At 42.7% G+C, this 115,562-nt stretch overlaps 2 protein-coding genes across 3 annotated transcripts; one reads left to right on the forward strand and one right to left on the reverse strand.

Annotated features, from left to right (window-relative positions):
* Positions 1-35,358: 35,358 nt before the first annotated feature.
* Positions 35,359-81,283, reverse strand: LOC144685490 (kelch-like protein 20). Of its 2 annotated transcripts, XM_078550064.1 has the most exons (12): positions 80,987-81,283; positions 74,004-74,077; positions 71,969-72,540; positions 69,744-69,902; positions 68,135-68,229; positions 58,450-58,565; positions 56,339-56,522; positions 53,484-53,627; positions 49,025-49,158; positions 43,136-43,344; positions 40,861-40,967; positions 35,359-37,125 (listed from the first exon to the last, which is right to left on the reverse strand). In XM_078550064.1, exons 3-12 carry the CDS (start codon positions 72,530-72,532, stop codon positions 37,041-37,043), a joined length of 1,797 nt encoding a protein of 598 aa, XP_078406190.1. In that variant the 5' UTR covers positions 72,533-72,540; positions 74,004-74,077; positions 80,987-81,283; the 3' UTR covers positions 35,359-37,040. The 2 variants fall into 2 exon arrangements, with proteins under 2 accessions (XP_078406190.1, XP_078406189.1); XM_078550063.1 differs by lacking the exon at positions 74,004-74,077.
* A 2,935-nt stretch (positions 81,284-84,218) lies between these two features.
* b3galt9 (beta-1,3-galactosyltransferase 9) lies at positions 84,219-87,251 on the forward strand. The gene is made up of 2 exons (XM_078551271.1): positions 84,219-84,224; positions 86,145-87,251. Exons 1-2 carry the CDS (start codon positions 84,219-84,221, stop codon positions 87,249-87,251), a joined length of 1,113 nt encoding a protein of 370 aa, XP_078407397.1.
* The last annotated feature ends 28,311 nt before the right edge of the window (positions 87,252-115,562 follow it).

Consider the following 115,562-nt stretch of genomic DNA (forward strand, 5'->3'; position numbering starts at 1 on the left):
ACCGTTCCCTAAGCAAACAGCTCGAGGTTATTAGACAAAGGAAGAGCACAGGTATGAAAGCAACATCAATTATCTTACACACTGCTGTGGATTTAACCATCAGTCCCCTCCCTGAATAGCCCCAGTTTCTCTAGTCCTTATTCATAACTCGGCCCCAATCTTGGATGTCTCCATTGTTTCTTGGTGATCAGAGGCAGCCACGATGCTAGAGGTGTGATTCGATGAGAGCACTGTGTGGTTTAAGTATAACTTCTCACATGGCTTCTGCTCAACTGTTGTGACCATACAGAACAGCATTCTATTGGTTGTGTTGATTGCTGCAGCACAGTGATTGAATGTGCTGAGCACAGGTTCTATCAAATCCCAAGATCGCTCTCCATTTCAGTAATAGCCATTTAGACAAGAGCAGGAGACAATGTAACAAAAGCTCTTCCTTTGGTGAATAGTGTGGAAGCATTTTTTTTTATTTGTACATGGGATGTGGGCTTCGCTGGCTGGGCCAGCATTTATTGCCCATCCCTCATTGCCCTTGAGAAGGTGGTGCTGAGCTGCCTTTTTGAACTGCTGCAGTCCATGTGGTGCAGATACACCCACAGTGCTGTAAGATGGGGAGTTCCAGGGTTTTGACCCAGCGACAGTGAAGGAATGGCGATATGTTTCTAAGTCAGGATGGTGGGTGGCTTGGAGGGGAACTTGCAGGTGGTGGGGTCCCCATCTATCTGCTGCCCTTGTCCTTCTAGATGGTAGTGGTTGTGGATTTGGAAGGTGCTGCCTAAGGAGCCTTGGTGAGTCCCTGCAGTGCAGATGCACTGTAGATGGTAGATGGTACACACTGCTACCACTGTGCGTCCGTGGTGGAGGGAATGAATATTTGTGGATAGGGTGCCAATCAAGCAGGCTGCTTTGCCCTGAATGGAGTCAAGCTCCTTGAGTGTTGTAGGAGCTGCACTCATCCAGGCAAGCGGGGAGTATTCCATCACACTCCTGGCTTGAGCCTTGTAGATGGCGGACAGGCTTTGGGGAGTCAGGAGATGAGTTACTCGTCGCAGGATTCCTAGCCTCCGACCTGACCTTGTAGCCACAGTATTTATATGGCTAGTCCAGTTCAGTTTCTGGTAAATAGTAACCCCCAGGATGTTGATAGTGGGGAATTCAGTGATGGTAATGCCATTGAACATCATGGGACGATAGTTGGATTCTCTCTTGTTGGAGATGGTCATTGCCTGGCACTTATGCGGCATGAATGTTATTTGCCACTTGTTAGCCCAAGCCTGGTTTTGTCCAGGTCTTGCTGTATTTGGACATGGACTGCTTCAGTATCTGAGGAGTCACGAATGGTGCTGAGCATTGTGCAATCATCAGTGAACATCCCCACTTCTGATCTTATGATGGAAGGAAGGTCATTGATGAAGCAGCTGCTGAAGATGGTTGGGCCTAGGACACTACCCTGAGGAACTCAGAGGGCACTTGTGTGTTGATAAGCCAAAGCATGAGCACTCTTCAATGGCTGTGATCTATTTGACAACAGCTCATAGGGTTGTTACTCCTATACTGAAGGAGGGCTGATGGTCTCAAGTTTTCGTATGATTTCCATTCTCCAGGGCTATCTGCAGTGAGGTTTGAACCTTGCACTTTCTAACTCAGAGGCATGAATGTTGCTTCTACATTTTTCTACGCTTTTATGAAATGTGAGTGTCGCTGCCACATAGGCATTCATTGTGCATCCTTAATTGCCCTTGAACTGAGTGGCTTTCAAGACCTATTGAAGAGGGCAGTTAAGCCTCAGCCACATTGCTGTGGTTCTGGAGTCACATGTAGGCCAAAATTAAGGATGGCAGATTTCCTTCCCTAAAGGGCATTAGTGAACCAGTTTTACAACAATTGATAAAAGCAAAAAACTGCGGACGCTGGAAATCCAAAACAAAAATAAAAATACCTGGAAAAACTCAGCAGGTCTGGCAGCATCTGCGGAGAGGAACACAGTTAACGTTTCAAGCCTGTATGACTCTTCAACAGAACTAAGTAAAAATAGAAAAGAGGTGAAATATAAGCTGGTTTAATGGGGGTTGGACAGGTAGAGCTGGATTCTTTCGAGTTATCAACAGTCACAGATTGCAACTCTTTCAAGTAGAATCACAATTCTTGGTTTCCGGGAGTGGGACCTGAACCCACAACCCTCTGATTCAAAGGCGAGGGTGCTATGAACTGAACCACAGCTGACACCTCTAGGTAGAGCTGGATGAGTTTTATTGGCAACGCAGGAGTTTCACGGTCACCATCACTGATTCAACCTTTCTTTGTTCATCCTTATTTTAATTCCAGCTGCCGCAGTTCTGTGTTACTACAGCGCATTAACTGCAGCGTTTCAGCTCTTTCGAGTTATCGACAGTCACAGATTGCAACTCTTTCGAGTACAATCACAGTTCTTGGTTTTTCCAGGAGTGGGACATGAACCCACAACCCTCTGATTCAAAGGCGAGGGTGCTTTGAACTGAGCCACAGCTGACACCTCCCTGTAGCGTTTCAACTCTTTCGAGTACAATCACAGTTCTTGGTTTCCAGGAGTGGGACATGAACCCACAACCCTCTGATTCAAAGGCGAGGGTGCTATGAACTGAACCACAGCTGACACCTCTAGGTAGAGCTGGATACACTTTCGAGTTATCAACAGTCACAGATTGCAACTCTTTTGAGTACAATCACAGTTCTTGGTTTCCAGGAGTGGGACATGAACCCACAACCCTCTGATTCAAAGGCAAGGGTGCTATGAACTGAGCCACAGCTGACACCTCTAGGTAGAGCTGGATAGAGGGCCAGTGATAGGTGGATGATGATTACCTGACTATAGCTGTCAATTCCAGATTTATTGATTGAATTTAAATTCCAACAGCTGCTATGGGCGATTCAAACCTGTGTCTCCAGACCATTAGCCTGGGCCCCTTAATTACAAGAACATTACCACTACACCACTATTTCCTCATGATATCATCAAGGCTCATGCCTATAGCATTGCAAATGGTACAGAAAAAAGCATTTCTTTTCATTGATCTGTGAGGGTAGAACAAGAGGTGGAGCTAGTCAAGAGGAAAATTTTGGACTGATATTAGGAAGCTCTTCTTTACATAGAGTGAGAGGTGTCAGCTGTGGCTCAGTTCATAGCACCCTCACCTTTGAATCAGAGGGCTGTGGGTTCATGTCCCACTCCCGGAAACCAAGAACTGTGATTGTACTCGAAAGAGTTACAATCTGTGACTGTTGATAACTCGAAAGAATTTTTTTACATAGAGTGATCAACATATGGAACTGAGTACTCAATAGGAGGGTGGAGGCAAAACTCAAGATCATTTAAGAAGCAGTTGGGTGCTGGTTAGGGTGTCAGTGAAGCTTCTTAATTAGATGGACAGGCGGTGATGGGCCAAATGGCCATCATCATCAGTAGCTCTCTTGTGATCTGGAAAATGATCCAACAGTGTTTCGTTTTGTAGCAGGTTACTAGACCAAATTGTTGACCATCACATGGCACCTCCTTCAGCACCTCCTGTTTCCTCACAGCACCCATCGCCTTCCTTCAACATTGTACTGGGCTGAGAATGTTTGGTTTCTGCACCCCCCCGTTAAATTCACTAATCTCAACAGGAGGGGAACTGCATTTGGCCTCAGTGCCTTTTTGATCTGGTCAAAAAAAGATGGTCAGTGCCCCTGCTCTTCCCAGCCTCCCAAAGAATTCTCCCACATATGTCCAGTGGGAAAGATTGGTGGAAGCAAAAAGGACAAAAATGATGTATGTAAATATTTAAAGTGGAAAAAACGTATTAGAAGGGTTCAGGGAAAGGGTAGATAAATGTGACAGAGCAAATAGCTCTTCTAGAATGCTACAGCAGGATTCTGTGCTGTAAAGCCCTATGGTGCAAGGAATAATAGCATTACAGTGAACAATTAAATATGATTAGTATTTGTGTTTCTACAAAAGATGTCATGGGCAGCGTCACCTAAAGTGATTTGGTCAAGCTACCTGTTAAAAGTGCGCCTATGTGTATTTGGCTATGTGTATGTGCACGCGCATGTGCGTGTGTGTGTGGGCTGGGGGTTGTGGGTGTGTGTGTGGGGGATTGTGTGTGTTTGTGTGGGTGTGTGTATATGTGTGTGCGTGTGTGGGGGATTGTGTGTGTGTGTTGTGGGGGGTGGTGGGAGTGTGGGTGTTTGTTTGTGAGGCTTAGCTGTAATGCTCCCCAAAATCAAATAGTACAGCAGAGAAAGAAGAAAGGAAAGAATGAAAAGAGAGAATGGAAGCGAGAGGGAGAAAAGGCATATTTATATCACGCCGTTCTTGACCTCAGGATGCCATCTCTTACTGTAATGCATAAAATTGTAAACTCAGTGTTTGGAAGGGTGTGTACATGGGTCGGGTAGAGAGGGCTACCTGGGTCTGAAGAGTGTTGCTCAGATTGAGAAAATATCAGCTGGTGAGAGGGGAGAATTAAAAAGAAAGACTTGCATTTATATAATGCTTTTCATGACCACCGCATATCTCAAAGAACTTGACAGTCAATGAAGCAGCTTTTGAAGTGTAGTCGCTGTTACAATGTAGGAAAAATGGAAGCTAATTTGTGCACAGCAAGCTCCCGCAAACAGCAATGTGACAATAACCATTAAATCTGTTTTGTGATGTTGATGGAGGAATAAATATTGGGCAGGACACCAGGGAGAATGGCCCTCCTCATCTGGCCATGGGATTGTTTACATCCACTCGAGCAGGCACGTGGGGCCTCAGTTTTCTTTTCATCCTCTGACAGTGCAGCACTCCCCCAGAACTACACTAGAGTGTCACTTTGTGCTCAAGCCCTGGAGTGGGACTTGAACCTAGAATCTTGCGATTCAAATAGACAAGGATGCTCCCAAATGAACCATAGCTGACACACAACAGCGGATAATTGGACAGTGACTTAGGGGAGGCCTATATGTCACATATGATTGTCTTTGGACCTTGAAATGAGAGTGGGCGCTCTGCACAAATAGGGCAACATTATACTCTTGGCCCCTCTGCATTCGGAAGTGACTGCCGAGAACTCCCAACATGTCACGGGCACGGGTACAGCAACAGGCCATTCAAATGTGTCTAGGTTAAAAATGAGGTAATCACAGAATGCAGAATAATGCAGCAAGAGGAAGTTGTTCGTTCATCTGGGACTTGGGTTTAATTGCACCAATGACTTTGTTCCTGTGAACTCAAAGATAACGACTGGACTCCTATGTGATGATACCATTGAATTTATTGTCCTTAAACAGACACTGATTACATAACTTTGCTGTTCCATCTGGAGAGAAGGATTAGATAAAGAGCTAGGAAAGCCTCAAGTCCCAATCAGGTCTTCGGCAAGTGAATTAATGGCCCAGATTTTGCAGTAACAGTGCAAATAACGGCATCTGTTGTTGGACTTGTTCATACACATTTAGATATTTAAAAAAGTTTGCATGGCAAGTTGCTGAAAGTGCAAGCTGATGGTGTTCAGGCAAGGGCAACAGGGCATCTGGGACCTGAGTGAACAGGGCAACCAACCAGGTTAACTCCTTAGCCACTCAGATTGGAAAATTAACAGTGCAAGGACTGAGAAGAAAGTGTAAGTTAGAATGGATGAATTCAATGTCAAATCAGGTACGGAAAGAGAAATAAAATGAGGGAGAGATTGATTAAGAGAGAGAGAGAGAGAAAAAAGAGACAAAGGGAAAGTTAGAAAATCTATAAATATTTTAAATTTGATATTTCTAAATCTCAGTCAATGATTGAAACCTGAAGGAATGAGACTCCACACTTGTAATTGTTATTTGTAGTGAGGTTGACTTATTAAAAGTTAACATAATTAATTTTCTGTGGCGAGTTTAGTTCATAGCTGCTGCACAAATAAAGCATATTCATGCTATTCAATGCATTACAACATTGAGGCAGACAGCAAGATGCTGTTTTTGTAAAGCTAACAATAGTGCAGTGCACCTCAGGCAGGAGCTTTTAGATATTGTATCTGCTGCTAGCCTAAAGTTGCTGTATCAGTTCCGTATAAATACGAGCGCACATTGTTATTCTCATTACACGGGCAACAAATTCTGTCCCAATGACTTTCAGTTCAATTGCTGGTTTTCCAATCTTGTGTTTAGAATAAAAGAAAAGTTTGGCAAATACATTTTCATGGAGATGGTGTTCTTTTAATTTGTCTGCCTTTCAAAACAAAAGTTCTTAAGCTCCTGATGAGAATAACAGTTAATCATAGTGACAGCATGTACTGATATTCTGATTGAAGCGATTGTTAATAATAGTGAAGTGTGTATTGGTGTCCCGATCAGAGAGACACTTAATCAAAATGACAATGCACACTGTGTCACGAATGCTGAACTTTATGAGACAATTATGTTTTAAAATGTTCCCTTTAACTAGTGAAATAGAACACTCTGTAAAGGAGGGAAGGACAAATTCCTGCTAAACACCTGAGTTTGGAGAAATGCCCATGTGATCCAGTTGGCATGGGGAGAGAAACCCAAATAGAAACCCACTGACACGTTGGGTGCCAGTTTTGACACCTTTCAAAATATTTCGCAGGAAAGGGAAAGTGTTGTCTGAGGCACAGAAACAAAGGAACTGCTGCTGTGGGAGCAAGTGAACCGTTTTGTGCTAACAAGCAAGGTGCTTTTGAGAGCTCAGCTTCTATTCAAAAGAAAGGAATCAGAACACACAGGGCTCTTAGAGATTCAAGGAACAGGGAGTCATCGAGGTGTGCTTTGCTGGTGTTAATTATATTCGGGAAAAGCCAGATGGAGTGGAATGATTGCTGGAGGACACTGGAAGCTTTGATCTGGCATGGTGGGGAGAAGTGAACCTCCGGCAGAGAGCTGGGAGTGACTATGGGACTGTTCTTGTAATGTTACATATCTACCAGAAGCATGGCACACGATGAAAGGGTTTCATAAGACATATTTCAATTGTGTTAATTGATGCGGAAGTACTTTTTCTTAAGTTTGATGTATTAGTTGCCTGTTAGTTAATGTTTGATCTTGTTGATTTTGCTTAGTTCATTACAGTAAAGCCTTAAAAAACTGAAATCTTGTCCTTTGGTTCTTTCCATTAGTCGTTGGGAACTCCATCATTTTTTAAATAAGTTATTGGTCCCTATGGGGATTGTAACAATTGGTATTCCGATTGGAGTGACAGCTGATCAGAGTGACAACCTGACTAGAGTGACTATGAAGAGGATTACAACAATACATTCTCAGCAGGGATTTTGCAAAGCTGACAGCCAATCAAAATATTGATTTTCAATGTCATAGTGATCCATATTGAGTCTGACCATGTGTATACTTCCACATGGCAAAGACTATTTCATCACAAGGTGAAGTCATGACCTGCATTAATTATCAGTCAGCTAACACAGTCACTATCTGCACAGTGTATCTCTCAAAGAGCTATCAGCAAAACGCAATCCATTTTTAAACTGAGATTTCAAACATTTTCAGATTGGACATTTAGATATTGATTGTCAGTGACAATCTTGGTGCAATCTTCCCTTCAAGTGGGGAGTCACAGAACACCTGGTGTGATGAATATCTCGTTCATGGTTTGTGTTAATATTTTAAAGGTAATGCTTAGTTCTGGAAAGAATAAAGTTTAACTGTAGAAACTGCAACTAAAGCAGCTTGGAGTCTATTATACATAAAAGGCTGGGACCATGTTGATTTAAGGGATTAACAGCTAGAAAGGTAAGATCATAAAACAGCAGGTGGGCTTACTTAGCTGGAGATTGGATGTCTGCACTGCTAGCAAAGGAGTGCAGTCCACAGAGAGGTTTTGTTTTGGTAGTTACAGCTAAATTGTTTAAAAGCTTGCTGTGAACCCTGAAAATCTGTGTTGTCATGGAGATGGGTGGAGCTTAATCATAGTGACAGCATATACTGATATCCTGATTGAAGTGAGTGTCAATCGTGGTGACAGTGTGTACTGGTATCCCGATCAGAGTGACGATTAATCAAAATGACAGAGTGTACAGTGTTGTGAATGCTGAACTTTATGAGATGTTTTATCTGGTTTCAATTTACCTGTGTGTCTTCTGGGAGAGGGGGTTTGGTGGCAGTTTTGGGACCGCATGTGGTTGGTAGCTCACAGAGAAGCACAGGGAGCTGGTAGGAGGCTCCGGACAGTTAGGGCTCATGTATAGACCTGGGAGTCATTTTTAGCTCAGTGTAGCCAGGAGACTGGAGTTTGGGGAAACCCAGGGGCAGTGCCAGTTTAGTAAAGCTAGCGTTGTGAAAGATTTGGAAGTGTGCTGGTAATTAGAGGCACACGTGCAGCTTCATGAATCCATGGGACGCAGTCTCAGGAAGAGAGATTGAGTCATCAGGAGGTGAGCAGTCATTGAGGCAGTCCGAGACTTAACAGCTTTTGAGGGAATTCCAAGGCTAAATCTTGGAAATTAAAGAGTTGAAATCCTTCATAAGGGAAACAGAGTTTGAACAAGATATTGTGGCTCACAGCGGTCACTGACATCTGGATGGGTTGCTAAGAAGTGTGACACCGAGTCACATAAGGGGATATTAAGTCAGGTGATCAAAAGTTTGGTCAAAGAGGTTGGTTTTAAGAAGTGTCTTAAAGGAGGAAAGTGAGGTAGAGGGGTGGAGGGAGGGAATTCCAGAACTAGGCAACTAGGAGGGTTTGGGGTTGGAGGAAGTTACAGAAAGAGGGAGGGGCAAGGCCATGGAGGATCAGAAAACAAAGATTAGAATTCTAAAAAGAAGACATTGCTTGACCGAGAGAACTACTCTCTCAAGTGCCTATTTCAAAGGAGAACAGGGGAGTTATCCCTACTGTCCTGGCCAATGTTCATCACTCAATCAACATCATTAAAAAGAAGGATGATCAGATCAGTATCATTTTGCTGTTTGTGGGAGTTTGCTGTGTGAAAATTGGCTACATTACAGAAGTGAGTGCACTTCAAAAGTACTTCAGTGGCTGCAAAGTGCTTTGGGATATCCTGAGGTTGTGGAGAGCGCTATACAAATGCAAGTATTTGTTTCTTGTGTTGATGAGCTGCACTTCACACCAGATTCCTGTCAGAATGTCTCCTAGATGAGGGAGGGAAGGATCCTGTTGGAGACAGCAGGGAGCTGCATTACCAGTGATGTATACAGTATTCAGGCAACTGGGTGCATCAGCAATGACCAATCCACATGCAGTAGCCTTACCTCAGGGCTGACATGGAACAGTTCACTCAACATTGTGCCTTGGTCAAAAGGGAAGGGTGGGAGTGAAGGCAGCTTTAAACCTTAAAGAGGCACTATCATTACTGAAAACAGGGAAAAACTGCAGTGTGACACAATTCATGTTGGTGCAAATTGAAAATATTATCACAATGAAGCCTCAGCAACTTCTCCATCATTTCTCTCTCCATCTCTCTCACCCCATCACGCATGTTCTTGTTGTTCTGTTTTCGTTTATGATCCTATATTCTGGCAGAGGCTCAACAGGCCACGTGGCCTCTTCTTGTGCACAGGTTTCGAGATAGGTTTCTCTCCGCCTGTAGTCTGACCTCCTGTTTTTTTTCCACTAACCTGCCTCCAAACTTGCTACAATTCAGTCGGTGGCTGAAGCAACTCTGCTGCTTTGCCCTTGTGGCCTCGCACGTGCCAGCGTGGACTGCAAACACTGGCAGGCTATTCAACTCTGAGAGGCATCACATCCAACACGAATACTGTCCTCCAACTATGCTACCCATTAACAGCATGTTATGGCTGGTGAGCCACTAATTCCTCCTCTCCCCCCTCCCACCGCCTCTAGCTGGGACAATACAGACAATGGACCAAATTCTAGACCTTGTGGTGTATCTGTGACTCAGTACCACATCCCGCAGTACATTTAACCTGCTGAACCTTTGCTGTGGCGATAAGGAGGATCCCCCTGGTTCTGAGCCTGGGAGAACTGGACCACACGTGGGCACAGTGGGCACCAGAAAACTGGGCATTGCGAAGCACGTGCTCGGAAAGAAAGTCTTTTAGCATTTTTTCCGGTTAAGTTCATGGAATGAAAACCCTTTCCAGGTGTGCTCTTCAATTCAAAAACTGTTTGGTGCAGCTGGGCACAGACCCAGGAAAACATCCCCTAAGGTCTTCCACAAGGTGTGCAGGCGGACGCCAACAACAGCGACAATTGATGCTAAGCCAAAGAAAGAGACATGAGGACGGGTGACTTAAAACACTTGGTCAAGAGGTGGGTTTTACGGAGCAGGAGAGGGAAGTGGAGAGTTTTAGGGAGAGAATTCCAGAGGCTTGGATTCTGGACTGCTGAAGCCAAGGTCCCCGATGGAGAAGTGAAGCAAATGGGCGATGCACATGGAGCCAGAGTTGGGGGAATGCAGAGTTCTTAGAGGGTTGTGGGGCTGGAGGAGGTCAGGAACCAACATAAAAGCAGCAAAGCACAAGAATGATGTAACAAACTGATAATCAATTAGGTGCAAGGGTCGAGGGCCAAGGGTCAGCAGTGTTTTTATTTTGTAGTGTTAGACATTATTTGACCTTCCCTGTGTGGAGAGGAGATTTGGGCTTTTTACAGAACCCTAATGTCCTGGGGAATCTGGTGTTCTTTACAAGACATGTGAGAGTTGAGGTCATGAGAAACTGTGCAATCCAATCTTTTAATGGGATTCATGTCAAATGGGATTCATATCAAATGCAAACAACATTTTGTTTATTCATTCCATCTTGTCCATGAATCTGCTCTGTAATCAATTTTGAGCCTTTCTTGTTTTGTATATACACTACCCAAACCTTAGGAATAACATTGTGGTCTGTAACTCACTCCCATGTATCCATTATTCTAATATATATATATAAACCATTCAAGCCCTTCAATTAGATTTGTAATTTACCCCCAGCTATCAGTTACTCAATGTATAAATCACCCTTTGACTGGGTAGGGCAGTCAGCTCACTGCTGACTGGGAGGTAGCCCGTTGGCTTGATTGGGGTTTGTTTTGCCTGTAGGGACAGATTCCAAGTCTCGCAATGACATTTCACTCCACAGCAGAGGCTGCTTTCATAGACCCTCTCTGGCATATTGCCTAATTTGCCAATCCCCCTGTGAGAGTCCAGGCATTAAGTTGTTGCAAAATGGCAAACTGCTTCTTCGAATGTTAATTCTGCACATGCACCACGCATGCACACACTCAAACACATACTCACCTTTGGACCTATAGTTCCCAAATCTCTCCACCACTGGGAGTTTCCCTTGCTTAATATCAGGGTCTGGTGTAGGTAAACTGATCGAGACTGATTGTGTCATTGTACCATGCAATGATCAGGGTAGTAGAAGGTGATAGATGGGCCTTGAGACAAAAGCAAAATACTGCGGATATGGGGGTCTGAAACAAAAACGGAGAGCGCTGAAAATACTCAGCAGGTCAGACAGTATCTGTGGAGAGAGAAATAGAGTTAACGTTTCAGGTCAATGACCTTTCATCCGACTCTGGGTCATCAACTAGAAACAACAATCCTAAGTGGGCCTTGGTCTTTCTTCACCTAATAGCTCCTATATCCCTACACGTCCAGGGTTGATAATTGAGAATGGTTTGTATGTGGCTGCCCAATATACAGAATTGCACAAGATATCAATATGAATCACCAGTGCTGGACATCAAGGTACAAGGCAAATGTCCAGTTTCTGCACAACTTCTAATGGAGCAGGCCTCAAACAGTGAGAGCTTAAGAAAGATAGAACCTGATGCTGGAGAAAATGTAACAAGAAGCAAGGTTCAAAGAAATCAGGGCTTATAAACAGAGCTGAGAAACAGTCGGTGTGAATCCTGACTCTGCATTCAGCCAATTAAATTCTGCTGCAGTGGCCTGATGCCACCTAGTGGTATGGTGTAGAAATTTCACTCATCTGCTGAGCATCGCCATCACGGACAAAATCACGAACGCAGCAGTCCCCTCAAAGGCAAATCTCCCAAGTATGGTGGCACTCTTCGAGCAGAGACGACATCACTGGCTTGGACACATCCGCAGGATGAAAGTCGGAGGCGTACCCAAGGGATTTTCTGCACGGCGAGGCAGCCGGGGCCAGTAGGACGCCCCTCAGGGTGACGTGAGAGACGTAAGCATCGATTCCCGCATCTGGAAGACGCTACCTGACGGCAGAAGGAAATGGCGACCTCACCTGTGGGCCGGCATGAGTCACCGTGACAATCAGCGTCGACGGCAATTTGGTAATAGGCACCGACGCCAAACACAACCACCCACAACGATACTCCAAAACAACCTCATATGCGGCACTTTGTGGCAAAACCTGCCTCTCACGGATTGGTCTCCTCAGCCATCAGCAAAAGTGCATCACATGAACTACTCGATCCCCAAAGGATGTCATTAGCTGCCTGTCCGTCACCTTACACAGATGGAAGGATGTCAAGAACGAGTTGAAGATCATGGCACTGACTCCCCGAGGAAGTCTGTTGCTATTGCACCTTATAACGTCCCTCAAATGCTTCAAAGCATTTCACATACAAGTGCAGTGCCTGTTATATGAGTACATGTGACTTCTATTTGTTATAGAACAAGATCACACAAGTAGCAATGGCCAGTTAATCTGTTCTTAGTGCCACTGATTGGGGTAGACTATTGCCCAGCACATTAACACAGCAACTTTATATAAAACCGCTAACCTCCACCTGACCATTGGAACAATCAACAAGATGTCAGTTTGAAGCCTAATGCTGAAATATGGCATCGTTGACAAAGCTGCACTCCATCAGTACTGCACTGGGGTGTTAGCCTAGTTCATGTCTCCAAGTCCTGGAATTCATGGGACTTAAACTCACAACCAGTGACTCAGAGATGGAAGTACCACCAACTGAGCTAAACTGACCTAGCTATTGGGAAGACTCTATTTGAATAGCAGCAGGAGTTTATAGTAGAGGGGTTATGCTTCAGTTATACAGGACATTGGTGAGACCACATCCGGAGTACTGTGTACAGTACTGGTCTCCTTATTCAAGGAAAGATGTAAATGCATTGGAAGCAGTTCAGAGAAGGTTTACTAGACTAATGCCCGGAATGGGCGGGTTGCCTTATCAAGAAAGGCTGGACAGGTTAGGCTTGTACCCACCGGAGTTTAGAAAAGTAAGAGGCAACTTTATTGAAACATAAAAGATCATGAGGGTAAAAGCAAAAAACTGCGGATGCTGGAAATCCAAAACAAAAATAAAAATACCTGGAAAAACTCAGCAAGTCTGGCAGCATCTGCGGAGAGGAACACAATTAACGTTTCGAGTCCGTATGACTGTTCAACTGAACTAAGTAAAAATAGAAAAGAGGTGAAATATAAGCTGGTTTAAGGGGATGAGGGTGGGACAGGTAGAGCTGGATAGAGGGTCAGTAATAGGTGGAGATAACCAAAAGATGTCATAGACAAAAGGACAAAGAGGTGTTGAAGGTGGTGATATTATTTAAGGAATGTGCTAATTAAGGGTAGAAAGCAGGACAAGCAAGGTACAGATAGCCCTAGTGGGGGTGGGGTGGGGTGAAGGGAAGGGATCGAAATAGGCTAAAAGGTAAAGATAAAACAATGGATGGAAATACATTTAAAAATAATGGAAGTAGGTGGGAAAAGAAAAATCTCTATAAATTATTGGGAAAAAAAGGGGGGGGATCAGAAAGGGGGTGGGGATGGAGGAGAGAGTTCATGATCTAAAATTGTTGAACTCAATATTCAGTCCGGAAGGCTGCAAAGTGCCTAGTCGGAAGATGAGGTGCTGTTCCTCCAGTTTGCGTTGAGCTTCACTGGAACAATACAGCAAGCCAAGGACGGACATGTGGGCATGAGAGCAGGATGGTGTGTTGAAATGGCAAGCGACAGGGAGGTCTGGGTCATGCTTGCGGACAGACTGAAGGTGTTCTGCAAAACGGTCACCCAGTCTGCGTTTGGTCTCTCCAGTGTAGAGGAATCTGCATTGGGAGCAACAAATGCAGTAGAATAAATTGAGGGAAGTGCAAGTGAAATGCTGCTTCACTTGAAAGGAGTGTTTGGGCCTTTGGACGGTGAGGAGACGGGAAGTAAAGGGGCAGGTGTTGCACCTTCTGCGGTTGCATGGGAAGGTGCCTTGGGAGGGGGTTGAGGTGTAGGGGGTGATGGAGGAGTGGACCAGGGTATCCCAGAGGGAACGATCCCTGCGGAATGCTGCCCAGGGGGGTGAAGGGAAGATGTGTTTGGTGGTGGCATCATGCTGGAGTTGGTGGAAATGGCGGAGGATGATCCTTTGGATGCGTAGGCTGGTGGGGTGATAAGTGAGGACAAGGGGGACCCTATCACGGTTCTGGGAGGGAGAGGAAGGTGTGAGGGCGGATGCGTGGGAGATGGGCCGGACACGACTGAGGGCCCTGTCAACAACCGTGGGTGGAAAACCTCGGTTAAGGAAGAAGGAAGACATGTCAGAGGAGCTGTTTTTGAAAGTGGCATCATCAGAACAGGTGCAATGGAGGCGAAGGAACTGAGAGAATGGGATGGAGTCCTTACAGGAAGCGGGGTGTGAGGAACTGTAGTCGAGGTAGCTGTGGGAGTCAGTAGGCTTGTAATGGATATTGGTGGACAGTCTATCACCAGAAATTGAGACAGAGAGGTCAAGGAAGGGAAGGGAAGTGTCAGAGATGGACCATGTGAAAATGATGGAGGGGTGGAAATTGGAACCAAAATTAGTAAATTTTTCCAGGTCCAGATGAGAGCATGAAGCAGCACCGAAGCAATCATCGATGAACCAGAGAAAGAGTTGTGGGAGGGGGCCGGAGAAGGACTGGAACAAGGAATGTTCCACATACCCCAGAAAGTGACAGGCATAGCTGGGGCCCATGCGGGTACCCATAGCCAACACCTTTTATTTGGAGGAAGTGAGAGGAGTTTAAGGAGAAATTGTTCAGTGAGAGAACAAGTTCAGCCAGACGGAGGAGAGTAGTGGTGGATGGGGATTGTTCAGGCCTCTGTTCGAGGAAGAAGCGGAGAGCCATCAGACCATCCCGGTGGGGGATGGAGGTGTAGAGTGATTGGACGTCCATGGTGAAGAGGCGGTGGTTGGGGCCAGGGAACTGGAAATTGTTGATGTGACGTAAGGTGTCAGAGGAATCACGGATGTAGGTGGGAAGGGACTGGACAAGGGGAGAGAGAATGGAGTCAAGATAGCAAGAAATGAGTTCCGTGGGGCAGGAACAGGCTGACACGATCGATCTGCTGGGACAGTCCTGTTTGTGGATTTTGGGTAGGAGGTAGAAGCAGGCCGTCCGAGGTTGGGAGACTATGAGGTTGGAAGCTGTGGAAGGAAGATCTCCAGAGGAGATGAGGTCAGTGACAGTCCTGGAAACAATGGCTTGATGTTCAGTGGTGGGGTCATGGTCCAGGGGGAGGTAGGAGGAAGTGTCTGCGAGATGACGCTCAGCCTCCGCGAGGTAGAGGTCAGTGCGCCAGACAACAACAGCACCACCCTTGTCAGCAGGTTTGATGACAATGTCAGGGTTGGACCTGAGAGAACGGAGTGCAGTGAGTTCAGAGAGAGACAGGTTAAAATGGGTGAGAGGAGCAGAGAAATTGAGACGACTAATGTCATGCTGACAGTTCTCAATGAAAAGATCAAGAGAAGGTAAGAATCCAGAGGGAGGGGTCCAGGTGGAGGGAGAATATTGGAGGCAGGTAAAAGGATCCATTGAATGGGGAGAGGACTCCTGCCCAAAGAAGTGAGCACGGAGACGAAGACGGCGGAAGAAGAGTTCAGCATCGTGCCGAGCACGAAATTCATTGAGATGAGGGCGCAAAGGTATGAAACTGAGTCCTTTGCTGAGCACTGAACATTCAGCATCGGAGAGGGGAAGGTGAGGGGGTATGGTGAATACACGGCCGGGGCTGGGATTGGAAGATGGGATGGGGACAGAGGGACAGGCAGGGGTGGAGGGTCCTGGATGGGTGTTGGTGTCGATGAGTTGTTGGAGCTTGCATTCCTTTGCACCTGAAAGAAAGAGACAAAGTTTCTTGTTGAGGCGTTGGATGAGACGAAGAATAAAATGAAACTGGGGGCACGCGCAGCTTAGAAATAGGGTGTGGCAGTGCTGCTGGAGGGAGAGGTCGAGTGTGTTCATATGGCGGCGCATGGCACTGAGTGTGGATCTCAGAATGTGACGAGGACAGCAGTCAGAGAAGCGTTGTATGTCCCGGAGATACCTTGCTTGTCTTGATTTCTACCCTTAATTAGCACATTCCTTAGATAATATCACCACCTTCAACACCTCTTTGTCCTTTTGTCTATCTCCACCTATCACTAGCCCTCTATCCAGCTCTACCTGTCCCACCCACCCACCCCTCCTTAAACCAGCTTATATTTCACCTCTTTTCTATTTTTACTTAGTTCTGTTGAAGAGTCATACGGACTCGAAGATCATGAGGGGTCTGGATCAGGTGGATGTGGTGAGAATGTTCCCTCTTGTGGGAGAATCTAGAACTAGGGGTCACTTTTTAAAAATAAGGGGTCGCCCATTTAAGACAGATGAGGAGAATTTTTTTCTCTGAGCTATATAGGTTCTTAATTAACAAGTGGGTGAAAGGTTATCGGGGGTAGGTGGGAATCTGGAGTTTATGTTACAGTCAGATCAGCCATGATCTTATTGAATGGCAGAGCAGGCTCAAGGGGCCTTCTCCTTGTTTGTATGTTAGGAGTTAACAGTTGGCAGCAGTGTCTCTCTGCCAGGGTTTCCCAATCACTGCTAGGGACAAAAAAACATAAGATCAGGAATAAGCCTGTTCCACCATCCAATCAGATCATGATTGGTCAGTCCCTCAACTCCATTACTGGTCTTTTTTCCATAATCCCTTCAACTCACCCTCCTTCAGGTACCAAGAGGGCATTGTCAACCACGGACTTCCATAGGATTGGTCCATGGCTATGCTTGGCAAAGTACTGCTGTGGTTTGCCATTGCCTTCTGCAGTATGGCTAACCAGGAAACTCTCCTGCTCTTACCAAATGCCATCAGGTGCATTGGAAGGATTTTCAGGCTGACCATCAACCTCTTTTGGCTACATTATGACTACACATTCCGTGGCCATTAAGTCCTAGAGTGGGAGTTGAACCTAGGGCCTTCTGGCCCAGAGGTAGGTGCACTACTGCTGCGCCACAAGACCTCCCCTCAATCCCTTCAACACCCTTGCCTAATGGAAAGCTTTCAATCTCAGTCTTGACTATTTCAATTAACCCTCATCATACACAGCACTTGGACGGAGTTCCAGGTTTCCAGTGCCCTTTGCCTGTACGAAATGCGTCTTGTTTTCATTCCGAACTGGCATGGCTCTAGATTTTGAGACTAGGCACTCTTGTTCTGGATTTTTCCCCACCACAGGGAATAGTTTCTCTGTCTCCTCCTTTTGGAATGTTTTCATAAATAAATTAAAATGCCTCAATTAGATCGTGTTAGCTGAGCGAAGCTAATTGTGCTTAGCAGAGGACAGGACAGCTCATGGCTAGTCTTACAGCAACAACTTGCATTTATGTAGCACCTTAAACAGTGAAACATCCCAAGGTGCCTTACAGGAGCGATTATCAAACAGACTGAGGCACATAAGGACATATTAGGACAGGTGGCATAAAGTAGATTCTGAAGAGCACCTTTAAAGATAGAGACAGGAGTAAAGGCACAGAGAGGTTTTGGGAGGACATTCCAGACCTTATAATCTCAGAGGCTGAACACACAGCCTCAAATTTCCTGGTAACTAAAGCCGGCATTCTCCTCAGATCATCACCCACGCATTTTTCTACACTCAAGTCCCAGGAAGCTCTGCTCGGAGGGCAGTTTTATTCTCTTCCATATGTGACCACACCACCAGAGATGAGTAAATGATACATAAAACAACCACCAAATCTTTTTCTCTCCCAATTTGTTTAGTTACATTCCACACAAGGCAATTCTTTGACCAGCTAAGACATCCAAGGTCCTCAGCTTCAGAAATCTCCAAATTATTATGATTTTCAAAAGTGTGACGAATATCAACATTTCCCATGGGTGAATATTCCTGATCTACATTGTACCTTCATCTCGGTTTGAACCACATGTCTCAGAAAATTACAACTTTTGGTCTTGATAGCTACAGATTTGGGCAAACATATAAAATAGCAAAAGCTCCAAATACTCTTGATGCGTTTTCATCATAGAAACATAGGAAATAGGAGCAGGAGTAGGCAATTCGGCCCTTCGAACCTGCTCTGTCATTCAATACGATCATGGCTGATCCTCTATCTCAACACCATACTCCCGCATTATCTTCATATCCCTTGACATCTTTGGAGTCCAGAAATCTATCTATTTCCTTCTTAGATAAGTGACTTAGCCAGTCCCTAAGAGCAGCTGAAATGAAAGGAGCAGTTTGCAGGTGGGGTGATTCTGTCTGTAATGGCCAATTTGCAAAGTCAATTGGAACTGATGAGAATGATTAATAGACACTGTTCTTGTTTAAGAGATAGCCAGTTACTACAAGGGAGAGCTGATTGGGTTAATACTGTGTACCAGATGGACCATTCTGTATTAGCTTATTCTGAGAAATCAGTTGGAAATAATGAGGGGCTCTTAAACTCTCCAGGTGAGGTGAATCAGAGATTATAGATGACTGTTGAAGTTTTAGACTCTCTGTACTTTTCCTGTGGATGTGTGTTGATAAAACTCAAAGGCTGTGCTGATTGAGACTCTTTTTTGATGAAAGAGAATTACTAAATCGAGTTTGGGTGATGCTGAGGTTATGGCACGTCCAAGGGCAAGAAGCTGCAGAACCCCTTCTAACTGGGCTGTGTATGAGACAATTACCCCTAGGACCACCAAGGGGGTCTTCTCAGCCTGTGTTCTGGGTGTAGAGGATTCTGAGGAGGGATCTATAGACAATACTGAGGATTCTGCCTATAGTTGGTAGGTGATTGAGTTTGAGTTAAGTTGTTGCTCTGGTTTGCTGGGTTATAACCTGTTTTAATTTGTAATGTAATTTGAGTTACTTTTTGAGGGAGGAGTTTATATTTGCATTATTATGGGGACTATAAACAGATGTACAAACATTACTGCTTTGTGCTCTGAAGTATGAGTATGTTTTTAACTTTTTTTATTCATTGTGCTATACAATAAGGTGATACAATAAGCACAAGATGGTTAACAACTGGAAGTGTTTCTCTCCATGTGCCCACCCAAGTCTTACCCCCTTCTTTTCCTTTCCTGTCTCTTTTTAACAGCTACTGGCTGTAAATTACATGGTATTAAAGTAAAAGTTGGTGAATCATGATCATTATGTTGTAAGATCACTAGAAGGAGCCTCCAAATAGGTCGTTTGTATGAGTTAGAAAAGGGGATCTGTTTGAACTTTGTGTTTTTGAGAAATCCTGAGAACGATTGTAGTGATTTGATTTATCTTCCCATTTAAATATGGGTCCTGGTTACAGTAGTGTTGCTTTGGTTTGCTGGGTTATAACCTGTTTTAATTTGTAATGTAATTTGAGTTATGTTTTGAGGGAGGAGTTTATATTTTCATTATTATGGGGACTATAAACAGATGTACAAACATTACTGCTTTGTGCTCTGCAGTATGAGTATGTTTTTAACTTTTTTTATTCATTGTGCTATACAATAAGGCAATACAATAAGCACAAGATGGTTAACAACGGGAAGTGTTTCTCTCCATGTGCCCACCCAAGTCTTACCCCCTTCTTTTCCTTTCCTGTCTCTTTTTAAGAGCTACTGGCTGTAAATTACATGGTATTAAAGTAAAAGTTGGTGAATCATGATCATTATGTTGTAAGATCACTAGGAGGAGTCTCCAAATGGGTCATTTGTATGAGTTAGAAAAAGGGATCTGTTTGAGCTTTGTGTTTTTGAGGAATCCTGAGAACTATTTATCTTCCCATTTAAATATGGGTCCTGGTTACAGTAGTGTTGCTGTCAGAGTGCCTTGTGTTTTAAAAGTGTGTCTGTACTGTCTAATATCTAACCATGTGGTGGCCTGACCTGGGAAAAAACATCTTGTGATCAGAATAGAGCACTTGTGTCTTTTTATATGCCGAAGATGGACCCAACACTTGAGGTGAAACTAGATGCAAATGGCTACTTTTATTTTAATTGGAATAAAAGCAGAAGATGCTGGAAATACTCAGCAGCATCTGAGGGAAGAAGTGGAGAGGGAAACAGAGTTAATGCTTAAAAGTCCATGACTCTTTGTGGACCTAAAAATTTAACTTTCAAATGAAGCTCCCCACAGATAGTTAGCTCATCGCAGTTTATTCCAGCATTTTGTTCTGCTTCAGGTTTATTTTAATCCGATCTAGTTTGGCTGCTTGACTAAAACAGTTTAAAATTTCAAACTACTATTTACCCCAAACTTCGGGATGAAAGTTAGCTCGAACAGCTTCTTGTTTAGAGTGGGTGGGATCAATGTAATGTGGAAGAACACCTATACCAAACGTACCTGAAGAGTTTCTCTACATGGGGTGGGAGGGTTAAAAGATTTAACATTTTAACTCCTTTTTTAAGTTGCAAATATCATATGCAGTAAACTGGGAACACCTGTCCATTCTGTCTTTTTGAAACCTCAATGCGCACGTTACTTTTGCTCTCTACCACAAACTCTTGGTGCTTTCAAAGCCTCCAGGACACTTGTGTTCTTTAATCAATTTGCTGGCATGTAGGCTATTGGTTGAAGACTGTGATCTGATAACGGGACACCAGCCTTGGGGTGTTACATGGAAAATGCTTCCTTGGCCCCTGCTTAGGCAATCTAAAATAACCCAGCGGATCTCACAGATCAATAACGTACCACATTTGGGAAGGTCACACCTTAACAGTTGGGTTCTGATCTACTTCTAGTGAAGGTGTACAGTTCGCACTCACCATACAAGCTGGTAACTTCTTCCATAGCTTCACCACCCTGCTGGGAAAAGAGCTATTCAACATCTAATCTAACCCCACCCTTCAGTAGGTTATACACATCTGGACTACCTATCTCCCCCCAACCTATCTTTTGCCCCCCCCCTCAAGGGAATGTAGCACAATCTGCTTCTTGGAGGTTTCATCACCATGACTTACCCCCATGTTCTTGTCACTAAGTCGACCAAAATCTCCATCCTTGTGATGCCTTCATGCACAATTGGAAAGCAAAATAGACTCATTACTCAACTAACTGGTCAAACAGCCTTCCCCCACACTTCCAATATTTTTATAACTGTCAAAGGAAATGGCAAAAATCTTTAAAATCCTTACGATTTTTCTCTAGTGTTGCACGGAGCTTCAATTGATCTTCAATTCCTGGAGACTCCAGGCCAGGGCAATCTTTCTCCCTCTGGGAGAAGCGTAATAATAACATTGGAACTGAGAATTGGTGCCAGATCAATGCTAATATTTTGATATCTAAATTGTGGAAAATGTTCAGTCTCTTTTTAAACTTTCTACTTCAGTTAAAAAAGGAAATATTGATAGAATAAAGTGAAAATGAAGCTTTCTGCAGATCCTGTACTTACTCTGAATAAAAGATGTTGTTATGGGTACCTGCATGGGTCCTGGTCATTCCTGCCTTTTTATGGGATATGTGGAACATTGATTATTCCAGTCCTATTCAGGCCCCTTCCCTCGTCATTTTTTTTCCCTTTTTATATTGACGATATCACCTGCTCTTTCCATGAATTGGAAAATTTCATATTTCCACCCTTCCCTCGACTTCACCTAGTTCATCTGACTCTTCCCTTCCTCTACTTCCCTATCTCCATTTCGGGAGGTGAGTTATCTGCTCGTGTTCACCACAAGCCTACGGAGCTTCAGCTGAAGGTAAATTGGAGAAGTTGGGACTTCTCGGAGAAGAAAAAGGCTGAAAGGAGATTTGATAGAGGTATTCAAAATCCTGAGGAGTCTAGACAAGAGTAGATGGGGAGAAAGGGTTCCTGTTCACGAAGGGATTGAGAACAGGGCCCAAAAGTAATTTTTTTTTTTTAAAAAAAAGCAAAAGCAACATGAGGTAAAACTTTCATGCAGTGATTGGCTAAGGTCTGGAATGCACTGCCTGACAATGTGGTGGGTGCAGGTTCAATCGAAGCATCCAAATGGAAATGAGACTGTCCTCAGAAAAGGAGGAACATGAAGGGAGAAGGCAGGAGGGTGAGAAATTCTCTTCGTGGCATTTGGAGAGCTGGGACAGATGTGATATGCCGAATGGCAGCCTTCTACACAGTAACAATTCTGTGATTATGCCTCGACGACACTTCCTCATGCCCTGCTTCCTGTAAAGACTCCATTCTGGTCTCCTAATTTCTCCACCTCCGTCACATCTGTTCCAATGATGCAATCTTCCTTTTTGGTGCTTTTGCTGTGTCTTCCTTTTTCCTCAGCTGAGGATTCTCACCTGGCATGGTGGTCAGGAGTGTGCACTCCTCTGCTATCACCACCAACCCCACCCCCTGACCTTTCTCCTCAGGAACACAATAGGATTCCCCTCAGGATGACCAACTGTCCCAGGTTTTCTGGGATTGTCCCATAATTTAGCTTTCTGTCCACCATCGTATTAATACGTATTGTATTGTGCTGGATCTCTCCGGTCTGCATCTTTGTGGATACACAGACACGAGACCCTAACGCACTCAGCCATGAGGGAGAGCTGGCTCCTCAGGGTTGTTTGCCTTTGGCAGGTGGATGGTTTGGATTGGGGGCTGTCCAAATAGGTCCAGGGAGTAAGGCCACATATCAGACTCTGGGCTGGTTTCACAGCTCACACATGAGTCCAGGCCCAATCTCTCCCCACTGTTTGTCTCCACAGATGCTGTCTGACCTGAGTTTTTCCAGCTTCTGTATTTTGCTCTTGTATTAATGATTACACTTGCTCTGATATTAAAAGATTTTCTTCACCCCGTCTTGTGCCTGCGCTTCCAAAATGTTTCTAAAGTTTTTGGTTCTGAAGTTATCAATGCTTGCTTGGTAGTGGTTTGAATTATTCCATTGTCTGTATTGACCTGCTGGATGTCCTGCAACTCCCTTAACACTTCTGTGTTTCAAAGGCTGCTCATCTCCTCAATTTTCTCTTGGTCCAGCAGTGATTCTGGGGAGGAGGAGAAGGAAAGGGGGCAGTGCGAGGACAAACTTGATCCATTTCAGAAACTGATGTTAAGGGAACATCGAGAAGCATTGGCCAAAGCTGAAGCCCAAGTCAACAAGATAAATGTGATCAAAGAGCGAGACAGGAGGTAAAGCCTAATGTCAATCTAATATTTCTGTCCACTTATTTTCCCATTTTAATTCTTTATAATTGAAACCGTGTATGTAAATGCCAGTGTAATCATACCCTCCAGCCAATGGGGGTGCTGCAGGGCCACTACTGGATGGAAGGGTACAATAACAGTGACCAATTTCTATAATAGATGTGAAGGTAACAAAATGGGGATTGAATTATGTCTTTCTCCAAGTCGTATGAAGGCGACATCTGGTCTCGGTGTGTGCAATATCTTGGGAGATCATATTAAATTTAATGTGCATATTCTTAATGAATGTGGAACATGCACATCAAATTTATGTAGTATTCCCATTCTGCCATGCCTCTAGGTGATGTTTTGATAGGATTTTCCAATTCTAAAGGAACCTGTCACCGTCAAGCCTGTAGCTGTAAATGTCTCCCAATAAATTAAGTTTCAGAGGCTGCTGCAACATCACGGAGGGAACATTACAACTCTCTGGGCAAACTCCTTTTTAAATAAAGAAAATGCTCAGCCTGAGGGACAAGATCACTTCAGTGGCTCTGCATTTTATAAGATTTTGTGCACAAGACCCACTTCCCAGAAGGAAAATACAGTTCAGACCAGTACTCTTATTTCTCAGTTCACTCTGGTTTTTTCCCTTCTGGGCTTCACTCGCTTAACTAGTTCACTTTGAAGGGTATGACTATCAAATCAGTGCTGCCTGAACTCAAAGGGACCTGACCTTTCCTCCTCTTTTATATTCTCCTATTTGGCTGCTTTCTTTAATTTTCTACTTTCAGTTAAGTACAGTGTACATTTGCATTACCTGAGCCAAGCACTGAATTATTTAGCTTTACATTCAGGAAGAAAATAGAACATAGAGCACCTGAAAGTGCTAGATATTTGAAATTGAAATAGAAATAATTGACTAGGCTATGGGGAAGAGCAGGGGACTAACTAAATTGCTCTGCTAGAAAGCTGGCAAAGGCATAATGGGCTGAATGGCTTCCTTCTGTGTTGCTGCATCATTCTGATTCTAACCTACTTAATGTGTCTACATGTAAAACATCAGTCAATTGCACTTTGCTACTCCTGGAATGTTTAAAAAAGTTGGATTTGAAAGTGCCCTTTTCCACCTGTGTCCTTGTCTAAAGGGACCTGGGTGTCCTTGTTTGGGTCACTAAAGGTTAGCATGCAGGTGCAGCAAGCAATATGGAAGACAAATGGTACGTTGGCCTTCATTGGAAGAGGGTTTGAGTTCAGAAGTAAAGGTTTCTTGCAATTGTTTAGAGCTTTTTTTGAGACCACACCTGGAGTATTGTGCACAGTTTTGGTCTCCTTGCCTAAGGAAGGGATATACTTGCTATAGATGGAGTACAACGGAGTTTCACCAGACTAATCTCTGGGATGGTAGGATTATTCTGAGGAGAGCTTGAGGAAACTGGGCCTGGAGTTTCAAAGAATGAGAGTTGATCTCTTTGAAACTTACAAAATTCTTACATGGCGTGGGAGGTTAGATGTAGATGGGATGTTTCCCCTGGCTGCTGAGTGTAGAAAAATGGGATATAATCTCAGAATAAGGGGCAGGCCATTTAAGACTGAGATGAGGAGGAATTTCTTCTGAGGGTGGCAAATCTTGGGAATTCTCTACCCCAGAGTTCTGTGCAAGCTCAATCGTTGAGCATGTTCAAGACAGAAATCAATAGATTTTTGAAGGCTAATGACATCAGGAGATATGGAGTGCAGGAAATTGAGGTAGATGATCGGCCATGATCTCATTGAATGGCGCAGGCTCGATGGGCTGAGTGGCCTACTCCTCCTATCAACTGCTTCCAAGACACAAGCTTCCTCCAACCTCTCCTTTCTACAGGTGGGGGACAAGAAATTGGGTTGAGCCAAAGGTTTAATCCACTAATGGGATGTAGCATGTCAAGTCATGAACTTCTAAACTCTTAATGGATGCTGACCAAAAGGCTAAACAGGTGGCCAGCAATGAAGCCTTGTCTGTCTTGGGACCATTTAGCTATTGTGAAAGCAATTACTTCATTTTAACCTGGCAGGAGACGGATTAAATGCAGTTGTGATCAGCTTCGTGATCTGCTGCCCAAATTTGAAGGGCGAAGGAACGATATGGCATCAGTCTTGGAGATGACCGTGAAATACCTGGAGCTCGTTCAAACTCTTATCCCACCTCCGGAGCGACCCAGAGTGAGTAGACGACCTAGAATTTTCTTCTGATTTTTGTTGATATTCAGTAATTTTACTCCCAAAAGCCTTGGTCCATTATTTCCACCCTTCCCCAAGATCCCAAAAGTGAAAGAGCTAACTCAGCACAGATTGGGAATAGAACCAGGGATTTTCTTCATTTTAAGATTTCCAAACAAAAACACTTGAACTGAGATTTGTCATTAATAACTAGTGCTATACTATATTATTAGGAACTAATTATGTGAATTTTAAAAATATGTTCATGGAATGTGGGCTCCGCTGGCTGGGCCGGCATTTATAGCCCATCCCTAATTGCCCTTGAGAAGGCGGTGGTGAGCTGCCTTCTTGAACTGCTGCAGCCCATGTAGTGAAGGTACACCCACAGTGCTGTTAGGAAGGGAGTTCCAGAATTTTGACCCATCGACAGTGAAGGAATGGCAATATATTTACAAGTCAGGATGGTGAGTGGCTTGGAGGAGAACTTGCAGGTGGTGATGGTCCCATGTATCTGCTGCCCTTCACCTTTAGGTGGTAGCAGTCGTGGGTTTGTCACGATGCCACATTCACTGTCCTACTGCAGCCACGTGCTGAGTAACAATGTATCAGTCTCAGTCCACCAGCCACATGGAGAATGATAAGAAATCTACTTGAAGAAGCTCGAGCATTTGAGTTTAAAGTGTGTTTATTTCTAATTTATGGGAACCAGAGAACATGACATGACAAGTTTGGAGGCGACATCTAACACAAAGTTGCTGTCTTTACACATTCTGAAATTGCTTTTTATTCAGGCTTTATCGGTACCTGAAGGACTATACAGAAAATGGCAGAAACCCACCTCAAAGACAAGAACAGAAAATACATGTTCCACACAGGAGAGAGAGAGAACAAGAGTGAGAAGAAAAATGTACATGTAAGAGTTTACATAATTGTTGAACAGTGGCATTCAGCTTTCACTGTGGGGGGCACTATTTATCCTGCACACTGGAACATTGGCTAATCTAGTTTGGGGATATAACTCTGTGGGCAGGCATCCTGTATGTTAGTTACAATCATAACAATCCTGATTGGGCTATGGAAAGTTGAGATGTTGCAATACTCGTCTTCAGAAGAGGAATGTTTGGTATATGAGGCAAAGCCTGGAAGTGGTACATTTGATTTAATTGTTGAAAAGCATGAGAGACAAAGTCCCAGCTGGTAAGAAATTGAAAGCTCCTGTTATCCGTGTGTGTATTATAATTGACTTCACAATCTTTCCATTTTTATTTTGGCAAGTTACAGGACTTTGCCATGAATTATGCTCAACATGGGTAGAAATTTGGATGCCATGTGCCTTTGGACACTTAGTCACTTTTGCTAGCATGGAACCATAGGTATACATTATCAATCCCGTAACTGATACCAGTATCCCTAGAAAGGATTGCTGTGCCAATATTGGAAGGAGTCATGTGATGTTCATTACTGGCCATTGTAATGAGGAACAGAAGAAAGTGAATGACCAAACAAACCTGGAGCTCCAATCTGGGGAGGGTTGGGAGGTGGGTGGGTGGGGGTGGGGTGGGCAATATAAAGATCTGAATTCTGGTCTCAGCTGATCATTTCTCGATGCTTTGCCTCCAGAGCTTTCTCTTGATGTGTTATGTGAGCAATATTTCCATATTTAAGAAAAAAAATCATTCCTTTTCATTCAACAGCAAAAAGGAACCAATGAAAACTCACTACACAAGTCAAACTACAAAGGGGAGAAAGCAAGTCTTAGCTGGAAGTGCAGGCATCTCCCAGCACTCTGCCCAACTGAGCATCCCTTCCATCTCAGGTTAGCTCTTGTTGATTAATAAGTGGTTCATTCTTTCCCACAAAGGGCCGAGTATTGAGAATCTGCAGTCATTACTTCTTCCCCCTAGCACTAAACCAAACTGAACCTAGTGTCAGGTTAGAAAAGAACTCTAGTTCTTTAAACCAAGGCACCGATCCTGGAGATTGTGGGCAGCTCTGTGTTTGGGATAGGAAGTATATCTCTACCACCATTGTCTCCCCCCCACCCTGGTTTATTTTCATATTACTAGGTTATCAATTCAAAGGCCCAGACTAATGCTCTGGAGACAAGAGTTCAAATCCCACATACAGCAGCTGGGAGAATTTGCATTCAATTAGTTAGTGAATATGAAATAAAATGCTAGCCTTAATGAAACTATCAGCTTGTCAGTCCTTCAGGGAAGTAAATCTCCAAGCCTTAATGAGACTTCAGATCCACAGCAATGTGGTTGACTCTTAACTACCCTCTGAAATGACATAGCAAGCCATTCAGTTGTATCAAACTGCTTGCATGTGGACCACCAGTGGTTCAAGGTGGTGGGTCGTCACCACATTGAGGGCAAGTAGGAGTGGACAATGAATGCTGACCTTGCATTTTTGGGATGAGAGCATTAATGGCATAATAATGGTGTATATGCATGAAAAAATGAGTGAAAATTCCTTTTCTATAACATTAAGGATTCTACTTTTCACTCCGAGCTGAATAAAAGGGTTAAGCATCTGATTTAATCTATGGCAATTACATTGTGAAATGGTTGGAAACCAATTAGTTTAATTGCTGTAATAGTAACCTCTGCTAGTTTTAGCTCCAGTGTAATGTTTTTAACATGATTGCATAGAACATGCTTGTGACTTTTACTGTACAATATAAAAAGTAGGCTTAAGTAATTTCTATTGTAGAGAAGGAAACAATAATACCTGACACTGGCTCTTCTGAACATGTGCCACGTCCAACTGGCTCTCTATCTACCAAGTGGTTTACTACACTCCTCAATGCAGATCAACGCCAACAAAATCTTCAGACCACAAGTTCTAAAACCTGTGCTCAAGTTCGACAAAATGGGTTTGTGTCTCAATCTCCACACTGGGGGGTGGAGGAATTTTTTTTTTTTTTAAGTATTTGAAGTTTCAGGGTTTAACTCCTGTTGTGTGCTCAGCTCTCCAGGGGGAAGTGTGACTCATCCAGATAATCTGAACTTCAACATCCAAGACCAATGGAATGACATTCAGAGTAAGGTTGCTTTATGGTATATAATTTCTCGAACCAATTTCTCTTGCTTTTAATTGTCAATTTTTTGTTTCTGAAGCGTTTTAATCCACCCTGTTTATAGGGAGGCGTCTGCCTTCTGTCTCAGCAAGGTGGTGTGACTGGGATTAACTTGACTGTACTTGTCACCCACTGCTCTTTCACATGTATTGCCCTGGTGAATAACTTGTCAGCTGAGCAGTTTAACCATATGGACAAGGAAATCCCCAATCTGAGTTGATCTTGGCTAGAGTGGCTTCATGTGGGGGGGAATTGGTCAGATTTTCCACACCAGATTGAGGATTAACATCTGGAATGACATGTGGTTGTCTGAGTGGTGGATTGGACTCCATGCTTTTACAGTTGGGGCCTGCTGATACTGAACTGAGTGAGTTTGGAATGTGTGTACAGTGTAAGTGCATCCTACTGCTATTAATACATTAAGAGAAATTATAGGAAAACTATCCAACCAACCCAAAGGATGTAGCACCCAATACCTGAACAAATCTGTTCCCTGCTCCACTTTGACCTATGGTGGGAGGTGATAATTCAGGCACAAGCCTGAATTCTGCACTCCACTGAATAGCTGAAGTGGTTCATTTCATTGGGAGCTCTCTGATTACAAGGCACATTGGCATTCTGCAAACAGGCCATATTTTACCCCCTGTTGACTGCATGGATAGATAGTATGTGGTGGGGAACTGCAAATGCATTCAAACCATCTTGTGTGAAGAGTTGGCAAACACCTGAAATATTTCCACTTTTTAAACAGCAATCACTTGCTGCCACATGCAACAATTGCATGTTAAAGTCCCACTGTAATTATGGAAAGGTGTAATGACTTGGCGTACTGAACAGGTTTGAACAAGAAACAGTTAACTTTTTTATTACCGTTTTTCAGATGCTACATGCTTGAACCAGATCCTCAACAAAAAGCGCCCCCCCACCCCCACCCCGGATTATCTGTGCTTAGGGCTCATTGGTCAGAGCCTTCAAAAACAATCACATGCCCCTCATAGATAGTAGGAGGGGCTATACCTTCAGCTACTATATTTCCTCTCTAGTTTGTTTTAACAGTTTCTATTTAGACAACATTTGAATATCCAACATGGGTGTTAAAGATGAAGTCTGAGGTGCTTTCCTTATTTGGTTAAAGTGACGTAGCTCTACCACTTGAGGTTCTTCCACAGGGTCAACATGATCAGGAACTGCAGCACCAGATACACCATTAGAGAGTGGCAGTTCAGGGTTTGGCAACTCTGCAGAGACATTGGGCTTGTCTATTCTAAGTTGATCTGTCACCTCTGATTTATGTCAGACCATTAATCACAGGTGGAATAGCTGGTTGTTGGAATGTCTCTATTGTGAAGATAGTCCATCTGGGAGGACAAGAGGCCACTTGCTGCCTTTCAATAATCCAACTTTTCTCCTGCCTTTCCTTGTAAATCTGACATCTTAACACTAGTGCTCAGCGCTATGGCTCTTCATGCAGTGGTGTAGTGGTAATGTCACTGGATGAGTAATCTGGAGGCTAAAGCTCTGGGGACATAGGTTGAAATTCTACCACAGCAGCTGGTGGAATTTAAATTCTATTAATAAAATCTGAAATTAAAATCTAGTCTAAAGTGATTGTAAAACCATTGTCCTAAAGACCCAAACGGTGCACTAATTTCCTTTAGGGAAGGAAATCTGCCAGCCTTGCCTGGCCTACATTGCTGTAGGTCTGGAGTTCAATGTGGCTGACTCTTTTTTTTTAACTGCCCTCTAGCCACTCAGCTATATCGAACTGCTACAAAGTCTAAAAGGAATGAAACCAAATGCCACTGGCATTGACCTGGGCACCAGAAATGGTGAAGATACACAAGTCAGGACAGCCCTGCAAAGTCCTCATTATGAACATCTGGGGCTAGTGCCAAAATTGGGAGAGCTGTCCCATAGACTTGTCGAGCAACAGCCTAACAGTTCTACTCGGAATTGTACCTTACTGACACTGTCCCAGACACAATCATCATCCCTGGGTATGTCCTGTCCACTAACGGGACAGACCCACCAGAGGTGGTGGCACAGTGATATACAGTAAGGAGGAAGTTACCCTGGGAATCCTCAACATTGACTCTGAACCCCCTCATGGTATCAAGTCATACATGGGCATGGAAACCTCTTGGTTACCACCTAATGTCCCCCCAGCTGATGAATCATTACTATTGAACACCACTTGGAGGAAGTAATGAGGGCACAATGTACTTGGTAGGACCACTGCTGGTTGAGTTGTAAAGGACATAGCTACTAGACTGGGTCTGCAGCAGGTGGGAAGGAAAAACCCTACTTGATCTCATCCTCCACAATCCACCTGTCACAGATGTATTTGTCCATGACATTATTGGTTGGAGTGACCACCACACATGGAGACTAAATCCTGTCTTCACATTGAGGATACCCTCCATTGTGTTTGGCACTACCATTGTACTAAATGGGATAGATTTTGAACAGATCTAGCAAATCCAGACTGGGTATCCATGAGGTGCTGTGGGCCATCAGCAACAGCAGAATTGTATACAACTACAATCTCATGGCCTGGCATTTTACCCCCACACTCCTACCAAGTTGAACCAGGGTTGACCCCCAAAGAAGAGTGCTGGGGTATGCCAGGACCAGGCTTGCCCAAGAATAGGTGTCAACTTGGTGAAGCAATAGCACAGGATTACTTGTGTGCCATAGATGGAGCTGAGCAACCCCACAACCAATGGATCAGATTTAAGCTGTCACATTTAGTTGTGAATGATGGGCAATTAAACCACTTGTTGGAGGAGGCTCCACAAATATCCTGATCCTCAATGATGGGGAGAGCCCAGAACATCAGTGCAAAAGAAGAGGTTGAAGCATTTTCAGCCATCTTCAACAGAAGTGCTGAGTGGATGAGCCATCTTGGCCTCCTCCTGATGTCTCCAGCATCTCACATTTTACTCCTATCATGGAGTGAATCAAATTGGCTATCAAGAAACAGCAAAAGTTGACTGGCTACTGCAAAGGCTATGGGCCCTGAAAATATTTTGGCAATAGTACTGAAGACTTGTGCTGCTGAATTTGCCATGCCCTTAGCCAAGCTGTTCCATGCAGCTATAACACTGGCATCTACTTGGCAATGTGGAAAATTTCCCAGGTATGTCCTGTATACAAAGGACAAATCCAACCCCAGCCAATTACCACCCCATCAGTCTACTCTCAAGTGGCAATTACTCAGCAATAAAATATTCACTGCTCAATGGAATCCAATGGAAGCCACCCAGCTCCTGACCTCATTGCAGCCTTGGTCCAAACATGGAGAAAAGTGAAGTGATGATGACTGCCCTTGACATCAAGGCTGCATTTGAGAGTTTGGCAATAAGGAGCCCTAGCTGCTTCAATGACCCTCCCACCATAAGGTCAGAAGTGGGGATGTTCACAATTTGCAACTCCTCATAGTGAAGCAGTCCATTGTCCAACAAGGCTTGGGCTAATAAGTGGCAAGTAACATTCATGCCACATAACTGCTGGGCAATGACTATCTTCAATGAAAGAGAATCTAACCATTGTGCCTTGACATTCAATGGCATTACCATCATTGAATCCCCCACTATCAACACCTGGGGGCGTTACCTTAACTAGAAACTGAACTGGACCAGCCATATAAATACTGTGGCTACAAGAACAGGTTAGAGGCTAGGAATCCTGCAGTGAGTAACTCCCCTCCTGACTCCCCAAAACTTGTCCACCATCTACAAGGCATAAGTCAGGAGGTGAAAAAATATTCTCCACTTGCCTGGATGAGTCAGCCTCAACAACACTCTAAGCTTGACACCATCCAGGACACCGCCTGCTCGATTGGCACCCCATCCACAAACAGTCACTCCTTCCACCACTGATGCACACTGGTGGCAGTGTGTACCATCTACAAGATGCACTGCAGCAACTCACCAAGGCTCGTTTGAAAACACCTTCCAAACCCATGACCTCTACCACCTAGAAAGATGAGGACAGCAGGCACATGGGAACACCACCACTTGCAAGTTCCCCTTCCAAGTCATGCACCATCATCACTTGGAAATATATTTGGCATTATTTCACAGTCACTGGGTCAAAATCCTGGAACTCCCTCTACAGCACTGTGGGTATATCTACACCACATGGACTGCAGTAGTTAAAGAAGGCAACTCACCACCTTTTTGAGAGCTATCAAGGATGGGCAATAAATGCTGGCCTAGCCAGCAATGCCCACATCCGATGAATAAATGTTAAATTATGGGTGCTTTCCTTGCACTGTACTTTGTCCACAATTTAATCTATCATTGTCCTATCCTCCTGTACACTTTTGACTGTTATTTTGTAATTTAACCTGTGACTTCAATTCACCCAGACATGTATGCAAGTTGTCAGTGTCTCCAAAAATCAATTTGCATCAAATTTCTGAATCCAACTCGTAAATTGGAAACCTGCTATTGTTTCTCCCTTGGCTAATGTCTTACCAATTCTGAAGATGAGACCTGACCTAAACTTCCCACAGATTTTAACTTCCACTAGCATGAAATTTTACTTAAAAACAGAAAATGCTTGAAATGGTCAGGCAGCAAGCGAATATTTTCAGTCAACTTTTCATTGGAATAGGAACTTTATCACCCATCCCTTTTTGAAGTCTAGGGGCATTGCAGTCTATGCAGCTATCCATCATCCCTTCCTCAAAGCCAGAGACTAGTCAGGTAGCATGTTCCCATACTGAACCAATACTAATGTCGGTTTGCAAGATGGCTGTACAAATAACTTGTGCATTTTGTTTTTAGAAAAAATGCAACTCCAAACTCTTGCTTTCTTTAAATTTATCCCATAGTTATAATTGAGATATGGCTGTCTTTTGTATCAAAAATGCCTAATAACTGATACTTCCAACAGATCTCTCTTAGTGAATAGTCCCAGTTCTTGTCTGTCTTCATAACCAAAATCCCTCATTCCCACTAAATTGGTTTCCTCCATGGCCTTGAATATCCCTTTACTGGTCTGAACTGAACAATATTTTAAATGGCAAATGAATAGGCTTAGCATTATGTATGTCCTAGTTTAAAAAAACCTACAATACCTTTTTAAAGCTGGTTTTGCTTTGGCCAACTATCTCTCCTCTGCATTAAACTTCTAAATTCAACCTGCTTGTTCAACTGTTTTATGCAGTTTTTATATTGTGCCCCCTTAATACTCAAATCTTGATCTCTCATGGGGCTCCCAACACCACTGACATGTCTAGTTCATCAATTCATCAATCATTATTGTCCTTTTGCCAACTTACTACCCATGTTGCTACCTTCACCCCCACCACCTCTCTAATTTTGCTATAGGTAACATTAATCATGGCCAATTTATGGTGCAATTGTTGCCAGCATAGGCTGCCAGAATCAATTTCAAAATACAAGTTGCATACTTGTAACGTGTGTATTTATCTATACCTTTTATACATTAGCCTTAAACTCTCCACTAATGCTTGATAAGTTGGTGTCTCTGAATGTATGGCTAACTAAGCATTGGCTATTTCCCCATATCGGGGCCCTTCCCACCATCATACTGCTTTTTGCATCCTGGTTATCAGGTGAGAATCATACTATTTTGTACCATTACAGACTATGATGATTCCACCACCTACACAGCTGACACAAGCTTGGAAATTTCAGGATCAGCTATGGATCCAGATAGTTCAATGAACAAAAATCAGATTTCGGCTTCAAACGTGAAACCAGAACTGAAAAAATCATTCCAAACCCTGGATTTAAATGTGTTAATGACAACCGACAGCTCACTGGAAAACTGGCCAGAAGTGGCATCATCGGTGTCAACAAATGCTGAAGAAGAAATGGCTATGGTAGACTTGATCTTAAGTTTATAACCAATTTAAACCTTGACCATTTTGTTGCCTGCTTGTAATTTTGGGGGCAAGTGAGGTGGTGCTGATACCAACATTTGCACTGGCACTCAAGCACCACTCTAATGCTAGGGAGTTCTCCCAGTGGTCTGGCCAACATTTAACTAGCACCACTTAAAACAATTATCTAACTTTTTTTTTTGTGTGGGACATTCCACAGCCATACTGTGACAAGTTAGCTGTTCATATGCTTACTAGTGACTACTTCAAGTAAGTTTGACTAAATTGATTTGCTATGTCCAGAGCACCTGAAGGGTGCTATAAAAATCCCACATTTGTCTTTTCTTATGTTATGTTTTTTGCATGTGCTGCACAGTGGGGTAGACCTGAAAGCCATGCCAAAGTTTGGGGAAGAAATTACTTTACAATGTGTGGGTGTTTCATAATTTAGTCAGATGCTCAGTTTAAAACATCCTGATTTGCTATATTTTCTTCATTTCCTGAAAGAGGGAATGGAGGTATTCGAGTGGAGTAGCATCTATTGATGGGTTCAGATAATGTCAGAACAGGTACTAACCCTTAATTCTTTAAGCAAAATTTAATCTGTGGCTTTATTTGTTCTGCAGAGGTCAGTTTAAATGTTTGCTTGCAGGGAACTTTTGTTGTAAAGATTTATATATATTTTTTTAAAAAGGCCCTTTGGTGTTGGCTTTGCATAAGTGTTGCTATTAATCAGATTTGCAGCACTGAACTATCAAACTAATTACTTCCCCTGACAATTTCTGCCAGTGAAAGGGTGTTGGAAGTTATTTGCTTGTTGCCATATGGCTCTAGATAACATCAAGAACACTGTAGTTCGATCAATGCTTGCAGGAAAAGAAATAAACATGTTTTAATGCAGTGTGCCTTGGCTCCAACAATTAAATACAAAACTGTAAATGGTGAGTTTGGAGAAAATAATTTAAAACAAAACCAGTATCTTCAGAAATAAGCATTTTGAACAACTTTATTTAAATACTGTACAAAGTGAATATAATCTATTAAAAATCTTGAATAGCAAGAACATTTTTACAATTACGTTTAATCGGCAAGTTTGAGGGTTGGTACAGTCTAATTTTAAGAACTCACTAATGCAACAAGAGCATGTGCATTGAGAAGTGAACTTGATGTAGGATCCTTCTTGGAAGGTGATGAACCAAGATTTATTCCTAATGGAAGTTTCTAACAGTTTACCCTCCATCTAGCCCCCTTCAAAGTAGAATTGCTGGGAATAAAGTACACAAACGGGCTGGCCACTTGGAGATGGTGGGGAGAAAGTTTCCAGTTAATAAGAATTTTTTACAAATTCACTAAGTCAGCTAGCTATCTTCAACCAGGTTAGCCAATGAAAGCAGCAATTCATATTTTGAACTAAGACACTTCAATGGTATCTTAGTGCTATCCTGTAGTGCTTGGCTCCACAGCAATGAAAAGAACTTGTAATTATTTTTGACTTCTGACTCTCTTCAGTTATCTTAAAGCATGTTGATGGTATCTAGCAGGTTAAGTATTTGCAGTGTAACATGGCTAAAAATGCACCCTTAACTCATTCTGTAGCTCATCCGACATTGTAATGGAGACTAAACTTAACATGTATTTAAACCTGTGACAGATTATGTAGATGCAAAATGACAAGTGACTGCTCTTAGTGTCTATACAATTCTTCAAACAAGTAATTTTGAAAGCAATTTACAAAAGTTTTGGTCAACTTTGTACAAAGAAAACATTTGACCTGCCCTTAAATTTTCCCCCACAAGTGGGATTTTAATTGCTACATCAAATAAATGCAGATTATATCTCATAAGGGAAGAAACTCTGTTTTAAATTGGAACTTTGCAGAGCATTTTAAAACTTACTCCTTCACACTTAATACAAAGTCTAGCAATCTTAAAAGACAAGTTTCATAGATCCACCAAGCCATTTAACTTGTGACAAACTTGCTAAGCATCTTCTGTTTGCACCCCATCGCTCCAACTCTACTTGAGGCAGGATCCACACACACAATATTCAAGCTGGCTTTGGCTATTTAATAAAAATCCACACCATGCTCCCTACTATGGCTTTGACCCAAGTCAAATGTCTATACTCATACTCTTGTAATAGGGTAGTCAACTTAAATTACAATGAGAATGTAGGAATGAGACCATTCAGCTTCAGTTAACAGACCATTTTCTGTCTTTATCTGTTTACCCTGAACTTATAGGGGAGGCTATGTTTCATACACTTGCAACTTGAAGTGAAAGAAATTACATAAATAGTATTGGCACAGATTTAACATTGCTATACAGGTGCCAGAATAAATTTACTTATTTTAAAAACTCCCTCATCTGGATCTATTTAATCAGCACTCTATAAGGCAGCAAGGTTTTATTTCAATAAGATGGCTCCAATATGTTCCTATTAGCTCATAATTCATCATCCCAACTTAGTTGCACTTCTTGCAAAATTTCTGTAAATGTTTTTTAATGCACAAAGGTTGCTAGATATATAATGCACTTATTATAGAAGGTGCTCTTCTGCACTCTGCTTCAAATGCTATTTGGTATGATTTAAAAAAAGCTGGCAATTCAATGTCATTGTAAATGGGTTAAACATACAGGACAACACACTGCATCACTGAAATTCACCAAATGTGTGACTCGCATTGTGTCATCTTCACTACACCAACCCCACCTCCAAGGCGTCTGTAATTCATACTTCCAAAGAGCCTGAGGGAATAAATCAGTAAGATTAAAACGCCGTTATTTGTTGTGTAATATTTTGCAAGTTCAACGTAATCAACAAAGCTACTGGTAATCTGGTTTCTTTGCTTTTCTATTGCACTTTAAGCAACATGGTATTGGTGGGGACAAGAATTAAACATTTAATCAAATATCAAAATGAATGGAAATTGGTAACTGTCTAATTCAGTAAAAATTTCAAATTAACAGGCAAACAAGTGTGGTGATTTCTGGATTCTAGTTTATAAAGCTCAGTATGCAGGTGGTTTTAACTGCATTGCATTCATGTGATTTCATATCCCAAGAGTAGATTTGTGATGAGTTGCACTTATAATGCAGCAATGTAAGTCTCTTGTTTTAACGAGCTCTGCAATGTGTCTTTTAAGCTGAATTTAACTTCTAACTGAGTTGTCCATCAGTTTGCTATCTTGGTGGTTCCCCACCTGTCAGTCAGCAAGTCTGATATGAACATTCTAGAGATTTAGCAAAGAAATAAAATCATCTCTGGTGCACAGGTTACAGGAATAAACCACAGCTCATTCTTAGTTAAGGGTACTAGGCACTAATGAGAAGCATCTTTTTCCTGACTGGGCTCTATACCCATGTAAGCTTGTTATGGACAAAGAAATAGACAAGTTGCAAAAAAATGTTTTGGACTGGGTGAGAGTGGATTTTAGTAAAATAAGGCAGAATCTGGCCAAGGTAGACTGGGAACAGCTACTTGTGGGGAAATCTACTGAGGAGCAGTGGCGGGGTGTTCAAAAAGGAAATGGGGAGGTACGGGCTCAACATGTTTCCTCTAGGGTGATAGGAAGGAGTAACAAGCCCAGAGAACCATGGATGACCAGGGATATTCAGGATACGATGAGAAGGAAAAGAGGCTTTTAGCAGGTACAAGGGGAGCACGTCAGAAGAGGCATTGGTGGAGTACAGGCAGTGCAGGGTGGAGCCTAAAGCAATTAGGAGAGGAAAGAGGGGATATGAGAAAGCTCTGGCTGGTAAAAGTAGGGAAAATCCCAAGATATTCTAAGTATATCAATGGGAAGAGGATAACCAGGGAAAGAGTAGGGACCAAGGGGGCCATCTATGGGTGGAACCAGAGGACATCGGTAGTGTTGAACGAATACTTCACATCCGTCTTCACCCAAGAGAATGAGGATGAAGGTATTGAACTCGGGGGGGAGAGAGACTGCGAGGTTCTTGAACAAATTGATATAGGGAGTGACAAGGTGGTGGCAGGCTTAAAAGTGGACAAATCTCCAGGTCCAGATGATGTATCCCAGACTGCTGAGGGAGGCAAGGGAAGAGATCGCAGGGGCTCTGACCCAAATTTTTAATTCCTCTCTGGCCACAGGGGAGGTGCCAGAGGACTGGAGAACAGCTAATGTGGTTCCGCTATTTAAGAAGGGTTGTAGAGAGAAGCCAGGGAACTACAGGCTAGTGATTCTCACGTCAGTAGTAGGGAAACTGTTGGAGAAAATTCTGAAGGAGAGAATCTATCTCCACTTGGAGAGGCAAGGTTTGATCAGGGTTAGTCAGCATAGCTTTGTCAGAGGGAAGTCATGCCTAACAAATTTGACTGAATTTTTTGAGGAGGTGACCAGGTGTGTAGATGAGAGTGATGCAGTTGATGCAGTTTATACAGGTTTCAGCAAAGCCTTTGACAAGGTCCCACATGGGAAACTTATAAAGGTGGCCAATGCACATAGGATACAGGGTAATTTGATGAGGTGGATTCAAAATTGGCTTAGTTGTAGGAGACAGAGGGTGATGACAGAAGGATGCTTTAGTGGCTGGAAGCCAATGTCCAGTGGCGTACCACAGGGATCTGTGCTGGTTCCCCTATTATTTGTCATTTATATAAACGACAGATGACTGGGGGGAGGGAGGAGGATAAGTTAGTTTGCGGATGACACAAAGATTGGCCGGGTGGTTAAGTGAAGTTGAGTGTCTTGGGTTACAGGAAGATAGATGGGATGGCCAAATGGGCAGATGGAATTTAACCCTGAAAAGTGTGAGGTGATACACTTTGGAAGGAGTAATTTGACAAGGAAGTATTCAATGAATGGCATGACACTAGGAAGTTCTGAGGAACAAAGGGACCTTGACATGTGTGTCCATAGATCTCTGAAGGCAGAGGGGCATGTTAGTGGGGTGGTGAAAAAGGCATATGGGACACTTGCCTTTATCAATTGAGGCATAGATTACAAAAGTAGGGAGGTCATATTGAAGTTGTATAGAACCTTGGTGAGGCCACAGCTGGAGTAGTGTGTGCGGTTCTGGTCGCCACATTATAGGAAGGATGTGATTGCACTGGAGGGGATGCAGAGGAGATTCACCAGGATGTTGCCTGGGATGAAACATTTAAGTTATGAAGAGGTTGGATAGACTTGAGTTGTTTTCATTGGAGCAGAGAAGTCTGAGGGGCGACCTGATCGAGGTATACAAGATTGAGGGGCATGGACAGGGTGGATAGGGAGCAGCTGTTCCCCTTAGTTGAAGGGTCAGTCATGAGGGGACATAAGTTCAAAGTGAGGGGCAGGAGGTTTAGGGGGGGGAGGATGTGAGGAAAAACCTTTTTTACCCAGAGGGTGGTGATGGTCTGGAATGCGCTGCCTGGGAGGGTGGTGGAGGTGGATTGCCTCACATCCTTTTAAGTACCACCAGGATGAGCACTTGGCCCATAGCCTTGAATGTTATGACGTGCCAAGTGCTGGTAAATGGGATTAGGTAGGTCAGGATTTCTCGTGTTGGTGCAGACTCGATGGGCCTCTTCTGCACTGTGATTCTGTAGTTCCCATGTGATGAATAATTGCAAATTCTTACTCTGCCATAAAGTCTTTCAATATTTGTCATGCACAAACCCATCAGATTTACCAATGCTAGCTAAAGTCACCCTTATAAATTGTATGGGTGTTAAAGTCTAGGAGTGATTTTGAAGACAGATTTAGTTTCTGCATGCAGCTATCGTGTATAGACTGTCCAAACTTTACTCAATGTTTTCACCCCAACCAAAGAAAGTCTCTATTAGATTATAGCACCGTAGTGCATCTGCATCCATTTACCACATCAGAATATATTTACAATAGGTGCATCTGCCAGCCCTTTAGCATTTGAAATGCTAATAATGCATTGGTGTGGAAAAACTTCAATATGGGATTCTACCCTTAAAATAAAATGCCATCAGTGCATGTTCTCTAACAGACTGGCCTCCATCAATGTTTAATATAGTGAAAACTTAAGTTTTCTGAGGAATAAAATGACTTACAGTTTATTTCACTTGACGGCACTCACTGCTGGGCTAAAGGTCTATAGGGTCAAATCCAACTTAACAGCCAAGATTGCAAAACTGATCAATGACCCAGCAGGACTGAAGGTGCCATCCTTTGAACAGGTTGTTAAAGAACACCAATCAAACTTGAGTCAAATGAACTGAAAGATTGTGTCAATGCATAGTGTAGAGCCTCAAACTCAATTTGAAACTTTTAGGACTCTCAACCTGTTGGAACCATAGGCCAAGTGCACTTAAAATTTGAGAATTTCTGGAAAAGCATTCTTACCACACTTGATACCCATTGCTGAAGGTCAAGACTTGTACAGTTTCTCCTGTTCCATTCTGCAATTTTACCTCATGAAATTCCAGCTTAGTTATCAGTTACTTTGTTATAAACTTAAATTCAAGTTTAACTTATGAGCTGGAAGCATTTTGAGATGTGAAAGTACCTCCAAGTATTTGCATCAGGATCAAACACCTCAACAGTTTTTAAGTAGGTTGTACCATCAAAACCTCCAACTGCCATCAAAAGTCCATTTACAACAGCTAGACCAACCTGGGTGGTGGTGAAAGAAAAACAAAATTAGTGTTTACATTTGGTTAAAAAGCAAGTGCTAATATGTGTAATGTGCTAGCTCAATACAAAGTATCAGATCATGCTACAAAGACACAAGGTTGTTGCTTCATATGTTGCCAACTTGCTCATGGCCAGTGAGTGGCATCTATTCCTTCCCCAAAGAGAACTTAAGTTGGCAATTAACACCTCACCCAACATTGTGGGCCACCCAACTGCTTTGCTGCAACATGACATATTGTAGGGAGAAATATGCAGTATTAAGTGAGGTCATTGGTCACTGTATTGTGAAAAACTGGGAGACTCCAAAGGATTAGCATTGCTACACACATCATTAGCGATGCTGAAACCTTAAAGTCAGATTATTCTACTGTGGCAGTCTGGGGAGGAGGAACTCTGATGTAAATTGCCTGCCAAATCATTTGTTCCTCAATATACATTTTTTTTGTATTATTCAGCCAGTTACAGTACATACTCATTCAAACAGTGGCAGCAGTGTACACCATCTACAAGATGCACTGCAGAAACTCACCAAGGCTCATTAGGCAGCTCTTTCCAAACCCATGACCTCTACCATCTAGAAGGACAAGGGCAGCAGACACATGGGAACACTGTCATAAGTGTATAATGTTTTTCTGGTTTATGGGGTGGAGGGGGTTGTGTTTTTCTGAGATTTAATTACGTTTTGTAGCCAAGTAGGCTGCAAGTTGAAGGTGTAGAAGTGTCTTTAATATGCTAATGAGTAAACATAGCTGGGGTGAAAGGAATTTGCAATTTTAGATAGATGAAGAGGGATTTGGATTTCAAAGTGATTTTAGGGTGTTAGACAAGCTATGGAATGTTTATTTTTCTCAAGGGGTTACTGACAATATTCAGTGGCAACATGAAGAATTATATTATGAGAAAGGTAAGGTTCCAAAGACATATGGGAACAATGGATCTTACATATTAAAAAGGGAGAAGTGTGTGTCAGGAGAAGGCATTGTAAGACCTAACAGAAGTGTGTGAAGCCTCCAGCATCTGTGCATAAGCCTGCTGTCTACAGAAACTGGAGCTGGAGAGAGCCAGTTTGAATTCCACTGTCCAGGGTATTGTAATTTTCTGGATTTGTTTAAAATCTAAAAGCTATTTTTTTGACCATTGCCTTAAAGGGGGTGTAACTGGGAGTCAGGTTAATTAGGGATTATAGTAGTAATTTGTAGTTCTATGTATGTGCTTGAATCTTTTGTTAATAAATATCTTAATTGATTTTTTTTTTTAAAAACTGTCTTGGCGGACTTGTTACCTCTGAATTCAAAGTATGCATCACGAAATAAATACGAATTGCAAAACTGTTGTGATAGCGTGATTAAGTTTCCCTTGTGGATTTGATCCACCTGGCGCACATCATCTGCCGTGTCATGACAAACACCACCACCTGGAAGTTACCCTCCAAACCACACACCACCCTGACTTGGAAATATACCACCATTCCTTCAGTCACTGGGTCAAAATCCTGGAACGCCCTCCCAAACAGCACTGAGTATACTTACACCACGTGGACTGCAGCAGTTTAAGAAGGCATTATCACCGCCACCTTCTCAAGCAATTAGGGATAGGCAATAAATGCTGGCTTAGCCAGCGACGCTCACATCCCGTGAAAATGAATAAAAAATAATTCTATTTTATGATACTCCACATTATAAATCTTGACAGTACCATCTGTTGATTGTTAGTTTGTTGGAATGGCACTCAATAAAGCACATCTATTTTCTACAGAAGATTGAAGATTTTACTTTTGATGCCAAGAGGAAATACCTTTTTCAATTTGAAGATACTGTAAAACATCAGGAATCCAAACAATGCAGGCTGCATTGATGAAGATAAATCACAATATGCTACAAATCCAAAAGTTATTACACATGCACAGTTCAATCAGCATTTGGAAGAGTACGCTAAATTGTAACACTCATCAACACTGCTGGCTCCGATGAAGTTATACCCAAAAATGCATCATTCTCTTGTTAGCATTTCATGTTTTATTAGATTCCACCTTGTTCAGGTTAAAGCTGCAGTCCAGGGATGATACTTATATAGTTTTTGAATCTGTAATATGTGGTCTGCTAATTATCAAAAATATACACACACAGCTGAGCTTAGTATACACTTACGCCACTCCGTCTGGAAGTCATAGCAACCACTGGAGACCACTGATTGGCTCTAAGGTTGTATCGCTCGGCACTGCTGAGCTCAGTTGTGTCATCGCGTCCTCCAACTGCATAGATCATGTCCTGGAACACAGCACAGCCAAGATGCTTTCGTCTCGTCCCCATGGGTGAACAAGGAGACCAGCGATTCTCCTGAGGAATGAAGCGTTCAACTGAAAAGTACAAAATAATTCCATGAACCTAACCACCTAAATCTTGCTGCAATGTTGGAGCAAAGCAGGTTTTGTGCATATTATAATATTTGATTTTTTTTGATAAATAAGAAATTGAGAAAATGAAAAGTAAGGCTCTCTACAGGATAGATGCCAGGCTTTTACCAGAGAAAACTGTATATGTAGCAATATCTGGTGTACTTGCAAGGTCATACAATTAAGATTAAAGTGGCTACTCACCCACTTTAGTTCCTCCATCCACCATAATCTTACAGCTCCCCTTACTCTAGCATTTTTAAAAAATGATTCCATGGTTTTCACTCTACTCCCCTACCTTGGAATTTGTTTCAAGCATCGATTACTGAGAGGAACAACTTCCTGAGAATAATCCTAGATTAGCCTTTTAATAGTTTGACTGTCTCCTGATTTTATTTTTAGTCTGGTTTAAAGCACCATTCCACTTTTACCTTCTTTATTCCGTTTACATATTTATTTTCCTTTGTTTTATCCTATCTGCACACTCTAGCAGGCGTAAAAGATCTCACAGCACTATTTGAAGAGGAGCAGAGGAAATTGCCAGATGCTAAAAAAAAAAGGTGGCGTTTGATTCCAACATCCTGCTTTGTGGCTTAACACCTTGAGGGATTGAGACCATCATCTTGTTACCATAACAGAGTGATCGGGCCACTCACTTCCATCTGCCACCAGTTGAGTTGAGTTCTTCTTTTGTTCACAAGGGACAGGCAGTCTGAAGATTCCATACTGCTTTTGAGTTGCCCCATCCTTAAAGATGTGTGAATTCCCCAGATGGCTGTAAAGGCTAACATTTATTCTTCACCCAAGACCACAAAAACAGTTCAATTCGTCATTTATCTCATTGCTATGTTGTGTAAATTTGCCTTCACTTTACTCTATTCTCTAACAGGTGCCAGACTTCAAAATAATTCACTAGCTGTGAAGCACTTTGGGGTGTTCAGTCATAAAAAGCACTACATAAATGCAAGGTCTATCTTTCTCTCTAGAATATCAATTCTCAGTTTCCTTCTTTCCAGACTGAAAAATCCAAATCTCGCCTGTCGTTACTCATAACACTCTCCTTCAACAGTAGGGATCACTCTCGTGACTCCTCTGAACTATTTCCAGTGCACAGATCCTTCCTTGCATCTCAATGACCCCCACAATTGGACACAGTACTCAAGCATAGTACATAGTTTCAGTAGGATTTCCTCTGACTCGTAATCTGGACTTCTGGTTATACACCCATTATTCTTTCCTATGTGTAGTACTTTATACTTGTCCATATTAAATTTTATCAACCACTGTTCTACCTACTTTCATGTTTTGTTCAAATCACTTTGCTTGTTCCTCACCTGCTTGCTCAGGAATGAAGTGCCCCTCCTAGTTTGGTCTCATGCAAATGTCAAGAGTTTTTTGTTTTTAAATTAGCAATATTAGTCATAATAGTTGTCATGCCCTAGTACATTATGGACTTTGTCTATACTTTTAAAAAGTGGACACAAACAAGCTATGGAAATGAATTTCGGGCTCGGCACGATGTTGAACTCTTCTTCTGCAGTCTTCGTCTCCGTGCTCACTTCTTTGGGCAGGAGTCCTCTCCCCGTTCAACGGATCCTTTTACCCACCTCCAATATTCTCCCTCCCTCTGGATTCTTACCTTCTCTTGATCTTTTCATTGAGAACTGTCGGCGTGACATTAGTCGTCTCAATTTCTCTGCTCCTCTCACCCATTCTAATCTGTCTCTCTCTGAACTTACTGCACTCCGTTCTCTCAGGTCCAATCCCAACATTGTCATCAAACCCGCTGACAAGGGTGGTGCTGTTGTTGTCTGACGCACTGACCTCTACCTCGCGGAGGCTGAGCGTCAACTCGCAGACACTTCCTCCTACCTCTCCCTGGACCATGACCCCACCACTGAACATCAACCATTGTTTCCAGGACTGTCACTGACCTCATCTCCTCTGGAGATCTTCCTCCCACAGCTTCCAACCTGATAGTCGCCCAACCTCGGGCGGCCCACTTCTACCTCCTACCCAAAATCCACAAACAGAACTGTCCCGGCAGACCGATCATGGCAGCCTGTTCCTGCCCCATGGAACTCATTTCTCGTTATCTTGACTCCCTTCTCTCTCCCCTTGTCCAGTCCCTTCCCACCTTCATCTGTGATTCCTCTGACACCTTACGTCACATCAACAATTTCCAGTTCCCTGGCCCCAACCGATTCCTCTTCACCATGGACGTCCAATCCCTCTACACCTCCATCCCTCACCAGGATGGTCTGAGGGCCCTTAGCTTCTTCCTTGAACAGAGGCCCGAACAATCCCCATCCACCACTACTCTCCTCCGTCTGGCTGAACTTGTTCTCACACTGAACAATTTCTCCTTTAACTCCTCTCACTTCCTCCAAATAAAAGGTGTGGCTATGGGTACCCGCATGGGCCCCAGCTATGCCTGTCTCTTTATGGGGTATGTGGAACATTCCTTGTTCCAGTCCTACTCTGGTCCCCTCCCACAACTCTTTCTCCGGTACATCGATGATTACTTCGGTACTGCTTCATGCTCTCGTCGGGACCTGGAAAAATTTATTAATTTTGCTTCCAATCTCCACCCCTCCATCTTTTTCACATGGTCCATCTCTGACACTTCCCTTCCCTTCCTTGACCTCTCTGTCTCAATTTCTGGTGATAGACTGTCCACCAATATCCATTACAAGCCTACCGACTCCCACAGCTACCTCGACTACAGCTCCTCACACCCTGCTTCCTGTAAGGACTCCATCCCATTCTCTCAGTTCCTTCACCTCCGTCGCATCTGTTCTGATGATGCTACCTTCAAAAACAGTTCCTCTGACATGTCCTCCTTCTTCCTTAACCGAGGTTTACACCCACGATCGTTGACAGGGCCCTCAACCGTGTCCGGCCCATCTCCCGCGCATCCGCCCTCACGCCTTCTCCTCCCTCCAAGAAACATGATAGGGTCCCCCTTGTCCTCACTTATCACCCCACCAGCCTCCGCATTCAAAGGATCATCCTCCGCCATTTCCGCCAACTCCAGCATGATGCCACCACCAAACACATCTTCCCTTCACCCCACCGGCGGCATTCCGTAGGGATCGTTCCCTCCGGGACACCCTGGTCCACTCCTCCATCACACCCTACTCAACCCCCACCTATGGCACCTCCCCATGCCCACGCAGAAGATGCAACACCTGCCCCTTCACTTCCTCTCTCCTCACCGTCCAAGGGCCCAAACACTCCTTTCAAGTGAAGCAGCATTTCACTTGCATTTCCCCTAACTTAGTCTACTGCATTCGTTGCTCCCAATGCGGTCTCCTCTACATTGGAGAGACCAAACGTAAACTGGGCGACCGCTTTGCAGAACACCTGCGGTCTGTCCGCAAGAAAGACCCAATCCTCCCTGTCGCTTGCCATTTTAACACTCCACCCTGCTCTCTTGCCCACATGTCTGTCCTTGGCTTGCTGCATTGTTCTAGTGAAGCCCAACGCAAACTGGAGGAACAACACCTCATCTTCCGACCAGGCACTTTACAGCCTTCCGGACTGAATATTGAATTCAACAACTTTAGATCTTGAACTCCCTCCTCCATCCCCACCCCCTTTCCGTTTCTTCCCCCTCCCTTTTGTTTTTTCCAATAATTTATATAGATTTTTCTTTTCCCACCTATTTCCATTATTTTTAAATCTATACCTTTAATGCCCTGTCAGTCTTTCCACCCCACTCCCACTAGAGCTGTACCTTGAGTGTCCTGCCATCCATTCTTAATTAGCACATTTGTTTAGATAATATCACCACCTTCAACACCTCTTTGTTCCTTTGTCTGTGACATCTTTTGATTATCTGCTCCTATCACAGCTTGCTTGTCCCTACAACCACCACCACTCCCCCAACTTCTCTCCCCCCACCCCCCCCACCTTAAACCAGCTTATATTTCACCCCTCTCCTAATATTACTCAGTTCTGTTGAAGGGTCATGAGGACTCGAAACGTCGACTCTTTTCTTCTCCGCCGGTGCTGCCAGACCTGCTGAGTTTTTCCAGGTAATTCTGTTTTTGTTATGAAAATGGCTGCTGCAAATCATGGGACCTTTGGCATTTAAGGTGCAGACAGTACCGTGTCTCAATCGAATACCTAATTAAATATGGACCTTCACAGCCATCTGAGGAAGTCACAAATCTTTTTGTTTAAGGATGGGTCAACTCAAAAGGAGTATGGAATCTTCAGACTGCCTGTCTCTTGGGTTTCTTCTGAACAAAAGAGGAAATTAAATCTCAACTGGTGGCAGATGGAAGTGAGTGGCCCTATCACCGTTTTATTGTATCAAGATGCCTGTCTCAAACCCTCAAGGCGATAAACCACAATACATGATGTTAGAATCAATATAAACACCACCCTTTTTTGGGAAAAGGACTGTGAACTTGTAAAAGTCACATGATGAGGCAGCCACATTATTGACTACTTTTAAATGGGCTAGAAACTGTTTGTAGACAATTCCACCAAAAACCATCAAACTAGTTGCAAGTAATTCAAGTAGTCAAGGCAATACAACAGCAATTGGAACTCCACTCCACCTTGAATAAGTCCCTACTATTTTCTTCTCTTCAGTCCATTTCTAACCCTGAATCCAAATAGCTTTGACCTCTATATAGTAGCCCTCAACGTGGAGTTTTGTTGAATGCTTTTTGGCAGTCTAGATGCACTATAATCATAAAGCTTTCCACAGTCCACCACAAGTCAAATAACAAAAGTATTTTCTAAATAAGCAAATACAAAAGCTTTAAAAAAAAATGATCACATTTATTACAATGCAAATAAAATAATCTTGCACAATAAAAACAATATAGTGTTGGAAATACTTAGGTCAGGCGCGAGAGAGAAACAGAGATAATAATTAAGGTTGATAACCTTTCATCAGAACAGTTCTCATGAAAGATCACGGACCTGAAATGTTAACTCTTGTTTCTCTCCACAGTTGCTGGCTAATCTGCTGAGCATTTCTGGCACTTTTTGTTTTTATTTCAGATTCCCAACATCTATAGTAGTTTGATTTTAAAATAATCTTGCAATTCCCCTTCATCCCCATAAATGTTGTTATAGCTGCAATCTACTATGTTCAATGAATATTGAACAGGGCAATCCCCCTACCCCCAAGTGATAGCTTTAACCTAATGTACATCAAAACAAAATTACAATTACTGAGAGTCTCACTAAGAATGTATCTCCAGGACTGACGTTCCAAACTAGCCCAATCTCCCCACTGTGAGGAGGACCCAGCAGTGAATGAATTTGGAAAGCTGGAACCCAATTAGCAATGGGTCCAAAACACTGGCATAAAACCGGCCATAATTTGCCAATTTAATAATAATTAATGTCAATCTCATTTTTGAGGATGGATGGTACGAGTGATTAAAAGTGACAGATGCAGCCAGTTTAGCTTTAAGGCTACAGACACATTGGGATTGTGTACATGGAGATTTACACTGCCTAATCTGAAAAGACAACAATCCGTGTTTAAAAAAGAAAATTCTAATCTAGCAAACATCATCTCTCATACTGATGAGAGAAAGATTAAAGTGAAGATCAGTCTGAAGCACACCTATTGTTGTAACTAATCTCCTAATTATTCTGGTTCCACATACATTACCTGTATTTAGTGGAGATGTTCCATCAGAGCCCCCGATAGCATAGAGATGTCCACCAAGGACTGCCACAGCTACCCCGAGGCGCCGAGTGCTCATCGGAGCTACTCTCATCCACTTATTTTCCTTAGGATCAAACCTGGAAAAATAATAAATGTGTTACAAACTTGATTCTCTCTAATCCTGTAAACATACCTCCTATCAACCCTTTAAACAGCAAGTGTCAGATTAAGTACCGTATATATTCATGTAAAAGTCGAATATTTGAGACCAACTTTTTAGGTCAAAAAAATCATGGGTCGACACAGGTAATGTTTTTGAGGGATCAATGTGTGCTTGATTTAGGCCCAAGTAAAATCCAAAAAAGATAGTCACAATGGAATAAAGTAACCACCAACAACACTAAATTTCATATTAAATTATCTAACATTATTCATTCATTTTCTAACATTACGAACTATATACATTTACAATAAAATTGAATGAACATCTCCAGAATTATCTTTTGGTTCTGAAACTTTTGGGCTTTGATCCCTGCAAAACTAATGCTGACTTATGACTACATGAAATATATGAAAATTATGGGGTTTTTTTTTAAGACCAAATATCATAGGGTTGACTTTTACATGAGACTAACTTTTAAATGAGTATATATGGTAACCCCCACCTCCTTTGCATTTTCTGCTAATGTTCTCCTCCATGTTAAAGGATTTATTTCTCAAGTTTCTGATTGCTTCCTGATACCTTGTCCAAGTGTTTAACTTTCACATATGAACCTGAACAGCAAGCATTGGCAAGTATGTCGATGCGAGGAGCATCACAGTCATGTACGATCTGGTCCACACCCAGCACTCACACACAAGTAATCTGGTATGGGTCACTGGATAATGAATGATCAGGAGTAAGGCCATATCTGATTTCCTCTTTCCTAGCCTGGGACTCTGAAGTCAATCGTAACATTAATGCCATAAGATAAAAGCAAAAAACTGCGGACGCTGGAAATCCAAAACAAAAACAAAAATACCTGGAAAAACTCAGCCGGTCTGGCAGCATCTGCGGAGAGGAACACAGTTAACGTTTCGAGTCCGAATGACCCTTCAACAGTACTAAGTAAAAATAGAAGAGAGGTGAAATATAAGCTGGTTTAAGGAGGGGTGGGACAAGTAGAGCTGGATAGAGGGCCAGTGATAGGTGGAGATAACCAAAAGATGTCACAGATAAAAGGACAAAGAGGTGTTGAAGGTGGTGATATTATCTAAGGAATGTGCTAATTAAGGGTAGAAAGCAGGACAAGTAAGGTATAGATAGCCCTAGTGGGGGTGGAGTAGGGGTGAAGGAATCAAAAAAGGCTAAAAGGTAGAGATAAAACAATAGATGGAAATACATTTAAAAATAATGGAAGTAGGTGGGAAAAGAAAAATCTATATAAATTATTGGGAAAAAAAAGGGGGGTGGGGCGAATCGGAAAGGGGGTGGGGATGGAGGAGAGAGTTCATGATCTAAAATTGTTGAACTCAATATTCAGTCCAGAAGGCTGTAAAATGCCTAGTCAGAAGATGAGGTGTTGTTCCTCCAGTTTGCGTTGAGCTTCACTGGAACAATGCAGCAAGCCAAGGACGGACATGTGGGCATGAGAGCAGGGTGGACTGTTGAAATGGTAAGCGACAGGGAGGTCTGGGTAATGCTTGCGGACAGACCAAAGGTGTTCTGCAAAACGGTCATCCAGTCTGCGTTTGGTCTCTCCAATGTAGAGGAAACCGCATTGGGAGCAACGAATGCAGTTGACTAAATTGAGGGAAGTGCAAGTGAAATGCTGCTTCACTTGAAAGGAGTGTTTGGGCCCTTGGACGGTGAGGAGAGGGGAAGTAAAGGGGCAGGTGTTGCACCTTCTGCGGTTGCATGGGAAGGTGCCGTGGGAGGGGGTTGAGGTGTAGGGGGTGATGGAGGAGTGGACCAGGGTGTCCCAGAGGGAACAATCCCTGCGGAATGCCGCCATGGGGGTGAAGGGAAGATGTGTTTGGTGGTGGCATCATGCTGGAGTTGGCGGAAATGGCGGAGGATGATCCTTTGAATGCGGAGGCTGGTGGGTGATAAGTGAGGACAAGGGGAACCCTTTCATGTTTCTGGGAGGGAGAAGAAGGTGTGAGGGCGGATGCGCGGGAGATGGGCCGGACACAGTTGAGGGCCCTGTCAACCATAATGCCACCTGCTGAGATAAGCTAACCAAATACAGACCCAATTATTAAACTTGTTTGTATAGCTCAGCTATTGATAAGCCAGAAGAACTTCTTGTATTACTTTTAAGAGAAATTAAAATATACTCATTAACCTCTTCCTGTTTATTGGTTTAAACTGCATAGGTTTCAGTTCAGCTGTAAGTAATGCACGTTCTGCCTCCTTATTACCCAAGTGCAGAGAGGTAGAGGCTCTTGCTGGCCTGCATCTTCGGGATCTCCAAGTTGCGCAGGGGGTGTTGCCAGGAATTAACTGGATAGAACTACAGTTTGTTCTGTTAGGTTCACCGGATTACAGAATTATCTTAAATTCAGTGGGAAGAATTCTAGCATCTACTGACAGTTCTATCTCTCCAGATCCCATTAATGAAACAGGCTGCTGCTTTGTGGTATTGTAAATTTACATGGCTCAGGTATTGGATTACCAAAGTGTCACAGAAGGTTCACACGCTTCCAATGATCCATCACCAATGTATCTAAAGAAGCCCCAAACAGAAAAAAAATCAAAATTTTCCTTCTGTTTTCCATCCTTCACCCACTAGGGAGAATAGATTAATGCCCAATTACTGACTAAAGGACAAGGTGTAAGTTTCAACCCTTACAAGGTGAACTCACATACCAGGAAGCCATGTGTTGAGCAGCACAGCTCACCATCAAGCGCACAGCCACAAATTTCCTGACAGCACCGTAACCCATTAAATAGTGACTCCATTTGGAGGTGCAGAGGTTCAGCAGCCTCTTTACTCAATCAAGGTAGGCATCATATGAACCTACAAATTAGGAGTAGGCCACTCAGCCCCTCAAGCCTGCTAACGCCATTCGATAAGATCATAGCTGATCTGACTGCAATCTAGCTCCACATTCCCACCTACCCCAATAACCTTTCATCCCCTTGCATATCAAAAATCTATCTAGCCCTGCCTTAAAAATGTTCAAAGACTCTGCTTCCACTACCTTTTGAGGAAGAGAGTTCCAAAGACTCACCACCATTTGAGAGAAAAAAAATTCTCATCTCTGTCCTAAATGGGCGACCCTTAATTTTTAAACAGTGACCTCTAGTTCTCTATTCTCCCACGAGAGGAAACATCCTTTCTACATCCACCCTGTCAAGATCCCTCAGGATCTTACATGTTTCAATCAAGTAATCAAATCTTGGATAACTGAGGTGTTCTCATACCCAGACTTCAGACAGCAAATCATAGTAGCTGTCTTATCAAGGTACAGCGTTCTTACCAACTGCCTTCAGCATATTGAAAGGCTCTGTGCAGGACAGTTTGAAATATCTGTCACCTTGATATGTCCATGTCCCATGCTGTTCCAGATTTACTCTCACCAATTACTTAAGACATGAAAAGCTCTGGCAGATGCAGCTGTTGACTCTCTTCCCCTGTAAGCCTGTAACCATTTCACATAGTTTTCCCCTTCATCTTGTGCATGGATTGCAGGATACTCTTCCTCTGCACAGTTAGAAATGCTAAATCACACAGCGACCACAGAGACTTAGGCTTCCTTTTGCCGGTTTTATTCAAGCATATGCAAGGGAGCTGCAATCATTCTGAAGAATGAAGACCCAGCTCCCAGGTTGATTACATTTCACTACTTTTGTACTTTTTCTTATCATAATACATTTGAATACATTCAATCGGTAACCGACACACTGGTCCCATGCTAACTCTATCCTATTGAGTACATAAACATGTGATTTTGCTAACCAATTATTCTAAAGGATTATACATAATTATATTATCCAATCAAAATTAAATCACGTACGCAAAGACCTTGGTTCTCACAGCTCAAGGCTGTTTGTGTTTCATCAAAGCCCCCTCTTTGTCTATTGTATGTCTTTCCATATCTAGGCTAAAACCATCTGCCCCTTCCCTATGTGAGAGGGGAGTACGCCTAATCTAATTTATGTCCTTTCTTGTGTCTCCAGTCTGACTCTCAAGGCTATGCAATGATTATCTGGCAATCTTCAACTCTTAATATGTTTAGCAGCCATGTCTGCCTGGAGATTTTAAGTGTTCTTCAGTAAATTCTTGGTGTTCTCTTTTAGCATTTTTAATTTCCCCCTAACAATCTTCTGCATGGATTGCAGGATACTCTTCCTCTGCACAGTTAGAAATGCTAAGCCAGGAAAGAGAACCAAGTAGACATAGGTCTCACGTGCCTCAAGAGTAACCTGCATTAGGTCATTTCTGTCACAGAGCCTAAAGCATCCTTCATCACTTACCTTTCGACAATGTTAAGGCAGGACACTCCATCCTGTCCTCCAACAGCATACAGGTACCCTCCCAGCACTGCTACCCCCACACTGGTTCTGCATGTGCTGGTCGGAGCTACGTCACTACTCCATTGATTTGTCTTCGGGTCATACCTTAGCAACAGAAATAATTGACAAGTTAAAAGTTAAGGGCATGTAAGAGAAACAGAAAATTCTGACACTCATCATTGTTCCAAAGACATTTGTAACCGTGACAAAAAGGCACAGTTTTCTCCTGATCTAGCCTCAAGCTGTTGCATGGGGAGGAATGGAACTGGTCACTGGGGAATAGAGCTTATGACAGGGGCCAAAGACAGTGGCTTTAGCCTTCCCAATACTCAAATGGAGGAAACTTCTGTCCAGCCAGTACTGGTCATCAGGCAAGCAATGTGAGCAGAGACAGTAGAGTCATCGAGCTAGTGAAGTAAAGTTGGGTGTGCTCAGCATACATGTGATCACCACAATGTACACAAGATTAAAAATTCAGCAAAAAAAAAGGGAGGGGGGGTGGAGGAGAAAAAATTAAGTTTGTAAAGCATAAAACCAAAACAATGTTCAGTTTCTTTTCTCTATTGGCGGTGAGATGACAACTGCTGCCTTGACAAGAACAACTTCCAAGGCTTTGCAACACCTGTCAAAACAACTGAAGGGTCTAAGCAACTAGTTTAGAACTGATCAAGTCATGGTGCAGAAAGAATACATATGTTAGGGCTGAAATTTAATAGCAGCTGAATTACAATACTAGGAGATTGGTCAGTTTTGTTAGCATTTCAGCCACTGTTACAGTTCTCTTATTGGGGTTAAAAACTGGATCTTGGGGGCATCTTAGTAATAAATCTTTCAATTTTCATATTTGTCATTCTACTCACCAATCCCGATCATATTCTGAATAGAATTAGTGTAGAAAGAATAGTTGCTATAAAAGGCCTCCCTGTATCAACTAACAAATCTTAAATCTCAAATTTAATTTGTTCCCATGAATAGCAGTTCTTTCTCTCCAAGTGTTATGAAACCTTACATTTCTTTCCTGGTCTCACAAAATCAAGCTGGTACACACGCACATAACTATACAGAATGATAATTTAGGGTAGAAACAAGTCCCAAGACTGACAAATCTTGAAGACCATCACATTTTAATAAAGTTACCACAAAGAACATTAACGGAGTAGGAAGTCTGGGAACATGGGGCAGGTTTTTCCTGCCCCCACTCACTGACACATAAAATAACATGGGGATACATCGGGTGTGTGTCCCAACGTCCCCCGTGTCATTTAGATTTTCAGTTTGGCGGGCGCGCAGCCGAAATGTCAATGGCCTATTAAGGCCATTAAAAAACTAATTAACCTGATTGATGGACCTACCTGTCCAACCTTAAGGTTGGCGGGCAGGCCGGGAGCCCAGCTGGGCCTCAGAAAAAGCATGAAATCTCGTCCACGGGTGGGATGAGGTTTCATGAGGGTTTTAAAATTTTAACAAATGTTTCAATAAAAGTTATGGACATGTCCCAACTCATGTGACAGTGTCATGAGGGGACATGGCAGGGAAAATTTTTTTATTACCCAAAATTTAACTTTTACATCGGAGCCGAACTCCCTGAGGGAATTTTGTCTCAAGGAGATCTGTGTGCTCTTTTGTGCGCATTGCGCGAAAGAGCACACTCCCGGCTGAGGGAATTCTCCCCCTCCCCCCCCCCCATCCAGGGACCGTATGGCGCTTCCTGGCGGATGTCACGCTGGGCAGGCCTTAATTTTCCCGCCCACGTAAAATGGTAGCGTGCCTCTGACTGGGGCTGCCGATTGGAAGCCCGCCCACCGCACTCCTCCCTCCCCCCCACCCCCCTCACCACACTTCTCCCCCCTCCCCTGCACTCCTCCACCCCCCCACTCCTCCTCCTCCTACCCCCCCCCCAAAAGGAACAGGAGTAGGCTATTCAGCCTCTGAGCCTGCTCCACTTTTCAATTAGATCATGGCTGATCGTATAATTAAAATAAACTGATGTCGATCAGTTCCTTTTCAATATCAGATATGCTAGCAGTTGCTGATACTCTACGAGCAGCAGTCAACACATTCACACAGCTCTGCCTCTGCTTTTAACAAAGCAGAAAGTGGGGTAGGAATGGACATGGCTGAATGTGCTAATCATAGTAACACTTAGATAAGTTGATCTCAAATATCCAATGAGCTCCAAATGCATTTCAGTTTTATATATGCGGTCTAGTACTTTATAGGTTCAGATGCTGGTACATAGAAAGGAACAGCTTCAGCGTTTAGAAGAGTTTGGTGAATGGAATCCCACCTGACTCGAGGGCAGGTTCTGAAATCAATGCAATGGGTGAAAAGATTAATATGAGGGCACCATCAGCTCTCAACCTAAAACTTCCCAATTATTTTGGTATAGTAATGTCAGCCTTGGCTCAAAAAATTGAATTCCCACTCTTCTCTTCCCCCAAAGCATAACAGTTGCAGAAGTGAAATTCATGAGCACTGACTGCCATTTAATACTATGTTACATGACCAATTTTCATTGTTGAGCTGAGACAGTAGTCAGCAGGTTACTCAACCTAACTTTCTAGTATGGGTCAATAGAGTGATAAGAAACAGGACCCCTAGTTGATATTTCCTCTACCTAACCCAGGCTACTGTGTCCAGCTGGCATCTCTACTGTTGCCAGATTGATATCAACGAACTGATCGTCTGCCTTATAGGCCTCAGTCCCATAAAGACCATACTGCACTGCTCCATTGTTGTAACTCAACAGACAATTATCAATCTTTCGTTTCTTCACCAAACAAAAATAGTTAATTTTGCAAAACCTCCGAATTTACCTTTCAACACTGTTCAGGTAGGAAGACCCATCATGACCCCCAACCGCATACAAAAGGTCATCAAGGACTGCTACACCAACACCACATCTTCGTTTGGACATCGATGCCATCATCCGCCATTCATGTGCTTGAGGGTCATAGCGTTCTACGCTAGAGATCGCATCACCACTGCACCAACCACCAACTATGAAAGGGGAAAAAAATAAAAGTTAACGAGTATGATTTTTAAAAATTCAATATTCAACAAGGTCTCACCAGCCATGATCTCACTGAATCCTGGAGCAGGCTTGAGGGACTGAATGGCCTAATCCTGTTCCAATGTCTCTGTCCACACAAAACCATGCTGCTGTTTATTTTTTTTTATCCATTTACGGGATGTGGGCTTCGCTGGCTAGGCCAGCATTTATTGCCCATCCCTTATACTGGGGGAGGCCTTGTTGGAAACGTGCAAGAGACCCAAACCATTATGCTAGCTATGCAGTTTTATTCCACTCAATACAGGGTCAAAATTTTATTAATCAATAAATCGATCAGATACTGCCACATCAATGCAAGAAACTGTTGTGCCCAGAATAACAACTCAAAGGGCAGGATTTTCCCCCTCTCGGGGGTGAAGTTGAATTGTAGCCGATTGGGGGCGTGGCGCCATTTTATGTGGACAGGCCAATTAAGGCCCACCCAGCGCGACATCCGCACGGAAGCACTGCGCGCTCCCTGTGCGGGCGGGGGGGAGAGAATCCCTCAGCCGAGTGTGCGCTCTTCGCTAAGTGCTGGCTCAGGGAGATCGGCTGTTAGGTCACAAATATTAGCGATAGAAAAAAAAATTCCTGACATGTCCCCACATGTGACACTGACACATGAGTTGGGACATGTCCATAATTAAAAAAAAACTTTAATAAAATTTTTTAAAACCTTCATGAAACCTCATCCCGCCTGTGGATGAGGTTTCATGCTTCTTCTAATTCCCACTGGGACTCCTGGCCTGCCCGCCGACCTTAAGGTTGGACGGGCAGGTCCATTAGTTAGCTAAATGACTCTGTCAATGGCCTCAATTGGCCATCGACAGGTTGGCAGGCACACAGCTGATTTAAATGGGGTGCGGTGACGTCGGGAGTTCCACCCAACGTTACCGTGCGTCATTTTACAAGTCGGCGAGCGGGCTCTGCCCCCCGGCGGGAAAATCCTGCCCAAAAAAAGTGATTTATAGTTTCAAGTTGCCATTTTAATTTTCTCCACTATGTCATTTGTGGTACAGAGACATTCATACGCATTATGACAACACTGCTAAAGAACTACAACATACAAAAATGTAATGATATGAAATGAGAGAAAGACACTTTAGATCGCAAATTCAGGGTCATTATTACTGACAGTTGTAATGATGAGAAACCCGTTAGTGTTCACCCTCATTTCTGCATAAAACTAACAGCAACTTTTGGTGTCCACACATAGGCAATTAATGCAGAAATCCATAAGTTGCTGTCAATGATTCCCTGCTTCTTCAAAGATGCAATCAGCATGGAATCTGCAATTTGACATGAGCTTCAACTTCTTACACATTTTCTTGCTGTAAAAACAATTTAAGAAATTAAGCCTTGCTGAATAAAATGTAACCAAGATTTTAACAGTATACTAAGTCACTATTACTTTTGAATAACCCCCTCTGGCCCTGAAAACTAATTTTAGAAGTCTGGTGTGTTATTCCCTCCATTGAATGCTACATTTTAAAAAAAAATCTGTGAAGTTGATGATATTTCAGTTTCTACCTTAATCCTTTAAGTATACCCCGATTTTTATTCTGTTCTCTGTAAAGTGATTTAAAAAGTGAATGTTAATCAGTGCTTTTACTTTCTGGTTTGCTGTCTATGATAATTCGGCAATCTGGTTGGCTATTCAGTCTGCTTGATGACTTCACTCCTCCTGAACGCCAAAGATTCCTTATGGATGGTGTTTGAATGAAACTGATGTCATGGAGCTCAGTAATTCATTGTGGGTAGCTTTCTTCGAGGTCAGTAGTGAGTGCTATCCTTTCACTGTTGACCGTAAAATCCAGGCTGTTAGATCTTCAGCAACAGGTTAGGGATTTAGAAGAAATCATTGCACTCACTCACCAGCAAAAAGCACCTCCCCACATCGGATGGGCTTGCGTGGTCGTGTTCGGGGACCCTGCATTAGAGGTCTCTCCTGTGGCAAAAGGAGATAATTTTTTGCCTCATCCAAGAGATCTCTGAAAAACATTGGCGAGAAAAAAAGACTAATGGTTATAATTGGAAACACTTAAACACAGGATTAATGATTATAGTGTGAGGCAGACAAGAAAACATGCTACACTTGGAATGCAGGCACTAAAGTACATGACTAAAGCTATTTGGTGAAGAAGATTGAAGTTTCACAGTTTTGGGCAAATTACACCTGAATTTTCAAATAATTTTGGAAGTGAAACACAAATTTGCTACTCCAAACAGGTCACCTATCTGATACAGAGCAATGTTCAGCAGTCCTGAAGAGATGGGAAAGACCTGGCAGAGTTATGATATATTGGAGATCCTTTGTAGTGCCACCTCTAATCCAGCATTCTTTCATATCAGAAATATTAGAGTTTCTGGAGTTTGCAAATGATAATTTGTATACAGATTGTAAGTGATGAGTGGATTGCAAGGATCTATTTGTCTTAAGCCTGGAGTAGTTTTTGGCAAACAGCAGTAGCTAAGGAACAGCAAAATTTTAGGACTGAGATGAGGAGAAATTACTTCACTCAAAGGGTTGTGAATCTTTGGAACACCCTACCCCAGAGGATTGTGCATGCTCCATTGTTGAATACATTTAAGGCTGGGATAGGCAGATTTTTGGTCTCTCAGGGAATCAAGATAAATGGGGAGCAGGTAGGAAAATGGAGTTGAATCCCAGGATCAGCATGATCACAGTGAATGGGGGAGCAGGCTCAGTGGGTCATATGGTCTCCTCTTGCTCCTGTTTCTTGTGTTCTGTGTATGGTGGATGCTGGAAATCTGAAATAAAAACAGGAAATGCTGGAAATACTCAGCAGGTCTGGCAAGCATATGTGGAGAGAGAAACGGAGTTAACATTTCAGGTCAAGGACCTTCAGAACTGGAGAAAGATAGAAATGCAATACATGTTGTGCAAGTGAAAGTGGGGGAGAAGGGGGAAGGAAGAATAAAAATGAAGGTCTTTGATGGGGTAGCGGCAGGGAGAGATTAAATGATAAAAGATTTCATGGTACAAAAGGCAGCAGGAGTGGTAAAGGTTGTAGTAAAGAAACAAAAGATTTGACTGGAATGGGTGTGAATGGCAGAATAATAAACAGCTGTGTCCGAAAGCAAAAAACATGTAAAAAAAAAGATTAACACCAGCAGATGCAAAACAAAAACAGTAACAAAATGGGGGACAGAGTTTATGGTCTGAGCTAAGCACTAGCTAAACAACAGTATTTTCTAATACACCACCAAAACTTGAACTGGAACATTTTCAACAATGTTGATAATGACATTGTTGCATTTATATTGAAAACCTTTGGCACTGAGCTGGTTCAGAAATAAAGTATCTGAAGAAGTCATTATTTTGTCATTGAGCACCAATAATGTGGGCAAAAAGGGAAATTGCACCTTTAAATCAAGGGAAGCACAACTTATGTTTTAAATAGCTAAAAAGCTAATTGTGGGGAAATTATTTAGGATACAAACTATATTTATTCATGGAAATTGAACACAACTATATCAAAATCGACAGGTTCACATTCTTCAAAGGAGGGCTTGTACTCCCCAATGGTGAATTACAACCAAATGATGGCCCTTCAAAAAAAAAAATGATTGAGCAGGGGCAGAATTAAAAAACTTTAATGATAGAAATCAATTAATGTTATACACAGACATACAATTGCTGAAATATATTTTATGGTTCATTCAAGAGGCAAAAATGAACATTTTACTGATGCTAGCCAATACTTATTCCAAGCAAAAAACTCGCTGCAGCAATTAAACACTGAGCATTTAATATGGCTGGGGAAAAGCATTTTTGCCCATCTCACAACACAACGATTGCAAATAGTTTCAAATAAAAAAAAAACTCCCCGCAATGTAACTGACTATCCAAAATTGCAGAAGTACGAGCTTCCCAATTTGTACGCACAAACATTTTGTTCTTTAGCCATCTTTCAATCATGTCCATGTTCACCTGCCTGTCCAGTGCTGAGGAATAGGTCTGAGCTATCACAACACTCGATAAATTAATTCAAAACAAGACTGTTAAAAGAACGTTAAAACTTCCAATGCCCATTATTATCAAACAGAATTTAAGAATAATCAAAATATTTTTACACAATAGCATGCAAGTAAATGTATCTAGAGTAAGCAGTGCTTCCTGTAAAGAAATCTTTAGTTAAAGAAGCAATTCTTTGAGAAAAAGATTGCAAATAAATTGGAGTTTTACAATACTCACATCTCAGATTTGTACAATTAGTTTTGCAAGTTAAAGCCATGTCTTTCATTATAAATGAGGCATTGTGCATTTTATGTATTTTTTAATTGAAACCAGCATACATTTACTCTAATTTAGCAGTTTGTCAATGAAATGCTGGTGTTCCACTCAACCTACTTATATAGTTGTCTGAACAGACCGAATGGAATATTTTTGCCTTGCCTATAAAAATTACGACATGGATAGAGTGACCATGAAAACTGCACCAAAGGTCACATGCCTAAAAAAACATTTCAGGTAATTAATACCACATGGTTTTGAAACTATATTTGAAGCCAAGAAAAAGGCATTTACAAATAAAGTAAGGTTTAGAAAACACAGCAATATAAAAGTGGGCTCCAACTGGTGGGCCAAACCCATGTCAATTACATTAAATTCTGCCCCTGATCTCAATTTGAAAGATTACTTACATGCACAACTGCACAAATGCATGATGCCCTCCAGAAAACATTATTAGGGATGTCCCACAGCATAGCTTGTGTTTGAAGTAGCAAAGTTTCAGTGCCAGCAGCAAGGAGGGCAGCAATTCAATATGGAAGCTTTCAATATTGCTCATGTTCTTAGTAACAAGAAGGTAAGAGCAGGAGACAGAGGTGAAATATCTTAAATTGCTAGAATCTTTGTTCCATTGCCCACATGGAAAAATCCAGATTTTAAAATATTTGACTTTTTAAAAAAAATACAGCGAAGGAATCATAGAAAAAAGGGAGGACAGGAGAGAAGCAGCAAGTTCCAAATGTACATTGACTTAAATCCCTATAATGCAGTTAATTTTTTAAACCATTAACAACACTGGAAAACACCATAGTAAATGCACTACCTTCTTATGAAAAAGTTACCTAGAGAGGTATTATCCATTTCAAATTACAAAATTAAAACAAAAATAATAAAAAGGTAACAAATTAGATTTGCAAGTGCAAGATCTTAACTCTAAAGGGGCTGGAATAATGAACTTCTTGCACATGCAGACAGACACAGATGGATCTTATTATTGATGACAAATGCAGATATAAAACGTGCATGTATTATGTAGAGGTGATGGCAATAAATACTCTTGACATGGAGTGCTGCAGCCAAGAAGGCAACTGAAAAGCTTCCTGGCAGTAGTAAATAAAAAATGATAATAATTTGACCCTAATTTTTGCTTTTAGCAAAATCTCTGCGCATCTCCGTTCTTGTCTCAGTGCCATCAATAAACACATGAATAAAAGAAATATGGAATGACAGCTTTGGAACACCAAGCTGCACTTTCAGCCTAAACGTTGGCATTTACAATCTAAATTCTCGCTCTGACCACAGGCTTCTACCAATCAGTAGAGGACTGCATGGATCAAGTATCTCAAGCATGTTTATAGAAAGTAAATAGCAGCCAATGTCAAAACAGTCATAAAAATCCGGAAACTGCAGTAGTAAACAGATTTTACACACATGAATATAATTAGACTGAACCATTATTATGTAGTTAAGATTTTTTTTTCCAAAAACGCATCAGTTATGCCATGCTGACAGTGATTCCAAATTAGACATCACATTTAACTCAAAATCACTGTACTAAAAGTAATGCATTGCTGTAAATATTTAGAGACCAATGAGCTAGGGTGCACATAAAACTGTTATGGATGGAGGGGGAGGAAGAGGGTAAATTGGTAAGTTACTTTCCTTTTCTGAAAAGCTTAAGTTGGAGATTTAAAAGTATTTGGCAAGGGGTGAATGTTATTAAATGCATTACGACTGAGAACTGAAGTTCCATGAAGGGAAAACTTTGGATCGCCAGTGAGCTGACTTCTTTTAGAATGCCAGTCAGTAATTTCATGTATTTAAAGCAAAAAAAATCCTTTTAGATCTTCAATGTAAACTACCCTGTTGCTTGGGGACTGCAATTTTCCAGCAATGGTGCACAGTACAGCGAGTTTCAAGTGAAACATCAGTCTTTGATGATAAATACCAAACACATTGCTAGAGCACAGAACATCCAGAGTTTTATTTCAGCTGAGCGCTTATTTTTCTAACACACAAACACCGTGTTGAGTGCTGGTATGGCAATTTGTGCTGGAACCGGCGACAATTCCGTTATAAATGGCCTCTGGAAGGTATAACTTTTTAGCATTTTGCCATTAGTATTCCTTCCAAATTAGAATTTTCCAAAATTAAGTAAAAGAAAAATGAAAAAGTAAAAGAGTTAAAGTTTATATTTTTATTTGGAGGAGAGTGAACAGCTTTAAACATATGGGCCTGAATATTGCCGTTGGCGTGCAGAGGCGGGCCCGACACGCTAATGCACAAAATGACGCGCATCATTTAGATCTTTCGTTCGGTGGGTGCGTGCCAGAGGCAGCTACGCACTAGCCGAGCTGTCAACGGCCTATTAAGGCCATTAAAAAACCAATTAAAGTTGTTACCAACGTTAAGGTTGGTGGGGCAGGCGAAGAGCCCAAGCTGCCTTCGCGTTTATCATGGGTGGGATGAGCTTTCCTGAAGGTTTAATAAAATAATTAAATAAATTTTGCTAACTGTATAAACATGTCCCAGCTCATGTGACACTGTCACTTGAGGGAACGTGTTTAAATAATTTTTCAGATCCTTTATTGAAGATTTCCATTACCAACTTAATCCCTGACCCATTCGCACGCAGGCCTCGACTCTCCCTCCTCCCCCCCACCCGCACAGGTAGCGGGCCTTAATTGGCCTGCTCACGTAAAATGCTGGCGTGCAGCCGATCGCGGGCGGCGATCGGCTCAGTGCCTGCCCAACACAGTAAGTTTCTGGCCATTGAGTACTTGTACTTCTTTCGCAGTTTTCAAATTCCTGTCACATATTCTATACATTGTTTCTCAACTTTTGAAAAACGAAGTTTATACTCACTGCACAGTATAATGCAAAAAATACACCAATATCGGAAAAACTTTACAGCCCCATAAATCACTTCTGGAACACTTATTAAAATAATAATTTTCTACAAGTTTCAAGAGTTGGTTGGTGATGATCATTGCAAATACAAGATATCAGAACAGGTTATATAACACCTGCTATAGAACTATTTGATTAAAAAAAAGTAATAAAATAGGTTAAAGTTAAGATGGAATTTTTAAAATATGTTGAACATCAACATTTGCTCTTTTGCAAGATTGTGTTTAGACGTAGTAAGAAAAGTTACTGAGCTAAACTGAAATAACAGCAAAACTAAGACCACTAAAAAGCAATCGTTGTAATAGAGTGCACATTAAGCACTGCCTAACTAATCACAATTATGATCAGTCAAAAATCAAGTCAAGGTAAATCTTTAAATTGTTACCTAGATATAAGTAACAATTATAGGTTGTTGGAGGTCACTAATTAGTTCATCTTTGGAATTATAAGACTAGGAGTCCCTGTAAATTGGACCTTCACAACTTTGTCAGTTTCTGCTGCAATTCATGTTGCGAGAAACCAAAATAGATTGATCCTGCTCTCGGGACGTCATCATATTTCAACAACTGATCAATCACAGTGACAGGGCCATCATTTTATTCTCTTACAACTGACTGGAGGGCAAGAATTTGTCTGCTGATAATTTGTGAATTAATCACTTGGTCGTACAGAACTTGAGTATTGCTCAAAAAGGAGACATGCTGTTAAAGCTTTTCATCTTACACGCATCAGGACAGATTTGCAAGAATACCAAATCTTAAAGGGAACAACAATTTCTATTGCATGAGAATAGGTTGCTGATTGATTTCCTTACACACTTTAACAGGCTTCAACCTGCACTCAAACTCACCTTTGAAATTAAGCTGTCAAATGAGCTCCCGTTCCTCGATGTGCTAGTTGAGAAATCTGCCACTGAGTCTGCCAGTACTGTCTACTGCAAGCCCACCTTTACTGGTCAATTTATGCATTGGGATTCCTACAGTTCCACACACTATAAGATCGGCCTTACTGGCATCCTCGTAAATAAGGCCCGGGCCATTTGCTCACTGTGCTTGATGCCAAAAAAGGTGCATTAAGGCAACCCTGTGGGATAATGGCTACCCTGATCAGATCATTGCTCGCTGTATATCATGCGAACTCATGAATGCGCCTAAGGCTGCCACTCTTGGTCCTAAAAAGTGCTCAGTCTACCCTGGAAGGGCAAGGTGTCTCAAAATTTGAGCAAACATGTGAAGCTAGCCCTTTCAAGCTACCACTATACCGTAGCAACATGAATGGTATTCTCTACAAACAGTACGCTGCCATTAAGCCAAAAACACATTCTGCCTGCCATACATATGAATAATGTGGCATATGAATTTCCCTGCTGATGTGGCCTACATACCTGGCAACACATGTCCCAACGGCTGGGGGATTGTATCAAATGGCATGTCCCTAAATATGTTTGCAACAGGCAAAGTACTGACCATACTCAACTAGCCAATGCTTGCAAAACTCAGAAGTGTCCAACATTAGATACAATTCTGCGATTGGACAACACCTACTAAGCAATCCTGATTATGCTCAGAATTCTGCTCACAACCAATGTTGCTCACAAAGTGGCTCATTTATACAGGCTAGAAGCTACATATATTCAAACACAGGACCCTGTCTTTTGCAAACAGAAAGGACATGTCCACACATTGCGCCTTTTTCAACTTAGCAAAAGCTTGAGGGACAACCATTCCCTGGTTCATTCCCCATGGCAATGCCTTGACCAGAGTCAACCTGTCTGGTTTGAATCTAAATAAAAGCTCGTCAGTTAACTGTTCCCTGGTGCATTTTCCATGGCAACACCTCTACCAATCAGCACCCTCTTCTCATGCAGTTTAAGTTGTTGTTTCCTTTGGGATTTGTTATTCTTACAAATCTGTCCCGGTGAGTGCAAGATGAAAAGCTTTGACAGCATCTCTTTTTCAAGCAACAGTTTGTGAATTGGTTACTGTGTAGTTGAAATGTCTCAGCTGTATATTTGATTATGTTACTCTGTATAGATTCTTTCCCTTTAGGACCTCTTTATTCAAATATTAAACTCCCCCACCCCAAAAGAAAGTCATCTCCCCTGAGTAACACCATGGCTAAAGCTACCGGTATCACCAGAAGATTGCAGTCACGAAAATGTCAGACAAAAGAAGCCAAGGGTTTAATTTAATTTGCCAAGCCAAGCCACCTCAGAGACTGAAAACAAACCAAGTGCTGAAAGATCGTCATAATTAACACAAATATGGCAAGACGCTTATCTCATATGGTGTTCAAAAATATCTTGATGGTGATGTTGGTGCTAAAATGGGTAAGAAGAGTTCAGCAGCAAACACTATGATCTTATCCATGCCAAACTTATCCCTACTCAAGTGATCAGCCCTGCTATACAGCAAATGCTGCGGTTGAGCAACCCTTGAAGTTTTGGAAATTATTCCACAATACCAAAATGTGCCATCAAAATTATGCAACATAATAAAGGGCTTAAAAATCCCATTATCATGACAGTAACTGCATTGCTGTTTAATAGACAGCATATTTTACATTCATACTAAAAATGTCAATGTATTTTAGTGATTTCAGGAAAAACAATAGCAGATTTACTGGTTTATATAATGAAGGAATAAACATTCGGTGGAGAATTGTCACATTATTTGCAACTAAGCTGTGGTTACTTCACTGAGCAACACAGTCTGTTGGAACACCAGCACAATTGACTGCCCAGTGGACAAAATTGGAAGTTCTGGTTACTTCAAGAAAAAAACACTGGAGGCCAAGACTGTGCTTATGTACATAAACATGCACCATGTATCAGAATGGAAGAGTCACATCTTAAAAATGCTCATGTTTAATAAAAATAAATTTTACTGAAAGGTCAAGTCAAAAAAGTTAGTTCCCCAACAGCTTCAACTGATTAAGACATCGAGTAGCTGAGCCATATAGATCAAGAAGGTCGCAGGTTCCATCCTCAATCTATTTGGAGTCAGCTGAGACCACATTGTTTATGATAGTGAGTGCACTAGTTAGCTTATGTCCCCTGGGATTAAATAAAGAGGAGGCACTCTGTCAAGGATAGGATCAGCTTTACTGCGATGCTCCATGTGGTCAAACAGCCATCCAAAACACATAGCATATGGTGTATTTGGGCCAGGTTTTATGGGGATCTGCAGTTTCAGGAACTTGAGTCTCCATCTAGTGGTATAATTATGCAGTGACATGCAGCTTTAAAATAGGAATATTTTACTGAAACATCACGAGATGAATGACAAAATGCCCAAAAACAGCATGTGAACTACACTGCAAATTTATTATAGATTTGATCTTCTATTACTGAAAGAACAATAGCACAATTAGATAAGGTTCAAACAAACAGATCTTCTACAAACAAATCTTGTTACAAATTTTTATAACAAATCTCTATAACACAGGCTTTCTGAACATTATAAAATTCCAGCTGTGTCAAGTTAGCAACGATTTTCTTTGCTAGATTCCACTCCCCCGCCCCCAAAATACTTTTAAGTTTCATTCATAGAATGTCTACCGCTCACTTAATTCACAGAAAATCAACTCAATTTTTAAAAAAGAACAAAAATATAGCTAACTACCAATTTAAGATCAAAATATAGCTTTGTGCATGCTGGTGAAAAGGTCAAAGCAATAATCTTGTCACTTGGCCCGAATTAATCAGCACAGCGAAGATGAAATGGTCCACTGTGAATATTTATGTTAAGATGAGGCTCCAGCTATGGTTCAATCCATTGTACATACCAGATGCAGTGTTAATGGTAAATTCTAACCAGCAACAAGAGAAATCCTATATCAACTCCCTGTTCTACCCTCAAAAATACAGAAGTAGGAGATAGGAATTGAAATAGAAAAAAGTCTTTTATTTTAAAATCTCACTTTAAACATTAAATCAGGATGCGTAATATGAAAATCATCAAAGTCAAAACCAGATCAGCCCTTATACAATTATGTTTGGTCCTAGGTCTTTGCAGTCAGCAATTCTCAAGTGGACTGGTTGAAGGGATGACTATGATCGACTTTACTTTCGGGGTGTGGGGAGGGATAGAGAGGAAAATCAGCTGGGGCTCCTAGTCTGATGCTAAGTAATTGCTTCTGCTGCAAGTGCACGGATGAGGACAGAATCAGGCTATGCTACCTTTGGTCAAAGACGCAGCTGGTATTCACTTTGTAAGATTCCACAGGACTCCACCTCACAAAACAGATACCCAACTCATCAGGAGAGGTGGGAAGAAGGGTAAAAAACTAGCAGAGAAGGTTTGTAAAACAAAACAGGCTTTTAAGATCCTCTTGCGTACAGTACCGCTCCACAGTCCACTACACAATGGACAAATACATACATAGACACACTACCTGCACATTTCATCACTTTTGATCAAAGAGTCAGTTCCAACTGTGCCAACCAGGAATTTAGGGCTCAACAGTGGCAAACGAACATGTTGCAAGACCTGGGGAAAAATAATCAAAAAAGTACATACAGAAATGAGAAAGAGCATAAATGCCTTGTATATTAGTTGGAAGTATAGAATAGAAGGCTGAAAGCTGCAAAATGCAGCTCTGAAGGTTCTACTCTTAGCAATGACCTTTTGCTATATTCAAATTGAAAGACTGCCAGTGTTGAGGAATAGAGAATTGTTCCATTTTCTATCTACATCCTCAAATTGCTCCAAGTTAAATCAGACAATGTAAAAGTGTGCCCCAAGAACATGTCTCACCCCAACCTCAAAACAGCATACACACAACCTTTCCATTTCCCACAACAGTCTCACTTTTATAACCTTACTCGAGGTCAATCAGCTACACAATTCTGAACAGTGAAATGCTGTGTGGTTGAACTTTGTCCCATCAAGTTATCAAACACTTGATTTCAGTACTTCAGGCAGATGCAAGTATTCATCAAAAAATGTCTCTGGTCATGGGACATGAACAATACCGCCATGGAAACTGTTATGGTCATTTACTGACCTGTACGAATTACAGATTGAGAATCTGTACTGTCAGCGGAGTGTTGAACTCAGTTTTGTTCATATTTGAAAAATAACATTTCTTTAGGGGATAACCAAATAAACTTTATGGAATAAACCGAGCTTGCAATTTCTTGCATTCAGTACCATTTTTGCCAGTTTATATGATATTCCTCCTAAGCCTTCAAAGACATCCTAAATCTTAATTGTTTTGGACAGGAGCAATTAAGTAGCCAGGGGGCTCAGACAACCAGTCTTCCCAGTCACATATGCTTGGTTAGCCTTTACTCCTAAACGTGGTCACTTTATGAAGTCCCCATAAGGACAAGTAAAGTTGTGGTGAATATCAGCTTGAATTTGATTTGAAGAAAAATATTGGTTTAATAGGAGTTCTCTACAGCCAGCTGCAATTCTCAATATCATAGACAATTAGTACAGGCCAATAGGTGACACTGTTTGTGATCTATAACCCAAGGTTGATGGACATCAGCAACTATCTGACTGATGAATTTATGCGATTAGATGTTTCACTGCCTTCTTACTAGTGTTCCAAAGTTCCAGGTGCTAATTGGAGTATGCTTTTCAGTTCTAAATTTTTTTTATCTCCTTTTTCTGGTATGTTTTTATGTTCATCAAAGTAAGGGGCATTAGTTAAAAAAACGAAATATGTTCACATGTTGGGCACCCAGTGTCAATGGCACCCATTTCCAGGTCACAGCAGTTAGGTGTAAAATAAAGCACCCTTTATTGTACGGCATGACATCTACTTCCTACATCAGCTGCACTGTGCTGAGTGAGATCACTTAATGCCAAATTTGATGGGGTTTCATAATTTGGACACATGTCGTCAAATTTATTTCAATTGGTCCCTTACAAAAAAAAGTAAGCATTCATTCCATCAATTGAAGCTCGATTCAAACCCAGGTCACTGAGGTGAAAGGATAGCAAGCTAATCCTGTTTTCTATCCAGTCCCTGGCTTCCTCCATTGTCTGGTTACCTGTGCAAGTTGTCCTCTCCTCTCCGGAATATTGTACTTGACCCACGATACAACAGCACTATACACCTGCTCCTCACTTCGCACATTCAACTCGTCACTGGAAATTATATCAATCATCTGGTTTGCTGGCAGTAGCATGAACTCCTCACTCTCCATTACCTGGGCAGAAGGATTGAGAAATCCAAAGTTATTTGGAATTCAATTCCACTCTAAAGCTGAACAGCCAAATACAGTAGCTTTCAAAGCAGTCAAACTTGAACAAAAATATCGCAATGGATCCATTACGTCAGTGCAAAAGGATACCCTCTGTGAGTTGAGTACCACAGCAGCCCTTGTATGCTCACATATAATTAATTATAAAAACAGTGATGAAGCCTGATGAACATGAACACATGTATAAAGTTGTCATATTATAATTACAAAGACAACTGGAGTCAATGACAGAAGGAACTGTTCATGATTTCATAACCCCTTCCTTATAGGCAGGAAAGCTGTTTTCTGCAAAGGAAGAGCTGCATTTCACTTGTGTACTGCCTATGGAAAAGTTCTCTAAATAGGCACACCCTGAAATTAATTACTAGCTAATTGTTCCAATATAAGTCATTCGCTAGCCGTTGGCAAATCCTCAGCTCCTTTCTTTTTAAGTGAGATGCCAGGTCCGGGTCAGCAATTAACCACATATAAAAGTACTTTTTTTCTTAAAATCTCATGACCAAGATGTTCAGTTGCGATTTGTTCGTGTTTTTATGAAAACAACAGAGTCTGCACAGTCAAGCTTGACACTTCGAAGCGTGATGGATGCACTTCACGTAAAACACACCTAGCTCCTATGGCAATGCTCACAGAAGTCAGAGGAGATAAGGACAGGAGAATATACGCAATGCACATTACTCTGCTACTAAGGAACAGCTATGCCATAACTTGGCCCACCTCTTTAAGGCTACAAGGTCTAATTGCTGTAACTTCCTGAAGTCAATTACAGGCTGAATGTCTTTTGGGCCAGAAGTTAATAAGGTATTTCCTTTTGCTCGTGAAGTTTATTTTTTAAAATTGCACTTTCAGCAGTTAAGGTGACAAATTTGCAGTCGGTATGACACCTTATGTGTGATGAACATGAATTGCAGACATATGTAAAGTTATAATTACAGATTCTCTTAACAAGTATAAATCTCTTGCTGCGTTTGACAAAGACTTAATTAGATGCTGTTAACTCTCCTATATTTCAATTAATATAATTCTAATCATTTGGAAACTGTATAAATACACCACACACTGTATTCTGCAGTTCATGTTGCTGGGGTAGCAAGCTCACTTCCTAAGTCTGTGTTAAGTTAGCTGATTTCAGGCAAGACAGCACTTGGCGTCAATGCATCCATAATAGGAAGTAGGAAGGATCTATGTCCATTATTCCTAATCTCTGGATAAATTTGTCCTCTCAAGCTGCCTTCAACTGGCAGTTCATAAGAGCGTGTAATGGGCTTTTTAAATATCTAAAGAAGATTTTAAAATTGAAAAGCCACCAATGACAGAAAAGAACTAGCTTTAGGAAACCATTAGAAAAGATTTGTATACATCTGCTCTCTACATTCTCAGGACCGTGCGCAAGTGTTCTAAAGGCGAAGGGAATTGGAGGAGAAATAGTTATTTCAAGTTTTTTTTTAAAAAGTGTAAACTGATAGGTAACACTAAAGTGGCAGAGATGTGGTTTTGCTTTGGGACTTGGTTTACCCTCTGGAATCGTTCAAAAGTATAAGCTACCATGACAAGAGACAAAGATGCCTTTACATTTTTGTAGGTTTTGAAAAAAACAATCAGTTCAGTAACAAACCTGGTCTCTTAAGGATGAAGAAAACTGTTAATTACACTCTGCAATTTGAATTTAAGCACGATACTGGTATTAACTCTTAAATTAGGCTGCATTATTTCAGAGTATGTACACAAGATGACTTCAACATCATATTTATATTTCCACACTTCACACAAGTTCCTCTGTCATGATGAGTAATGGAAGGGGATAGAACAAGGACAGTGTAGATTCATAGTCCTATCATCATGAAGCCTCAGAAAAGAGATGGAGCAATAGTCTCAAAATGTTCCCATTTCAAATTCCACTAACACTGCAGCTGAGCCAGAGTTTTATGATTACAAGTTTGAGTTTTCAAAAAGCCCTGCTTGGGGGGAAAAAAAATGTGACCGAGTCATAACAGAGAAGCATAATTTCTCACCTCTTGAAAGTTGTGTTGTGTAAATTTATCTGCCACCCGTAGCAATTCCCGACAAGCATGAGTGTCAGCAAATGCCCGGATTCCCAAACAATTGGAAGGATCAAGCTGTCGCTTTAAAAACTCACAGCAGGTTTCCTGGATCTCAATCAGCTGCAACAAGCAAGCAGCTGGCAGCAGAGTCTGGACATTGCTCTCCTCCACAATAATCTGGGACGTGTATGCAAATTCAATGAGTAATTCCATGGCATGTTCATCAATGTCCCTAATCAGAACTTCCGTCTGTCTACTTTCTGCAAGTTCACTGGTGAACATTGCATGGAAATATGGGCTGCAGGCTGCAAGCACCACTCGATGGGCATAGATTTTCTTTAGCCCAACAACAAGCACAACGTCACATAGACCCTGGTTTCTCCTCAGTTGGTTGATGGCATCCAGAGTGAGTCGGGGGTGTTTGTCCGAGACATAATGCATGCGCGCAGGTTGAGGCAGGCCTTCAGGAAGCCGGTTTGGATCGCCAGCTGTACATCGGCTGGTCACATCCATTCCTGTCACCACTGGAGACATGAAAAGATCTGAAGAGAATGAAAAATAATACATCAATATGAACATTATGCTGTACAATGCTCATTAACTTCCATCCATTGTCAACTTTGATGGTGCCTCAGCTAGACCCTCCCTGTATTACAGAGTATGGCCACAATATCTTGGCCTTGATTAGGAGGGCAAGAGTTTAGTCGGAAGGCCTGTCCTAAGACAGAGTGATAAGAGAACGATCTGTCATCTCAGGACAGTCCTGGTTCTTAACCAAATAATCAAAATTACAGGAGTAGAGCTTCATTTCAAGTAGAAATGAAATGCGAATGCCTGGAATTCTCTACCCCAGAGAGTTGTGGAGGAAAAGTATTTAAAGAGGAGGTAGATAGATTTTTGAAATATCAGGGACTTGAGGGCTATGAGGAGCTGGCACAAAGAGTTGAAGCCTGGGGCAGATCAGCCATGATCTTATTGAATTACGGGGCAGGCTTGAGGGGCCAAATAGCCTACTTCTGTTCCTATTTCTTATGTTCCTAAGAAAGCTAAATACATGCCTGAGCACTAAACACAGAAGCAGATTAAACCACTTCCTTCACTCAAAAGTTTAAAAAGCTTCATGAAACTATTCTTTCTGCAGCAAGCCACATGCTCATTCAACAGAATCTCCAGCACAGTGACCAATACCAATCGACTCAATCTATGCTTATCCTCCATATGAGCCTCCTCTCAACTTTCTTCAACCCTATACCATTCTCTCTCTCCTGTGCTTATCTATGATTTAACCTCAACTACGCCTTGTGTAGTGAGTTCCATATTCTCACTACTGTCTGGGTAAAGAGGCTTTTCCTGAATTTCCTATTGGGTTTATTAGGATATTACCTTATTCTTATGGTGGCATGTTTTGGTCTCCCCATCACATGGAAATATCTCCTCTAGACTATCCTAACAAACTCTCAATCTTAAAAGACCTCCATCAAGTCACCCCTCAGCCTTGCCTTCTCTGGAAAAAGAGATAGCCTATTCTGATATCATCCTTCAGAATCTTTTGTGCACTTTCTTCAGTGTCTCTATATGCTATTTATAATAACGGTGACCAGAACCATGTACAGTACTTAATCTAACCAAGATGTGATACAAACTTAATATAACTTCTCTGCTTTTTAATCTCATCCCTCTAGAATGGACCCAAGTGCTTGGTTTCTTAAAAAAAGGCCTCATTACGCTGCTTTTGCAGCTTTGTCCTAGATCCCTCTTCTCCCCTACTCCATTTAGGCTTTTTATTGAAGCAGTATGTGGTTTCCCTAATCTCCCCATTAAAATATGATACCTCACTATATTGAAAATCATTTGCCAACTGCACTCCTGTTCTGCAATGTTCCTCAATATTAACTATGTCTGCAAATTTTGAAGCTGTACTTCTGATTTTCAAGTACAAATTATTTCTGTAAATTGTGAACAACAGTTGTCACAGTAACCACCCTTGTAAAACACCACTTCTCACCTTTTGACAGTCTGAGTAGCTATAATTAACGCCTACTCTCTACTTTCTGTTCTAAGGCCAACTTGCTCTCTACTCTAAAATAAAAGCAAAAATAATGTGGATGCTGAAGATCTGAAATAAAAACAAAACACTGCAAAAACTCAGTAAGTCTGGCAGCATCGGTGCAGAGAGAAACAGAGTTAACCTTTCGAGTTCAATATAATTCTTCTTTGGAACTGAAGACAGGTAGAAATCTGATGAGTTCTATGTTGTTGAAAAAGTGGAGGGGCAGGTAGAGCAAGAGAGGTCAGGGATAGATTAATAACAGAATCTGCTATTAACATCTACTCTAGATCAATGCTTTATTTCTTTAATACTATCATTACCACTCCCTTTGCCTTGTGTCTTCTTTGTCATTTAATCTGCCCCACCCTCTAACCTATCCCTGGCCTCTTTTGCTCCACCTGCTCCTCCCCTCTTTTAAAACCCATCACATTCCTACCCCTCAGTGGATAAGTGTGAAGTTATCCACTTTGGTAGGAAAAACAGAATGGCAGAGTATTATTTAAATGGTGATAGATTGGGAAATGTTGATGTACAAAGGGACCAAGGTGTCCTTGTACACCAACCACTGAAAGCAAGCATGCAGGTGCAGCAAGCAGTTAAGAAGGTAAATGGTAAGCTGGCCTTCATTGCGAGAGGACGAGTACAGCAGCAAGGATGTCTTACTGCAGCTGTACAGGGCCTTGGTGAGACCACACATGGAGTTTGGTGCAGTTTTGGTCTCCTTACCTAAGAAAGGATATATTGCCATAGAGGGAGTGCAGCGAAGGGTCACCAGTCTGATTCCTGGGATGGCAGGATTGTTGTATAAGGAGAAATTGGGCCAACAAGGTCTGTATTCACTGGAGTTTAGAAGAATGAGAGGGGATCTCACTGAAACAGGGCTTGACAGACTGGATGCTGGGATGATGTTTCCTCTGGCTGGGGGGTTTAGAACAAGGGGTCACAATCTCAGGATACGGGGCAGGCCATTTAGGGCTGAGATGAGGAGAAACTTCTTCACTCAGAGGGTGGTGAACCTGTGGAATTCTCTACCACAGAGGGCTGTGGAGGCCAAGTCAACTGAATATATTTGAGGAGGAAATTGATAGATTTCTATACTCTAAAGGCGTCAAGGGGTATGAGGAGAGAGCGGGAGTATGCCGTTGAGATAGAGGATCAGCCATGATCATATTGAATGGCGGAGCAGGCTCAAAGGGCTGAATGACCTGCTCCTATTTTTCTATGTTTCTCTTTAGTTCCAAAGAAAAGTCATATTGGACTAGAAACATTAACTCTGCTTTGCTCTCCACTGATGCTGACAAACCTGCAGAGCTCTTCCGGCAAAACATTCTGCTATTTGTCCCCTGATTCCACATGTTCTGAATCACTTGTGGGGTTATGCACCTAAATAAACATCAACACAAGTTATTCTACTCATGTATGCACTGTTCATCCCATTAGGGAGAATTCTGTGCTCATGTTGTCAAGTATAAAATTTTAGCAGAAAACAGACCGAAGTACATCAAATGCTCTAGTAAGTCCAGATATAGATCCAAATCCACGACTGAGCATTCAGGCAAAAGATTAACTTAATATTTGAAAAACAGTCTCTAAAATCTCTTAAAACTGCCTGTTTGTTTGTAGTTTTAAAGGATCAAAGACAAACAAATGTGTTCAGCTAGAGTGCTGCAGAGTTAGCAAAATGTTTTCCAATATCTAGCCTCCTATGATTATTGACCAAGCTCTACAAAATGCCAGCTTGCTTTTTTTCTGAGTTTATTGTTACAACACAGATATCATGGACACAGTGCCTTTCCAAAAAGAAAAGTCATGTTTCACTTGCCCTGCAGGTGTTGACATTCATTTGCTGACCACCCTCTGTGACTGTTCTCTACATGCCAGCCCAGGCAGTATTGACGAGCTACTTAAACATGGTGAACACCAGAGCCTAATCTGTTGCTCACACAATTCCCCTCACTGGTCAATGAACAGCAGAGCCCAGGTAGACTGTTATTCAGATTATCCCCGCTACACTTTTAATATCAGTGTTTCTATTTCTCGATTCTGCTCCCATTCTAGTACTGCATTCCTCTTTGAGGAATGCTGATAATGAACTTGCTTGAATCCGATTGTTTGGCCAAATAAAGGCAACAGCAGGCCACTTAGCCACCAAGACACAAAAGCTCAACAGCTTTTAATTTTAATGAAAATTTAACATTTTATGTAACAGAAAACAGAATATTTGAAACACGGACAAGACAAGATTAAACAGGTACTGAACAGTGATAGAACAGCTTCATACCTACTGTTTGCACTCTAAATAATACTGTTGAGAAAGTGGTAAAGGAATGTGGGAAAGCACTAGTCAGAGGGCGTGAATTTGTGCAGCTATCTGCAGAGGAGACAAACCACAGAAATATGTTGGAGAGCTGTAATACTCCATCCTTCTGATGGGTAAGTTGGTTAAAGCAGCAGTTAAACAGGCCAAAAATGAATGGTAAAAACAAAAAGCTAAAAGCTACTGCGGATGCTGGAAATCCAAAACAAAAACAGAATTACCTGGAAAAACTCAGCAGGTCTGGCAGCATCGGCGGAGAAGAAATCAGTTAATGTTTCAAGCCTTCATGGCCCTTCGGCAGAACTGAAGCATAGTTAGAAGAAGGGAGAAATATAAACTGGTTTAAGGTGGGTGGGCGGGGGGGGAGGCGGGGAGAGAGACATTGAGGGTGTGGTGATTGTGGAGATGAGCAGATAATCAAAAGATGTCACAGACAAAAGGGTCAAAGAGGTGTTGAAGGTGGTGATATTTGTCTAAGAAAAGTGCTAATTAAGAATGGAAGGCAGGATATTCAAAGTACAGCTCTAGTGGGGGTGGGGTGGAAAGACTAACAAGGTTTTAGTTTTAGATTTAAAAATAATGGAAATAGGTGGGGAAAGAAGAATCTATATAAATTATTGAGAAAAAAAAACGGGGTGGGGATGGGGGGAGAAGTTCTAAAGTTGTTGAATTCAATATTCAGCCCGGAAGGCTGTAAAGTGCCTAGTCGGAAGATGAGGTGCTGTTCCTCCAGTTTGCGCTGGGCTTCACTGGAACAATGCAGCAAGCCAAGGACAGACATGTGGGCAAGAGAACAGGGTGGAGTGTTAAAATGGCAAGCGACAGGGAGGTTTGGATCTTTCTTGCGGACAGACCGCAGGTGTTCCGCAAAACGGTCGCCCAGTTTGCGTTTGGTCTCTCCAATGTAGAGGAGACCGCATTGGGAGCAACAAATGCAGTAGACTAAGTTAGGGGAAATGCAAGTGAAATGCTACTTCACTTGAAAGGAGTGTTTGGGCCCTTGGACGGTGAGGAGAGAGGAAGTGAAGGGGCAGGTGTTGCATCTTCTGCGTGGGCATGGGGAGGTGCCATAAGTGGGGGTTGAGGAGTAGGGGGTGATGGAGGAGTGGACCAGGGTGTCCCGGAGGGAACGATCCCTACGGAATGCCACCAGGGGGGGTGAAGGGAAGATGTGTTTGGTGGTGGCATCATGCTGGAGTTGGCGGAAATGGCGGAGGATGATCCTTTGAATGCGGAGGCTGGTGGGGTGATAAGTGAGGACAAGGGGGACCCTATCATGTTTCTGGGAAGGAGGAGAAGGCGTGAGGGAGGATGCGCGGGATATGGGCCGGACACGGTTGAGGGCCCTGTCAACGACCGTGGATGGAAAACCTCGGTTAAGGAAGAAGGAGGACATGTCAGAGGAGCTGTTTTTGAAGGTAGCCTCATCAGAACAGATGCGACGGAGGCGAAGGAACTGAGAGAATGGGATGGAGTCTTTACAAGAAGCGGGGTGTGAGGAGCTGTAGTCGAGATAGCTGTGGGAGTCGGTAGGCTTGTAATGGATATTGGTGGACAGTCTATCATCAGAAATTGAGACAGAGAGGTCAAGGAAGGGAAGAGAAGTGTCAGAGATGGACCATGTGAAGATGATGGAGGGGTGGAGATTGGAAGCAAAATTAATAAATTTTTCCAGGTCCCGACGAGAGCATGAAGCAGCACCGAAGTAATCATCGATGTACCGGAGAAAGAGTTGTGGGAGGGGGCCGGAGTAGGACTGGAACAAGGAATGTTCCACATACCCCATAAAGAGACAGGCATAGCTGGGGCCCATGCGGGTACCCATAGCCACACCTTTTATTTGGAGGAAGTGAGAGGAGTTAAAGGAGAAATTGTTCAGTGTGAGAACAAGTTCAGCCAGACGGAGGAGAGTAGTGGTGGATGGGGATTGTTCGGGCCTCTGTTCAAGGAAGAAGCTAAGGGCCCTCAGACCATCCTGGTGGGGGATGGAGGTGTAGAGGGATTGGACATCCATGGTGAAGAGGAAGCGGTTGGGGCCAGGGAACTGGAAATTGTTGATGTGATGTAAGGTGTCAGAGGAATCACGGATGCAGGTGGGAAGGGACTGGACAAGGGGAGAGAGAAGGGAGTCAAGATAACGAGAAATGAGTTCCGTGGGGCAGGAACAGGCTGACACGATCGGTCTGCCAGGACAGTTCTGTTTGTGGATTTTGGGTAGGAGGTAGAAGCGGGCCGTCCGAGGTTGGGCGACTATCAAGTTGGAAGCTGCGGGAGGAAGATCTCCAGAGAAGATGAGGTCAGTGACAGTCCTGGAAACAATGGCTTGATGTTCTGTGGTGGGGTCATGGTCCAGGGAGAGGTAGGAGGAAATGTCTGCGAGTTGACGCTCAGCCTCCGCGAGGTAGAGGTCAATGCGCCAGACAACAACAGTACCACCCTTGTCAGCGGGTTTGATGACAATGTTGGGGTTGGACCTGAGAGAACGGAGTGCAGTGAGTTCAGAGAGAGACAGATTAGAATGGGTGAGAGGAGCAGAGAAATTGAGACAGCTAATGTCACGCCGACAGTTCTCAATGAAAAGATCAAGATGAATGGGCTCGATGCCTATTTTGTGTTGGTTCATTGATCTCTGCCAAGGATCTAGTAACAATACCTTAATTTATTGCAACAGTGAATACACTTCAAAAGTTATTTTATTAGCTGTAAAACACTTCAGGTCCAGTGTTTTTTCTTTTATTCTTTCAAGGGATGTGGGCATCACTGGTGAGGCCAGCATTCATTGCCCACCCCTAAATGTCCTTGAACTGAGTGACTTGTTAAGCCATTTCAGAGGGCAGGTAAGAGTCAACCACATTGCTGTGGGTCTGGAGTCACATATAGGCCAGACCAGGTAAGGACAACAGATTTTCTTCCCCAAAGGACATTAGTGAATTAGATGGGTTTGTACAACATCAGTGATAGGTTCATGGTCACCATTACTGAACCTAGCTTTATATTCCAGATTTTATTAATTGAATTCAAATTCTGTTAGCTGCCATGGTGGAATTTGAACCCATGTCCCCTGAGCATTTGTCTGGGCCTCTGGATTACCACTATGCTACCATCCCCACTGTGGTAAGGTAAGGCAGTTATATAAACGTCAACCTTCCTTTCTCTTTTAAAGTTCCCATTCTTGTTTTCAAATCCCTGTATGCTCTCACCTTTCCCCATCTCTCAGCTCCCTCCAGCCCTATAACCCTCCAAGATCTTTACACTCCTCCAAATCTGACCTCTTGAACATCCCTGATTTTCATCACTCCACCACTGCCGGCCTTGCCTTCAACTGTCAAGGCCCCATACTTGGAATTCCCTCCCTAAACCTCTTGGCCTAACTCTCCTCTCTTCAGGTGTTCCTTAAAATCTGTTTGACTTAAACTTTGGTCACCTTTCCTAGTATCTGCTAATGTGGCTCTGAGTCATACTTGGTTTTATAATGCTGCTGTGAAGCACCTCAGATGTTTCATTGCATTAATGGTGCCATGTATAATATGATGTTTTTGTCACATACTCCCTTGCTCAACTTACCCTGCTGTTACTCATCATTCAGGTTCATACATGGATGATGGTTATTTGGACAAAGTACAAAGCAACAATTTCAAAGCAGTAAAAGCAAAATACTGAGGATGCTGGAAAGCTGAAATGAATACAAAGTGCTGGAAAAACTCAGCAGGACTGGAGACATCAGTGGAGAGAGAAACAGAGTTAACGTTTCGAGTCTGTGTGACATTTCTTCAGAGAATTTCAGAAGAGGGTTGGCGGTAAAAATTAAATCACTGAAATCCTGGTTTATACTTATAATCTGGACCATAACACCTTTAAAAAAAAATTAGCTTTTATTCTCTCAACAATGACCCTGATTCCATGTTCTGGACCAAGCAAAAAAAAAAATCCATAAACAAAGTTTCAGAAAGGCTATTAAAAAAAGACTGTGAAAGGGATTGTCAATTTTAGTATAGGCTTCTGTAAGAGTTACATGGCACATTTATGTTCAGGACATGAAGGCACCAAAAGGTTTAGACACAAGCAGCATTAACCCAAATGTTATTATTGCTTTTCTAAGGCAATGGCCCTTTTCTGTGGCTATACACCTACCCAAGTGTGGCTGGCATCACCAAGGGAGTAAGTTTGACACAGCAGGCTGTCAGGAGAGTGTCCTTGTCTGAGTGGTGGGATAAAGAGAGAAAATGCTTCGAACACTCAGCAGGTCAGGCAGCAAATCTGCGGAGTGAGAAAGGGAGCTAACGTGTCTGGTCGATGACCTTGTAGCAATGTGGCGATACGAATAAAACCGAGAAAGAGAAAATTGTGATTTGTCAACGCACATCCAGACTGACAAAAAAAAAACTCCAGAAGTTATTTATTACACCATCTCCAAATAAATGAGACGGCACAGGAGCCCATTCAGCCCATCGTGCCTGTTCTAGCCCTTTCGTGGAGCTGTCTAATCGGTGTCACTTCCATGTTCTCTCCCCAATTTCCACCCCTCATGCCCTTTCGCAAACCCCTTCCCACACCCCAAACAATTCCAATAAAGACACAAAGCAGCCGTTAAACGATCCGTTTTAAAGACAATGGAACTTACCAGAAGATGGCCTGAGGCCGGACACAGTCCCAAACTCCTCACTGGGTCAGCGTCAGCATCAGCATCCGGCCCCCAGGCAGCGGCCCGGGGACATCCCGCTCCTCAACCCCCACCATCACCTCAGAGACAAAACAACAACACATTTATATTAAAGGGCATACAAAGTCTTCATGGGGAAACCAATCGGGAACTTTCCCTCACTAGTTGGGCTAATGTTTTTTCATTATGAGCCAGTCCCATCGCGGTCACTCTCTCCCGTACCAAGCCGCTGAAAGAAAAACCATTCTCGGCTGACGCGCCCACCTCCAAACCCCGCCCACCAACAATCCCCATTGGTTCTAATCAATCCCCACGCCGCGTTTTGATACGACGTTCCAACTGCCAGTCACTTTAACTAGGCCCCGCCTCCTTACCGAATCCTCATTGGCTCTAATCAATCCACATGCCGCGTTCTGATACGACGTACCAGCTGCCAGTCACTCTAGCTAGTTCCCGCCTACTTCCCTTCTTCTCATTGGCTCTATTCAATCCGCATTTCGTGTTTTGATACGATACTCCACTGTCCATTACCCTGCCCAGGTCCCGCCTCCTTACCTCATTTTAATTGACTCTAATCAATCAGCATGCTGTGTTTTGATACGACGTTCCAACTGCCAATCACTATGGCTAGGACCCGCCTCCTCACCTCATGCTCATTGGTCCAAATCAACCCCCTGGCTCCCCGTACAGCGTTTTGATGCGACACGTGAATCGGTCTAACTAGGTCCCGCCTCTTTACCTCATGCTCATTGGTTCTAATCAACACCTCGGCTCCCAATACTGCATTTTGATACGATGCTCGAACTGCCAATCATTCTAAACTGATCCGCGCCGTCCCAAAGTGAAGCAAAATGGATTCACTCATTTTTCTTTAAAAGTTTTGTAAATTTTGCGAATTTCACTATTAAGAAGTGTATCCAATCAGTCCTAATTTTTTATAATCCTGGCTACTAACATTATTCCAATGTTAACAATTTGAGATTAGTTCAACAGCAACATATTTATATAGCACATTTGAAATATGAAAAGAAATCCTCACAGTGTTTCACATAGCAATTATGGTGCGCTTAAATCACCTTCTCCCATCCTGGTAATTACATGATACAATGCAAAGGCAGGGCAGATATCAAAACCTTCATAAAACTACAGAAAACAGCATTAAAAATAAGTGCAGATATGTTTCAACAAGCACTATCTTTGTGAAAAAGTGACAAATCTGCTTGTAAATTAGGGACAACAGTTGTATATTATTTTCAGCAGGACAGTGTCACATGCAAGCCAAGTGATGCAATACACTTTCATAAGGTTTATTGCTTCCTTTTCCAATGTGCTTGCAAGTGGACAAAAAAAAGGTTCCTCAAAAACGTTCCCCATAAAGACACTTCTGCTTTAATGTCTTCTTCTCCTTGAATAGTTGTGAAAGAAAGTTCAAGGACTTTTTATTGCTATTTTCCCTCTCTCTCAACACTAACTCTGCCCCAAGGGACTCTTTCCAGTACCTTGTCCAAATCACTGTTCTTCATGTACGACCACAAGCAGCAATTGTTAGCAGGGTATTTGACAGATATGTTGTCAGAAAGACAACGTTACAGATTTGGGATAACAAGGAACTATTCACGTGCTTAAGCAGTTTAATTCCACTATAATCACTTGATTATAATCAATAAACACTGTTCCCAACACGTAAAAAACATTAGAATTTCTTATTGTTTTCATGTACTACCTTTTGTCATTCATGGGCAGCAATGGATAGCAGGTCTACCACATTTGAGGTTTCTTCTTGACACTCATCCCCTCATTCACAACTAAATATAGTTTCCACCGGCAGACTGAGCCTTCTGCGAACTAAAAGCTGCATCTTTGTTTTCTGTCATGGATGAATAAGCATAGCCCAGATTCGACAATAGTCACAATGAATCACTTATTAGAGAATATATGAGGTGCCCACAACATTCTTCCATGGGCTCAGAAGGCAATAAATACTGTGTCATAAAACCAAACCATATAGGCTAAGCCATTTATTCATATTTATCTATTAATGAATAGTACACAGAAGAGAAATAGCATAGTGAGATAATGAATTTGTGTTTTTCTATAGAACTGTTAGGTTTTCTCTTTCATAGACCTTTGGCATGAGATGTTGCACATGATTATGTGAGTTTCAGTTCACTCACACAACTTTTAATGCACTCACATCAGGACTAATTTCAACAGGAGGATAACACTGTATTATGTGGGTAAGATGCCTTTGGTGATGGTGCAATCTATCATTGGGAACAAAAGCCACAATACATAGGGATGATATCCTAATGAGCAATTAGCCGGGGACCTGATATTATACAATTCAATATGGCTCTAGGAAAAAATCTGAACCTATTTTTAATCAATCAGCTTTGTCTTAAATCCTGTTAACAGAATATCATTCATTTTATATTGTAATGAAAGAGGAGCCCAATTAAGGTAACCTTTTCTATTTCAAAATAAACCATTTCACATAAAGACAGAGGTTTCCTATTTGCCTCAGATACCTGCAATGAAACCAGTTGGCTTTACAAACAGTGAAATTATGATTTCTATTTAATAGTCATTGATAAATATCACCTCCATATGTTATATATTGTATAATTCAATAAGCATGATCATTCCATTGAAATCCATTTGTTTTACATAATATTCATTTCACTTAGGGAGCCCTGAGGCACTATTGATTTCCATCTAATTAACTTGCCTGTGTTGCTCTGATATTTGATATTCAAGGTTATCCATTGCCTCTTTGGTACTAAATAATTCACCTAATGTGAGTTTACTTACAAAAACACAACCTTCGTTGAGAAGAGAATTAATGTACATTGTAATTCATTTAATGCTATGCAAATTTAGGCAAGATAGCAAAATGATAAAAAGAAAAGTTTGCAAAATGACAAAATCTAACATGAGTGAAATGTTGTCTGTGTTTTACCTGCTTCTTGTTCCCTTTCCCAGGTATTTGATCTGTGGGAAGCTATAGGATTACATTTTGTGAGTGCATCACTCTAACAGGGGAATTAAGTTAACCAAACAGTACCTTCCTCCATTTTGAAATTGCACGGTAGATTTTGGCACAAAACATCCATTCAACAGACTGAGAGCAGCAAGACCAGGTAATCTGTACATTGTTGAGGATTTATTCACCTAGAACTTGCTTGAGCTGACCATGCAGGTAAGCGTGTTGTGATATTTTACCAACAAGTATTGAAGTATTAAGCAACTTTGAAAAAAAAGTCATACAGTGCCAATGGGACAGGTCAAAATGGGTCAGTAACAGAGAGTATTAAGTTATCGTATCAGTTTTGCAATATTTAAAAATAAACTCAAACATAAGTGTTACTCACTTGATAACTGTATATTTTTGCATAATACAGTTTCAATTTGTCTATTAGAGAAGTGAGAACGAGAGACTTACAGCATCAGAAAGAGGTCCATTGGGTCTGTACTAGCTCTATTGTTGTGGCCCAGCACTTCATGCTAATATTGTTCATTGCAACACAAAAGTATATTCATGAAATTGGCTGAAAGGGTCATGATGTGGTGATGTAAAATAATAAATGCTTCTTTGTTTTAACCTTTGAGCCCAAAATATATGAGGGTTTTGAAAACATTTTTTCATGGAGGTGGTCCCCTTCTTTGAAAAAGAAACTGTAAATTTCGGTGGGAGAAGTCTTGACCCTGTACGTAGTGCAGCTTTCTACTTCATGATGCGTGTCTTCATTAACAGGTTGAGTATCATGTCGTGAAATGGTGCCACATCTGATAATATTAACACAATGAACAGTTTTATTAAAGGAGTGCGGTCTGCATTGAAAAAAGGTGTTTGATCATTCATTTTCTGGAAAGAGAGAAGTGTGATGTGTCGCAATGATGTCTCTTACGGGTGATGCTGTAATACATTTTGAGGCAAAGGAGCAAACGTTTGCTAAATAGTTTTCTCCAGGGAGACAGGGCCCCTTCAGTGTTACAGTTTCTCTTAAATTAATAATTGAATTAATAATTGAGGACACTGAAAGAAAGGAGGGCTGCCCAAGGTGGGTGCCTCAGAGAAAACAGGGGAAGGGGGCTGTGGGCAATGGGACAGAATCCCTCTTGACAGAAGGGAAGCTACAATAAAAAAAATGTATGCTAAATCTCCACTAGTTGGTGGCATTGAAATAGAATTGAAACTTGAAAACCATATTTTCTTTGAAGGGATAACTGCATTCCTGAGAAGGTGAACGTCTAAAGAACATAGGTGAACCTGGGTGAGAGAAATTCTAAGTAAATTAGGAGAGTTTTGGAGGTGAGGCTTCCAAAATGATGTGCGGAATTGACTGAGTTGGCTCAGACAAATTATCGTACGTACACTCATTAAAAAGTTAAAATTTTGCGACCCATTTTTCTTGGCCAAAATTCATGGGTCAACTTCCACATGAGTAATGTTCTTGAGGGATTGACATGCTTGCTTGATGAGGGTACAAGGGAAATCCAAAACAGACCGTTGCCAATGGGGTAAAATAAAAACCACCAACACTAAAGAATTCATATCAATTATCATTCATAATCTGATCACTTTAACAATCTGAATAAATTTAGACAAAACTTAAACGTATCCATGTTTTAAGCATGCACTTACCAGCAGTCATTTTCATTCGTATTAATATATTTACAATGAAATTGAATCATTAACATCTCCAGGATTATACTTTGCTTTGGAAACTTTTGGGTTTTGATCCCTGAAATACTGGGGTTGACTTTTACATGCAGTATATGAAAAATTACAGTCTTTTAGGCCAAAAGTCCTGCACATGCTGCTGGTTTTTAAACGTGTATAAATGGGATTTGGTATAGTTCAGACTTCAAAAGGTAGGAGTAAACAAAAAAGGGAAGTTAGCTGCAATTATTTTCTTTTTCCATGCATAAAGCTAACAGAGATGGGCACTGAGGTTGGCAGAATAAACGGGCACTAGATGTTTTACTGGAGAGGGATGAGATTGAGCGACGTAGTGAGAGGTGGGCAGCATTTATGTAAACAATGGGGTGGGTTTGCTCCACCTAAAATTCTGTCTCTTGTCCTAAAAAATCTTTTGTTTTTTTTTTGTTTGTCCAGCTGATATTCTGTAGGCTTCGCACACATCAGTGGTGCTTTCTCCTCTTCAATGTGCTTCTTTTCCACGCCTTGCTCTTTGGGGCTGACATTGTGGAGGAGTACCTGCTCCAGTCCTCTCCGACCACCTACGCAGATGCCCAAACGCTAGATGTCCGCGAGAGAGCCAGGAAACTAGACATGGGCCTGGTCAAGGGAAACGCCTCCAAATTCTTTCGCATCAGCAGCGCAGGGGCTTGTGGTGATGCTGACCTCTTTCTCCTGGCTGTCGTTTCCAGCAATGCAGAAAACCTAACACAGCGGGAAATAATCAGGAAAACTTGGGCCAACATGAGCCAAGTGCAAGGTTATGGTTTGTTGACACTATTTGCAATTGGGATCCCTCAGACGCAGGCAACCCAAGAGGAGATCAACAAAGAGTATGAAAACCACAGGGATATCATTCAAGGCACCTTCTCAGACTCAACCAACAACGTCGTCCTTAAAACTATCATGATCATGCGCTGGGCTGTGACATTTTGCTCTAAAGCTTTGTTCATTCTGAAATCTGATGAAGAGGTCTTTGTCAATTATAGAAGCTTGGTGGAATACCTGCTTAGCTTGAAGAGGCATGCCGAAGATCTTTACATTGGGAGGGTCTATCACCAGGTTATGCCCATTCGAGACCCCCTGAGTAAATATTATGTGCCTGTCATTCTGTATTCAAGGAAATATTACCCCGATTTCTGCAGCACTACTGCCTATGTCATCTCGCAGGATGTTGCCCGCAAAGTTTTTGTCGTTTCCATGGCGATGGAGACCTCAATGCCTGAAGACATTTATGTCGGAATCTGCGCCCAGAAAGCTGGTGTGGTGCCCATCCACAGCTCCAGGTTCTCTGGGGAGAAGCATATTTGGTTCAATCGCTGCTGCTACAAATTCATCTTTAGCTCTTTTGGGATGACAGGCAAGGAGCTGGTCAAGGCCTGGGAGGAGATTAATGACAGCAGGCAATGTACTATGTTAGAAACGTACTATGGACTGATCAAGTGCAAGGCATTAACATATCTGGACAAGCTCACATTGCATAGTAGCACAGAGTCAGAGGAGTTTGTTACTCCATCAGACTAAACGTTGATTGAAATGGTAATCCCCACAAACTGTGATTCAAGATACAGCACTCTCATTGCTGAGACAGTTGGTTATGGGTTCAAGTCCCACTCCAGGGACTTGGGCACATGATCTAGACTGGCACTCCCATTGCATTCCCAGTACTGAAGGAGTGCGGCACAGTCAGAGGTGCCACTTTTCAGATGAGCTGCTTAACCCAGGTTCTGTCTGCCCTCTCGGGTGGACATGAAAGATTCCATGACACTATTTCACTGGGAAGTTCCTCCCAGTGTCCTGACCAATATTTATCCCTCAACCAACATCACTAAAAACAGATTATCTGCTCATTATTGCATAGCTGTTTGTGGGACCTTGCTTTGCACAAATTGGCTGCCACAGTTCCAATTTTACAACATTGACTACACTTCAAAAGCATCCTTTAATGGCTGTAAAGTACTTTGGACTGTCCTTTGGTCATGAAAGGTGCTACATAAATGCAAGTCTTTCTAATTCCTCTCTCCTTTCGTAACTTTGACCACATATAGTTGATTCTTTTAAAAATATCCTCTTGCTTTTAATTAAGATTTCTTTATGAAAGGCTGTGAAACTTTTCTGTCTGTCCTGTCTCTCTGCTTGTACGTATCTTGCATCTGGTGGGTGAGGGATAAGATGTGAGACCCACTCCCAGGCCTCAATTGGTGCCGCTCTTCAGCCAAGCACAAAGATGTATACGACATTGGCCCAGGACTGATTCCTGCTCCTGGTGAAGCTGCACCTGGCCTCTGCTCCTTCACCTCAATTTGTAGAGCAGCTCACCTAAAGAAGCCAGTGGAATGGGAGCAGACAGCAAATCAAACTGCCATCCAACTAATCAATGCTTACCATGTGCTAGTGCTGCAGCCCACTGCACCACTACAGCCGTTCTAGTGAGGAGATGTAACCTCCCATTTCTCAAGTTTATTTTTTCCCAGCTTTCAGTTCAGACATTAAACCGAGGCTCCGTCTGCCCTGTAAGGTGGGAGTAAAAGATCCTATAGCACTTTTTGGAAGAAGGGCAGGGGATTAATCTTCACTATCCTGGGGCCAATATTTATCCCTCAATCAACATCACAAAAAGAGATTATCTGGTCGTTATCACATTGCTGTTTGTGGGAGCTGGCTGTGTGCAAATTGGTTGCTACATTTCCTACATCACAACAGTGGCTACACTTCAAAAGTACTTCATTAGTTGTGAAACATTTGTGACGTCCAATGGTTGTGAAAGGCATTATATAAATACAAGTCCTTTTTTTCTTTTTCTTCCCATTAGGTCATGCATTGCTGTATCCACAAGGGATAACTAGCTTGTGTGCCTCACCACTGTGGGCTAGTGTGCCGATGCCTAGTGTCTACATTGCATTGTTTGAAACCTTCTTAATATTGAAAACTATCACAATTAAACATGCAATTAAGAGGCTTTTTGATGCTCTATTGCAGAATTCTCAATAGCTACATTTTTAGGAAATGTGATCATTAATGTTCAAATAAAAATAATATCTGAGGCCCTGTCATTGGCGACTGTCAGCATTATGTATGCAGGTATATTATAAATCGCTTTTATTTTTAATTTAGAGACCATCCATCACTGATTTTTCTTGTTTCTAAAGAGTCAGACAATAATGTTAAGGATCCATTTGTAATTGTTACGTTTTACGTAAGCGTGTAACAATACCTAGGAGGGGCCAGGATAATGCTTTCTTTCAGAGCATCTAAATGGTCAGGTCCTTCGCTTAAACAACAGCTCAGGTGTTGCAATTCAAGGAAGGTGAAAAAGATTAACCAGGGTTTCCACTTCTGATCACTGCGCTGTAATCCTGCTGGAAAATTAATATGTTTGTTTGCAGTGCACATTTTTTGAACATGGATAAAATCAGACTCAGTTTGGCATTTCCCCGCCCCCCACCCCAAAGATCAAGAAGCTTGCTGAACCCATGCCCTAGACCCATGTGTGAAAAATGATCACTTCAGCAAGATACCAGAGAGCTACCTGCACCAGTGCCTCACCAACATCTGGAATGACAGGAGAGGAGAAAGAAAAAAAAAGGAAAAAATGAATAGTTTTAATGTGTGTTTTATTAATGGAGGGGAAACAAAAGAATATACTTGTCAAAACAATGATACATACATGGAATTTTTAGTGTTTTGGGACCTTGAAAGGATAGTGACTTTCTTGGTCAGAAGATAGGCCTCAAAACAGCCTTTGTTTGTTTCTTTTTGACACATTTATCATGACTATAGTGGTTTATGGTTGCAACATTTTAAATTTCTGTTTAAAAGCAAAATACTGCGGATGCTGGAAATCTGAAATAAAATCGGAAAATACTGGAAAAACTCAGCCGGTCTGACAGCATCTGTGGAGAGAGAAACAGAGTTAATGTTTCGAGTCCGTATGACTCTTCTACATCTTCTTATTATATTAAATTTTTGTTTGTTTGGCATATCGTTGTCTTGGCATCTGTGTTGAGGTTCCTGGGTGTGTCTTAGCATTTATATATGCCACCTGACAAATAACTGAGACAAAATGTAAGAACGTTAGAGCGTAACAACTGAAGCTGAATAGATAAAACTGCGAATTCTGAAGATGAATTACTAATAAAACACATTGGGCAGAATTATGCCCTTGGCGGGCGGGCTTGGCAGGTGCGGGCGGGGGTGGTTGGGAAGCTGGCCACTGCCCGCGATCGAGGCCGGAAGACGATTTCACGCTGGCAAGCCAAATAAGGCCCGCCCAGAGTGAAATGCGAGCGGCAGCACTGCCTGAATGGGCAGGGGGGAGGAAGGCGAGCAGGACGAGCACGAACTTAGTGCATGCACGCGAGTGAGCGCTTGAAAATCTCCCTGAGGCACAGAGCTGCCTCAGGGAGATAAAGCGTTTTTTTTTAAATTAAAGATTTGAAAAATGTAATAAAACATGTTCCCCTCTTGTGACTCTCGTTAGGTTGGCAGGGCAGCCAAAAATTTAACTTAATTGATTCTTTAATGGCCTTAACGGGGCCTTTTAATTGTCGGTTGGCGCGTTTGCCAACTCCAGCGCGTGCCCGCTGACCAAGCTATTGCGCGACTGCCGTTGACGTCGGGACGCTCGGCCAACATCAACGCGCATCATTTCACGCTCAAGCGGGTCGGGTGCGCGCCCGCCCAGCTGCCGAGCGAAAAACTTCGCCCATTGTGTTAATTTACCTCAACCATTTTCATCAGAACGTTCCTCAGATATGGAATAGTTAACAACGGGTGTCCTAATAATGAAGAAGAGCAGAGCCCATCAAATCTCATCTAGTGGTGTCAGGGCACCTGGTACAGCCAGTCAGTAACGTTTGAAAAAAAGAAAACTGGAACTAAAAAAAAAAGGTTGAGATGGGATGGAGGAAAGGATTACAAATCAGGCCAATCAATGTGAATGTGGGATTTATTGCACTGTAATTGGTATTTGAGATTTTTCGGGACAGACCCTGTTTCTGGGAATACATCGTGTCAATAACGCAGGATCATTGGTCAATGTATTCACGTGCATTCCTAATCAGTAAGTGCACCAAACAGCACATTTATCAACTGAGCCAAGAAGAATATTTCTTAATGCCTTACATAAAGGTGCATTTTGAGGGTTGCAGATGTTACCTCCATTTTTGAATCAGCAATTTGTTGAATTAGCGGAACATATAAGATTTATTCTTTGCTATTTATTACCTACAAAACACGTTTAGTGATGTCACTATCTATCTTGTACTTTGGTACTAGGTTCTCGGCAATCATCTGTTCCTGAATCTCGCTGTCCAATATCAAGGTCAAACCCTGTTTGTGTATTTCACATGTTCTGACTTGTCCTGGTGGTACTGCAACTTTTGGGAAAGGCTGTTCTTGGTACTGCTGCCCCATTGGCAGATGATTCTTAACTCGTAACATCAAGACCTGTTAATAACTTGAGATCTATGCATATTCATGAGAATGTGGAATTTATATCTGGCCCCTGAGGCACTCTGTCCTAAATTATAGGGGATGGGAGTTATCATGACTGTCAGCTGCATTACACTTATATCTTATCAGAAATTTCAAACCAGCACACATAGTCCAATTGTCGTCCACCTTATAACGTTACTTCACCTGGAAGCGGCAGTGTTTTTTGACTCCTCATGTGCAATGCCACAGGAGAGCTGCAAGTAATATTTGTTGGTAATACTGTCAGACCCAGGGTAATGCTGTCGAATGCTGCACTCTCAGATGTGCTGCCTTTCAAATGAGTCGTTAAACCAAGGCTCCGTCTACCCTCTCAGGTGGAGGTAAAAAATACCGTGACCTTATTTGAGAAGAGAAGGGGCCTTCTCCTGGTTGATAGTTACTCTTCAATCAACACCACTAAAACAGGTTATTAAGTCATTATCACGTTGCTGTTTGTGGGAGTTTCCTGTGCATAAATTGGCTGCCATCTTTCCTGGCTACATCATAACAATGGCTGCACTTGAAAAAAATAAAACTAAAAATATTTTTAAAAATTCAAAAGCACTTCATTGGCTGTAAAGTACTTTGGGGCCTACTTACTGCAGTTGTGAAAGGCGCTATATAAATACAAATTCTTTCTTTGTCAGTTGTGGGTGGCACAACTGTGGGTGGCACTCTTGGCGGGCGGGCTCAGTGGGAGAGGGCGGCGATCGGTTCCGTGCCACCATTTTACGCAGGCAGGCCAATTAAGGCCCGCCCAGTGTAAGATGTGAGCGGTAGCCCTCTGCACTACCTGTGCGGGCGGGGGTAGGAGGGAGAGTCGGGGCCAGCGCTCTTTCGCGCACGCGCACAAAAGAGCGCTTCAATCTCCCAGAGACACAGGGAGATTGAATCGCTACTGAAATGATTAACTAAGCGGTTTACAAATTTAATTAAGCATGTCCCCTCATGTGACTGTGTCACTTGAGATGGCACATGTTTTTATATTTTGGAAAATGTTTTTATTTAGTTAATAAAAGCTTTAGGAAACCTCATCCCGCCCGTGGATGAGGTTTCCTAAAAAACGCAAAGGCCGTTTGGCCTTTTCGCCTGCCCGCCAACCTTAAGATTGGATGGGCAGCGTTAACAATTCCCTTAATCACTTCCTTAATAGGCCGTTTACCAATCGGCGGGCACGCAGCCAACTCCAGCGCATGCCTGACGTCATCGCGCATCACTTTGGGCATTGGCGTATCGGGCCCAACACCCCCTGCACGCCGACTGAAAAATCCTGCCCTCTGGGTTCAAGTCCCACTCCAGAGACTTGAGCACATAATCCAGGCTGACATTTCCAGGGCAATACTGAAGGAGCCTTGTACTGTTGGAGGAACCATCTTTATGATGGGGCATTAAACTGAGGCACAATCTACACCCTCTCACCCCGGTGGATGCAAATGATTGCATGGCACTATTTTGGAGAAGAGCAGGGCTGTTCTCACCAGTGCTGTGGTCAATATTTATCCCTCAACCAAGGGCCGGGATTTTCAGTCTCCCCGCCCGCCCCCCTCCCGGCGGATTCCCCAGCCAGTGAGCCATTGAAATCTCCATTCACACAGGCGGGATCGGAAGATCTTGCCAGCACGAGGGGCTGGAAAGTCCGGCCAAAGTCACTAAAACAAGACAGATTGCAGCTCGTAGCTGGCTGTGCACTTGGTTGACGTTTTTCTTACATCCCAACACTACACTTGGATAAAGAAGGGAATATTGTGTTGTGAAGTGCTTCAGGGTGTCCTGAGGTTGTGAAAGGTGCCATATCAACACAATTCTTCCCCACTTTCAGTGTCACACCTGTTATCCTTACTTCTATCAGAGGCAGTGCTGCAACCCCTTTCAACCTGCTGCACTGTGACCGACACAACGGTGGTGGAAAGAAATTTCACTTGCGCCCAAAACAGTCACCAAGTTGTCAGAACAATCACCCACATTTGCTGGTGGTGATGGTCCTGAGTTTTGTCATGGGCTCAAAAGATGCACTTCCAATTCCCCTGGGCCCACAAAAATATAGACCGAAAGTTCCTCAGGCCTTGTGAGCAGCCTCCAGCAATCACTTCAGGACTTTCTTAATTTTGGATGCGGGTGTCGCTGGCTGGGCCGGTGTTTATTGCCCATCCCTAATGGGGGAGGCGGTGGTGTAATGGTATTGTCACTGAGCTGGTAATCCAGAAACACAGGGTAATGCTCTGGAAATCTGCCATCCTGAACAAGGGCAATTAGGGATGGGCAATAAATGCTGGCCTAGTCAGCGATTCTCACACCCCATGAATGAGTAAAGGAAAAATTGCCCTTGAGAACTGAGTGGCTGGCTAGGCATTTAAAAGTCAACCACCTCTGGAGCCATGTGTAGGCCAGGCCAGGTAAGGACAGCAGATTTCCTTCCCTAAAGGACATTAGTGAACCAGATGGGTTTTTTTCAGAACCATTGACAATGGTTTCATGGCTACCATTAGACTTTTATTCCAGATTTTTATTGATTTCAAATTTCACCATCTGCAATGGTAGGATTTAAACCCAGGTATGTGTGCCAGGATTTTCCCATCGGTGAGCAGGGGGCGAGGCCCGCTCGCTGACGCGTCAAATGACGCGCAGTGACATCGGGCAGAACTCCTGACATCACCGCGCCCCATTTAAATTTTCAGGAAGGCGGGGGCTCAGCAAAATAAGCTGTGCGCCCGCCGACCTGTCAATGGCCAATTGAGGCCATTAACACAGTCATTTAAGTAATTAATGGACATGCCCGTCCAACCTTAAGGTTGGCGGGCAGGCCGGGAGCCCTGGCGGGCATTAGAAAAAGCATAAAACCTCATCCACGGGCGGGATGAGGTTTCATGTAGGTTTTAAAATATTTAATTAAAATGTTTTTAAAAGTTATGGACATGTCCCAACTCATGTGACAGTGTCACATGAAGGGACATGTCAGGGATTTTTTTTTTCTATTTTTAATATTTTTTGATGTACAGCTGATCTCCCTGAGCCAGCACTTAGCCTCAGGGAGATGAGTGCGCTCTTTCGTGCGCATGCGCCAAAGAGCGCACTCTCGGCTGAGGGATTCCCCCCCGCCCGCAGAGGGAGTGCATAGCGCTTCCGTGTGGAGGTCACGCTGGGCGGGCCTTAATTGTCCTGACCACGTAAAATGGCAGCGCGCCCCTAATTGGGGATGCCGATCAGAGGCGCACCTCCACACGCCCACTCTTCAACTTCCCCCCCCACCGACGGGGGGAGAATTCTGCCCCTGGTGTACTAGTACTAGTTCACTGTACTAGTTCAGTGACAATACCACTATGCCACTGCCTCCCCTGGTATACTTGAGATCAGCTACAACTAGGTGAAGCATGCCTGGGGTAATCCCTGCCCACTTGTATCTGAATTTCACACTCAAGATCAGTGAACAGATGTATAACCTCTACATTTGGCAAGCGCCAGCATGGTCAAAAATGACTTTTGCGGCACCTTCCGCCTTTTTCAAATGATCCTATATTCAAGTCCCAATCTTGGATTTAAACAGTAACCTCGGCTGACCCTTCAGTGCAGCATTGTTGTACGTGTCACTTATGAATGAGGTATTAAAACAAGGTCTGGTCTTTCTTTTCTGGTGTTCTGGGTGATGTATAAGATCCTTTGATTTTATTTGAAGAAGAGTAGAGAATTGTTCATTCTCACCTAAAACTCCTAGAATCAATTTAAAACCGGTCATTTGTCACCTTTGCTGTTTATGTAACCTTGTGTATAAATTGTCTGCTGCATTAACATGATTGTCTTCAAATGTAATCCACAAGCTGTGTAGTATTCTGGGATGTCCCGAGGGTGTAATAAGATCTGACAAGTTTCTTAAGGTTCAGGACCTCACATCTTAACCTCACATCCTACATTATAAATCTTTGGCATCACATTTATTGGTATAAGCATCTCAGGAACCATGTCCTAAACAGCATTCAATCATCTCTTTTTGGACATCCCCTAAAGGTGCTCAATATCATTTCTAATCAAATATTTATCCACCTTTTTCAAAAAGAACTTAAGAAATAAGAGCAGGGGTAGGACATACAGCCCCCCAACACCCATTCAAAATAGGTAGGCTGATCTTGGACCTCAACTCCACTTTCCCGCCCCATCCTCATATCCCTGATTCCTTTAGTGCCCAAAGTTCTATCGATCTCAGACTTGAACATACTCATTGACTGAACATTTATGGACCCCAGGAGTAGAGAATTCCAAAGATTCACAACCCTTTGAGTGAAGAAATTTCTCCTCACCTCAGTTCTAAACGGCCGACCCCTCATCCTGAGACTGTGAGTTCTAGACTCTCTCCAGCAAGGGAAACAACCTCTCAGCATCTGCACTGTCAAGCCATCTGAGAACCTTACACATAATGCGTTAATTTACAAAGTGTAACTGGGATTCTGTCCTATTATCCCCACAGCCTCTAAGGGTAAAAACCTGTCTAATCTCATGTTTTAAATGAGCCTTGCTAGCTCTGGAGCATTTTTATCTGGGTATTTTGAGGGAGGGAGGGGTGAGTGGCACAACCAATGGCAATTTTGTGATTCTGCTTCAGCCAGCTACACCTAGTGACCCGACCTGAGAGGAGACTGATGGCATTGTAAGCCCACAAATAATATATACAAGACTGGTTTAGCAATCATCTGCCAGCTCGACTGATCTTATTGTGTGATCTAAATGTTGGGGTGCTGAGGATCCCGCACATTAGCAACAGTTGGTCTCTGTATTACAGAATGAAGCCGGCCTGTGGATCCAATGGAAGCTCAATGCCAGGTGACTGGCACACACAGAAGGAATTCCTAGTCTTGAACATAAAAAATGCAAGTTGCCGTAAAACAATAAGCAGAGCCAAACGGTTTCCTGGACTGGTTTTGATCACCTAGAGGGGTCAGAAAGGAACTTTATTGCTTTTCCTTTTAAATGACCTGGGTTTTAGCTGGATTTTTGTCTCTCCGAAGAGATCGTGTGGCTTTCAAGATGGGTTGGGAGGGAGGGGTCTAGGTGTTGTGATATACAAGGGATGGCAGTTTGTGGCTCAGGCTGGACCGGCTGGTGGGTATTTCCCTTCCCGTCATTGTCACTTGTTCATCTATAAGTGTCTTCTTGCAATCTGAGGTCCGGTTATAGGTTTGAAATGACTCCCTTGGTCTACTTTATAAATTGTACAGTTTTGATTTATTGTAGGATGTTACTCGTTTTGGTGCCTGCTCCAGCGAGCACAGACAATGATCGCTGCTGCCCCACCAGCTCCTATCACTCGACATTACTCCTTAAAGAGTAACCGCAACTCCATTATTGCCCATGGTTCCCTGGTTAGTTTTTTGCTAAGATCTCAGTAACGACCTCAGATCTAATACTCCATATCACTTAACAAGCTTCGTATTTAGGGGGAAGTGCCAAGAAGGGAGGAGACTTGCTGCTGTGTCCTCAGCACCAGCAACAGACTCTGCTGGACTCCTGCATTGTCTGCTAGCACTGAGCTGACCGAAATGGCACAAAGAATGAGCATGAAATATCGCAGGTATGACATTGGTAAAAACATGTTACTAAATGAACCTATACAGTTAGGCCACCATATTACTTAATTGCATAAATATATATTATTTGAATTCAAATGCCTAAGGTTTATATAAGGAGGTGATTCTTTTTGTTGGTTCTAATTACACAATGGATGCACTAAATGTTAAATTCCATCTTACAGCTTCCCAATGTATTAATGCTTCTGTGTGTCAGGAATATTTCTGTGCATGAACTAAATATGAGTTTGCGTTAAGTATGTACCTAGCCTCTCGAAATGCTGGGAATTTAACTGAATGAATGGATTTGTTCAACATAAGTTAAATATAAGTCTTATGTAGATTTGGTAGATATTTTATTTCCAATTAGTTTGTTGCCATGTAAATTTTCTATCTATTTCTGTCGTACAAGGAGCTCTATTTAAATAAAAACAAAAAGCTAAAAGCTACTGCGGATGCTGGAAATCCAAAACAAAAACAGAATTACCTGGAAAAACTCAGCAGGTCTGGCAGCATCGGTGGGGAAGAAATCAGTTAACGTTTCGAGTCTTCATGACCCTTCGGCAGAACTGAAGCATAGTTAGGAGAAAGGTGAAATATTTTTCACCTTTTACCTTTCTCCTAACTATGCTTCAGTTCTGCCGAAGGGTCATGAAGACTCGAAACGTTAACTGATTTCTTCTCCACCGATGCTGCCAGACCTGCTGAGTTTTTCCAGGTAATTCTGTTTTTGTTGAGCTCTATTTAAAGTTGCCTGACACTGCTCTGCAATGACATCCTGTCACCTTTCATTTCTGTTTCCTAGAATTTGTCCCTACCCTTCCAGTAGTTTTCACATCCTGAGCCCTTGTGCCCTCACATCCCCCCAACACCCCCACTCCGCCCCACCCCCCCCACTCCCACAGACCCCCACACCACCCAGCAAATTATCCCTGGTCATAAAATGTAAGCAGGCAGCTTTCCCTATGGTCCTGCTGTGTCCAGGCCTCTTATAATTCAGCTGGTGAACTTACCCTCCAGTATACCCTCCAACTTTTGGGGAAGACCTGATGACTGCTAGCAGCATCACTGAGATTGGAAACTCACCGCTGCAGGTACTGAGGGTACAAATCCACACCCTATTAGGCTGTGTCACCTTTTGATGGTGCACCCACATTTCACACTAACACTTCACTCGAGTATTTCACTGCTTACAGCCCTTTTGGGGTAAACCTTTTCTTGACGATTTAGTTGGTTGTATTATCCTGACTCTGCTGTTGATCTCCTCTATAACCATGCAAACACTTTGCTCTCTTTTAATTTACAATCATGCCTTCTCATTAGAAATACTCAATGGGTAACCAGCAAATGGCTTAGGTCATCCAAATGCACCTATGGCAGGTTTCAATTGATGTTTCCTCCTTTCAATCTCCTCCATTCCTTGCCTGAAGGTGCTGACCAGCTAAGGTAGAGTTTCACAGGTGTCAACAGCCTGACAGCAGCTCACTCAGTGACCGTCGTCAATATATGAGTTGAGAAATTAAGTATTAATGGGTCATTTATCTGCAGAGAACATTAGAGCCAAACTCAACATGGAAGGATGGCAACACTTTCACATCCACTTTCTGTCCAAATCACACATCCCGACTTGGACATACATCACCATTCCTTCATTGTCACTGGGTCAGAATCCTGGAAGTCCCTAACAAAGCACTTGACCACACGGACTGCAGTGCTTCAATAAGATGGCTCACCAACTGTTGTCATTGTCGCTGTATCCCTCGAGTTTAGGATGACGTCTACTCAGGGTCATGAGTTTCTGCCATGGGCCTTTATGTGACTGGACAGGCTGATTTTCAGCTTGCAGATCTTTGGGACCATGGGCAGGAAGTCCCATGAGGTAGAGGGATCCAGAGTGCAGGATTTACCCCCTTTTCTTTCCTTCTCTGCTGCCGCTCTGCCTCATCATTAAGACATTGGGACTCGAAGTGCGATGCAGTTTGATGGATAAGCTGTCAGCATTTTGAACGATTGGTAGCAAGCTCCTCCCAGTCATTAAGGTCAATGTCGCTGCACTTCAAGGAGAGCTTCAGCATGTCTTTGAAATGTATCCTTTGTCCTTGGCTGGAATGTTGGCCATTTGAGAGTTAAGAAAACAGGACTTGGTGGGGGATGACCCATTAGGTCACCACCACCTTCTCAAGGGCCATTCAGGATGGGCCATAAATGTTAACCCAGTGATATCCATTTCCCAAGAATGAGTATTAGTTATATTTATAGTGACGCCAGTTGCAATAATCCCTTGGCTCCCATGACAGGGGTTAGCTAACAGGACACAGATTGGGGGTCCATCTTTCTGTGCTCATTTTAATTGGGCTTTAGCTGGGGTTGGGAAAAGTAAACAAAAAATTCACTGGTTACAATGAGAGGTCTAGTCATTCATTATAACAGGGCTGGACTGCAGTTATTAACACAAATTTATTGTTGGGATGATATCAGCATGCCTTTGGGAGAACTCGCTTTGTTTGACAGAACATGTTTGCATTTATTATTCAAAGGGATAAATTAGTCTGCCTAAAAATACAATGGCAGGTTCCTGGATTCCTGCCATTCAACAGAGTTTGATGTTTCAGATTTCCCCGAGTTGTGAAGCTGCCAGGAGACTAACACCTTCAGCTGTCAGTTAGAGTATCAGGCTGCACTATTTCAAATTCCCATGAAACATGCATAGATGCACACTATTGTAACAGCATTTCAATAGGTTGCTCAATTATTTATTGTTAGTGCTTCTTGTATTTTATTTTTGATCCGATGAGTGCCTGATGCTCCCCAGCATCATGCTTAGCAGCTTCCAAACCAAATAACTGAGAAACCCACTTTAAATGGGAGTTTTCCTTTGCCTGTGCACTCTGCGACAGGCAATGTGAAATCTCGATTATATGGTAATGAGTTTCCATTCAGGCCAAATACCCTGACCACCAAGCAAAACACACTTTGCATCTAGCTTCCTTCGTTTCAATTCTTTTATGAGCTTTCAGTTTTCCTGTGTCCTGTCTCTCCAATTGACTGTCTATCCATTCATTTACCTGCCCAACTAATTAAATACACAGGGTTAAGAGGAAAAGGATTGGCACTAAGTTAAAATGCTCAGAAAGCCAGTGCAGATATGATGGGCTGAATGGCCTCCTTCCAAACCATAACAATTCTGTGATTCTGTGATGATCAATGTGCGTATCTGTGTTTGTGTCTATCTGTCTATGTATGTTTGCAAGTATCCATCTATCTGTCTATGTATGTTTGCAAGTATCCATCTACCTGTCTATGTGTCCATGTGTATATTTATGGCTTCATATTATTTATCGATGCATGAGCATGTGAATGAGGTTATGTAACAATGGAATGCACTACCTGATAGGATGGTGGATGCCAATTCAATGATAGGAGCCTTCAAAAAGAAATTGGATAAGTATTTGAAGAAGAATAAATTTCAGAAGTATGGGAAAAAGCAGTGGGGCTAATTGGATTGTTGAAGACACTGGTTTGAGACCGGAGTTGCTTGCCCGCAAACTGAATTTGAAATTCTACCATGTTGTGATTGCTACCCCCCGAGAGGATCCTTAACTACGATATCTCTTAATAATCCCACCTCATTACACATTACTAGATCTAAAATAGCTTGTTTCTGGGTAGGTTCTGCAATGTATTGCTCTAAGAAACAATCCCTGATACACCCTACAAATTCATCTTCCATGTTACCTCTGCCAATCTGATTTGGCCAGTCAATATGTAGATTAAAATCACTCATGACAATTATGGCATCCTTCTTACATGCCTCAATTATTTCCCAATTTATACTTTGTCCTACAGTGAGGGGCTCTTCGGGGGCCTATAGACTCCCACCCGGGACCTCTTCCCCTTACTATTCCTTATTTCCACCCAACTAATTCCACATCACAATCTATTGCACTTATATCACTAGTCACCACCACACTGATACCTTCCTTTATTAACAAAGCTACCCCACCTCCTTCTTCTTTTTGCCTATTTTTCTGTCGAATGTGAAATACCCTTGAATATTGAGTTCCCTGTCTTGGTTACCCTGCAACCACATCTCTGTAATAGCTATCAAGTCACATTCATTTATTTCTATTTGTGCTGTCAACTCATCTATCTTGTTACAAATGCTGCGTGCATTCAGATAAAGAGCCTTAAGCGTTGACTTTTTACCATCATTACTCGTTCTAGTTCAACTTCCTGCTGCACTCTTCTGTTTATATTTTCTGCCCCATCCTGTCACACTTTGATTATCATTCGCCTCTTCACTTCCCTGCACCTCTGCTCTCTCGTTTCTTTTTGATTTTTTGAACCTTCCTTCAGTTGAACCCTCTCTCCCACTAATTAGTTTAAAGTCCGAACTACAACCCTAGTCATACGATTTGCCAGGACACTGGTCCCAGTATGGTTCAAATGAAGCCCATCCCAAAGAAACAGTTCTCTTCTTCTCAAGTAATGGTGCCAGTGCCCCATGAATTGGAACCCATTTCTCCCACACCAATCTTTGAGACACACATTTACCTCTCTAATCTTATTTACCCAATGCCAATTTGCACGTGTCTCAGGTAGTTATCTGGAGATTATTACCTTTGTGGTTCTGCTTTTTAATTTAGCCCCGAGCTGCTCGTAGTCCCTCAGCAGAACCTCTTTCCTAGTTCTACCTATGTCATTGGTACCTACGTGGACCACGACAACTGGATCCTTCCCCTCCCACTCCAAGTTCCTCTCCAGCCCAGAAGAGATGTCCTTAACCTTGGCACCAGGTAGGCAACACAGCCTTCAGGACTCTCTGTCTTTGCTGCAGAGAACAGTATCTATTCCCCTAACTATGCTATCCCCCATTACTACTAAATTTCCTTTTTCTCCCCCCACTTGAATGGCACTCAGTACCACAGTGCTTTGGTCAGTTCGCTCATCCTCCCTGCAGTCTGTGTCCTTGTCCACACTGGGAGGAAGAACCTCATACCTATTGGACAAAGGCACTGACTGAAGGTCCTCCAAAGCTAAATTCTGGATCCCCATACCTGCCTCACTCACAGTCACACCCTCCAGTCCCTGACCACGGTCAAAATTTGATGTAATTAATCTAAGGGGTGTGACTGTCTCCTGAAACACAGTGTCCAGGTAACTCTCCCCCTCCCTAACGTCTTGCGGTGTCTGCAGCTCGGACTCCAATTCATCAACTCTGAGCCGAAGTTCCTCGAGCAGCCAACACTTGCCACAAATGTGGTCACCGTGGATCGCACCGGCATCCAACAGCTCCCACATACTGCAGTTGCAACAAATCACTTGCCCAGCCATTTCTATTCTATCTAATTAATTAATCTGGATGTTGAATATTTTAAAAGTGAATTTCTTAACTGTAATCTTCAGCTGTAAGAATGTCTCCTAGAGACACGGAAGAGATACATCCAATCACCTACCTGTTTTCCTTTGATGTCACACTCTGGATCTGACAGGTAGAAACAGGTTGAAGGGGCTCTCTGCCACCGGTTTTTATCTCCTGCCGCCGCAGTCCTTCTCACGCAGGTCCGCTCTCTGTTTCTGAACTCTCGGTTCTCCTCTAGCTGTTTTAAACTGAACTCCCGGCTCTCTCCTCTGGCTGTTTAAAACTGAATTTCTGGCTCTCTTCTCACTGTTTACAACTGATTTCCCGGCTCTCCTCTGGCTGTTTTAAACTGAACTCCCAGCTCTCTTCTCGCTGTTTTAAACTGAATTCCTGCCTCTCTCCTCGCTGTTTTAAACTGAATTCCTGCCTCTCTCCTCGCTGTTTTAAACTGAACTCCCGGCTCTCCTCACTATTTTAAACTGATCTCCCGACTCTCTCCTTGCTGTTTTAAACTGATCTCCTGACTCTCTCCTCGCTGTTTTAAACTGATCTCCTGACTCTCTCCTCGCTGTTTTAAACTGATCTCCCGACTCTCCTCGTTGTTTTAAACTGATCTCCAGGCTCTCTCCTCGCTGTTTTAAACTGATCTCCCGGCTCTCCCCTCACTGTTTAAACTGATCTCCCGACTCTCCTTGTTGTTTTAAACTGATCTCCCGGCTCTCCTCGTTGTTTTAAACTGATCTCCTGGCTCTCCTCGTTGTTTTAAACTGATCTCCCGGCTCTCCTCGTTGTTTTAAACTGATCTCCCGGCTCTCCTCGTTGTTTTAAACTGATCTCCTGACTCTCCCCTCACTGTTTTAAACTGATCTCCCGGCTCTCCTCACTGTTTTAAACTGATCTCCAGGCTCTCCTCGTTGTTTTAAACTGATCTCCCGGCTCTCCTCGTTGTTTTAAACTGATCTCCTGACTCTCCCCTCACTGTTTTAAACTGAACTCCCGGCTCTCCTCGTTGTTTTAAACTGATCTCCCGGCTCTCCTCGTTGTTTTAAACTGATCTCCCGGCTCTCCTCGTTGTTTTAAACTGATCTCCCGGCTCTCCTCGTTGTTTTAAACTGATCTCCCGGCTCTCCTCGTTGTTTTAAACTGATCTCCTGACTCTCCCCTCACTGTTTTAAACTGAACTCCCGGCTCTCCCCTGGCTGTTTTAAACTGAACTCCCGGCTCTCCCCTCACTGTTTTAAACTGAACTCCCGGCTCTCTCCTCGTTGTTTTAAACTGATCTCCCGGCTCTCCTCGCTGTTTTAAACTGATTTCCTGACTCTCCCCTCGCTGTTTTAAACTGATCTCCCGACTCTCCTCTCGCTGTTTTAAACTGATCTTCCGGCTCTCCCCTCGCTGTTTTAAACTGATCTCCCGACTCTCCCCTCGCTGTTTTAAACTGATCTCCTGCTCTCTTCTCGCTGTTTTAAATTGAACTCCCAGCTCCCCTGCTGTTTTAAACTGTTTTGGCTGGTAGATGGAAACTACCCTGCCCTTGACCCCTCTGTGGGGCATGGAGTCTCCGGCTCTGGTGGCCTCCTGGCCTGCTGCAGGGAGGCCACTTCCACTGAGCAGACATCGTCTGCACACAGCAAGGGACCCACACCGCTGACAGCAAAATGCCAATGAGCCCCCAAAAATCCCCCTAACTCGGGCCTGATACATCTTACTTGGCTGCCATCTCCAATCCTAGTCCCAGCCCACTCCTGGGAATGTTCCCCGGTGGTGGGAATGCATGAGAGGCCCATCCTGACATAGCGCTCACCCTTTTCCCTGCCCCCCCCACACCACCTCACCTCCAAGCCCGTCATCACTGGGCTAATTCAGCCCAATGTATCAAAATACATATATGTATCAGTTTTTCTATGCATGTGTTTATCTTTACATGTATCTCTGTATGAACATATGTATCTATTTGTCTATGTATATTTTATTTCTATCTATTCTAGTTATGTATTTGCAGATTATTGTATCTGATTTGTCTATTTTTTTTATTCATTCATGGGATGTGGGTGTCACCAGCTAGGCCAGCATTTATTGCCCATCTCTAACTGCCCTTGTTCAGACAGCATTTTTAAGAGTCAACCACATTGCTGTGGGTCTGGAGTCACATATAGGCAAGACCAGCAGATTTCCTTCCCTAAAGGGCATTAGTGAATCAGACAGGTTTTCATGAATATCGTTTCATGGCTTTTAATTCCAGATTTTTATTGGCTTCAAGTTTCACCATCTGATGTGGTGGGATTCAAACCCGGGTCCCCAGAGAATTACCCTGGGTCTCTGGAACACTAGTCCAGTGACAATACCACTATGCCACTACCTCCCCTTGTTTATATCTGTTTGTATCTATCTGTCTCTCTGTGAATGAATTCATATATCTCTCTGGCTACAGAACAACCTTTCTGTACGCAGTTCAATATATCAAATATATAAACATGTTTTCTCATGGTCTCATTCCTCTGCATAAAGTGTCAATTGGTGCTACATTGGGGATATTTTATGCAGACTCTCTATGGACTGGTGTTCCACTGACCTTGTTATGCATCTTGTCATTACACTTTGCTTTTTAAAACGCTACTGTTGACACCAACAGGTCTATTGTCATTCCCACTTTACAACATTCAGTGTAAACAGTGAAAACTTACAGAATCAGTCACATAAGGGAGATGAGAATTTCCCTGAACCTGCTGACAGTCTAGGGATTAACATTTATTTTAAGAACAGATTAAAATTCAATCTTACCTACAAATTAGAGAAGCGGGCCTGTCAAATGAACGAAGAATTTTTGTCCTGATCTCTAGAATTCTTTACTCTTTCATGGGGGCATGGGCATCCCTGGCAAGTCCAGCGTTTGTTGCCCATCCCTAATTGCCCTTCAACCAAGTGGCTTAGTATTTAGAGGGCAGTTAAGAGTCAACCACATTGATGTGGGTCTGAAGACACGGGCAGAAATTTGCGCTGAGTGGACGGGCGCACTGCCGACCCGCTCGAGTGTAAAATGACGCGCGATGACATCAGGCGAGCGTTCCATCATCAATGGCCTTCCTTCCATCATAAGGTCAGAAGTGGGGGCGTTCGCTGATGATTGCACTCGCGCGATATTTCGGTTGGCGGGTGCGTGCAGGAGTTGGCAGCGCGCCTACTAACAATTAACAGGCCTATTAAGGCCATTAAAGCTACAATTGAATGAAATTTTCCGCTGCCCATCCAACCTTACGGCTGGCGGGCAGGCGAAAAGGCCAAGCGGCCTTTGGATTTTTTAGGAAACCTCATCCGTGGGCGGATAAGGTTTCCCACAGCAATTAAAAATCGAATCAAATTTTTAAATTTCATTCATAACATGTCCCTGCTCATGCGACAGGGTCACATGAGGGGACATGCTTTTAACATTGGTAAGTTTATTATTTATGAGTTCACAAATCTTCAGCCCCTCTGAGGCAGCTCTGTGCCTCAGAGGGGCTGAAGATTTGTGAACTCATAAATAATAAACTTACCAATGTTAAAAGCACTGCGGCACGAGTTTCACGCTGGCTGGCCGTTAATTGGCCGGTCAGCGTGAAATCGATGTCGGGGCCCGATCGCGGGCGGCGGCCGGTTTCACGGCCGGTCCCGGGCCTGCCCGCCCGACAAGGGGAAAATCCTGCCGCACATGTAGGCCAGACCAGGTAAGGATGGCAGATTTCCTTCCCAATAGGACATTAGTGAACTAGGTGGGTTTTTACGACAATCAATGATAATTTCATGGCCTCCATGAAACTGAGACTAGCTTTCGATTCTAGATTTTATTACATAAAATTATTTAATTATAATATTCATAAGCAGTGGAATCACGGTTGCACTGCTTTGCAGTCAGCATTTGTTTAATATTTATATTTACTTTGCAGTCCACTGGACTCATATTACAGCCTTCGAGACAAACATCCTGATTATTTTGCTAAACCGATTCGGGAAAAACATCTCCACAGAGGAGATAAGGTGAGCATTATCCAGAGTGGAACGGACAGTAGGGTTCATGTGAAAAAAACATTGAGGACTGGAAATCTGAAATATAAACAGAACACTTTCAAAATACACAGCAAGTCAGTCGGCCACTGAAGGAGTAAGATAAATTAGCATTTCAGGTGCTACCCTTCATCATTCAAACAAGGTCCCAGCTGAAATCCTTTCTCTAACCTGCCTCCTGTAGTTGTTGGCCAACTTATTACAGGTATTGAGCACCTTCTGCTCATGGGGTCAATCTGGTGAAGAGATAATCAGAGTTAACCGTTAGCACATTCACTGTGCATCCTTTATAGAGATTAGCATGGCCCTATCTTGTTGTACATTGTGAGGTGGAAGATTTTAGTAGCAAGGCCACATTGTGATGGCAAGATCAAGGGCTGGTCATGAATATGGTTTGGAGAGTTTATAGATGGGGACATATATAGAAAGGAAGGAAGGACAATGGACTCAGTGGAGACTTGAGCCCACAAGCTTATGATCCAGTGGCGTGAGGGTTACCACAGAGCTGTAGCTTCTGAGAACTGACTAAGCACTCCCACGGTGGATGAAAACCAAAGATCAAGAAGGTCACTGGCAAGTTCTTCAGTTCCAGCAGGGATGATAACTGTACAAAGCACCTAAGTTATAAATATATTGTCTAATATAATGTTTTTTTAACGGGATGTGAGCGTCGCTGGCTAGGCCAGCATTTATTGCCCATCCCTAATTGCCCTTGAGAAGGTGGTGGTGAGCTGCCTTCTTGAACCATTGCAGTCCATGTGGTGTAGGTACACCCACAGTGCTGTCAGGGAGGGAGGCCCAGGATTTTGATCCAGTGACAGTGAAGGAACGACGATATATTTCCAAGTCAGGATGGTGAGTGGCTTGGGGGGGACCTTCCAGGTGGTGGTGTTCCCATCTGTCTGCTGCCCTTGACCTACTAGATGGTGGTGATCATGGGTTTGGAAGGTGCTGCCTAAGGAGCCTTGGTGAGTTGCTGCAGTGCATCTTGTAGATGGTACACACAGCTGCCACTGTGCGTCGGTGGTGAAGGGAGTGAATGTTTGTGGAAGGGGTGCCAATCAAGCAGACTGCTTTGTCCAGGATGGTGTCAAGCTTCTTGAGTTGGAGCTGCACTCATCCAGGCAAGTGGAGAGTATTCCATCACACTCCTGACTTGTGCCTTGTAGATGGTGGTCAGGCTTTGGGGAGTCAAGAGATGAGTTACTCGACACAGGATTCCTAGCCTCTGACCTGCTCTTGTAACCACAGTATTTATATGGCTAGTCCAGTTCAGTTTCTGGTCAATGGTAACACTCAGGATGTTGATAGTGAGGGATTCAGTGATGGTAATGCCATTGAATGTCAAGTGGCAATGGTTAGATTCTCTCTTGTTGGAGATGGTCATTGCCTAGCACTGGTGTGGCACAGATGTTACTTGCCCCTTGTCAGCCCAAGCCTGGTATTGTCCAGGTCTTGCTGCATTTGGACATGGTCTACCTCAGTATCTGAGGAGTCCCGAATATTGCTGAACATTGTGCAATCATCAGCGAACATCCCCACTTCTGACCTTATGATGGAAGGAAGGCAATTGATGAAGCAGCTGAAGATGGCTTGGCCTAGGACTTGCACTTATTCATGGGCTCTAAAAATTATATCAAGCTGCAATAAGGTCTTTGACCATTTAAGCTTTGTGGTCTGGACTGTGGGAATGAAAGCTTGGAATTAATTTGGAGTGCAATTTTAGTTTGTGATTTGCTTGGATATTCAGAGAGAAAGAGTGAAAAAGAAGGACAGCTTTACCATCTCGCCATTCCCCTCGGCTTCAACATTATCGGAGATCTTCGCACCAACCAGGCTTGTGAGTAATGCAACCTTTGGCTTCTTTTTAGTGAGGGTGATGGAGTGATAATGGGAGTGTGGTTCTCAATCTTCTGACACCAGCAGTCACCCTTTCATTGTGGCTTAAGAAATTAGACCAAATAAAGGCGCTAGCTCATCGCTGCCAGAATAAAGTAGGTGGGGGTGGTCTGAGGGGGCACTGGAGGCAGGAGGAATTCTGAGAGAAGATCACTCCAGATGTTTCTCTTGCAATTCACCCCTAACGTGGCGTTTACAAAGTTATCCACTGTCGTGGTCTAGGGTTACCAACTCAGAATGGAAACATTCCAGGAGGTTTCATCACATGACCTCTAACTGCCCCACCCCATATTCTTGCTATTGGTCACTTGATGCGTCTATCCTCATGCCACATTGCATTCTCACACCAACTGGAAAGCGCACAGGCTTTGTGTTGCTTGACTGGAAGATACTTGACATCAGTCAAATGACTCTTTTCCCTATCTCTAAAAGACTTGCAAACAAAAACAAAAGTGTTCAAAAGAATTTTTTTAAAAACTTGTTATCCCTTTGCTCACACGCATGTCCAAGAAATTAAAATAGAGGGAATGTTGGTGATGGTTAGCAGCTGTATTTATTACCTAGATGGCTTTGGTCTGTTGGTACTTGCATACAGCCATTTAGACTCAGTACTTTCACCAAGTCTCAGTCCCCCGTACCAGAGCTGTAAGATGGTAAATGTCAATAGATTTATTTACATTTTAAGTTGGAAAGTCTAGCATTACATCATATAATTCCAGGAACCATAACTCATGATCCCTATTCTTAGCCATCCTGTCAACGGCCTGCTCTTGGTGGGAATATAAGACCGGTTCGTCTCCGAGCTCTCACCTCAAATACAGACGGAGGAGGTGGATTTTTCTTATTAGAGGACTTAGATGTTTCTGACCTCTATCAGGTAACTTATCCAACATATTCTTTATATCATTAAAATATTCATTACCCAGGAGGAGGTCTTGTGGCACAGTGCTAGCTTCCCTACTTCTGGTATAGAAACTTTGGTTCAAGTCCCACTTCAGGACTTGATGGCCATGGTAGGTGTGTTCATAACATGACCAAACAGGTTGATGATCTGCCTGTAAATCCTTCCAATGTGCCTGATGGCAGGCAGTAATAGCAGGAGAGTTACCTGGTCAGCCATACTGCAGAAGGCAATAGCAAACCACTGCAGTGCTTTGCCAAGCATAATCATGGACAAATCCAATGGAAGTCCATGGTCGCCAGTGTCCTTTTCGGGTATGGTACCTGAAGGAGGAGGAAGGTTCATTACCCATAGGTGCCATTTAGCAGTAACTGAAACTTCCTTACCCAGAAACCTGCCAGGTTATGCCCATTACAGAGTGGGTGGAGGTTGCAGTGTGACAAAGACATTAACTAACAGAATTTTCCAATTCTGATTTGTCTCAGGACTTGTTCTTTCAGGTTCAAAGAGAAAATGGAATATTAACAATTTGCGTTTATATAATTTATCAGATATCTCAAAGTAGAGAGATAAGGGAATGGGTCCTACATTGAACTAGTATAGTGTGGCAACAGGCTATTAGCCCCATTGGTCTATGCCAGTGTTTATGCTCCACACAAGCCTCCTCCCACCTCTCCTCATCTAAACCTACCAGTGTATCCTTCTAGTCCTTTTCCCTCATGTGTTTATCTACTTTCTGCTGAGGTGGAAGCAATGACTGAAAGTCAAATTAAAAAGCTGGGCTTGGAGGATGTTTTTGATGGGGTTTGAAGAGTTGAGGGTGTAGAGATTTAATGGGTGGGGGAGGTCCTGAAAGCAGGGTTGAGGCACTTGAAAGCTATGGCTCCACTAAGGATAAGGGGAGGGGGGAGTCAGAAGACAATGGTTGTTTATTCTGAGATACTTCTCCTACAATTTCCATCTTTTTCTCATGTCTGCTTGTGCTCTCCTCATGCTCAGCACCCCCCATCCATCTGCTCGTCCTTCACCACCCGCCCCCTCCATTTATATTTATACCCTCATATTGCACATAATTAATGGATCTCATGTCTATATAACTGTGCCAATCTCGCTCACGGTGCTGTGCTGTTGTTATTGCAGCTGGAGAACGAGACCCTTCACAAGTCGAGCACAGGCAATGGGCAGGAAAGTGAAAGGCACCTCCCTGCCATTCCCAACACGGGGATGCCTGTCCGACCAGCGTTGAACCTCAGCCTCCCACAATCTTCTGTACATCTTGCCAGAACGATCCACAACTGCACTTCATCTCGTCGGTTACACAGGCCACTAGGATTTTCAAGCAAGGCACCTGATTTAGCGATGGAGAGGACGGGGAAGTTGTCTTCGATGGAACGAAACCGCTTCCGAAACAGAAAGGTAGCAGCAGAAGAATTGTGTTTAATTCTTTGTGAAAGTAACCACACTTGGAACAGAAACTGTGGTGTGTGGGTGGTGGGAGGATTCACTGTACAATAATACAAGTTGTATTATTAAAGCACCTTTAAAGTATAAAACGACCCGAGGAGCTTCACAGGGGTGATTATCAGACAAAATTTGACACCGGGCCACTTAATGAGATATTAGGACAGGTGGTTGAAGAGGCAGGTTTAAAGGAGGAGAATGGGGTGGAGGGGCAGAGAGGTTCAGGAGGGAATTCCAGTGCTTAGGGCTTAAGCAGTTGACCAGCAATGATGGAGTGGCTAAATTTGGGGATAAAGGACGACTTATTTCTGTGTCAAATTCATGTTCACTGCGTTTGTCTCTCCATAAAACTTCCATCAATGTGATTGATGAGCAGATAATTTTATCAAATACCAACATCTACAGAAAAATCTGCCAGGAAATTCTTCATGAAAGTATCTGTGATGTTGTTAATCGACAAATAGGTGACTCTTCCCCATTCTCTGTGCACAGTTAAGCCATAATTTATATTCAATGTTCTTATGTGACTTTTGGAAAATATAGTGCTTAGGCTTTACTGTTTCTTTACTATTTATTTAACCAATTGAACACTTAAAAATGTTGCACTGAAGTACTAATCCTATGTTTATAACACTCAGCACAGTGAGAGATAGATGGCAATTATTAGGGCTTAAGACTGGCGACTACAGTTAATGAAATCCTTTAGCCAGTGCTGTCCCTTCCTTTGCCAATCTTTCCCTTTCCTTCCCTGAAGGTGTTGTGGTACAGTTCCATGGTTACTATCAACCCTCCTGTGCTTCTCCTGAGTGAAGCTGTTGCTCATGTATGAGCCCGGAGTAGGCAATTTGACCATGAGGGATAAAGTGCAACATTGTCCTTGCCCAAGTTTACATTCCAGCAGGGGACTGGGTGGAATATACTTAGACTTTAGCAAAGCCTGGATAAAACACCACACAGGAAATTACTTTACTAGTTGGGTTGAGTGGCCTATTTCTGTGCTTTAACTTCTAAATATTTCTATGACCATTCACTTGATATGATCAAGAGGATGGACATTGTCTGAATTGTCCCTTCCCTAGTCCAGGGCAATGAGGACTGGACTAGGGGACTGGAATGGACTGAGGACTGGTGGTGAGATCTTTCCCACCACCTCTGCTCCAGCTAAGTCAGACCAGGGATTAGTCCTATGGTTTGAATGGCCTAGCTTCGCATCAGACAGTGCAGAGACTCACCGAGGCACTGGAGCAAGAGTACTGTCATTCTGTTTAAATGTCAAAACTGAATAACTCTAAATATGATTTCTTTAGATTCAGGTATCCAACCCTCCACAGAGGATTCTACGTGCAGCCAACCATTCCAATGTCTATATCACAATGCTGTACCTTGGGAGGGGGTTAAAGATTCCCGCTCAGAATACCGAACCTCGGGATGAACTAAAGGTTTTTCAGCAAATCTGTGGAGCGGAGAATATATGTGTATACAAAGGACATCTTACTCAGAGAGGTAGGGCTACGTCTGGCATGCTGTGTCTTCAAGATCACCGGCTGTAGACAGAGCCTTGCCTAGTCTTGGTGCTGAAGTCCATTCACTAGCAATTCTGCCTAAGTGGTTTTGCACGAACCTTGATAGGAAGGGTGGCATACACGTAGAAGAGCTATTGGGAAGGGTATGGGAGGGAAGGTAGTCACCAGGACGGTCAATACAGCTAAGTTCAATTGTGCCCTCACCAACCATCTACAGATGTGCACTTTACAGCACATGCCATTGAATTCCTCTTGCTCAGTCGTGCTTTGGGCAGGCCTCTCCTCTCTTCACAATAAGAGATCTGGCTGAGTTGGGCGGTCTCAGCCCAGTTCCTAATGGAGGCAGTGGCCCAGGATATGAAACTGTCCCTGATTCAGCATTGATTCATAAATTTAGCAAGGTGAGAAGGAGAGAATGGTGTGAGAAATGGGGAAGGCACAGGGATACAAGAGGAGATATTGAACCTACTCCCCATGCACAATACTGGTGTTGTGGATCACTCATTGTTAGGGATACCGCTGTATTTTTACAAGTTTTATATCCGGTGATAAGTCAATGCTCCACCCTAATAGAGGCTGTTTTACTGAGGTTGGGGTGTGCATTGGTGGGGCAAAGTAGAGAGAGCTTTATTCTGCAGCCGGCTCTGCAATACATGGAAATGCTTGATACCGACACTAAGTGGCTTGAGTACAGAAGGATTACAGCACTAACAGCTCTCACCTTGATGACTTCTAAAATACCTTCAATTTTCTTTCCTTAACAGAAGGACTCACTAGTCAAAGTGAGACTGCCCAACTGATGTTGAATTGCCAGCAGTTTTATGTAGTAAAGTCTTGCATATTTAGGACTGGATTGGTATTATATAAACTGATCTAACTCGGGAACCTTAGACTAGAGATCCTCCTTGGTATACTGTGCATGCACACTGATAGCTGGTGCTGGTTTTGAGGTAAACCCTTGGAAGTTTAGTAATGGCCCTTGAACAAGGTGACTATTACCAATAAAGCCTTAACAAAATAAAAAGGGAATGGCATTTCACTGGGAGTGACAAGAGGGGACAGGGTGAAGTAATCAGCTAACACACGACCCATTCACCCCTGAGACTGAGTTCTAACCCAGCCTGACATGAGTGAAAGTTCCCTCTGTGTGCTGATGACAAGGGACCCACAAAGAGCAATTTGGGCAGTTTGGCCCCACTTCCCAATGAGCACAGACCCTGAGTATATACCTTCCGGCAATGTTGCACGACTCGGTAACATCATATGCAATATGAAAGAGGCCATAGGATGGCTGGTGTGAACGTAGAGAAACAGCCCATTGGTGCGATAAGAGGTTGGAAATGAGGCTTGACCATTGAGGCTTTACTCTAACCATGCTATATCTGACCGAGAAACACTTGACATACATATTGGTTGATCAAAGTTGTAAAGGGATGAGGGGGTTATTTTATGAAGAAAGGTTGGACTGGTTGGGCCTGTATCCATTGGACTTTAGAAGAATGAGAGGTGATCTTATTGAAACATATAAGATCCTGAGGGGACTTGGCAGGGTGGATGCTGAGAGGATGTTTCACCTTGTGGGAGAGACTAGAACTAGGGAACACAGTTGAAAAATAAGGCGTCTCCCATTTAAGGTGGAGATGAGGAGAAATGGTTTCTCTCAGAGGGTCGGGAGTCTGTGGAACTCTCTTCCTCAGAGAGTGGTAGAGGCAGAGTCATTGAATATTTTTAAGGCTGAGGTGGATAGATTCTTGACTAACAAGGGAGTCAAAGGGTATTGGGGATAGGCAGAATGTGGAGTTGAGGCCATAATCAGATTAGCCATGATCTTATTGAATGGCAGAGTAGGCTCAAGGGGCTGAATGGCCAACTCCTGCTCCTAATTCATATGTTTATGTCTTCATATGTGTTTCATTCCATTAACACCCCTGGCCTGGTCAAACTCAAATTTGAATAAACAAAGTCAAATGGAATTAGCAGCCGGGGATTGACTCAACTCTGTTCTACTGTGTCCCAGAACAATTCCAGTTTGTCTCAAGGCGGCATTTTGGGTTTCCATTCAGTGCTACAATCTACGTCAATGGGATGGTAGCTGCACGCATCAGCTGGTGCTGTGAACACAGGTACCACGCCGGGTTCCAACAGGGCAAGCGAAGCTGCTTCCGTGTAATCCGAGTTAAAGGAGGAATACCCTGTTACAGGTAGGATCATCGAAACATCCAGCAGAGAATGAGGCCCTTCAGCCCATTCCTTTGAAAGATTTTAGTCCAATTAGTCCTAGCCTCCTTTTTCCCCATAGCCGTGCAAATTTTTCCTTGTCGAATATTTATTGCATTACATTACATAAGATATACAGCACAAGAGCAGGCCCTTTAGCCCGACCAGATCATGTTGGCATTTATGGCCCACTCAAGCCTCCTCCTGTTTTTCCTCATCTAACTCTCGTGGCATAATCTTTTCTTCCCTCCTCACTCAATTGTTTATCTTGCCTCCCCTTAAATGGATCTAAACTATTGACTTCAGCTACACCCTGTGGTATTATATTTAATCTAACTTCCTTTTGAAAACTATGATTGAATCTGCTTCCAATGCCCTTTCAGGCAGCGCATTCCAAATAGGCAAGACTCTATTGGGATATGTTATGGTGAGGACTGTAGTACTGCTGGAATCCTGATGATTATTATTGTGGCTTCAAACACAAACTGAATCCTCTCTCGCTCTTTTTGTCAAGGAATATTCTCCCTTCCCCTTAGCTTCTCCCCCACTCCATGCTTTTTGTGCAGTGTTTTGTTTCTATACCTTCTCCCACCCATATCTCTAGTTTCTACAATTGATCACTCGAAGGAAGCGTCACCTCTGACATTTTTGTATTTTCTCTCGGGATCCTCTGTTGCACTGAGAACGTGGTGCATCTGATCGAAGTCATAGCTACTGGTCACTTCAGAAGGCATTAGAGATAGCCAAGGAGGGTTGGTAAAGACTGAGTTGTTTAAATCCCAGAAGGAAACTTGAACAACTGTCATAACCTATATTTTCAATTGGTATGCTTGAGATGCAGCTCTGAATTCAGTAATAAGACCACCAAGCCTCAAGAGGTTTTTATATATAAAACTAAATTAAACATTTATTAATCTAACAACAAATTTAAACACATACACATGTCTACAAATTACTACCATAATCACTTTTAAACAAAGCCCCAAATTAATTGCACCCAGGTAAATTTCAGCAAGGCAACAATAGCCCATAGACTTTAAACAGACACCAGGCAAAGCACATTTGACCTTACGAATTCAAAATGAGGTTCCTTTGCAGACACAGTCCTAGGCTTACAGGCTGGTTAGATCTTACATGCCTTTGACTCACACACACAAACTCCTTTCTGTTTATACCTAGCTTTCCTTTTGAATGTAAATTTTCCATTGTATTACTAGGTTTTAAAAAAATTCTCCTAACAATAATCCTTATGTTCCACCTATTTTATTAGTGAAACACATTGCTCGGTGTCTTCCAGCTAGGTGCAAGATTTTACCCATTCTTTTGAATGGTTTATTCAACAAATTGAATTTACCTTTTAGCTTACGTTTATCTAATTAACATCTCAAACTACTATACATCAAA

This window comes from Cetorhinus maximus, chromosome 10 (assembly GCF_964194155.1).
Source record: "Cetorhinus maximus chromosome 10, sCetMax3.hap1.1, whole genome shotgun sequence".
Lineage (NCBI taxonomy): Eukaryota > Metazoa > Chordata > Chondrichthyes > Lamniformes > Cetorhinidae > Cetorhinus > Cetorhinus maximus.

Bases quoted from the DNA above. Each gene is read 5' to 3' on its own strand.
- LOC144685490 (XM_078550063.1), bottom strand. From the start codon at position 72,532: ATGTCTCCAGTGGTGACAGGAATGGATGTGACCAGCCGATGTACAGCT. The intron at 49,159-53,483 runs GTAAGTGATGAA...TTATTTTTCCAG, and splicing joins TGCCTTAACATTGTCGAAAG to GTTTGATCCTAAGGAAAATA. The intron at 40,968-43,135 runs GTAAGTGTATAC...ACCACCACCCAG, and splicing joins TGACTTCCAGACGGAGTGGC to GTTGGTCTAGCTGTTGTAAA.